The sequence below is a fragment of the Rhinoderma darwinii genome, chromosome 8 (genome assembly GCF_050947455.1).
Source record: "Rhinoderma darwinii isolate aRhiDar2 chromosome 8, aRhiDar2.hap1, whole genome shotgun sequence".
NCBI classification, from domain to species: Eukaryota; Metazoa; Chordata; class Amphibia; order Anura; family Rhinodermatidae; genus Rhinoderma; species Rhinoderma darwinii.
Genome location: NC_134694.1, coordinates 107535337 through 107679515, shown reverse-complemented (window position 1 = coordinate 107679515; position 144179 = coordinate 107535337). Strand labels below are relative to the sequence as shown.

General features: G+C 43.1%; 2 protein-coding genes and 1 long non-coding RNA gene across 3 annotated transcripts; 1 reads left to right on the top strand and 2 right to left on the bottom strand.

Annotated features, from left to right (window-relative positions):
* Nucleotides 1-23495: 23495 nt before the first annotated feature.
* SLC8A2 (solute carrier family 8 member A2) lies at nucleotides 23496-81999 on the bottom strand. The gene is made up of 7 exons (XM_075836241.1): nucleotides 80185-81999; nucleotides 44210-44313; nucleotides 39550-39567; nucleotides 38650-38774; nucleotides 31426-31525; nucleotides 27958-28233; nucleotides 23496-27724 (listed from the first exon to the last, which is right to left on the bottom strand). Exons 1-7 carry the CDS (start codon nucleotides 81930-81932, stop codon nucleotides 27348-27350), a joined length of 2748 nt encoding a protein of 915 aa, XP_075692356.1. The 5' UTR covers nucleotides 81933-81999; the 3' UTR covers nucleotides 23496-27347.
* LOC142659784 (uncharacterized) lies at nucleotides 46105-109492 on the top strand. Its single transcript, XR_012850373.1, has 3 exons — nucleotides 46105-46179; nucleotides 109199-109241; nucleotides 109406-109492. It is a non-coding gene; the product is annotated as an uncharacterized LOC142659784 (long non-coding RNA).
* A 16121-nt stretch (nucleotides 109493-125613) lies between these two features.
* On the bottom strand, nucleotides 125614-141047 carry KPTN (kaptin, actin binding protein). The gene is made up of 12 exons (XM_075836240.1): nucleotides 140792-141047; nucleotides 139965-140047; nucleotides 137776-137860; nucleotides 137139-137193; nucleotides 136665-136740; nucleotides 135981-136054; nucleotides 135597-135706; nucleotides 134457-134564; nucleotides 134297-134375; nucleotides 132799-132934; nucleotides 129598-129753; nucleotides 125614-126699 (listed from the first exon to the last, which is right to left on the bottom strand). The coding sequence occupies exons 1-12, from the start codon at nucleotides 141006-141008 to the stop codon at nucleotides 126559-126561; spliced, it is 1320 nt and encodes a 439-aa protein (XP_075692355.1). The 5' UTR covers nucleotides 141009-141047; the 3' UTR covers nucleotides 125614-126558.
* Between the last annotated feature and the right edge of the window lie 3132 nt (nucleotides 141048-144179).

Below are 144179 nucleotides of genomic sequence, written 5' to 3'. Positions count from 1 at the left end.
GTTATATTTTACATTACATTCCTGTTCCCCAGATCTCTTATATTTACAAGAGTGATGTCACCATTCCCCAGATACGTTATATATCATACATGAGTAGCATCACAATTCTCCATATCTAAGTTCAATTTTACTGAAGCAAAATAAACTTTCTCCAAATCTAAAGGTGGCTATACACTTAAGGTAGCTGTCGACTGAACGTCCATTCAGCCAACAGCTATTCCACCCAACTCCACCATAAGCATGCATTTTTTTTTCAGTGGGGAGAAATCCAACTTGCCCGATCCTTTGTTCCCCCGTCATTGGGGGAGAGTTGGGAGACTCCGAAACACATTAGATAGTTGGCCGTTCCCGCCGTAATCGGCGAGTTTGGCTGACTTCTAAGTTATGTGTATGGCCACCTTAAGTTATATCAAGAGTGACATCATCATTCTCCAGATCTGTTATATTTATATGAAATGAACATTACTTTTCTACAAATCTTAGTCATATTTACAAGACCTCGAGATATAAATGATATTGTACAAGAGTGACATCAGCATTCTCCAAATATTACTGATATTTACAAGCATGGCATTCTTCTTTTTCTAAATAAGATAATATTTTACAAGAGTGACATCACCATTCTATTGATCTGAGTTACATTTTACAGGAATGACATCACTACTCTCCACTGCTTCCACACTGCATAATTGTCAATTTATCATTATCTGGACCAGAAAACTGAGCAGGGAGAACCAATTAGTAAAATCTTTTAATTAAAAAAAAACAATTTATAGCAGCAGCCTTAATTTTTTTTTTTATCTCTCCATAAGGTTCTCTTCTCTACTCTTACAAATTAATTTTATATACTGTACTTTTCTAGAAACGTTTAATAAGTTTGAGCATTTAATGATTTGGCACCTACCAGGTCAAATTTATGCTGAATGAAAGAATTTGTACTATATTTTCCTGTTTTTTTTTTTTCCGTTTTTCAAGTTTTTTCAGGTAATCTTAGTATGTAAAGTGTAGGAGAAAAAAAATCTCTAATATTGGGCTTCCTTCCTGAAGGTTTTCTACCTACTGTATTTGTATATTTGTCAATGACCTGATAATTCAGAATATTTGGTAATCTGGCACCTATCAGGCCCTATTGACGGGGTGTTCCCACCATAACAACCATAAAACAGATTTGATCGCTGGGGTTCATTGAACACGAGAGCGGGTGTCCCAAGTTCTGTGTTTGAACGTAGTGGCGCTCACGCATGCACGCTGCCGATCCCAATGTGGGAGAACCTGGCAATTGTTTAATTTCCCTACAGTGCCACCACAGGTGAAATGAAGTATTACATGAGTCCATTGAAAGTAATGCATTGTTCCCGGGTCCTCCAGAGAAGGAGACACTTTTTGTAAACTGCTCTCCGCTTATTAATGGATGGGGGTCAGGTCCCTCTATTACCTCAGAATTTCCTCATAGTCTATTGGGCAACCCCTTTAATGGGATCCATCAGGCTTATTATTTTTTTACTGTGTAGAATAGTTTAGTAGACTGTGCTATTCTACCCTCCAAAACCTGACAGAAATGAGGCACCAACTGAAGGCACAAACATCCTTAAAAAAGGTGACTCAATCGCCCTTCTATGATGATATTCATGGGAGAAGCAAAAGCAGCAAAAAAACCTAAGACATATAAAAAAAACTACAAAGGAATAAATAACATATAGAACCAGTAATCAGGGCTGACAATTACACCATCAATACTGAAAGAGACGGGTGGTTAGCTCAACCCTTGTTAGAATATTATTATAGGGCACCAGCCATAATTAGGGAGATCTCAGACACCCGTATACACCGACACCTACATGTACAAGCTGTCACTAAGGGCAGAAGAAGAATAAATATTCATGCAATGCAAATGTCATTGTTCAGCTCTGGGAAGTTTGTAGCATAGCCCTCATCCTCCTTTACATAGAGCAGAACCCTGTGGATGCAGATATTGTAATATTGATCCCAGTTGTAGCAATTTCTCAACTTCTCAATGACATTTCCATCCATAAAACCATGTCCTGTCCTGGTCATGCTGTCATGATTATGGAATATTGTGCATCAATAATCATCAATGTTTGGTCCATAGTCACCACATATGTGCTACGCCATCTAGACTATTAGTATATGACATGACCCTGCCTCCCATATGGTGGGTTCCTCCAAGCCCACCAACACAAAGAATGAAGGGGAAAGACATGGAGGGCCCAGTGCCCCCTCCGGGACCAGTGACTGGCAGCAAATGATGGATCACTTTGCTGGGCCTCTGTGTCAAGAGGGGATGACCTCTCAGCACCCAGCTCTCCAGAGGCCAAATCTCTCCCAGTGACAGCCGGCATGCCAGCCACACAGAGCTGTCCTGATGAAGACCCGAGGACTTCAATTAAATGGCTCAGAATGAAAGATCCATCAAATGGGGAGGAGAGAAGACCAGCAACTAGATCACGCTGATGTGTACGACAGGTCAAGATTGATGATGGGTGGTGGGGGGCGGCTGATAAAAGTACAATATGTTTCCCTCAGAGATGCAAAAAAAAAACTAATCACAACACTGGCCTACAACTATACAGAACACGAAGCCATAAAACTATATTTATCCAAATTCCATGGACATAGGCGGCCGCTGGGCTGGACGACTTGTGCAGATGAGAAGTAGACTGGAAAACCAACAGTCTGGCGAGTCCATAGAGTATATCATTCCTTGTACTGCACATTTATAAAGCTGTGGGTTAAATACCTGTATGTATGAACCTATAGTTAAACTATACAAATATATTATGGACTTACTGTAACAAAGTGGCAATTCACTATTATATATGGGATAATTTTCTCCATAATGTAGATTATAAGAATATTAGGCGTTCCGTGACCATATAAAAGCATGAGTCTGCAGGCTGAGTACATTTATACAGGTTACGGGGTTGACCCCTAGTATTCTACATTACTCCGTATAATGCATACATCAGCTGCTGCAGAACCTCTTTTTGAGGCGTAAGGGGGGAGCGTCTTTTCTATCATTAATTGTTTTAAACAAAAAAAAAAAAAGCTATGCAGCAGCAGTATGTTTATATTCTGTAGCCGCTAAGGCAAAGTACAGAATAATACACATTGCAGCTGCTGAAGAATCTCTTTATAGAGAGCTGGAGTACTACATGTCAGTCAGTGATTGGTGGAGAAGGAATGTATAAGTAGTGCCTATGTAGCACCGCTTATCTCTGTATAGGGATCATTTTACAAATACTATTTAGAGATAAGACATTTTTGTTGATGTGTATTATAATGTTATTATATGAATTGGCCTTCAGGAAGTATCTATAAGGGAGGCAGGAGGTGCATTTGCCACCAAGCCCCATAGCAGAGAGGCCAATACCATTCTTCCTCTACCAACCACAAGCAAATAAACTATTTTTCCTTCAATCCTCCCTGGGTTTAACTGTCCGGACTAAAAGTTAATACATTTTACTACACTGATACATTGTAGCAAACAATGAATTTTGGAGAGTTTTGTGTCGCTGATGTATTCAGCTTAATAAATATTGTTTAGACTGGATACAATTAACATATTCTCGTACAAATTTTCAGTCTCTAGATGTAAGTAGCAAATTGTCCCATTCACCGACAACAAGCAGAAATCTTACAAATGGTGACAAATGGAAACACAGGGGGCAGATTTACACTGGTGTTTCATATGCCGATCTTACCTATTTGCTCCACTGGGGTAAGATGCAACAGATTTTTTCACAGGCGCACACCTCTTAATAAATCTGTTGCATCTTTGTGCTGACTGTGCACCATAATTGTGTCGCAAAGGCCACCGCCGTGCACCATCCATTCCCTCTATCAGACATAAAATAAAAAACGGATACTCACCTCACTGCTCATTTTCGCTTCTCACCTCTTGGTCTTTTCAGCATGCTGCGGCTCATACAAGAGCTAAGAGTTGCCGTACATTTCCTCTATGATTTACGCCAGTTTTCTAGTGTAAATTAGAATAAATTTGTTGGGCACCGCCTACTTTTTGTAAACCATGCCCCCTATTCAAAAAGTGGTAAGGGTGGCATAAAAGACCAAAAAAGTCTGAATTTTCAATACAAATTGCGACTTTTGGGCCTTTTTGGGACTCCCCAATGTATATCAAATAGTTGCTTTATACAATCTCTTTTTACCTGAAATCGGGAAAAAAGAAGCAAAACCTCTGAAAATACTGAAAAATGGAGGTAAAATTTGAGCAGAAACTATTAGATCTGGGTATTCGGCAGGGTAGTCTGGGGGCATAGAGCTGTTCCATACCTCATAGCGACATAACTATGACCTTGCCTAGAAATACAGCGAGCCCTGGAGGGAAGAGATTTCGGCTTGCTCCAATACGAATACAAACCTTTGGCCATATTTGTAGTCATTTGATGTAGGAGCGTTACTGTGTTTAATAATAACTGATTCCAAGTGAATATCAAAGGAGAGAGTCCCAGTGGGTGCCAAGGCATGGAAACTGTATGTATAGTGGTGGCCTATGGATTCAGCACCCCACAGGGCCCTTGATAGTCATTAGTCCACCACGAATGAAAAGGGCTGCTGCATTAATGCTACAGTTCAGCTGGTGCGCCACATACTAATTACAAGTGATGTCGAATCCAGCAGCTTATTGTAGTAGGGAGAAAAAAAGTCCTGACATCTGTGTAAAAGGGCAAAGTGTCACCGGGCCCCTGTGTTTGGGGCTCCTGCCATATAATGAACAGCTACGTTGTAGGTGACCAATGTAGAGATGCATAATGATGTCATCACACTAAACTAGATTATCACAGTAGACCAGATTATCTCACTATACTAATAAATTCTACATTTTTCTAGTATATATACGGATTCAGCAGAGCTGAGTTTGTAATTTGGCACAATGTACATTATGATGTGTTATCACCAGAGACATAACTTGTAGCTCCTGGGCCCCATGGCAAGATCTGTAACAGCGCCCTGCCACCTACCATGTACCTTTATAATACTAGTGTCTTCTTACATGGCAGAGGGGCCCGGGTGCGACTGCTATCTCGGCACCCCCTATAGCTTCACCCCTGGTTATCAATGCACACAAAGGAAAAAGCTGATTGACAAATTCGGCTCTGCTACATGTGGGGTTCCTATACAAAGTGATGTCATCATTTAGGTCACATATTTTATTTTAATATAATATGTGCCTAATATCTACAGGGAATCCTTGTAAAGTGTACCTCCGCCTTTGCATTCACTATACGGTACAAGGGTATGTTCACACGCAGTGGTTTCAGACGTAATTTGGGCGTTTTACACCTCGAATTACACCTGAAAAACGCCCATAATACGCCTACAAACATCTGCCCATTGCTTTCAATGGGAATTACGATGTTCTGTGCCCGCGAGCCTTTATTTTACGCGTCACTGTCAAAATACGGCGCGTAAAATAACGGCTCGTCAAAAGAAGTGCAGGACACTTCTTGGGACGTTTTTGGAGGCGTTTTTCATTGACTCCATTGAAAAACAGCTCCAAAAACGGCCGTGAAAAACGCGAGTTGTTAAAAAAACGTCTGAAAATCAGGAAATATTTTCGCCTGAAAACAGCTCCGTATTTTCAGACGTTTTTGGTCACTGCGTGTGAATATACCCTAAGGGAAATATATAAGTGCCAATTTCCCAATATAAGGTTATGATAGAAATTATAAACAGTAGATTTCCGATTTCTTGCGCTTGCCCTGTGAACTTGTCATACGACTACAGGCTGTTATTTACCTAAAGACATTATGGAAGATTTATCAAAACTAGTGTTGCCCATGGTAACCAATCGGATTTCATATCTCTTTTCTCAAAGGCCCTTTTGAAAATGAAAGAAGCAATCTAATTGGTTGCTATGAGCAACTGCTCCACTTTTCCTTTACACCACGGCAGCCATGACAATTCTGAAATCCCCAGCTGCTTCATGGGTTATTCCTGGAACTCTCCTCCATGTGACACGAGCGTTTCCAATAAAAACACTATACGAGGGAGTTGTTATTTTTGCAATTGCCGAATTTATGCTATAACATGGTCCATAGGTGGTGTTTATATGAAACAGATGTATGTTTTGGGTTTGTGTATATATATTTTTTTCTTTCACCAGAATTCTTCTAGCAGCTGCATCAAAAATACTTTTAAAAACGTCAGCGTTATTAATACGTATTATGCGTTTATTGAAGTCCTATAAAAACACCTGAGAAAAACACCATACCCAGAGCATGCTGCGTTTAGAAAAAAACGCCACTGACCACAAAACTGCCTCAAAAACGCCACAAACTAAACCGCAGTTGTGTGTAGTGCATTTTATATTGTACTATAAATTTTAATGTAACATCTGACCGCACTAAAAAAACGCATAGAAACACACCATTAAGGCTATGTTCACACGGAGTATTTTGGGGGAGGAATATCTGCCTCAAAATTCCGTTTGGAACTTTGAGGCAGATATTCCTCTCCCTGCACGCCGATTTTCGCGGCAATTATCGTGCCGTTTTTCGCCCGCGGCCATTGAGCGCCGCGGGCATAAAACAGCGAGAAATACGCTTTCTCCTGCCTCCCATTGAAGTCAATGGGAGGTCGGAGGCGGAAGCGCCCGAAGATAGGGCATGTCGCTTCTTTTTCCCGCGAGGCAGTTTAACTGCTCGCGGGAAAAAGACGCCGACGCCTCTCATTGAAATCAATGGGAGGCGTTCTCGGGCCGTTTCTGCCGAGTTTTGCGACGCGGTTTCCGCGTCAAAAAACTCGGCAAAATACCCCGTGTGAACATAGCCTAAAAATGCCACAAAAACGCACCAAAACACTGTGTGAATCCAGCCTTATGCACACATTATATTGGGTAATTGTGGGGGGTCAGTAATAAAACAATGGCGAGAACAACAGTGGAGTTGAAAATGCCGATCTTGCATTTGCTTTATCTTTATACTGTTAATATGGCACATGTCCAATACAATCTGCGCAATTTTCGCAGCCGGAAAATTTCTGTAAAAATGTTGCCCTATGGGTGAATTTAATAACACATTCATATATTAGAGATCATGGACGCCCGAGTACAACACGGTCTATGTAGAATAAGTGGACTGAAAGCGTAAGAGTGAAACTGGCCAGGTGAGAGGCCGCGTAGAAAGGGATGCGGAGGGAAGATGTAAGAGGGAGGGGGGTCTTTGTTCCACTTGGTTGATCAGAGAACCCCCTTTGAGGCCAGCTGCCGTCATTACAATGGTTTGCCGCAGAAGTCATGTGGGACTTGTTTGTGGGCCCTTACAACAAACAGCTGCTTGAAAGGAATAAGGCTCCAGTATGGAGCTCCTGCTGAGGTGTCCTCTCTCTGTGACCTCTACCTGACCTTCTGCAAAATGGCCGCTTTGCAAGGAAGCCTGTGCATGTCAATTAAACCCAAACACAGGAGGTTAAATTGTGAAGAATGCCAGTAATTTCTCATTACCTGACAGGAGTTTTCTTACTGGCAATTGAGATTGATGTTCAACCAAAAAAAAAAATATTAAAGAGTACCTCCACTTTCGAGGGGGTTTAGTTAAAACATTATGGAATTGTACTACAAGCAATTCCATACGAGAACGTAAACGTATCAGCTATATGTTATAGGACCGCCACTTGGAAATGAATTTCCCCCCCATTGCCAGAATCTATGTTTATAGTAATCTATGGCTATAGTAGAACAGGGCAGTGCCAAAGATAGCAAAGACCCTGAATATACCTGATGCCCCATCAGCAGTAACAGCAGCAGCCTGTATTCTGTACATGGCGTTCTCACCGGCTACATGAGGGGCTAGGGGGGCTTTTATAATAAGTCTCCTTCCCATGTAATTTTCTCTAAATGTTTAATGCAAGGGAACTTCAATGCTCCGCGTTTTTGGAGAATCTTTTTCTTACCAGCATGCTGCTATTATGTATATATACCAATGCAACAGCACCCCCTGTGGTCACTTTAACAAGCAGCGCAGTACACTGGATTTATATGCACTGGTAGTGCTGTGGCAATAAGTTGCACTGCAACCACAGCAAGAACAACACACACGTTTTTTGCTATGGTTTTGGCGCTTGTTTTCTATGCAAAACCACATCAATATACAGCGCGTAAATATACAATGCCCCAGCGGCCATAATACAAAAAAATTGTGCTTGTGAACGTACCCTTTGGAACTCATTGATAAAAACTGGAGTGGGCAAGTTCCAACTTTCATATGGAAGGGGCCCCCACCTACGATGTGCCATCTATCATACTGGTGTCTTCTTATGTAGTAGAGAGGTTTTTGGGTACGCTCAGGCACTAGGGTCCGGGTGCGACTTCTACCTCTGCACCCCCTAAAGCTACACCCTTGGCTAACTGGGGCAACACAACCAATTTTTTTTGTCCCCAGTTTTTGCATGAACTGTACATATAGTATATTCTATATTACTCATCAAGAGGATCAATACACATTATTTTCTTACTGTATTTTTTACTGTATTTTTTACTGTATTTTTTACTGTATTTTTATTATTATTTTACTGTATTCTTTTTTTCACAATGAGCATATATTGAAATATTTTTTCAGCAATACTCTAAATCTTGCATTAGAAAGCACGTTTTTTGGGGGAACTTGAGTACTGGCTGCAACAATAAGTCCTTAGGAGGAAATCAAAACAAATATTAAAGGCATTCTGAAATAATACAGCACCACCTAGTGGTCACATTACCATGGAACATTTTAAAATAGTTTTACACTAAATGTTCCTTCTTTCTGTTTCCATCCCCATTTCTCCTGTAGGATACGTGGGCCGGAAATGTTAAATCTTTTGGTTATGTGCATAGGATGACATCACAGATTCCCTTGCTGGATGAGGTAACATTGTTGCGCGTACAGACAAGTGACATATGTGAATAATCTTTCATGATGTCGCAATATTCTGTGCTGGTCTACTCTACATTTTTGGTTATACTTTACTGATGGACATGATTGATTTTTCCCCAAAAATTCTGTGTGAGATTAACAAAAAACAGATTCTTCTTTTTTTCTTTTCTTCCAGAAACAGTGCCGCTATTGTCCATAGGCTGTGTCTGGTATTGCAGCTTAGCTCCATTCACTTGAATTAGGCAACATTGTTGGACCAGACACAACCCATAAATAAGTGTGATACCTTTTTTCTAATCTCATACAACCCTTTTAAAAAAATATTGAGTGGAAAATTCCATCTGCTCCCCCACTGCTCTTACTGGTCCCAAAACTCATATTTGTAGTCCCTGCGCTCACATTTTTAACACATAGTGAACTCTTTTACTTGATCTGCTCTGAGTTGGCGCCTCACTTCACAGTGCTTGGGGCAAGTGGAAGTTGTTTGAGTGCCTACTCTTACAGATATGAAGAGAGGACGATGCCGTGTCAGACCAGTGAGAAAGGGGTGGAGCATGACACAATTAGCTTTGACCTTCTCCTTGGAGGTGAATTAAGTTAGGCCAGCACTACCAAGAGTAATAAGGGCATCAGGGGTGTAACATGTCAAAATCTTTTGGAACATACACATATTAGTTTGAGCATAATACGTAGCATAGGTGGGTAACAAGTGGCTCCTTTGGCCAGCAGGATGGCTCAGTAAGTAGCACTGTTGTAGGGGTCCTGGATTCAAATCCAACCAATATTTGTTGGGTTTCCTCCCAATATTCAAAAACATACTGATTACTTTTCTTGTTATGTTTTGGAGAGGGAAATTACCCCACTGGGTACTGGGACTGATGAGAATGGCAACAATCTCTGTACATTGCTGTGGAATATGTTGGCATTATATATGCAACAAAAATGGGGGTGCCTCCTGTGATAAATGAATGCATTAGGGTCTATTCACACAGTGTGGTCAAATCGCGGTTTATCCTTTATTTTTGTAAAATCACTACAAAATAGTAGCATTTTGTTGCGATTTCGCTGTAATCGCAGAAATAAACTACTATTTGACCGCCCCTACGAGGCCTGTCCAACAATATTTTTGAATCCTAACTGGCGCTGCTCACATTGATCACTGAGCATAGGAAGGAGTCCTGTTAGGGTTAGGGCATGACCACACGTGGCGGATTTCCTCCGCAACTGTCCGCATCAATGCCGCACAGAATCTGTGTTGCAGATTCTGCTGCGTATCTGCACAAAATGTGCAGTACATTGATGCGGACTAGCTGCTGCGGACTGCGGGAAAAGTGCTTCCCTTCTCCCTATCAGTGCAGGATAGAGAGAAGGGACAGCACTTTCCCTAGTGAAAGTAAACGATTTTCATACTTACCGGCCGTTGTCTTGGTGACGCGTCCCTCTTTCGGCATCCAGCCCGACCTCCCTGGATGACGCGCCAGTCCATGTGACCGCTGCAGCCTGTGCTTGGCCTGTGATTGGCTGCAGCCGTCACTTAGACTGAAACGTCATCCTGGGAGGCCGGACTGGAGACAGACGCAGGGAGTTCTCGGTAAGTATGAACTTATATATTTTTTTACAGATACATGTATATTGAGATCGGTAGTCACTGTCCCGGGTGCAGAAACAGTTACTGCCGATCGCTTAACTCTTTCAGCACCCTGGACAGTGACTATTTACAGACGTCTCCTAGCAACGCTCCCGTCATTACGGGAGCCCCATTGACTTCCTCAGTCTGGCTGTAGACCTAGAAATACATAGGTCCAGCCAGAATGAAGAAATGTCATGGTAGTAAAACCAATACGCTCCGCAGCACACATAAGATCTGCGGACTTCATTGCGGAATTTTGACTCTCCATTGAAGTCAATGGAGAAATTCCGCCATGAGTCCGCCACTGCTCCGCAACAGACAGAGCATGCTGCGGACACCAAATTCCGCTCCGCAGCCTATGCTCCGCAGCGGAATTTTACGCCTCGTCTAAACGAACACTGCTAAATGAAAGTGTAAGTCAATGGACAAACGGCTCCGCTGCGGATTAACGCTGCGGAGTGTCCGCAGCGGAATTTAAGTGAAATTCCGCCACGTGTGAACCCAGCCTAAGGCCACACGGAGCGGCCCTGAAACAGTCGCGACACGGCCAACAACCGCAACGGCACTATGTTCGGGACGGCTAATGCGGGTAAAACGTCCTTTTCTCTGCAAACTCGTGCGGCCATTAATTAATACACCCTTTATGGGCGCACGATTTTGCAGGTAAAGGGCCGTTTTAGCAGGGTATTTGACAGCCACGCCGAAGATGGTGCCACGTCGCGACCATGTCAGTGCCGCTCCGTATGGCCTTACCCTTATAGTTATTCTCCCATCATACTCCTCCCTCCAACGCTTCAGCACAGGTGTCCAAAATAAAAGCCAGATTCACCAACAAAGGAGAACATATGGATGACAGGCATCTTCCCTGCTGCAAAGCTCAGCCATATATTACTGGTATAATGCAGCATAAAACATCCAAAACAAATCCGTGCATGTAAAACGACCATTGCCCATATGTTTTCACTAAAAGAGCGATTGCACTCAGGATTTATTTGTGGCTGCAGTGATAGGTCAGGATCTGCAGCAGAAAAACAACACACAGCCTGCATATGGGGACCCAGAGGTAAAGGGTTCACCCCTAGTCTTAGCTTAATCATTGTAAAATGTTCTGCAACTTTCTTATATACTTTGTGTTACAGTTCATCTCCATTTCAAGATCTCTGATTGCTATTAGTGAATGGAAACACGTTTACGTCCAGAGGTTGAAAACTTGTACACACGCAATACATCTTACAGTTTGTTACAATTGCATCCAGTCGAGGCAATCCTCTGTGAGCTACACAATCTGGACTCTTGTCTGATACATTTTATGTGTTGCACGAATCCATAGTGTGGCGCTCATAGACTGCTTTGGGCCATTCTGTGTCTCCATGTGCCTCCGATTTTCTAAGGAGGTTTTTTTTGGCAACAAATGCGCCTGTGTGTCCGTATTACAGACCCGTATGGGTCGGTGCATTCGGCTTTGATTTCTACATGGCCCCTTACACTGATACATTGTAGCAAACTATTCATTGTAACAAACAGACGTGAAAAGTGTTAGGTCTGTACTATGTAAATAAAAATGTTCTCATTCAATAAAAGCAAACAGAGAGCTGGAAAATGGAAAATAAAACAGAAAGTATCTTCAAAACTTATATAACTTTTCATTAAATAGGGTTGTCCCGCCTGGACAACCGATTTCCATGTGTCCTATTAGGGCATTTTAGGGTATATGGATGTCATAGATCGCGGCTCCTTCCCTGGAATACTCAACGCAACCATACGGTACATGGTCGTCCAAGTAATATATTCATGTAATCACACAATACTCCCCCTGGAGTGGTCACGGCAGGGGGAATGAGCGGTCACACAGCTTTCCCCCAGTTGGTCGCAGGGGCAGCTTCATTCTAAGAAGGGGATGTCCAGATGGACCTTTAAGATTTATTTACATGAAACCGGAAAACCCTTTGAAGGTTGGATTCTGCTTCCCACATAGGGCAGTGGGAACATGGGGGCTCCTAGTTGAGCAGAAGACCTTCTAAGGCCAAAAGATACTTGTTCATTTCTCCCGTCCCATCAATTCTCTAGCAGTTTTACAGGATTTATAGTAATTGCTGTCTGCAATAATATCACAAATCAAGGGTGGACAAAGCAATGTATAATTCAGGAACAAGTCAATCATATTAAGAAACCAGGATAATGATCCAAGGAGCAAGAGAAGATGTTCATCACCCGACGTCAATAGAAGTGACTTCTAAAAGTTAGGTGTCAGCAGAATGTTCTGGATGTATATTTGAGATAAAGAAAAAATATATTCACACTGATCCAGAGCGATGTAGTCTTCATGCCCTCAATCCAATCACATTATATTATTTTCTACTGTGGGCTGTGAGTCGGCAGTATCTAAGGTCCAGATCTGGGTGAAGGTTTACCTGGACATCCAGTTGGCATACCCATGGGTGGACAAATCTAGTGGAATTCGGAAGCTGGTTAGAACATCTATGGAGCCAATTTTCTATAAAAAAAAAAAAAGAACCCAAAAAGTTAGGTGCCAGGCCAGCAGCATATTTCTAGTCGTATTTCTTGTCCACAAGATGGAGTGAGATGTGTAACTACTGTCTTCTTCATTTACCCGGACGTGAACGCTACACCAGCGCCAGTTCGAAAAATACAGCAATGACTGAACATGCCATAGGTCCTCCACGGAAGTTTCACTCTTTGCCCAAAATGGACAACCCCCTTTAAGGCTTTCCTTGTGGTACATCATTCTTTTTATAAATAATTACATTAAAGGGGTCATTCACTTTGGATAATGCCTTTTTGTTACAAGAATCCCCCCAGAAATAAAGCCGAGTTCCCACGTGGCGTAAACGAAGCGGAATTTCCGCAACGGAAAATTCTGTGCGGAAATTCTGCAGCATTTACTGCAGCAGCAAAGTGTATGCGATTTAGAGAATCTCATGCCCACGCTGCGGAAAAACCCTGCAGCGTAAACGTTAACCTGCAGTTGACCTGCCATGTCATTTTATGCTGCATTTTCGTTGATTTTCTGTTGCGGGTATTCCCCATTGAATTCAATTACAGAGACTACGCCGCAAAAATCACAACTCCGGAAAAAAAAAATCATACCTACCTAGAACTCGCTCCTTCTTCCTGCAGTCCGGCCTCCAGGAATGACGTTTAATCCCATGTGTCTGCTGCAGCCAATTACAGGCTGCAGCGTCACATGGCCTGCAACGTCATCATAGGAGGCCGGGCTATGCACAGAGAAGACAGAGAGGGTAAGTATGGAAGGATTTTTTCTCCAAGCACCGCATTCCGCAGCGGAAATTCCACAATGTGTTGCGGTTTTTCAGACGGAATGTACTGCGGATTCCAGGTCGGATACGCTGCACAGTTTTTATGCAGCGTATCCAACCCGTGGGAACCCGGCCTTATGATCACAGGGTTTCCTGCTGCTGGCATCTACAGTGATCAGCTATAATCCGTGGCAAAAACCAGCAGCAACTGTTCTATTTCCCTGCAGCGCCACCACAGGAGAAAAGAAGCATTGCACAGTTCTCATTAAAATCAAAGTAATGCACGGACATGATGGGTCCTCCAAAGTGAGAGACCCTCTTGGTAGCCGTTCTCTCTGCCTAATAAATGAGGGTCCTGAATGCGGGACTCTCCTCTTTTGACTCTGAATTGCTTTATAAGGTGATTAAAAAAGTTTTTCTAAAACAGAGAACCACTTTAAAGGGAAGGTGTCACAATTTTTTTTTTTTATATATAATATTGCTTTCAGTATGATATTAAAATACATTTTATTTATATGTGTTGTCACTTTCAACTTTTTAATGTATTAATACTTTTACTTCTCTATGGGGCTGCCATTTTTTTCATCTCTGTATGTGTCGATTAACGACACATACAGAGATGGAATACGGCACATACATCCCCATAGAGAATGCGAACGGGAGCCGTTCCATTCATTATAGCGTACGCCGTCTGTGTGGGAACGGCGCATGCGCCACTCCCACACAGACCAAAAGGAAGATCTTTGGTAGAGCGAAATCCGGCGCCATTTTCATGTGGACCGGAAGCCACGGCCGGACAGTAAGATGACGACTTCCGGTCGCGGCTTCCGGCCATATGTTCAAGGCAGCGAAGACGCAAGGAATAGGAGCGGAGGCGGCAGCGGCGGCAGGAGCAGGTAATTTATGTTTGTGTATGTGATGTGTGTATTATGTTCGTGTATGTTCGTGTTATACTGTCTGATTACCACTGTATCTAATCCTCCTACACTGTGCATTCGCTCAGAAAATGGCGGCACAGATTCAACCCCCTCCTTCTCCTGGGGGGGATTGTGTGAGGACACTAGAGCGAGTGTGTCTACCCCAAATTTGCGGCATAAAGCAATGAGGTTGCTTTACCACATTGCCAATGCTGCAATTTTGGGAATTGCTCCCTCTAGTGACCAGCACATGGAAATGTTATAAATTAGAATCTAATTTATAATATTTCCTGACTTATGAAAAAATGAAAAAAATTAAAACAATGTGTAATCACTTATATACTAACTGTTTAACTGAAAAACAAAAATAATAATTTCTAGCGACACATTCCCTTTAAAAAAAATCACTCCTAAACTGACACTTGCCTAGACTAGTTGTGGAACCACCCCACTCCTGACACCTGCTCCAGAGACGGACTCTACTCCATGACCCCTAAATGAGCTTGAGCTTGGTGGCGCATGACATGCCCCCCTGAGACCTGCCACAGTGCCTGCTGGGAGAGGCGCAAGGTCATGGGGCATAAAGTGGAGATGGTAACTGGATCTTGATTGCCAGACAGGGAAAACTGGGGCCAGGTAAGTAGTCTTTTATTTTAGGATCAAACATTTCTTCACTACTGATCGGCCTCATGCACACATTTGGGGGGATAGAATTCCTCCTGTAACACCGGCTCTGGGTGTCAGTTTGCTGCATGGAGTAAAACAGAGCAGAGTCTGCTTATTTAATCATGCTGTGATCTGCAATTTTATCATTCCAATGGATTTATTAAACATAAACAAGTCGTAAAGCAGGGGCCAGTTACGTCTCACACACAGTGACAGCTTGGAAAGGCCCCATGGCTCAGAGCTGAAGGGTTTATGTTTCCCTTAGTCCAGATGGGTTAAGGCGCAAGAGCGCCCTCTTGAGGGCAAGTGTAGAACATGGTCATTTTTTATTGAAGAGAAATATAAATACATTTTTTATAAAATTCATTGTAAACCCAGTAAGACCAGGATTTAGACAGGAACCTTGCCCATGTGCTTCCAGCCGCAAACCTGAGATAAGGTCTCAAGCTCTGTCGATACAGGACGGTGCTGTGTTCACACTTGCAGAATGTTATGGATCCTTTTCTTTTCTATGGGCCTCAATCCCAATTGTATTATCTATAAAGGGTTGGACATTGATTTACTTGTGGCACTAGAGGGACTACCTCAGTCATGCCTATGTAGGCCTTTTTATCTACATGATCAGACACTGCCACCTGCTGGTTAGATTGGTGCACTGCTGTGACTTAAAATTTTAAAGGCTATGGATGCAGTATAATGCCCAAACAAATTCCCCCATACAGCATAATGCCCCATATCTGCCCCATTCAGCATAATGCCCCCATAGATGCCCCCATTCAGTACAATGCCCCATAGCTTCCCCCTTACAGTATAATGCCCACACAGATGCCCCAATACAGTATAATGCCCCCATATCGGCCCCATACAGTATAATGCCCAATAGAGCATAATGCCCCCATAGCTGCCCCATAGAGCCTAATGTCCCCATAGCTGCCCCATACAGTATAATGCCACATAGCTGCCCGCATACAGTATAATGCCCCCACAGCTGTCCCATACAGTATAATGCCCCTATAAATTCCCCCATACAGTATAATGCCCCCATAGCTGCCACCATACACTATAATGCCCCCTTAGCTGCCACCATACAGTATTATGCCCCCACAGCTGCCCCATTCAGTATAATGCCCTTATAGCTTTTCCTATACAGTATAATGACCCTTTTGCTGCCACCATACAGTATAATGTACCCTTAGCTGCCCCTAGTGCCAGTGCCCACATATAAAGTGCCAATGCCCAAGTAGATAGTGCCACTTACTGCCCATGTAGAAAGCGCCACAGTCTCCTCCATAGATAGTGCCACAGTGCCCATGTAGATAGTGCCACAGCCCCCTTGAAGATTGCACTACCCCCCCATGTAGATAGCCATTGGGACTCCCTCAAGGAGCGGAATCCCCAGCCAGAGAATCAGCCACGATTACGCTCCAGGAGGAGCCCCTGACGTCACTGTCCATATGTGGACAGTAACATCAGGGGCTCCGTCTAGGAGCAGAATCCCCGGCCAGAGCGTCGGCAACGCTCTTGCATGGGATTCCACTCCTGGAGGAGCCACTGAGGTCAATGTCCATATATGGACAATGACATTATTGGCTCCCCCGGGCTCAGCGCTTAAAGTAGTGCTGTGCCGGCGGAGTCCTCTGTTAGGGTATGTTCACACGGCCTATTTACGGACGTAATTCGGGCGTTTTTGCCCCGAATTACGTCCGAAAATAGCGCCTCAATAGCGCTGACAAATATCTGCCCATTGAAAGCAATGGGCAGACATTTGTCTGTTCACACGAGGCGTAATTTACGCGCCGCTGTCAAATGACGGCGCGTAAATAGACGCCTGCGTCAAAGAAGTGACCTGTCACTTCTTTGGGCGTAATTGGTGCCGTTATTCATTGACTCCAATGAATAGCAGCGCCAATTACGTCCGTAATGGACGCGGCGTTCAAGCGCCTGCACATGCCGTTACGGCTGAAATTACGGGGATGTTTTCAGGCTGAAACATCCCCGTAATTTCAGCCGTAACGGACGCCCTCGTGTGAACATACCCTAATAGTGCTGGGAGTCCTCTGTACTAATGCTGAAGCAGGGAGCTGACGTTCCCTGCTTCAGCAGTGGGTTCAACTGTATCTGCGTCCTGAGGACGCAGATACAGTTGACACCGGAACCACATTTGTGGGCAAGATATAACTTGCAGGCGCATATAGCGATAGGTTGCGCCACTGGGCATTTACCTTTTGTCCACATAGTTTGCTTATTTTGTGAGTTGCATAGCTTGTATGTCTTTTTTAACCTGTTGGTTTGTGGATTCTTTTTAATCATTGTATATTTATATGCTATTTTCAATAAAGGTTTTTCTTTATTTTCTCATATTTCTAGTCTATTGGCATCTTTTCTTTTTAGGTTATATAACTTCCAACAAGTGCAGACAATTGATAAACAGGATCTCTCCCACTCAGAGCACCAGGTCATGATTAAAGAGGACCTGTCACCTCTCCTGACATGTCTCTTTCAGTAAATACTTGTATGCCCCATGAAATAATTCTGGAACTCGACAGCCGTATTTTCATGCCGTGCTCCCATACAAAGTATGGGAGCACGGCCTGTAAAAAACAAAAAGTAGGACATGCTCCATAATTCCGGCACGATTCTATGGCATGGACACCTATCCGTAGCAGTACGGAAAGGTGTCCGTGGCCAATAGAACCGGGCGTGTCCATAATTGCGGACCGTATTATGGTCCGCAATTACAGAGATTTTTTACGGTCGTGTGCATGGGGCCTCATTCTGTGTAGGGACACGCCCCTTTGATAAGGGGAATGGTGACACCCAGTTGTCAATTTATTCATAAATTTCTAGGAGGAATAACAGAGGAACGGCAGAATGCAGAGCTCTAAGAAAAGATGCTCCAGAATTATTTAGAAATATTTACTAAAATAGACATATCAGGAGAGATGACCTCCTCTTTACCTCTATGCTTTACCTCGATGTGAGACTTCTTTGGACTCAGGATCGGATGAGCTCATAGAAATCAGATATTAATGATATATCCTATTGATTTACAATCCATGTCTCTGGAGGGAAAAAGTTTAAATTAAAAAAAACATTTTTGACAAAAATAAATAAAGTAAATATAATATTTTATTAAATAAAAACACATAAACTAATAAATGAATAAATCATGACACCATTCCTTTAAATTTCTGATGCAGGACACAACTCCTCTGCAGTTCTCTGATCAGAGGTCGGGGGCAGGTCTTGAATAAGTCAGACTCCAGGACTCTCAGCAGATATAGTGCTTTCCCTCCATGTTATATTAATTACAGTTATATGAATATTCACAGGGTCATTATTATACCTTAGATTAAGTAGATGTGGCATAATCAATATTAATTGTACATCTGCTTAAATTATGGCGGACATTATGGCTATTAATATTGTGGGAACACTGTTGCTGTCACTATTATGGGTTCACTATGGTTGTGTTATGGGGCACTGTTGCTGTCACTGTTATGGGTTCACTATGGTTGTGTTATGGGGCACTGTTGCTGTCACTGTTATGGGTTCACTATGGTTGTGGTATATGGGGCACTGTTGCTGTCACTGTTATGGGTTCACTATGGTTGTGTTATGGGGCACTGTTGCTGTCACTGTTATGGGTTCACTAGGGTTGTGTTATGGGGCACTGTTGCTGTCACTGTTATGGGTTCACTATGGTTGTGGTATATGGGGCACTGTTGCTGTCACTGTTAGGGTTCACTATGGTTGTGTTATGGGGCACTGTTGCTGTCAGTTATGGGTTCACTATGGTTGTGGTATATGGGGCACTGTTGCTGTCACTGTTATGGGTTCACTATGGTTGTGGTATATGGGGCACTGTTGCTGTCACTGTTATGGGTTCACTATGGTTGTGTTATGGGGCACTGTTGCGGTCAGTTATGCGTTCACTATGGTTGTGGTATATGGGGCACTGTTGCTGTCAGTTATGGGTTCACTATGGTTGTGGTATATGGGGCACTGTTGCTGTCACTGTTAGGGTATGTTCACACGCACTGTTTTCAGACGTAATTCGGGCGTTTTTCGCCTCGAATTACACCTGAAAAAACGTCCCCATTACGCCTACAAACATCTGCCCATTGCTTTCAATGGGTTTTACGATGTTCTGTTCCCACGAGGTGTAATATTACGCGTCGCTGTCAAAAGACGGTGCGTAAAAAGACGCCCGCATCAAGGAAGTGCATTTCACTTCTTGGGACGTTTTTGGAGCCGTTTTTCATTGACTCCATTGAAAAACAGCTCCAATAACGTCCTTAAAATACGCAGCGAAAAACGGGAGTAGTTACAAAAACGTCTGAAAATCAGGAGCTGTTTTCAGGCGAAAACAGCTCCGTAATTTCAGACATATTTTGCAACTGCGTGTGAACATACCCTTATGGTTTCACTATGCTTGTGGCATGGGGCACTGTTGCTGTCACTGTTATGGGTTCACTATGGTTGTGTTATGGGGAACTGTTGCTGTCACTGTTATATGGGTTCTGTGGGTTCAATGTTATGATGTTCCAGTGGTTGTCACTATTATGGAGGTATTGTAGTTGTCACTCTCATAGGATGTCACTTTTGGATGTCACTGTTTTGGACCCTGTTCACATCACGCTATTTCCCCTTCATTTGACGTATATACCGGGAAAAGCTCCCAACTTATAACCCCGATAGAGGGCTGCGATATATTCCACTGTATGAAATGTATAGGTTCCCATTATAAAAAAACGTATATAGTGCGGTATACTTTTTATTACCATATACAATTGTATTGAATAGCGTAGTCTGATACACTAGTCCATACTTTTTTTTTGTGCTCTAACAGATGCCAAAAGAACACTCTTTTGGCCTTCCTCGGGCTAATAGAGCCCTATGGATACACTTTGCGTGTACGTTGGGAGCTTTTCCTGTTGTACACGCTAAGCATATATCACAAACATGGTGTGAACAGGACCTTAGATGTGGTTGGTTTTTTAGGAGGTCCTGCCAGAAAGGTGGATTTAATTGCATCTGTGTTATGAGGGCACCGTGGCCGGGTGTTTTATGAGGGCACTGTGGCCAGCTGTGTTATGAGGGCACTGTGTCCGGCTGTGTTATGAGGGAACTGTGGCTGGCTATGTTATAAGGGGACTGTGGCCGGCTGTGTTATAAGGGCAGTGTGGCCGGCTGTGTTATAAGGGCAGTGTGGCCGGCTGTGTTATGAGGGGACTTTGGCCGGCTGTGATATGAGGGCACTGTGGCTGGCTATGTTATAAGGGGACTGTGGCCGGCTGTGTTATAAGGGCACTGTGGCCGGGTGTTTTATAAGGGCACTGTGGCCAGCTGTGTTATGAGGGCACTGTGTCCGGCTGTGTTATGAGGGCACTGTGGCCGGCTATGTTATAAGGGGACTGTGGCCGGCTGTGTTATAAGGGCAGTGTGGCCGGCTGTGTTATGAGGGGACTGTGGCCGGCTGTGTTATGAGGGGACTGTGGCCGGCTGTGTTATGAGGGCACTGTGGCCAGCTGTGTTATGAGGGGACTGTGGCCGGCTGTGTTATGAGGGCACTGTGGCCGGCTATGTTATAAGGGGACTGTGGCCGGCTGTGTTATGAGGGCACTGGAACTGGCTGTGTTAAGAGGGTACTCTAGTTGGCTGTGTTATGAGGCCACTGTGGTTCTCACTGTTAGGCGACCTGCACATGTAGCGGATTTATTGGAGATTTTCCATCCGGGCTTGCGGGCAGAAAATCTGCAGCAGAAGACTGTTGTTCCTGCTGCTGAACATTTTCCGCAAGCAAATCAGAGCATGCTGCATATTCTCAAATCTTATTTTTTGCCTGGTGCAACGAGCGCCAATCAACGAGACAACTCGTTGATTGGTGCTCGATTGCTCCTTTGCCAAGGAGCTAATATGGGGACGAGCGCTTATTACTCTGATCTCTCGTCCCCATACATTTCTATCATGTCGGCAGCGCGTCTCCATGTTTACACAGGGAGATGTGCTGCCGACAACTATAATATTTTGAGCATTTAAAACTATACGATCAGCGGATGATCGAGTGTTTGCTAGTTCATCTGCTGATCGCTGACTTGTTTACACAGGGCAATTATCGGGAACGAGCGTACTGTGAACGCTGGTTTGCCCGATAATTGGCCGGGATAAAAGGGCCTAAACACTTGGTCATTTTGCTGCAGAAACGCCAATGTCTAGTAAGGACATTGTGTAGACCGAGAACCATTGTCTAGTGAGGGCCATTGTCTAGTGAGGGCCATTGTCTAGTGAGGACCATTGTCTAGTGAGGACCATTATCTAGTGAGGACCTTTGTCTAGTGAGGACTATTGTCTAAAAGGAACCAATGTCTAAAAAGAGAGGTAGAAAGTAATCAAGCATTATATCAAGCAGTCTAAGGCTGGCCATACAGTCGGCCAACGCTCATTCGGCCGACAGCTATTTCGCTAGACTCCCCCACTCACATGCACGCTCGGCCAAGCATGCATGTGTAATCAGGGAGAAAGTCGAGTCTGGCAGTGGCTTATCTAATAATGAAGAAAAGGATCTGCCATCAGAGGAGAGTCAAATCGCCGCCATACACTTTAGTCCCGCTGATATCAATGGGTTCGGCCAACATACAATTAATGTGTATGGCCAGCTTAAAAGCCAATAAGATCGTGGTGTGAAGACATGTCAATCAACAGTCCTGAAGAGGAGCCAAACTTTACAACTGAGCCATGTGAGCGACTTATCACACCTTCATCTACTCTAGTGCATCCATTTTTAATGGAGCATAGAAGCGCCTTTTTGCCCCCTTTAGTCCTCGTGTGGTTTTCAAAATATGATTTATTTATTTTTGGTCAAAATGAGTGGATACAAGTAATAAGGGAAGTCTTTCCTTTTACACATTTCTTGCCTTTAGGATCCATTAAACTGCCCTGTTGCACCTGGAGGGTTTTCTGGTCTTATGTAATAAAATCATTGTTTAATGAAAAGTTATACACTTTTCAATTTCTCACCATTTTCAGGATCTCTGCTTGCAGTCAATGAATGAGAGCATACTTGTTTTCATCCAAAGGCCAATAACCTGTTTTGATCATGTACAACTGACACTCGATAGACAGAGTTCTGCTTCAGTAAAAGGGTTGTCTCATGATAACAACCCCATTCCACATATGGATGTCATAGAGTGTGAACCTTCAAGTTGGCACCTCCCTTGCTGAGCCAAAACAGAGATCTGACAACAAAGAGGAACTCTCGCTCTGGTGGGCCCATCCCCTAGATTTCTTGTTGATGTATTGTCTTTTTGAAAGACCTGAATTTAATACTACATCCCCCCCTGCGGCAGCAGCAGCCAGACGCAGCTCCCCCCAATTAAAACAACTGATGACCAGGACTTAGAGAAGCCGGACCTGTGGCGATCAGCTCATCCTCAGGCTGGCTTCTTAATACAAAGGCGTTGTCTTGGTGAGAAAACCCCCTTTAACAAGCCCTTCACCTGTGTTCACTGTGTCAAAATGTCTCTGTCGGAGTTCTCCTTTAATACCATCGTGTGTTTTCTAAAAATAATTCTGGCATGTCTTTTAAATATTGTGTTGATATCACACAAGAACACACAAATTTTTTTCAAAATAAATAATTATATTGATAAAGTTATAGCTTTTTCTTGCATTAATATGACATGCTGAGGACCTTTCTGTGTCAGCACAGGCAGACTCAGGGAGATGAGGGGAGAAACAGCCAGAGACAGGGAGGCAAAGGAATATGAGAGATGAAGAAGAAGAAAAAGAAGAAGAAGAAGAAGAAGAAATAGGAGTATAAGAATAAGAAGAATAGAAGGAGGAGAAGAAGAAATAGAAGGAGGAGAAGAAGGAAAAGAAGAAGCAGGTGAAGAAGAAAAAAAGAAGAAGAAGGAGGAGAAGGAAAAAAAGAAGAAGGAGGAGGAGGAGCAGAAGAAGACGACGAAGAAAATGATAATGATGATGATTGATGAAGAAGAAGAAGAAATAGGAGAAGAAAAAGAAGAAGGTGAAGAAGAAAAAAAGAAGAAGAAGAAGGAGAAGGAAGAATAAGAAGAAGGAGGAGGAACAGAAGAAGAAGGAGGAGGAGAAGAAAATTAAGAATAAATAGATGGAGGAGAAGAAGAAAAAGAAGGAGGAGAAGAAGAAAAGAAGAAGAAGGAGGAGGAGCAGAAGAAAAAGAGGAAGGAGGAGAAGAAAAAATATAAAGAAGAAGAAAAAAAAAGAAGGAGGCGGAGAAGAAGAAGAAAAAAGAAGGATGAGGAGAAGAAGAAAAAGAAGGAGGAGGAGAAGGAGGAGGAGAAGAAAAAAGAAGAAAAGGAAGAAGGAGGAGGAGAAGAAAAAAGAAGAAAAATTATTAAAACAGAAAAAGAAGAAGAAAAAAAAGGAAGAGGAGGGGGAGAAAAATAAAGGAGAAGAAGAAAATGAATAATAATAAGAAGGAGGAGAAGCCAGCAGAGAGATAAGAGTGAGGCAAGAAAGAACGCTAAAAAAATGTACTGGCGAGAAGGAAGACAGAGGTTATCACAATAACAAATAGTAGACATAGGAGGGCAGAGAGAGGGAAGACTAGTGAAGCAATGGATGAAGTAGGAAACAGTGTAGGAGTCATCTAAAGAAGATCAAATAAACCTGAGCTATTATTTCACAGTTGAATACGTCAGAGCTTTGAGATAATATCTCAGGGCATGTTTAGTTGGCTATCCGTAATAAAAGATAGGGTCAGACTGGCCCACCAGAGAATCTTCTTCCACATTAATGGACCCCAAAGGTCCAGCAGAAGACAACCCCATTTGGAGTAATCCAATCACTTGCTATGGATTTCCTATGGGTCAATTCCGAAATAGCCTATTAGACCTTATTAATGATATGTCCTAACAACCAATTCATTTAATAGGGGACGTTCACAAGTTCTATATACATAGGAGTTCAGCCTTCAGAATCATCTACTCTGGTAGGCCCAAGAAACTCCAGTGTGACACTGATAATATGCCAGTATGAAAAAAGCGAAGGGAAGACAGAAGGAGGACATAGAGAGAATAAGGACAATTGAAGAAGCTGAAAGAAGATACAAAGAAGCTTGGACAAGTGTTACGAAATGGTGACCAGCCAGATAGAAGGCCAGGCAACCAGTTGATGGAGGAAGATTGAGAATGAAAAACTGATATGACACAAGGCAGCATAAAAGAGTACAGAAAGGGAATAAGCAAGAATGCATCAACCCAAGTAAAGTAGCCTTGAGCAAGATGTACAGGATAAGAGGAAATTGAGAGGAAGAGTATTAGGAAAATACAAGTAGCTCAGGAAGACAAAGAGGAAGCAGAGATATCAGCCTCTGGGTTGAGATGAAGTGGGATGGACAGAAACACAGACTAATACACTGAGGGATGTAGCCGGCATTACATATAAAACAGCCACGTGGGAACATCAACAGTACAAAGGGCAGTGTAATCTCCTCTCAAAGTCTGTAGTGCCTTCATCTGGCATAGGAGTTGGGACAACACATCCCAATATTTATTTCTTTTTTTGGTAAGCATATAAACAGGACATTTTTTATTAGCATTTAACCTGCCAACTGTTGAAGAATGGGTCTTGGTCCTTGGGTGTGCTTATTGTAATGCACATGTACAGCGAGAGTACTCAAGTGCCAACCAGTTGATAGATCACCTCATGTTGCGCCTCTGTACATAATCACCATGAGGTGAGGTGCTTGCAGGAAAATCTGGAGAACGAGATGATTTGCAGAAAAGTCAAAAAGTTTGAACACATGTTCACAATACAACCCTTTCTTGGCAACCTTGTCTCCTCATGATTCACAGCCATTAATAGACATTGTCAAGTCCAAGATCTCAGATCGATTGATGGCCTTTGAAAGAGATGTGCAGTAATGTAGCTCCCTCCAGAAATAGTCCAACACTCATCTTCTATATGATATTTTATAACTGGACCAGGAAGACATGTAGCTGGATTATGGCGACATGATCATGTGGGGACGAAATGGTAGACAAATCCATGTCTTCTAAGGAGGGCAGGTTGGGTTGGACAACATGACTTAGTGTTACTGGGAACCCCATGGATATCTGTTTACCCACAGTTCTGGGCAAGCCTAGATTCAGAGCTATCCCATGGTGATCACAGAGTATAATTGGATACCTTCCTTTATTTTTTACTTAGCGTTTTTCCAGGAAAATATTAAGTCCTCACAACATGAAAGGAGCTCAGGTGACCCAACTCAATGGCTAATCCTGTACTCACCATTCTTGGCGTTATTAGGAGGTACAGTGGCTGACCACTGTGCTGTTTTTCAATACACACATATGGTTTCCACTTGTTTGGGCAGTGACATGCAGGAGCTGCTACCCCCTAAAATCTAGACATAGGGCCAGGGGGCTGGCAAATGGCTTTATCCTGATTGGCTTGGGAATCCCAGGGCTTGAAGGGTACCATCCATCAGTACATCAACATGCCAGTCTGATGCTACTGATGGAAACTAAGGGCAGTGGAAGCTGACAATTCATAGGTTCTGTAATCTGTGACCACTATGACTGGCATTGGGTACCACGTGTAAACTGGGTGGAGAAGATGCAGTGACACAGGCAGAAGTTCAAGATGTGATATGGATCGAGTTGCTTTTCCAGAGTAATAGCAGAGGGAGCCATGAGAAATGGAGTTTCTCCCTCCTCCATATCTTCGGTTTCAGGAGGAGAACATTGAAAGGACTAAATGACTACACCTCAAGATGTGGTAAATTGTATGGGAAAGCCTGGGAACTGACAGTATTGTCCTTAGCTATCTCTTTCAGCTACAAGTGAGATCTGACAGTAGAAGACTACGTGGAGCATCAAATATATATATATATAGGATATGAGAGCGACTGGAAATTCTTCATCTTGGGGACAATATAGAATACTTGAATAAACTAAAAGGCCATTGTTAACTGTTCCTCTCAAAATAATAAAGTAACTGAAAAAGTAGACTGGAGTTCGGAATACGGAGTTCTCTCCAATCTCTGCACCAATCAGCTTTCATATTGAACACTGTAAACGTTACTGACTATGACCATCACCCTATGCTCACTAAAGCGGGCCAAAATGGTGGAGATCGATGAATTTGCAGTAGTAAATACTGAAACTCATTATATAGGTCATGGTATCATTGTATCACTCGATGAGAAAGGTTGTGTGTCTGACATCAAATAAAATAGCACCAGTGTTTTTTACCGGGCTACAGAGTCCCATCCATTGTCACTCCAGTAGTGAGATCGACATGGGAGTTGTGGCTTAAAACATACTTACCATAGTAATCGTAATAGGTATTCGAGGCAGCCATATTGGTGGCTATTGAAACATTCAACTCTCCATTCATTAGGAGCTCGTGACATAACTGATCTATGAGCCACAAAGTGCCTCATACCTCAATCGTATCACTGTCTGGTAGGGTCAACTTTCATGAAGGTTGGTTGGGTCCACCAACTGCTTGTACTATGTGTAGCGGAGAGGTTCCTCAGAGCCACAACTGATAACATGACACTGGAGAACATGGATATAAGAAGTCTTTTTGCTGTAACTTGGAATATAAGTAAAATCTCAGCATCCTCTTAAGCAGGTCCTTGTTTGGAAGCTGCTAGAGGCCGTTTAGGCAAAACTATGGTCCTCTTCTCAACTTCTGTAACTCATTCAATGAGTTAAAGCCAACTTGACATATTGGACCATCTAATGTCCTCTTTCCTTTTTGCAAAATTGTGCTACTTTACTTCAGTGGACATGAGATGATTTTGGGATAAGACCCAAAATGGAAAAAAAAATACAAAAATAAATAAATTATCCCTATTTTTATGCCCTCGACTTCACCCTAATGAAACGTCTCACAACTTATGTGAGAGGCAGCCCATGGAATGTTTGAGTTCTAGAAGAATGCCTCTTATTGTATCTTCAGTTCCCCCTTAGAAGCCCTTGATATGGCAGTAGGCTTCCAGGCTAGAGAACAAGATATAGAGAAACCACAAGCCTACGAAAAGCATGGCAGTGAGGGATTTGGAGAGGCGAGTCCCTCCAAGCTCCCCTCCTATATGGGGTCTACGACGATATAAGAGGACACTGATACTGATGAATGCAAATATGGTGAAGAGTGTGACCGAAAAAGCCAAAGAACCCGTCTTCACCACAAAGTCTTTTCCTTGGATAGCCCAGTAGATTGCAGCCACGGACCAGGCCACCCCAATACCCAAAAAGACATTCACTGCATTGCTGCCCGTCACATTGCCGATGCAGGCATCTGCATACTGGTCCTGTGTTGCGGCCACCTTACTTGCAAAGGTATCTGCAAAATAAAGCAAACATACACAATCAGAAGGATGGATTTTCTACTTGATACATATAGCTAGCCCAACCAGCCCTTGCTATTTTTGTTCTGTTTTAGTGTTCCTAATGAGACCTGACATTTTATTTTTTTTGAGGGGGGTGGGGGCTTTGGATATCATGATATTGGGTTGGGAAGCTCTGCATTAACCCCAAAAATACCACTGCTAATTCTCGGGTAAAAAGATTTCTTACCAGGGATAGATGTACCAAGTGCTACGAACACCACAGCTGTTACTGAGTCCTTCAGCCCTACGGTGCAGCCAAAATGTGAGGCTAGGTCGCCAATGACTGCAGTAAGAAGCCCCACAATAATGATGCAGACAAAAAAGCAGGCCCAGCCATTCCAGTATTCTGTAGGGGGCACAAAGGCGAACAGGACTTTCCAGAACACTGTAAGGAAGTGCATGACGTAGTCAAAACAGGAAGGGAGTTTTTCTTCTCTCCCATCATCCTCCTCTTCCTCATCACCTAGAGAATTTAGGGGAGACAGACAGGAACATTATAGGCCATATATACAGAGTTCTTTTATGTCATTACAAAGTATTCTTAAAGGGGTTACATGGAGACCAAAAATTATTATCAGTGTAGTCACTGCAGTATGTGATATACTCGCTAATATACATTCCGGTCCCCCGTCACACTGATTATGAGATTTTCATCGATTTTTATAGCGCTTCCAGGGGGACCGGAAGTCTGGTTGCACAGCCTTTTTTGATGATGATACGACTCTTCCTTATGTGACCGGTCCCGCTGTATTCTATGTACTCGCTGTACTACTGCCCGTGCTTGTACAGAGTACAGCGGAGTTGGTCACATGACAAAGAGTCATATTGTCATCACAGAAGACTGTGCAACTAGACTTCCGGTCCCCCGGCAGCGCTATAAAAAATCTATGAAAATCTCAGAATCAGCACGACGGGGGAACGGAATGTATATTAGTGAGTGTATCACATACTGCAGCGACTACACTGATAATCATTTTTGGTCCCCGCATAACCCCTTTAATCCAAACTCAAATAGTTAGATTATACTGATTAAAGGAATAATAATAATATTATGAGACTGCATTAAAGAGAACCTGTCACCACTCATGACATGTCTGTTTAAGTAAATAATTGTATTCTCCTTGAAACAATTCTGGAGCATCTTTTCTAAGAACTCTATGTTGTGCCGTCCCTCTGTTATTCCTCCTAAAAATGTATGAATAAATTGACAACTAGGTATTACTACTTGGGGGAGTGTCCATACACAGTCTGACTCTATCCAATTACTGCTCACAGTTTCAGACTGTGTAGGAAAAGGTCCCGTTGACAAGGGGAATGGTAACACTCAGTTGCCAATTTATATATACATTTCTAAGAGGAATAATAGAGGAATGGAAAAGAGTCTCCAGAATTGTTATTTCATGGGAAACACAATTATTTACGAAAATAGACATGTCAGGAAAGGCAACAGTTCCACTTTAATCTTCTGACTATGAAAACCTTGGGTGATTGTTGGGTTAGTGTGCTTGTCTAGTCTGGCCACCCTTATGAATATAGCCAAACTGAATATTTATCCTTTGGGCAGGTGTAGGTCATGTGCGGTCTAAAACTTTCCTCCTCGGACGAAGAAGTGAGTCTGCACAAAGGTGCCAAGTGCAGGGTTCCTTAAGGGTCTTGGTGGCATCTAGGTGGCTTTAGGAGTGCTGTATGTCCATAGTGATGTCTAGGGGCGTAGCTAAAGGTGGTGCAGAGGCAGTAGTCGAACCTGGGCACTGGGGCCTGAGGAGGCCCAAAGGCCCCTCTGCTACATAAGAAGACATTAGTGTTATAAAATGTTCTTGCCCAGGTGTCAACCTGGGAGACCCCTTTACAGGGTGATACTCGAGCTGCGAGTCACGACAAACATGAAAGTGGTCTTTTTGAGAGGTGTGGCTTATACAAAAGGCCATAGTGAAATATATTTGGACCCCTTATATTAATATCAGACCCCAGAATAGATATCTAAATTCATTTCAGACCCAACACCTGACCCTAAGTATATTCAGACCCTTTATATTAATGTCAAACCCCAGATGAGACCCTTTTATTGAAATCAGACCCCAGACCAGACTCCCTTAAAATCATTCAGACCCCCAGATCAGACCCTTAACTTTATTCAGACCCCAGGCCAGATCCCCAACTTTACTTCAGACCCTGATCCCCTATATTAATTTCAGATCCCCGACCAGACTATATACTTATCATTGTAAGTATTCCTAGAATGGGGCTGCTCCTGCGCCCTATTTTAAGCCTCCCTCCCCGAGAACTGGGAGAAAACTATATATCACCAGGTGACTAGGTAAAGGAAACTAAAAATAGGGTGACTTCTATGAGAATTGACATGTCTGCACTTGGAAGGTTGAGGGTCCTTGTTACAGATTTTGCATTCGGGCCCAAAAGCTTCAAGTTACATCTCTGTTCAGGTCTTTCAGTGGTGGGAAATAAATAACCGTCTGCGCACGGGTGAATCAGCGTAGCTGAAATTCTTAGTTATATCATAAGTGGCCTCACAGGAATAACTTAGAACATGTTCTAATGGGAACACTTGAAAAACAGAGAGCTGAGTGCCAACTCCTAAAACACAGCTGTGAATGTTTTACAGGGATATTTTCATTTACTGTCACTAGAGGGCGCTAGAGTCTTCTGGAAGGCTGTCCTAGGGAGCGCTATTCCAATCACAAGTTCCTCAATCGTTGTGTACTGTCTTGGGGAATATGGCCCACGCAATACTGTAATTACATACTGGCAATATGCCAGTATTAGAAAATGTGCCCCGTTATATTCAGCTACATAGCCCGGGCATAGAGATATTGGTTTCTGACAGAATAGGGGCTTGTGTAAAAATAGATCAACTGTACACTAACATATAACTAGTTATTAGGAATTGGCGAATATTAATAATATTCTAAATATTAATATTCAAATAAACATTTTGAAGTGTTCCTTTTTGTACAAATCACACATTAATTATAAGGGGGATTACATTAAAACAATTAATTCATAATCATGGTTTGGTATTAATCTGGTCAGATTAGGGGCTACTTATAAGAGATTTATACATTATGGGGGGCTTGTGAATAAAAATACTGTTGGGAGCACCCAACTGAGAAAAAAAACTACAACTCTCAGCATGCCCTGTTTCACATCACCTGGAAAGCCACAGGTAGAAGACCACTGCATTAGAATATAACTTTTTGGATGGATTTGCCCTTGATCAGAATGATCGCTGGGGGAGAGACTACCGCGACCACTACTGATGTCTAAATTTAAGGGGTCATGGCTCTCATCTGATTCCCACACCCCTTCAGCCAGCCACACTTTGGCTTTACTCAGAAGACACCAGGTCAGTCATGTTATAGCAGATGGATCACGACCCATCGTTAATTAATGACATATCTTACCAAAATCATAATCGTAAATGAAAAAATTAGGAAGCTCCTTTAATGCCAATAGATATTGATTTTCCAAATAAAGGTTCGCTAGACAGGCCGACACCGAACGATTATTGGGTCAAATGTTTAAAATAGTTCACAATGGACCAAAAATAGATGGAGCTTTTTATTTATTAGACTGAGCACCTGACGGATGACTGTCATGCAGTTTTACTAAGCAAATTTAATAGAATTCATACACTCACCTGCGCTGACGGTAATGGCTTCCATGAACTGCTCCCTCCAGGAATGGGTGCCAATCACCAGAGCCAGGTTTGTCTTCTTTATAAGTTTGTCCACTGTGCTCTGTTAGTGAGATAGGAAGATGAATAAAGCTGAATCTTCGTTAAATTCACCAGGCCAGGTGAAAAAGACGTTTTAGTGGCTACAACATCTGGAAATATTCCATTATTCTAATACAATAGAAAGTGCCCCTCATAATGAGAAAGAAAAAATATTCGTTGCCCATAGAAACCAATCGCGGTCCACTTTTCATTTTATAAACATTATTGGTCGTTATGTATGATTGAAGTGCTACCTACAACAGCAGCCCTCTGGGGACTTCACAGCACCCAAATGTTTATGGCGTTCTGCCGCCATCCTGGAGATTTGACCATGTTTGATCAGAGTAGACTGATTTATTGTCATAGCAATATCGATAAAGCTGTATCTTTTACACTTTATGTCATGACCCCCCCCAGGTCGTGCCTAAAACTTTGGAACAGTACTGTATATATATATATATGTGTGTGTGTGTGTGCGCGTATGTATGAATATGAATATATATGTATATGAATATAAATATATAAATGTATATATAAATATATATATATATATATATATATATATATATATATATATATATATATATATATTGCTAAAAAGCATTTGGACAACATGTAAAAATCAATACATCCAGGATCTGCTGCCATCTGAAGAAGCTCCGTTTACATAAAATATATGATATATTGATAAGAAGCTGTAGAAGGATATGTACAAGTGAATGCATCCCCAGATCTGCTCCCAAGCTCTAAACATCATTATTTTGGGAAAATCTCTCAAGGATTGTGTCCTTAGAAGTCCAAGTCATTACCCAAATCCATGTATTTAGTTTTGGAGGAACATTTGGTAAAGATCTCTAGGATATAAATGCAGGAACAAATAATAATCAGAAAAAAAACATAAAACAAATAATTTAAACTTAATGAGGTTTTACTCCAATGGGATGACATAGTCATTGTCCTGCACAAGACTACGTAGAGGCTTTGCTTACATCTTTATGTCCCTTTAGCCATGTCCTAATGAGTAAACATTCATTTATTTTCATAGCCCTTGGATATGGCATAGATTTGCATTGGGTGTAATTGTATCAAGGGAGTCGTTGTGGGTCATATCCATAGGCAACATAAATAATTAACCAGACTAAATAACATAAGGGTAGGGCTGACAAGAAATAAGAGGCATGACTTAATGGAGTTAGTAAAATCCACATAAGGGTTTATACAGTGATGTAAAACAATGTGGAAGTTTAGACTTTCTGACGAATGTAGTGTATATATGGCTGCCATCCTGCAGGAGCCTAATTGAGTACATATCTGGCCATAGAAGTGGTAAAGGCACAGCAGAGGGGCATATGGGGAAGGGGCATTGTAACGCCGGGTCGCCTTCCTGCCCACATTTCCATTCTGCCTGTGGCCGCACCACTCCTCCTGCTTGCAGCTGACAGTTCCTTTGGGCCAACGCACAAATTCAAAAACTTCCCTATCCAATCCCTGTTGCCCTAGGCCTATTTAAAGCAACTTTTCTGATAACCTGGGGCCTGAGCAACTTTGGTACAACACAGTTGTTCCTGTTCCTGTTTGCATCCTGATACCAGTCCGCACCGTGCTACGTGCTATCAGTTATATCCAGCTATCCACTATCAGCCTGTATCCAGCTATCCAGAACCAGCCTGTATTCAGCTATCCAGAACCAGCCTGTATCCAGCTATCCAGAACCAGCCTGTATCCAGCTTTCCAGAACCAGCCTGTATTCAGCTATCCGCTATCAGTCGGTATCCAGCTATCTACTATCCGTCTGTATACAGCTATCCGCTACCAGCCTGTATCCAGCTATCCGATTACCAGTCTGTATCCAGCTATCCGCTACCAGTCTATATCCAGCTATCCGATTACCAGTCTGTATCCAGCTATCCACTACCAGTCTGTATCCAGCTATCCGCTACCAGTCTGTATCTAGCTATCCACTACCAGTCTGTATCCAGCTATCCACTACCAGTTTGTATCCTGCTATTCGCTACCAGTCTGTATCCAGCTATCTACTACCAGTCTGTATCCAGCTATCCGCTACCAGTCTGTATCTAGCTATCCGCTACCAGTCTGTATCCAGCTATCCACTACCAGTTTGTATCCTGCTATTCGCTACCAGTCTGTATCTAGCTATCCGCTACCAGTCTGTATCCAGCTATCCACTACCAGTCTGTATCCAGCTATCCACTACCAGTCTGTATCCAGCTATCCACTACCAGTCTGTATCCAGCTATCCGCTACTAGTCTGTATCCAGCTATCTACTACCAGTCTGTATCCAGCTATCTACTACCAGTCTGTATCCAGCTATCCACTACCAGTTTGTATCCTGCTATTCGCTACCAGTCTGTATCCAGCTATCTACTACCAGTCTGTATCCAGCTATCCGCTACCAGTCTGTATCCAGCTATCTACTACCAGTCTGTATCCAGCTATCCACTACCAGTTTGTATCCTGCTATTCGCTACCAGTCTGTATCTAGCTATCCGCTACCAGTCTGTATCCAGCTATCCACTACCAGTCTGTATCCAGCTATCCACTACCAGTCTGTATCCAGCTATCCACTACCAGTCTGTATCCAGCTATCCGCTACTAGTCTGTATCCAGCTATCTACTACCAGTCTGTATCTAGCTATCCGCTACCAGTTTGTATCTAGCTATCCGCTACCAGTCTGTATCCAGCTATCCGCTACCAGTCTGTATCCAGCTATCCGCTACCAGTCTGTATCCAGCTATCTGCTACCAGTAGGTATCTAGCTATCCGCTACCAGTCTGTATCCTGCTATCCATTACCAGTCCGTATCCAGCTATCCGCTACTAGTCTGTATCTAGCTATCCGCTACCAGTCTGTATCCAGCTATCCACTACCAGTTTGTATCCAGCTATCCACTACCAGTCTGTATCTAGCTATCCGCTACCAGTCTGTATCCAGCTATCCGCTACCAGTCTGTATCCAGCTATCTACTATCAGTCTGTATCCAGCTATCCACTACCAGTTTGTATCCAGCTATCCGCTACCAGTCTGTATCCAGCTATCTACTACCAGTTTGTATCCAGCTATCCTCTACCAGTCTTTAATCCAGCTATCCGCTACCAGTCTGTATCCAGCTATCCGCTACCAGTCCGTATCCAGCTATCCGCTACCAGTCTGTATATAGCTATCCGCTACCAGTCTGTATCCAGCTATCCGCTACCAGTCTGTATCCAGCTATCCGCTACCAGCCTGTATCCAGCTATCCGCTACCAGCCTGTATCCAGCTATCCGCTACCAGTCTGTATCCAGCTATCCGTTACCAGTTTGTATCCAGCTATCCGCTACCAGTCTGTATATAGCTATCCGCTACCAGTCTGTATCCAGCTATCCGCTACCAGTCTGTATCCAGCTATCCGCTACCAGCCTGTATCCAGCTATCCGCTACCAGCCTGTATCCAGCTATCCGCTACCAGTCTGTATCCAGCTATCCGTTACCAGTTTGTATCCAGCTGCCCGCTAACCGTCTGTATCCAGCTATCCCCTACCAGTCTGTATCCAGCTATCTCCTACCAGTCTGTATCCAGCTATCCACTACCAGTCTGTATCCAGCTATCCATTACCAGTCTGTATCCTGTTACCCGCTATCAGTCTGCAACCTGCTATCTACTGCCAGTCTATATTCAATTACCCGAGACAAGCCTGAGGCTTACTACCTGTTACGAACTGTGACTTCTGATCCTCACCCATCTGCCACGGTATCATCTGCCATTGCCCGCACCCTTGGTGTACTACACTATTGTCTCTTGGTCTGCTGGGCCAGCTGCTACTCACACCGGAACCACCTCAAGAGGTAGCGACCTGGTAGTCTCCCCACAGCGAAATCCAGATCCCCGTAAGGGTGTTAAAGGTTAAATACCGGGGAGACTACTTAGATGATCCCTTTAGAAGTGGCCCTAAGTCAAACCGGTAGGGTAACACAGTGGGTTCACAATCCACTGGTCCTTACAGGCACACAGCAAGTGGCAGACAAGAGCAGCTAGAAAAAACATGGTATATCCCTATAGGTAAGGAAATATATCCTATAGATTGATCTAATGTCATATATTTAATTATATAAGTATTTATTCTTACTACCTATCTGTGTGCCGGTATAATTTGTGCACTGTATGGCGGCTTAATTTGGGCTCTATGTGGTAGTTTTATTTAGGCAATGAATGGCGGTATGATTTAGACAATGTATGGGCATATTATTTGAGCACTGTATGGCAGTATTTAAAAAATTGTATGACTGGAGGCCTGGGCATCGGATTCCTTAAACCCTTGCAAACACCCCTGTAAGAAAAATACAGTTTTCAAGCAGAATTAGGCTTTAAAAACGGTGGATCAGAAAAACGACAACCAAATTTACCCAAAAACTATTATAGGTGGTGTTGAGGTGAAATATTCTCTATATGGGGACATATAAACCTGTGAATTACCGTAAATATTCAGGACTATGCATGACCTCTTACCCACTGACCTCACATTACATTATTGCTGTATCCCGCAGGATTAGCTGCCAGTACAGGATTAGCTGCATGGAACGTCACATGTAAATAGAACTGTAGTACAATCTGGTGATATAAAACCAGAGCATAACACAAGACAAGGGATTTCTAGACCCTCCACCGCTCAGGGCCGGATGCCACCTCAGCAGCAATAGCGTACAGCTCATATAGAAGCCATTTCTGCTACCACAGCACCGCAGATACGCTTAAGCTTAAATAAGGATTATACAGCATTCTTCCCCTCTTTATGGGTTTACTACAGCAAAAAGCAGATAAATCCTTGTGCTAATCTGGTCCTTGTACTTTACGAGGAATCCTGAAAGTGATAATTATGAAGTTGGAGGAGAAGGAGCTTCAAGGCTGATGGATGAGAGGTGTCTATTTATTAATATGTCAGTTTATTATTATTATTTATTTTATTCATTTATATAGTGCCAACATATTCCACATCGGAGATTGTTATCACTGTCATCGGTCCCTGTCCCCATTGGGACTCACAATCTAAATTCCAAATTAACCAATCAGTATGTTTTTGGTTTAGGCCTCATGCCCACTTCAGTTTTTTTCTTCAGGGTGTTATCCATTTTTTTAACTGATAGCACCCCGACACATTCATTTCTATGGGGCCATCCACACTTCCGTTGTTTTTACGGTTCCGTTCGTCCGTTCCGTCAAAAGTAGTGCATGTCCTACTTTTGTTCGTTGTTCAGTGACCGTGTGGCCCATTGAAGTCTATGGCTCCGTCCAAAAAACGGACGGCACACGGAAGGCATCCGTGTGCCGTCCGTTTTTCATGGATCCGTTGCTAAGCAACGTCAGGGCGTGTTAAAGTTCCCTGCATTCAACGCACAAGATGGATTTTAACGGACCGTTTAAAACGGAACAACGGAACGGACGCAGAGTGACAACGGAAACCACACGGATGTCACAACAGACACATGGATCTGTTTTAAACGGACGTGAAAACGGTGAAGTATGTGTGCATGAGGCCTTACGCCTCATGCACACGACCGTGTGTGCCGTCCGACATGTTCTATCTTTCCTCGGATCGCAGACTCGGACCATTTTTCACGGACCCGATTAACCCGTCAAACTGAATGGGTCCGTGAAGATTATCGGGTGCCACTCGGATGCCGTCAAAAACGGCCCGAGTGGCACAACGGTCGTGTGCAAGAGACCTTAGGGTTTGAGATGGGATTTGAGCTAGGTCTACATCTGCGTAGGAGGTTCTGTTAGGAGCCTCCATTGCAGATTACATCAAATTTGATGGAAAAAATAACGCTATTCTTTTTGGTAAAATGACAGACACCATGACGAAACCCGACGGAACCCATTATAAATTAATGGGGTGCGTCAGGGGAACCATTGTTTTTCGTCATGTGACGGATCCGTCACAGCATTGAATTCTGTTTTTCTGCTCCTTTAACTGAACATAAAAACGGAATTCTTAGAGCAGATGTGAACCTCGCCTTAATGGAGCGGGATCCTAACCATGGTTATATCTCTTTTCAAGTTTTATGGCATTTAAATGTATAATTCTACTGTAGTTTAGGGGTGTCTATACATGTTGCGGCTGTGCGGTGGTAGCGTGCCGCACATCTGAGAACCGTTCGGCAAAACTGAAAAACAATTTTACTGCAAATTGTCATGGTTTGCAATGTGCTTTTTGCCTGCGTGGACCACTACCACCACACGGCTGCTACGTGTACGACACCCAACAATCTATTCACACATCATGGCAAAAATCACGATATGACCACACCGATTGAATAGACCCTTTGGCTGAGGCTAGACTTAGAATTTTTTTGGAGTGATAAATTGCTGTCAATAGGAATGTAGTGAAATCTTGCAAAAACATAGTGATCGGTTCATTGCCTTTCTATGAAACTGACCCGTATGTGTTTGAGAACAGGAATTTAGATTGTGGGCCCCATCAGGGACAGGGAAAGATGTAAGTGATGATCATATCTAGCAGCACTGCAGAATATGTTGGTGCTATATAAGCAACGGAAATACATAACTAAGTAAAAATTTGGCCATGAGAAATGGTTTTGAGAGTGTCGACCAACTATCTGGTCAAAAACTCAAAAATATCACATCAACATTGAACAATTGATTGGACTGGTTGGGTGTTTCCACCTGTGGGTCTTCTGCATTCTCTGTTATTGGGATTGTTAGCCAATTAACAATGACTGGTTATAAAAATAGACATTTTGAGAGAAATGTCCATAATGGCCAACATTTTTTGGAGGCTCTTCTATATGTATGGATTCATCACCCAACTTCAACAGACTACAATGGCGGATAACAGTCTTGCAAGTTGTTGGGGACTCAACAACTGGCTATTCAAATGACCCATCATCCATAAGGTGGACAACTACACTCTAATGTCTACAGATAGAGGTGAGGTCACTACAGATTCCATCGCTATCCATCAGAGGAAACGTCCTATGTTTCACCCCAAATGGGGTCTTTTTGGCTTGTGATTCATACCAATAATAATGAGGATCACACCAAAAATGGCTATTGTTGTGTCCTAGTATACTGGAGCTTTCACCAGGTGTCTTAGAGCATAACAGTGCGCAACAATATATAGACACTACCTTAAATTCATAAGACTCTTCAATAATGATCTCTAACTTGGAGTGCTCCCCAAGTATTGGCTTTCCCATCTCTGCAATCCTCCAAGCCTCCTCCTCCTCTGCAGTCAGCTTCTTGTCTTCCTCGTCTGATCACAGAAAGAACATATCTTAGAAATCATCACAAGCTCAGGATAGTATAAGACATTACATATTCTATACTATAGCCATTAAATAGGCAAACTAGCCTTACGGGGTACAAATTATATCCTTAAAGGGGTCGCATGGTTTATAAAAGCCTTAGCAGGGAATTCTGAGGGTGGGTCCCCCATTCAGCACTCTTGTGAAGAACAGCTGCAAAGAACCTGTTGATTTCAATGTGAACTGTGTAATGCTTAATTTCCCCTGTGGGGGCACTGCAGGGAAATTGAAAACTTGCTGCCAAGTTCCTCCACGAATTACAACTGATTACTAGGTGTTCCAGCACTGGGATACCCTGTGATTATCTTATCGTTGGGTGAAACCTTTCTAACAAAATGTAGATTTTTCAAAGCAGACTACCCCTTTAACACTATAAAGGTAAGGCAGGACAAGCATAGCCTTTTTTACTGTACTGTAATGCTAAGCCGATATTTACAATCACTTTACTAAACTCTTTCAACAATTTTTTTGTAGCCTAGTAATATGATTCCCTTATTTACAGCAGTAAAGCAATGCTACAACCATATCATTATATTGTATGGACTATCAGACATCCCCAAAGAGGAATTCCGATGGTCCAGGAAAATAAGGACAGGATTAAAATTCTACAAAATATATAATGCTTTTTCTATCAAATGCCAGTTAATTGAAATCATTTTTATTTTGTGGTATATCTCGTGCAATGAACATTAAAAAACAATGAAGACAAAGAAAAGGTCTTACCCTGATTGAGTAACAGAGCTGGAGAGGCAGAAGAAAGAAGAAAGTGAGAAGACAGAATTGAAGTATCAAATATCAAGAATAAGCAGATGCCCCACTGCCCTTCACGTGCACCCAAGACGTTCACATAGGGCCCCATAGCAAAACTCAAACTGGGCCTCATAGAAAAACTCACTGCCCACTGAAATTTCCACTGAATTTTTTACACCTTTATTTCACTTAACCTCACCCACTATGTTTTTAGGTTCTAAAATTCTATTAGTACCAATTAGAGACACACAATACGGAGGATAATACGGATCTGTCAACGGCAAAATGTTGATTGTTTCCAAGTAGCAACAAGATAAATTCATTAATAAACTTCACAATGTAGAAACAATCTGATCATTAAATGAAAACATAAAAATAGAGTAGTGAAGGCACAGAACATCTGACCACTAGGGGGCAATGTTGAGACATCGAACTTTCCCATGTTATAACATTGTGTTTTATTATTTTGCAAGGTCATTTGTACATTATACTGGTCAGGAATCAGTTTTACGTTACTTGTTATAATGCAAGTACCTAATAGGAATCTGAACATTTCTATATTTTTTTTTATATTTTTTAACTCCAAAATCCTATTTTTATTCCTGATAATATATTTTGTGCAAATGATTTCCAACACCTTTTCAAATTCGTGACTAATAAAGTTACAATCACAAATGTGGTGTATAACAAATTCTCAAAGTTTTCCTATTATGGAGAATAGCATTCACAAAATTTTGACTCCTGCATATAACATAACACAGGTGCTTTATGGGTACATTTATAGGAAATCTCCCAAAAAAAAAAGTCTGTAGACTCATTAATGAACTATTTTTTAGTCTACGCAAAACTTAAAAAAATAATTAATACACTGTTATGCCTATTATTATGTCTATTGCAGGGCCTGAGGGGGCGGTGCATGACACAGACACTCTTTCTGTAAAGCATCTGCCAGGCACAGCTTCTGTGTCAATGCCCATAGGTAATCAGTCTGCACCTGCTTCTATGTCTTTGAGACTGACTCCATCTTCCACCACTCAGGATGGCAGGCTTAGGAGTGGGAGAGCCTATCACAGCCTGGCCAGACGGAGCTAGCTCCCGCCCTCTGTCTATGTATACCTGCCTTTCCTGTTCCTCCTTGCTTGTGATTCTACTCTGTTGGTTTCCTGGCCCTGCTGCAGCTTCTTGAACTATTTGTCCCTGCTTCGTATTGACCCCGGCTTACTGACTACTCTCCTGCTCTGCGTTTGGTACCTCGTACACTCCTGGTTTGACTCGGCTTGTTCACTACTCTACTGCTCTGCGTTTGGTACCTCGTACACTCCTGGTTTGACTCGGCTCGTTTACTACTCTTGTTGCTCACAGTGTTGCCGTGGGCAACTGCCCCTTTTCCCCTTAGCTTCTGTGTACCCTTGTCTGTTTGTCAGTCGTGCACTTATTGAGTGTAGGGACCGTCGCCCAGTTGTACCCCGTCCCCTAGGGCGGGTCGTTGCAAGTAGGCAGGGACTGAGTGGCGGGTAGATTAGGGCTCACTTGTCTGTTTCCCTACCCCCGTCATTACACTTTCTTTGGTGTTTTTGAATCCCTGTGTCATGCTCCGCCCCCTGAGTCCCTGCACTAGGAAGAACACAATGAATCAGTTTTTGCCTGGAGTGTCCTTTTAATTATGACCTTATTAAACATAATTTTTTACATGTAAAACATGTAATATCTAAATCATAGAAAATACAAACAATCTTAGCTAGATTTTTTGGCCAGTTGGCTAAGAATCAGGTCATGTACGGCAGGAGATAATGAGCGCTTCCTTCTATCAGAAGTGGTTGACTGTAGGAAGCGCTCATTATCTCCCCCCTACGCGGCATCTTGGTACACTGTGCGATGACCCGATCTTTCCTTTTTCAGATAATTATATTTTTGGAATTGTCGCAGTCAAACCATCTTATCATATAATAATGAGCCTCCCTGTGCGCACAGAGAATTCTAGATCTTACTCTCCATGATGGATGAATAAGATTACACTACATAAAGCCATGGATGGGAGAATCCTTTCTGCTGATGTTCCTGTTTTATTATAGAGCCTGTCTGTGTAGTCTACCTCTCTTTAGTGGTTTCCAACCAATGGCTCTCCAGCTGTCGTGAAACTACAGCTCCCAGCATGTCCAGACACATGCTGGGAGTTGTAGTTTCAAAACATCTGGAGAGCCACAGGTTTGAGACCACTTCATGGTTCATTCTTTTTGTAACTTTTTGACTTTTTGCCAAAATGTTAACGGCTATGTAAATCGTTGAACCTTTTTGTTTTTTATAGCACAACAATGTATCATGGTATTTTAAGCAACTTATTCAATTGTTTTTTATTTAAAAAAAAAGTTTTTACTTTATGAGATACAGCATCTATGTATCCTGGATACATAGAAGCTGTATCTTGCGCTCAAACCCGAATCATCCAGATCAGCGGCACTGACGGCTTCGGTGACAGCGGGTCCTCCGTGTCTCTGACACGCAGGATTCAGCTGTTATCGATCACATCTAAGTTCATGTCATTGATAACAGGCAGATCCTGCACTCCAATGTCCATGGCGACAATGCCGAATATTACCATGATGTGAGCCATTTTGTTTTTTTGTTTTAAGGAGCCCAGAATGGTCAGTGGTGTTCATAGAAGAGAGGTAGCCCCATAGTAAAGCTTTAGGTAGGCCCCCCATTATGGTGGTGGGTTTTTCCACTCAGTCTAGAAGGACCCGATGTTTGTTTACCACTCCATGCCCTTTCCATTATCCTTGGGCCAGTTCCCCACTTTCTTTCTTGTTAACAATGAAGTTCCTCTGAAGGTGGGAGTCCTGCACAGGTTCTTGCCACCCAATAACAAAGTGGATGGAACCAGCTGGGCCCCCTCTCTAGGAATGTGGCATATCCCTGTGAGGGAAAAAGTTGCATTGGAGCTCAGTGCCTAAAGGGGTTTTCCCCACTATAATGTATTATGACTAGTGTTGCCTCCTTTTCCACCAAAAAATACCAGCCAGGTTTACGGTGTATTTACTGGGCTGATTTTGTGGAGGCGCCAATCCCACAGTTGACCTAGTCCTGATACTGATGATTTTCTTAGGGCTGGGCAGCCTGGCAAAGGGGTTGTATCCAATCTAAAAAGGCAGTAACCACAAAAGTAAGTACAAAATTACCAGCACCTGCTATTGATGGCAAATATTGATTTGCTCGAAATGGCAGCGTAGTGTTAATATGGGCTGAGCCAGTGGTTTACCGGCCTGGTGGCCACCCTAGGTTAGGTCATAAGACATTGGTAGGGTGAAGTGAAAGGACCCTCACAAATTTTTAGAGCCGGACAGTTTCAGGCATGTTTCCTTGGTGGTTTCTGCAACTTTCATTCATTTTAAGGCTGTGTTCACATCTGGTAAAAAATGCCGGACAAAATAGTGCAGCATGGTGCAATGTTTTGTCCAATTAAATGACGAACACTATGACGGAAACCCGACAGAATCCATTAAAGTCAATAAGTTTGGCGGGGCAGCAATGGTGTCTGTCATTTGAGCTTTTGCTAGACGTCTCCATGGCAGCTCCGTTCAAAACTGCCGGACAAGATAGAGTAGGATGCTGCGCTATTTTGTCTGGGAAAACAAAGGACACCATGACGGAAACCCAACGGAACCCATTTAAGTAAGTGAATTCCGTCAGGTGCTGTTGGTTTCCGTCATTTGAGCCTCCATCACAGATCCGATCAAAATAGCAGACAAAATAATGCAGGATGCTGCGCTATTTTATGCGTTTAAACCATGGACACCATGAAAAGTCAATGGATTCTGTCGGGCGCCATCGGTATCCGTCATTTGACGGATCCAGCGCGTACGTTATTTTTTGTGAACATAGCCTAAAACGACAGGGATCATGCTCTATCAGCTGCTTAGAGATATCTTTCACATTTAGGTGGCTTTCCCCTTTAATAAGATCTAGAAAATTGGAGCTTTATATTCAGTGATGTCTTCGGTAGCGAAAAGTGACTGCATATTTGCAGCGTTTCCACAGAGAGCAGCCATGTAAAGTGACTACAAGAATTTCAATGAATTCTATAAAACCTCCGGTTATTAGGATGCGTAACACAAGGCAGGATATCTACACAACCTGCAGAGCGTCTGCCCCTATGCAGAAAAACCATAAGTCGTTCCCTTATTACACTACATCCATCTAGACATTTATACCATACTGCCTGTTGCTTAGCAACTGTTTCTACTGACAGTGCTGCGTTACAGTGTATACTGTTCCACAAGGTAACGCTATTTGGCAACGATTTACTACAGCACGAATCTCCTAGGCAACCGATGAAACATGTTGCTAGGCAAAAGTGTAATCCTCTGCAGGTTGCTTAGTAACAAAGTAACCAAGGAAATCAATGCCTCGTTTCTACGGGAGATGATGTGATCCGTATAAAACATTAGCAATTGCTGCCATAGATTTCCTAATTAAGAGACTATTTTTAGGTGGCTGTGATTAACCTCTCTCATGCTGGAAGGAGAGCAACTCTACGATTGGATCGCCCTGGATGTCTTTCCGCTTCAAGTGTTAAGAATGATATAATAAGAGTGGGGTCCGAACAGGGAAATGATATAAGAAAATTCTGAGGTACCTGAAATCCCACGCTTCATCCATCTGGGTTCCTCCAGCACCACAAAAAAGTTCTCTTGTTTCTCATATTCTTCATCATCAACAATCTTGACTTGTAGGATTTTACTGAGGAGAGAGAATTGGAGAGGATTGTAAGACTATAAATCACTGCATTCCCACATGACGGATGTCTAAAACCGACCTTATTCAGTTATTATGTTAAGGTCGGTTTCAGACAGCATTAACACAGCCGCAAGGACGAACTCAGATCACCATAGAACCGTAATACGGACGCTATAATGCTGCTACATTACTGGTGTCGGAAACCAGCCTCAAGGGAATGTATCATATATATATATTTATATATGTATTATTTTTTTTACTGATTAAAACCAGATAGTGAAACATAATCTTTTTGATCGAAGATTTATTTTTTCTATTTTTTGTACATATTATGGGGGCAGCCATCTTGCTTGAGCTGCTGTTAACAGCATTTAGAGATATGCTTTATAGCAGCCACATGGACCATAGGAAACAATAGTCTGGAGCTTCTATGGGAGAGTGTTGTGGGCATGCTCTGTGACCTGTGCAGAGGTCATTCTGCAGGGAGGGGGAGGAAGCGAGCTGTGTCCATCATCTATTGTTAATGTAATCCTGCCTGTGATGATAATAAGATGAACAGGAAGGGTCAGTCTATTATGAATGGTGGATCCTGTGTTATCTATATAGAGGTGTTACCTTTCATTGTAATCCTGCCTGTGATGATAATGAGATGACTGCTGAGAAGTGATCTCTACAGAACAGGAAGTGTTAGTTAATTGTGAGGCTCAGTGGCCAGAGTGAGAACTGCAAGATTTTAGGATTATTTTTTAAAATAGATAATGACATAGAAATAAAATAAAAAAAACACCAGAAATTCTTAAAAAATATGTTTAACATAAAAACCTGATTTAAACAATAGGTCATTTTCCAATGACACATTCCTTTTAAAGTGGTTGGCTAATCTTGACAACCACTTTACATATAGACACCATAGGGTAGACGGTCATTTATTTGAGTGGCTGCAATATAATACTACATGTCTGGCTACAAGTGTTTTCCCCAGCTGCTCACTTGGGAATATAGATGATTTTTCCTGAAATCTAAAGTTGGGGAAAATTTCTATTGAGACGTTTGTTATGGTTTTTGGGAAAGCTGGGTAAGGATTAATATGGCCGTCATTACAGTTCCCACTAGTGTTGTCACCCAGCTTTCCCATAGTCCTGAAGTCAAATCTGTCTAGCAATGCTGCAATATGAATAATTATGATAAAGGAACTTATCAATGTAATAGGAACCAATCCCTCATGGATATTAATTATAATGATCTTCGGTGTTATCCATGATTGCTGAGAAGTCTATAGGCTACATCCTCACAAATATTATAGTAACCCCCAATATGGCTGCCTACATATGTTTATCCACAAATTCTCTTCATTTCCAACACTGAGAAATCTTTTAAAGGGTTGCAATGGTTGTCATTAACCTCTTCTAAACTCTATTCTATAAACATATGCAACGTTTTTCGGCCGAAACCACCCACAAGAAGATAAGCCGCTGTTATTATTCTTTTTACTGTCCTTATTTAGTAAATTAAGGTTATCTTAAAGGGATAGTCTCAAAAACAGACAATAGGACATGCCTATTTACTGAAATGGCAATAAGCTGCAATACCAGACAAAGCCTTTGGACAAGGGGGGCGCTGTTTCTGAGGATAAAAACAAAACTTTTTCTAATTCTTAACAGCTTTTTTCATTTTAAAAAATTTACAAAAAACGTTGTAATATACTTCTGATTACTTCTTCTGGACACGTCTACGTCTCGCTTACGTGTTTCCAAATTTTTTTGTTTTTTTTACAGGTAAAAGGATTTTTGAACAAAAAAAAAATGACATACATGAACAAAGTCCAAGATTTGTACTGTACTCTGGGCATGTAACGCTATAGAAGATACGGTATGTATACATGAAGATGTATATAGATGAGAACTTTATGGGGGTCGGCTTGGGTTATAAAAATCTAAGTCTACAAGGCAGAGAACGAGATAGCAGGATAGATGGGAGGGATGGAGTGCTGGAAACGTGTGATACTATCCAGGGAGCAGGCTGATAATGAGTAGCTTTTCCAGCACCCATAGGCAAAATACAGAAGAGTGAGGGGGTTGCGCCGAGATGTAGAGTTTGTCAATGAATAATTTAAGCCCCAGATTCATGGAGTGATGTCCCCTGAGGTCACTGAAATACTCTATCTAAAGCCTTCTGCTCTCTTCCTATAATAGACCCATTACTAGGCAGAACCCAGAAGAAGAGAAGTAGAAGGTCATGGTCCTTATTTCCTGACCTTATGGTTTTCTGCTCCAGATTCTGTGTCACATCCTATACACAGTGTTACTGATACACAGAGGGGTGGCATTGGGAGAAGGTGTTTATACGCTAGTGCAAAAATGTCAAGCACTCGGCACGAGGCGTAATTTATAATTCACAACGTGATTTTTCCCATCTATGTTACTACACTCGCTTTTTAATTCTCTGGTGGACATGGGTTAAATAAAGTTGCTGACACTCATTTTACGGAAGAAAATGTAGGCACATAGAACAGGAGGTTTTAGGCCCAAGACAAAGAGGTTGTCTGGTTTAAAAAACCCATTCTCAAATACCCTTTTAGGGTATTCTGGAGATCCTCATTCGGGACCTCCAAGAATCAGATGGAGCGGAGAGCAGCTATAAAGAGCACCTCTGGAGGACCTGGCAGTCCATGCATTTACACGGATAGCCCATTTATTTAAATAGGCACCATGTAATTCTTAATTTCCCCTGTGGTGGTGCTGCAGGGGAAAGTAACATTCGCTGCCCAACCAACCACAGATTACAGATGGTTATTTTAGCTCAGCTTTTAAAAGGGTTGTCCGGACACGGGACGTTTTTCATACTTATGACCTATCCACAGGATAGGTCATTAGTATATGATCGGTAGGGGTCCGACACCCTGACCCCACATCGATCAGCTGCTCCGGCTGCCTCCGGGCACCGGTTGTCCGTCCCGGAAGCAGATGGCTCTGGTCACAGTATAGCGGGCGAGCTGCAGTACTGTATTCAAGTGAATAGGAGCAGAGTTGCAGTTTTGCAGAACGGCCGCTATACAGTGTACGGAGTCATCTGCTTTCCGCACTGAACCCTGCATACAGTGCATAACATCTGGTGCCCGGAGGCAGCTGGAGCAGCTTATCAGCGCGGTTTCGGGTGTCAGACCCCCACCGATCATACTGATGACCTATCCTGTGGATAGGTCATAAGTATGGAAAAAAGGTCCCCTGCCCGGACAACCCCTTTAATACAGTGGTGCCCTCACATTTGCTAGCTAAGCTTGGGAACCTTGCGACTGGCGTCTGAGTTTCCTAACTGATAGACATCAAGTGGTGAGAGTGGGAGATTTGACATCTTCTCCTAGGAAGTCGAGTTGAGGGTGACCACAAGGTTTGATGGGGAAACTTTTGACTGTATTTTAACTTATGGCATCATAATATGGTTTGGTATGGCAACTATGAGGGAAAAGCGCCAGTTATGTAGGATGGCTAAGATGCTGGATCAGTTATAGGGTGTGAATCTATGAGCAAAGGTGTGTCAGTACAGTACATAGAAATTTGGGTGACACTTCTCATCCGTCCCACAGTCTTTTTGAATTATTACAGAAGCGGTTTAGCGTGGTTAGGACCTGAATAAGCTGGTTCAGAGGGAGTTTTTATCCTTCTGCAGTTTTAATGGATGTGTAATTTGCGCTAGCCTGTGCTTTTCTTGTATGCATTAACCCAGCAGGCTTTTTACCATTTCCAATATGTAAATTGAAATTTCTTATATGTGATTGTCATAGTTGTAAATTTCTGATCGCTAGGGGTTCAAGCATCAGGACAACCTGTAATTGACTTATTTTTGTGGGTCCTTTTTAACAAAAAGGAATTGTTGCTGAAGGAACACACAGTTATAATCTGTAGAAGAACCTGGCAGCAAGTGTTTAATTCCCCTGCAGCGCCCCCACAGGGAAATAAGAGCATTACACTGTGCTTATTTAAAAAAAATAATAGTAAAATAAATAATAATAATAATAATAATAGTAATCATAATATCAATGGGGGCTGTCTGTGTAATGTACGGACGTGCCTGGTCATCTAGGGACTCTTCACTTAGGGTAATAGATAGGAGCGGGACTTCATTTACTCAGAATTTCCTTATAAGGTTTTAAAAAAATGGGTTTTCTAAAGATGACAACCCCTTTAAGGTAATTCTTCTGTGTTTCACTGCCATGACCGCTTACATGTTTCTTTACTGGTCAGTGTTTGCATTACCGCATAGGGACCTGTTGATTTCTCTTCACATGACTGTGACCACTAACCACTGCCCACTGTAGTGGACTCCTTTAATCTTATGCATTTTATCAATCCCATAATTCTACCAGTTGTTCAGAAAATTTACTGGAATAAATGCCTACTTAAAGAGGCTCTGTCACCACATTATAAGTGCCCTATCTCCTACATAAGGAGATCGGCGCTATAATGTAGATGACAGTAATGCTTTTTATTTAATAAAACGATCTGTTTTCACCACTTTATTAGCGATTTTAGATTTATGCTAATGAGTTGCTTAATGCCCAAGTGGGCGTGTTTTTACTTTAGACCAAGTGGGCGTTGTACAGAGGAGTGTATGACGCTGACCAATCAGTGACCAATCAGTGACCAATCAGCGTCATGCACTCATATCCATTCATTTAGGCAGCGCATAGGGATCCTGCTAGTCACCTACATTATAGCGCTCATCTCCTTATGTAGGAGATAGGACACTTATATTGTGGTGACAGAGCCTCTTTAATAACACAATTAGAAATTAATCATTTTTACCCTTTACCATGAAAACGATCAATCAGGGACATTGAGTTGGTGATCATCTGCACGAGGGTCAATCACTAATGTATCCATGTTATGTAGCTTAGGCCTCATGGCAGGAAATTTCATCTGTAATCAATGTTTTCTAATTATACTTTTTATGCCTAAATCTAAATCACATGTTGATGAGTTGCTTTAGGCTACGTCCACATTAACTTTTCATCTAAATTTTTTTCCAGTTTCTAGATGGATAAATAGATATAGATAAATAAATAGAGATAGATAGATAGATAGATAGATAGATAGATAGATAGATAGATAGATAGATAGATAGATAGATAGATAGATAGATAGATAGATAGATAGATAGATAGATAGTGGCTAAATATGTTTTTTTTAAAAGGGGGGGGTATCTCAGAGGCATGTTGACTGGCCTAGCTGTGTGATGAAGGTTGTTGGTGTGTCCTCATGGAGTGGTGGCCGATGGTCAGGTCTACTGAGCACCACTAGAACATGGCGAGATGAGAAGATAGTGATGAATTCCAGAATAGGGATATTTCAGGAACAGGTAGAGGGACTTGGATGAATACAGGGACACTTGGGAGCCGTACAGAAGTGTGAACAAATCCAGGTGGAAATGTTCTTCTTATTCCAGACTGGCAGAGTGTGTGCTGTGTTGCCCCCGCTCTGCCCCGGACACCCCTCCATCCTCTCTGTACGGTCTCTTGTTCTACTAATTCTCTCGCAGAGAAATATCCTTGACTTTAGCTTCCTGTTGACGGAGCCTGGGCAGCGTTTCAGCCTTCTCTGCAGCATCTAAATTACATGAGGCAGCTTGAAAAAGAAAAGCAGATCTTTCATTTGTGTTTTTCAAAGGGTAAAATAGTGGAGAGGGTGTATGGGGAACAGATTTCATCTCGCACAGCCGCCCACGCAGCCCGAGCATACTGCCTTCACAGCGAGGAGGGGACATTATTTGGACGTTACGTGTGATGTGGTGGAGGTGAAGCTGATTTTTATGTGCGGATTCTGCTAATCTCAGCACCGAGATGCCAGAAAGAGATGAGTTTGTTGAAGGCGTCAGAGCGAGAGAGATGTTCTTACATAAGTCTCATTCCAACAATGACAGGCAGCATTGCTGTTGTTACTTAGCCTTGCGGGAGACGTGTCACCTTCATCCATGAACTAGACGTGGTGACATTTCTTTCAGGATTCTTGGCCGTGTACTATCACATGTTGACTTAAATTTTATGCCCCTGACATTTCATACATTGAGAAGCAAGATTCATTTCTGCCTTACTTCAGCGTCCTTCAACCTATATTGTTTTTTCCCCAGTTCATCGCCATTTTCAAGATCTCTGCTTGTTGTCAGTGAATATAAATATGATTTCATTTTTTTGGGGTGGGGGGCTAAAAACCTGTACAGACCTAATACGGCACTGTTCACATAGAGATTTTTGCAGGCAGAAAAAAACTGCCTCATAATTCCTTTAGGAATTTTGAGGCAGATTTTGAACTGCCTACATGTATTTTTCCACGTTTCCCGGCGCTTTTCGCCCGTGGCCATTAAAGCTAATGAAAGGACCGCGGGCAAAAAACGCTGTGAAACCCGCCCAGAAACGAGAGCCGCAGGTTTTTCGGCCTCCCAGTTATTTCAAAGAGAGGTCAGGGGCAGAAACCGCAGCATGCCGCTTTTTTTCTCACGAGCCAAAAGCCACCCGGGAAAAAGAACCGTATCTGCCACCCATTAAAATCAGTTAGAAATCAATTAAATCAATTAAAAGCGTCCTTTTTTTTTTACACTGATTCCGACGCAGTTTCTGTGTCAATATCAGCACCAAAAAACTCAGTGTGAATTGACCCTACTTGTCACAGCTGATAGTTTGCTATAGTTGTATGCAGTCTAGACAGTATTCTGTAAGCTAAACAGCCTGGAATTCAGACTGATACATTTTGCGTACACTGATACATTGTAGCAAACTATCAGAGCAGGGACATTTGTGCTCTTGATTTATTTAGTTCTCATAGGATTGTCTAGATAGGGTAGCGAACCCTCAGCTGTAAGCCACTTTTGGCTTTAGCTAAAAAAAAATTGCCAAAAACTGCATCAAAACTGTGTGTGATCCTAGCCTAAGGATAGAATCATATATGCCGTTTTTGGTGCAGTTTTTTTAATGCCGATTTTAGAGTCGAAGCCAGGAGTGGATGAAAAAGGCAGGAAAGGTATAAAGGTATCTTTCCTGTTAGATCCACTTCTAAAACTGCATTTTTTTTTTTAGTAAGGCCACGATCACACACACAGATTTGATGCAGTTTTTGGCCCAGATTTTTTAGCCAAACACAGGAATGGACACAAAAGTAAGGCGATGTATCAGTCTTTTCTTTATACCTTTCCTTCTTATTGGATCCACTTCTGGCGATGGCTGAAAAAACAGAGCCAAAAACTGCCACAAAAACGTAATCAAAACTAAGGGCATATTTACACGAGCGTGTGTGTTTTGCGCACGCAAAAGGCACTTGACAGCTCCGTGTGGCAGCAGCGTATGATGCGCGGCTGCGTGATTTTCGCGCAGCCGCCATCATTATGACACTCTGTTTGTATATTTGTAAACAGAAAAGAACGTGGTGCTTTTCTGTTTACATTCATACTTTGACTGCTGTTGCGCGAATCACGTGCGTCCCACGGAAGTGCTTCCGTGCGGTGCGCGTGATTTTCAAGCACCCATTGACTTCAATGGGTGCGTGATGCGCGAAAAACGCCAAAATATAGAACATGTCGTGAGTTTTACGCAGCGGACTCACGCTGCGCAAAACTCACGGACAGTCTGCACTGCCCCATAGACTAACATAGGTCCGTGCGAGGCGCGTGAAAACCACGCGGGCTGCACGGACGCAAATCACGTTCGTGTAAATCCGCCCTAAGTGTGTGATCCTGGCCTAAGTCTATTTCCATTCACTGACAACAAGTAGAAATCTTGAAAATGGTGAGGAATGGAAACACAACATATCCAGAACATTGAAGAATGTTTTATTACTTACATAAAAATGGAAAACCCTTTTGATATTTTCTTTTAATCACTGTAATAACTCTTTGGAAACCCACAGAGAACTCGTGACAACAGAGTAGGCTGTGCCCAATGACAAACTAAGCTCTACTACACCTGTAAGCAGCCTTTAGGTTTTGTCACAGTTTTGATGCAGTGTGTGCGTGTTTTTGGCGCGGCCCACTGAGACCCTGTTCCAGATTTTGTATGTTAGGACTTTGCATAGACTATTGCTAAGAACTGTGGTTAATAATGTGGATCTGACGGGGTGTGAAGATTATAATATGAACTGATTTTGCGCATGAAATGAAACATTAATGTTCCGCTAAATCCTGCCTAGTTTAGCTTCATTTATATCTTGAATTAATCATGAGTCTTCACAATGAACGGTTCATACCCTTGTGGGCATTGTGTGGGTAGAGCACAAATTAGTTCCAAGTGCTCAATAACTGGTGTGTTGGGTGCAACATTGAAGAAAACATAATCCTGGTAGTATTATAAAAATCTATGAACCTCATATACTTTACGTCAAATGTTGTTGATTTTTTAAGATGTCTGCTTGCTGTCGGTGAATGGAAACATTCCTGTTTACATCTAGATCCTGAAAACTTGTCCTGATAATGTGCTACAAGGGCCTCATGCACGTAACCCTATAATAGATCGGTTTTGTATAGATTTGTAATATGGCACCCATTGAAACTTATGTTCCTATACTGTATCTCTATGTGTTTTATTTGACGGACATATTCACCCCTAGAAGCATTTATTATAGAGGAGACCACGGTGCACATGAATTTCTGAATCTGTAATAAAAAAATAATCGGTCATCCACATGTCTCATGGCTTTAGTTTAAAGAACAGGGTTCTAGGCAACCCCCACCCCCACTATTACTTATGACGATAGGAGCGGGGGTTGACTAAACAATGGTGCACCCTTTTCCCATCATTTCAGGTGGTGAATGATGGAGACTTAGGTAAAGTTCACACACTTTTAGAAAAAAATGTCCATCTTCACCAGGCTTGACAGTGGCTCTTTAAATATAGGCATCTATGGGGTGCTATATGCCGCCTCCACACTTCTTATAAATAGGATGAATGGACAACCCGTCAGTCAGCATCTCTCCTCCAGTAAGCGATGCCAAGTGTTCTAACACAGCCGCTGATTGGAGGAGGTGACAGGGTTCCCATACCAAAGCACCACCCATGCGGAGCTGTAAACCCTCCTCCTCCCCAAAACCAGAGCTCTGTGCCCACTGCCCTAATTAATCATAGGCGTTTTATAGATGCCTGTATTTAAAGTGCCACTGTCTTATGGGGACACTTGAGAGTTATCTACATAGAACCAGGTGGTGTGATGGATTTCAGAACATGCTAAGAGTAGCATGTCCTTCGTTTGCTGCGTTTTTTATTAGACATCTATTATGACCACAGCCGATGTACGCGCTGAATATATCACCAGACAAATTTCCCAGACAATTTCCATTAAGTTATTACCGTCATATATTGTCATTAAACTCTGCTGACAATAAATTCTGTATATATTTAGGGACGGTCTATGTAATTCTAGACATACTGATAGAGAGACTGATGAAAGACAGTTATCAGCATCTAATGGTCGCTTCCTGCAGGACGAGGAGCATTGCGTGACCAGGCAGCTCTTATGACATTAACAACATCCGAGTTTTCCCAGACTATAGGGAGGGTCATCATCCGCTGTGTTTTCCTATATCAGGATCCCTACTAATAAGACTTGGAAAATCCCAAGACACTTGTGGCCGATTGGGGAAATGGAATTATTAAATATAATGGAATAAGAGGAGGGAGAAAACGAGAGAGGAGGGCAGGAGAAAGATGTAAGACAAGGAAAAAATATTATAGAGACAGACAATCAGATAATGATGGAGACAGACGCAGGAATATAGATACAGAATCTCAGCTAAATGGTTGTAGTATTGTAAAGGGTGAATCAGTAATAGAAACTGAAGCAACGAGTAGTGTGAACAGCGACTTGAAGAGAGTGACAGAGATGCAGAGAGCACGTAGTTAACTCCTTGGAGACACAGCCATTTTTCAAGTTTTCATTCTTTCCTGCCCGTTTTCCAAAAGCCACTAAAAAATTTTGTCGACACAGCTGTATAAGGGTTTATTTTTTTGGACTCCTGACGTATACAGTACCTCCGACAGAAGGCTCTAATGTATCCCACTGTATAGGCATACAGTGGGATGCCGTTGCCCGAAACCCCCGGGCAGAGATCTACCTGAAGCGATGTGCTGGGGAAACTCCTGATATTGTATCTCCTGACATCACTATCCATCTATAGATAGTGACGTCGGGAGATTCTTGACATATCGGGAGTTTCGTTTAACATATACCTGTGACGGATGCCATACAGTTTCATCAGTCACCCATAGGCTCCCATGTTAAAAAATTAAGTAAAAAAATCTGAGGGATCCCTCAGGATTGAAAAACGTAGTCTATTTCGCTATTCTATCCTTCAAAGAGACTTATACCAACGTATATCAGCCCGATAGAGACCATAAGGATGTAGCACTAATGGTGGCCCAAGAATTCTTAAACACATTTTTGAACCTGAAATTATTTGTTAGGCTTCGTTCACATCTGTGTTGTGACTTTTCGTTGTTCTGCTCCATCAGAGGAACAGAACAAAGGACTAACGGAACCAAGTGTTCCATTGCACAACGAACACCGGTGGCAGCCGACAGAACCCATTGACTTTAATAGGGTCCGTCGGCTTTCCGTCGGGGTGTCCGTGATTTTACCGGACACAATAGCCCAGCATGCTGTGCTATTGTCTCCGGTAATCCCTGGTAATCCCTGCCGGAACTGCGACGGAGGCCTCTAACGGAGCCTCCAATGCCGATGTGAACGAAGCCTTAAAAATTTCTCCCGAATTCACTCAGCATTAACTTCCCATAGTAACAGAATGGACACGTCCCACGAGACCCACTCTCCCCCCCCCCCCCATTCTATTATGTCCTATAGTCAAAAAGATATTACAGTGAATAATATGGATGAAAGGATTATGGAAGATGTTCCACTTCTCTGTTTTTTTTCCAGGGATGAAATTGCTGGAATGATGATCAATTTTCACTTGCAGCTGATGTGATATCTTTATTGACTAATATTGATCTTCTTAAAGGGAAAAATGCAATTTAATAAATTTAAGCAACTAGTGTTGACCTTTCGCCTTAGAATAGGAGCTTATTTACATGAACGTGGGGAAACTCGGACATGAAAAACAGCCGTTTTTCACATCCGAGTTTCACCCATGTGGGCCTTTTCACGGATCCCTCATAGCCTTCAGTCTATGTAGGGATCCGTGAAAACGGAAGAAAATAGGACACGTTCTATTTTTCAACGGACTATTCACATGGTCCATTGAAACAACAGCCTTGTAAACAGCCCCATTCAAATACATGCGTCCGTGTGACGGCCGTTGTTTTAACGGCCATCACACGGACGTAGTTAACCTTCATGTGAATAAGCCCTAAGAAATACTAACTGTGGGTTTTTTATTCACACATCAATTTATTTATTTTTCCACATCAATATTTTTTGCAAACTAATGGGACCGGCATGTAAATGACACATTACTAAACCCTGTATCCAGGGAGCTAAAATAATCCAAATTTATTTAAATTCCTCTTTAAGGCCAGGATCACATATGCCGTTTTGATGCAGTTTTGGGCTTTGTTTTTTGAGCCAAACACAGAAGTGGACACAAGAGAACCGAGATGCTTTTCTTTATACATTTCCCTCCTTTTGGATCCACTTCTGGCTTTGGCCAAAATCTGCCACAAAAACTGCATCAAAGCTGTGAGTGTGATCTTGGCCTAAGGAGTTTTAAAATTACTATTTAAATTTGGAAATATTTTTGTAGAGGTAGCATAGTTACATGGTTAGTCTTGACATATGACTTCCAAGTTCAACAAGAACATTTAAACGAGGATTCTATACATAAAATATGGGACTACCCCTTTAAGGGAAAAAAAGAAATAAATTAGAAAAAGTGTCCAAAATAAACAAAATGTAAAGAAGGAACAATTATTTATTACAGACTACGACTACACATCATATGCTCATATCGATCAACTTTGTACTAGATGAACAAGGATTTTCCCAATGTTTGATTGAAGGGGGTCTTACCCTCGAGGCCGCTGCCAATCAGGAGATCGAAGGGGCTGTGGCGCTCTTTATTGTTTACCTCTATGGGCGGCTGTGCCTGATACTACAGCTCAGTCCCATTCAAGCTATACCTGCAAAAATAATAAAGAGGCCGTGGCCATTTATTGTGCGGATCGGCAGGGGCCCCGATGGTCAGACCGGCATCAATGGCACATTGATATCCTATATTAACAAGGAATATTAATAATTTATATAAATATTAAGATTTGTGGTGGTTGAAAGCCTAGCGTCCCATACAATTTGTAGCACCCCCTTCAGCAGGCGCAACTGATCTGACCAGTGCGACTGCACAGGTCGCAGACCCCTAAGACCAGCTCTACATATGTGCCTGTCCCAAAGATACAAACTAGCATCCACAGCAACCAAGAGCAAACCATAGCAACCAATTGAAATTCAGCGGAAGGCAGAAATGCCAAGAACTAGGCAATGGAGGCAAAGGCTGATTTCTTGCCATGACAGTTTACTCCGACAGGAGCTAAAAAATACAATAAGACGAGGCACAACATTCTGCTATTTTGTTGAAAACCTTTTTATAATATTTGACTCCATGAGTTTTAATGAAGGGTTTTTATTGATCTTGTCCACCATTAAATTAATTGAATAGATTTTCTGTAAAGTTCTTCTAATAAAGCTTTAATGAATTAATAAATTATACAAGCAAATAGGCGTTTACAGTAAAGTGAGACACCACACAATTTATTATAAAATTCATATCCTCTCGTTGATTAGAAGGTTGATAAAAAATAAATAAAATCCATGCTCCCATATCCTGCGTCTTCTCACATGACTTCCTACAGGTGGCAAGTCATGGGCCATGTACCCGGCAGTACCAGGTACATGGACCCCGTACGGCGCCACTCAGGGTGGCTTATGAGACCTCCATGGACTGCATCTATGGGTAGAGTTCCTCCGTAATAACCAGTGTGATGCTGCATGGCACAATTTTTTTTTTCTTATGGATTTCATCCATGTGCCTTCATATACCATTGGGGGCACATAGGGGTACAGTACAGGCCCATAGAAGACTATGGATGGCATATTGAGGATTTGTGTAATACAGATACTGAATATGACTCTATACAGGTGGTTTAGGTCTGGGTGTGAGATTTATCTTGCGGGGGTGTGGAAGCCTGACTGCTTGGGGTAGTTTTTGACAATTTTTTCAAAATGCATATAGCAACACGTACAGTGCACATTGCCACGTGAGATCTGTTTCATTATATGTAGTATCCTGAACAACAACGACGATGACAACATCCCTAGCAACAACAACAAGACATTCTAGACATTTTGCTGCCAAATTAGGAATGGGAAAGTGCAAGGATGGACTGTGTATCTGCCAAAATACTGCCCCCTGCAGTGAGGAAAGTACTGCTACCTGAGTTCTCACCTTGCTCCATGGGCGTTGCACCCCTGTCTCTCCCCATTTGGGACATATAGAACAGTGCTGTCATCTTGTTCACGGCAATCCAACAGAGGACTTTTGAAGGATATTCAGATCTTTGCTGCTTTGTTTAGCTCTCCAGCTGAGAAACTACAACTCCCAACATAGCCTGAAATTGTATTCTCTAAACAGTTAAAGAGCTACAGGTTGGTGGCCACTGGTCTAGACCAATGGAAGTCTGTTCCGTCAGTCCAAAAATGAGTTGTGCCCACTTAAAAATTTTGGGATGGTGCTAATATGCAGCAAAGCAAAAAAATATATAACAGCTAAATTTTTTGTTGTCACTGGGTTCCGATAGCAGCTAAATATATTTCAACAACAATTATGAGGATCGTTGGTCATTGATCTAACATCTATAAAAATAAAAAAAAATAACAGAAAAAGGTATTTTCCTTAAGTCAATCCCGATGAACCAAGGTCAGACTAATGATAGACCTTGAGCACAAAGTTCCGGCCCCGGGGCCCCATTATCCCATTTAGTAGACTGACACAAAGCGTAACGGAGCTAGAGGGCAGCTAATTGGCCTGAATGAAGGGCAGGAATCCCAGAGCACAGACCGTTTCTGTAACATGAATCGCTCGGTATGCAAACTGTGAGGCTCGTAAACAGATCTTGGAAATAGCCTGCGGCACAGTCAGCAGCAAAGACAGAATGGAGATAGGGAGACGTGAGTTATGTGCATCCCACAATAGGGTGAGACAGACAGTAGAAGCCATAAGATGGGATACAGGCTGCCTTTGGCTACTTCAGAAATTAGGGAGGATTGAATTTCCATAATGGTGCTGTCACGTTGGGTTTGTGGACCCACTGGGCCGTACTGCCTTGGCGGTAGGGCAGCTGGCCAACAGGGCGCAGGTCACAGTCCACAGTTCGTATAAGGTACTTGTGGCAGCTCAGACAGTAGCAAAGCAGGCTCGGCTGGGACTAGGCAGCGGGTAGACGTCAGGCGTGGAGCAGCAGGACAGGCATAGATACAGCACAGCACGACTACAGCATAGCACGGCACCTGACCAGGATACAGGAACAGGGAACACTGGAACTGGAAAACACTAGGAGACCATTTTCTTAGACAAACTAGGATATGACAAACAATGCTCAGGCAAGGATCAGAAGGGCAGAGGCCTTCTTATAGTCCAGGAAATCATGTGAGTTGATGATGATGATGATTTTTTCATGTGTCGCGCACTGGCCCTTTAAGAGCGGGCACGAGCTTGCACGCGCACCCTACGGGACACAGCGGACCAGAGCGGAAGTGAGCGCTGGCGTCTCCTAGGAAGGAGATGGGGACCAGCGCTCACAGATCCATGGCTGCAGGTGTCGGGAGGTAAGTAAACCGGATGGCCCGCGGCCATGGACGCTACAGTATCCCCCCTCTTACACCCCTCTTCTTGGGACCAGAGCGAGAGAGGAATTTCTTCAGAAGGGTAGGAGCATTGAGGTTCTCCTCTGCCTCCCAGGACCTCTCATCAGGACCAAACCCCCTCCAATCCACCAAATAAAAAGTCTTTCATCTCACTTTCTTGGTGTCCAAGATCTCCTTAACCTCGAAAGTGTCTAAAGGACCGCTGGAGTCAGAACCACCTGTTTCAAGAGAGAGACATGGAAGGAGTTAGGGATCTTGAGGATAGGAGGCAGCCTAAGCTTGTAGGTGACAGGGTTGATCTGCTGCAGGATCTCGAAGGGTCTAAAGGAACCTGGGAGCAAATTTGTATGATGGCACCCGCAAACGAATATTCCTGGAGGACAGCCAGACCTTCGTGCCAGGAAGAAACTGAGAAGGTTCTCTTCTCCTTGTGTCCGCCTTCAGTTTCATGCAGTCGACTACCAGCAGGATGGAGGATCGAGTCTGCTGCCAGATCTGCAGAAAGTCCCTAAAAGCAGTGTCAGCAGCTGGTACCTCGGACGTATCAGGCACCGGGAGAGGAATTTGAGGGTGTTGGTCATAGACAATAAAGAACAGTGTCTTCTGTGTGGACTCGCTGGTGTGATTATTGTAGGAGAATTCAGCCCACGGGAGCAACTGCACCCAGTCATCATGCTGCTTGGAGATGAAGTGGCGTAAGTAGTTCTCCAAGATCTGATTGATCCTCTCGACCTGACCATTGGACTGAGGATGGTAGGCCAAGGAAAAGTCCAGCTTTACACCTAGGAGTCCGCAGAGGGCTCTCCAGAACTTCGAGGTGAACTGAACCCCCCGATCAGACACAATATGCTGCGGCAAGCCGTGCAGGCGCAAGATTTGTTGGATGAAAAGCTTGGCCAGTTGAGGAGCAGAAGGAAGACCGGTCAGAGGAACGAAGTGGGCCATCTTCGAAAATCAATCCACCACCACCCAGACAGCACTGCATCCAGCAGAGAGAGGCAGGTCAGTAAGAAAGTCCATAGCTATATGCTGCCAGGGAGTATCGGGCACAGGCAATGGCTGGAGAAGGCCAGCAGGTCTGGAGTGATCGACCATGTTAGCTGCACACACTGAGCAGGAAGAAACAAAGTCCATAATGTCCTTGGCCAGCATGGGCCACCAAAAATGACGGGCAATCAGATCCTGGGTCTTACGAGTACCCGCGTGACCTGCCAGTCTAGGGGAGTGTCCCCAGCGAAGGATTCTCTCTCTGTCAGCCAGGCGCACAAAAGTCCTCCCTGAAGGAATGTCCCCAACTTGCAGGGGATTGACAGAGACAATGCAAGAAGGATCAATAATGTTCTGTGGAATCTCTATGGTGTCTTCTGTCTCAAAAGACACGGATAAGGCATCGTTCCTCACATTTTTGTCGGCTGGGCGATAATGGAGCTCAAACTGGAACCTGGTAAAGAACAGTGACCACCTGGCCTGACGAGGGTTCAGCCGTTGGGCCGTCTGAAGATAGGTGAGGTTCTTGTGGTCCGTAAAAATCAGGTTGGGATGAGCTGCGCCCTCTAGTAGATGTTTCCACTCCTCCAGGACCAATTTGATGGCCAATAACTCCCGATCCCCAATCGAGTAGTTGCGTTCTGCGGAAGAGAAGAGCTTAGAGAAGTATCCACATACCATTGACTTGCCCTAAGAACCTCGCTGGAACAGGAGTGCACCAGCACCGACAGAGGATGCGTCCACCTCCAACGAGAACTGTAGGGAAATAGCTGGATGATGGAGAATAGAGGCGGACGTAAAGGCGGTCTTCAGGCTATTGAATGCGGACCCTGCCTCAGGAGTCCACACCTTGGCGTTCATGCCCTTCTTAGTGAGGTTGGAGATAGGAGATGTCAGTGAGAAGTTTGGAATAAACTGTCTATAAAAATTGGCGAATCCCAGAAAGCGCTGTATGGCCCTCAAGCCTCGAGGACGTGGCCATTCCAGGACAGACTTTACCTTTTCAGTATCCATCTTGAGACCTCTATTCGAGACAATGTAGCCCAGGAAGGGTAGAGCATCCTTTTCAAACACGCACTTCTCCAACTTGGCGTACAGACGATTCTTCCTTAAGCGCAGCAAAACTTGACGTACATGTCTCTGATGCGTCATAGGATCTGGAGAAAAAATCAAGATGTCATCAAGATAGACCATAACAAAAACATAGAGGAGGTCACGGAAAATGTAATTCACAAACTCCTGGAAGACCGCGGGAGAATTACACAGGCCAAAGAGCATTACTAGATATTCATAGTGTCCGTCACGGGTGTTAAATGCAGTCTTCCATTCGTCACCCGGTGAGTCCGGATTAGGTTGTAAGCCCCACGCATGTCTAGTTTGGAAAAAATCTTGGCACCATGTGTACGATCAAACAGTTCAGAGATCAGAGGCAACGGATACTTATTTTTCATAGTGATTTGGTTGAGGCCCCGGTAGTCAATACAAGGACGCAGGGAGAAATCTTTTGTTTTGACGAAGAAAAACCCGGCTCCTGCCGGGGAGGAAGACTTCCGTAAGAAGCCCCTCTCCAAGTTCTCTTTAATATAGGTGGACATGGACAGAGTCTCTGGCAAGGAGAGAGGATATATCGTACCACGGGGAAGGGATGCACCAGAAATCAGCTCGATAGGACAGTCATACGCCCAGTGTGGGGGCAGTGTCTCCGCCTCCCTTTTGCTGAAGACGTCCGAAAATGCAGCATAATGACCAGGCAATCCTGCCAAAGACCGAGGCAGAGGAGGCTGAGCCGAACGAATCTGCACCAGACATTGGCTGAACCTCTCCAGAGTTCCAGTCTAGGACTAGGGCATGTAGTCGGAGCCAAGGCAGGCCCAGCAGCACAGGGTTAACGGCCTTGGACAGGACATAGAACGATAGAAGTTCGGAGTGGAGAGCCCCTACTTGGAGCCTCAGCGGCTTGGTCACAGCTATAACTGGGTCTGGCAGAGGTAGTCCATTTACTGATGCAACCATCAACGGTCTCTCCAGAGGTGTAGTGGGTAATTGAAGAAAGTCCACCAGGTCTCTACAAATGAAATTAGCAGCGGATCCAGAGTCCAGATATGCAGAGACCTGATGCGTTTTCTCACCGGACACTATGGTCACGGGTATAGACAATTTAGACGGGGGTCCATTCTTTGCCCAAGGTTGTCTCTCCTACCAACCCTAGGCTTTGGGGCTTTTGAGGACACTGATGCACAAGATGGCCTCTGGGGCCGCAATAAAGACGGAGTCCCGAAGTGCGTCTGCGTTGTCTCTCTTGGGTAGATAGCTTACATTGGTCCATCCTCACAGACTCCTTAGGAGAATCAGCATCTGAGGACGGTAGGGGTTGCTGCAAGGTATGGACCGGACTAGGAAAACCTCCACCCGACGAACCTCTTGGAGCCGTTCTCAGAGCCTTCTATAAATCCGGGCAGCCAGAAGGATGAGGTCATCCAGGGTAGACGGTAGATCCCGAGTGGCAAGCTCGTCCTTAATCTTAGGAGACAGTCCATGCCAGAATGAAGCCACCAGGGCCTCATTGTTCCACAACAGTTCACCCGCCAGGCGTACTCGTCCACAGAGATGTCTCCTTGGCGTAGGTTCAACAAGGAAGCCGCTGCAGAGGAGACTCGTCCAGGCTCCTCAAACACCGTGCGAATTGTCCGGAGGAATCCCTGGAAGTCACGGGTCTCTGGTCCTTGTCTCTCCCAGATAGGGTTCGCCCATGCAAGGGCCTTGCCAGTAAGAAGAGAGATGATGAAAGCGACCCTTGTGCCATCATACGAAAATGCCCTTGACTACAGGCTGAAGTGGATCTGGCACTGGTTCAAAAATCCACGACAGGTACTTGCGTCTCCATCATAGCGGTCAGGAAGTGGCAAAGAAAAACAAGGATCAACACTGCCAGGAGGTCTAGTCTGAGAAACAGTACTGCCAGGAGGTGTAGTAGGAGGAACGGCAGCTCGTGCCTCCTGCTGATGTGCGGGAATATTCAAGGCCTGGAGGAGTTGGTCCTGTCGAGACTGGAGGTCTAGCATATCCGCCCGCATCTCTTGTGACGTCGTCATGGTCTTGGATCGACCAGCGGGGTCCATGACCTGAACGTACTGTCACGTTGGGTTCGTGGGCCCTCTGGGCCGTACCACCTTGGCGGTATGGCAGCTGGCCAACAGGGCGCAGGTCACAGTCCACAGTTCGTATAAGGTACCTGTGGCAGCTCGGACAGTAGCAAGGCAGGCTCGGCTGGGACTAGGCAGCGGGTAGATGTCAGGCGTGGAGCAGCAGGACAGGCGTAGATACAGCACAGCACGATTACAGCATAGCACAGCACCTGACCAGGATAGCACGGGATACAGGATACAGGAACAGGGAACACTGGAACTGGAAAACACTAGGAGACCATTTGCTTAGACAAACTAGGATATGACAAACAACGCTCAGGCAAGGTTCAGAAGGGCAGAGGCCTTCTTATAGTCCAGGAAATCATGTGAGTTGGTGATGATTGTTTTCCAGTTACCGGGACACAGCGGATCGGAGGGGAAGTGAGCGCTGGCGTCTCCTAGGAAGGAGATGGGGATCAGCGCTCACAGATCAATGGCTGCGGGTATAGGGAGGTAAGTAAACCGGATGGCCCGCGTCCATGGACGCTACAGGTGCTATGACCTGTGTGTTTCCAAAAAAAGCAAAACAAAATGACAATGAAAGAAAAAGCTATGGAGCATTGATTATGTGGCTATCCGCCATTGTTTTTTGGTTTTCTTTTTTTTCACGGCGTTCACAGTGTGGTAAAAATTACATGTTCAATTTATTCTGTGGGTCGTTACGATTTCAGCTAAACCAAATTTATGTTGTTTTTTTATTTTTTATGTTATTTTATTTTTACACATTAAAAGCACATTTTTTACACCACATTTTGAAAGCAATACCTTTTTTCTTTTACTATCAACGGAACTGTATGAGGGCTATATTTTTGCAGGACTAGATACACAATTTTGGGGTACATATAAATTGTTAGTTAACTTTTATTAACCTTTTTTGAGGGGGATTGAAAAAAAAACAACCTGCAATTCCACCATAGATTTAGTAGAGCACAATTAGGGCACAATGGTACGCCCATTTGCATGAGCGGGTAAAAAGGGTTTTACACGATTAGTAAAACATTGCCTGCAATATCACTCCTATCCTGTGGGCAGGTGAAACACTGATTTTTTTGGGAAAAAACAGCCATGTTTTTCTAATCCTGTACAATCCCTTTAGGGCATGAAGGTTGAGATACACAACTATTGGCCAATGCCAAGTGCATGAGTAAAGGCCCTTTTACATCGTTGATCGGCGCTCGTTTGCTCCTGTCACAAGGAGCTATGGATGGGGATGAGCGGTCGTTACTCCGATCGCTCGTCCCCATACGTTATTATCATGTCGGCAGCACGTTTCTGTTTACACAGGAAGATGTGCTGCCAACAACGATAATATTTTACTTTTTTAAAATGATACGATCAGCAGATGATAGAGCGTTTGCTCGTTCATCTGCTGATCGTTCCCCTGTTTACAAAGGGCAATTATCGGGAACGAGTGTTCTATGAACGCTTGTCTGCCCGATCATCGCCCAGTGTAAAACCCCCTTAACTTTAAGCGGTTGTCCTCCCCCTGCTTAATCTATTCTGAATCTATTCTGGGTGCACAGTTTCCACATACGTGGGCGTAAATATATCAGCATTTAAAGAACAGGATTGCCAGGACCCCACAACGTGCATAAAACGCCATTTTTATTTTACATAGAACTATTGATGAATTTCAGACCTAACATACTGATGGTTCATTGTTTTAATACAAAAAGGATTTATCCATCCCAGTTCATCCTCCCTTCCATAATCAGCAGGAGTGCAGGGGCTGTGAAATACTACGGAGCCCCTGCAGCAATGATGATCTTAAGGAACGGTGCTCTAAAGGTACAAACCTGCACCAGGATTGGGGTTGTCCTTGTCATGGGTTTAACAAACGAGAAGAAATACATGTGGTTGATCAAACGAGTGAATATAAGAGAGTCATCTAAGAGAGTCTTATGAAAAAAGAAGCATTAGACATGGAGTGAAAAGAACAATACATAATAACTTTAGATGCACTGAAAGTGGACAAGATTACAAGCAGGAAGATCAGAAAGATGAAATTCACAGCAGTCGATGCGGACAGAACGAAGCCAGAATAAAAAGGTTAACTTGATAATGAACGTGTCAACTGTATCTTCAAGAACATGAGACACAATAAAGCCATTGTACACCTATGTGTGTTAGAGTTTCTGCCGCCACAAAGTGGAATCACTATTAACACAAATAAAAGTAACGGTTTAAAGTTGACAGGTGTAAAGGAAACAGGAGCTGATGGAACATCATGAGAGAACCGATAATGCATCAGTCGGGTCTACCCCGCACCTGTTCTTTGTTGTTGGTCTCGTGATACCACCACACAGGCTCATTAGTGAAAATGCATATGCATGCAAAAGCTAATTAGATCTGTCATGGATGACCTACACCAACAAATGATTCTCTCAAGGTCTTTATATGTAAACACTGACGGTATGATAAAGATCATTAATAATTTATGTCTGTGGCTTCTTTAATGAGCAATTTCTTATTAAAAAAGATTAGGATGGTTGGTTGGTTGGTTGGTTGGTTGGTTGAATGGTTGGTTGGTTGGTTGGTCCCGTGACATAGCACATGTGAATCAGAACTGACCTACTAATCTTGTTTTGGCATTGAGCTCATCCGTTTGTTGAAAAAAACAAACTGTGAGTTAAAAAACAGTAAGTGTCCTTTTACACGGCCCGATACGGGCCGTGATAAGGAGCGACTATCTACCGGACAGCTCGTCGATCTGTGCTCGTTTGCTCATTTAACAAGGAGCAATGATTGGTTATGTATGGGGACGAACGATCATTACTACGATTGTTCGCCCGTATACATTTCCAACATGTCGGCAGCACATCTTCCTGTTTACACGGGGAGATGTGCTGCCGAAACGAGCGTATGCTTGTTCATCAGCTGATCGTTGCCCTGTTTACACAGCGCAATCATCGAAAACTGGCTTTCATATCAAAGCTTGTTTGTCCAATCATTGGCTCCTGTAAAAGGGTCTTAAGGAGTAAAAAAGGTTCATGACCTTCAAGAATATTATGGAACATTATTTGGAAAACCAGTCTCCATTGAGTGTTGTGTAGGGAGGGTGGAATGTAACTATAGGAAATACAAACAGCAGGTTAAATATTTTAACCACAAATGGCAACTGAATGAAAGGTAATTTGATGGTGTATGGTGGCATTTTGGAGTTAATGGAACATAATTTGAAGGGGCCTTGGTACAGATTTTGCATAAAGTCTAGTAAATACGACACAAGTAAATATAAGTTATGAGCTGGGCTCGTAACTCCCAGAAGACTGGCAGAGGCCAACTTTCCACCATCCAGTGGGTTATAAAGCTTCTTTATACTACCCGGACATATTACCCATCATATGATGTCTATACTGCTTGGTTTTACAAATTTTCTACACCTTCGAAATTCCAGACTATGCAGGTATTTCTAGATCAAAACAGAATTTACTAGACTATTTGTGACAGTTTTGTACCATTGATACTTCTGGACAATGAAGTTTGAGATCAATCGATTTATATTGTAATTTCAAAACAATGTACAATTTTCAGTGATGTAACAGAAGATACTTTTCTGGTAGAAAAAAAGCTGAAGATGAGATGAAGGTCATGACGTAAAGTGAATTTGAGTTGTCCCTGTTGATGAGAATCTGTAATATATTGGTTTGAAATATAAGAACATTAAAGTTTATTCCTTGTTGGAAAATACAACTATGACTAACGTTGAAGGGTAGGATAGCCACCAACATGATGGTGACCTCAACAGAAGACAGGTTATTCTGGAGAAACACTGATCATATGGTCATCAGGAGTCATTGAAATCTGGAATACCCCAGTCTACAACAAAAGGTGGACTTGGATAGAGGAGGCTGCCCTGGTTTGTCCCATCCCCTTTGCTACTGGGTGGAAAAACCTGTGCAGGACTCCCCTCCCCAGAGGAACTGCATTGTTAGCATACAAGAGGGTGAGGAACTGGCCCAAGAGTCATGGAAGGACTTCGAAGAGGAAATAAATACCAGGCCCTTCTGTGCTCGGTGGCAAAACCTGGCACAATAATTAGGGATACATTTTTATCTTTTGCTTTGGGGCCACCTCTCTTGTACGCCATTTCAAATACCAGATAACTTGAAATGCCGTGTTTTTTATGGTCTTGAGCCAAATGATCAATGAGTCGTAAAATGAGTAGATCCCAAGAGTGCATGTGGCAAGGGAGAGCCCTCTTTTTGGATCCATTACTTTTATGATGTTCGCTGAATAGAGAATGATTGATTCCTATAGCAGGACATTGGGTGTCACCACAGCGTGAGTATTCAGTTGAATGATTGCAAAATATAATTGATATCATTGGGCATTCCTTTTTTTTCTGTTTTCAGCAAAAAACATTCCATTTTACGTAACGTCCCAACCACCCTTTATCTTTGTTATTGGATTTCATTGTAATATGAGAAAATGCGTGGATGTGATTATGTCATTGTTTACCCGCAGTGACTGCTGTTTATGAGAGAGGTATCAAGGTGATCTATTCTACTAGAAATACAGAGGTTGCCTCATATGATAGAACGATTCCTTAGACTTAAGGGGCTCATTAATGCCTGCGGAGAAATGCAGTATATTACAATGGAAGAGCTTTTTCATGTTTGCGTTCTTATGTCATGAGGTCATAGAGGTAGTCAGCAACTAAGCTTCTTCAAGTACATATAAATAGGCCCTGTTCACACTGAGTTTTTTGCAGGCAGAAAATTCTGCCTCAAAATTCAGTTTGGAATTTTGAGGCAGATTTTGATCTGCCTGCACGCAGTTTGCCACGTTTTTTGCTCGCACCCATTGAGCACCGCGGGCAAAAATGCAGCGAAATACGCTTTCTCTGCCTCCCATTGATGTCAATAGGAGGTCAGAGACGTAAACACCCGAAGATAGGGCATGTCGCTTCTTTTTCCCACGAGCGTTTTTTTCCGCTCGCGGGAAAAAACGCCTCCGCCTCCCATTGAAATCAATTGGAGGCATTTTCGGACGTTTGTTGACGCGTTTTCCGACGCAGTTTCCGCGTCAAAAAAAAGTGTAAAAAAAACTCTGTGTGAATAGGGCATAAGAGTTTCTGACACCGGTATAATACATTGGTGGGGTCAGGAGTATTGCCCTGAACTAAAGAGCAGCGGCTTTCAATAAATGGGCAGGTTCTTATCAGGTGTGACTGCCTTCCATGTGGCCCACTCCAAAAATAGCCAAATACAGGGGCTCCTAGCAGTTTTTCCGGCAATCAGCACTAAGAGGATAGTGGCAGTAGGAGAAAGGGTACTTCAATTTAGACAGTTCCTTTAAGATCAAACACTGTGCCGCGCGACTATGTGACCTATTAAGCCTGATAAAGGGAGTATGCCCAAAATGTTGCTACATGTGCTACAAATTTCACAGTGGTGTCATATCCAACATGGATAATTAAAATAAACTAATGATTTAATTGCACCTGCAAACAGGAGTGCCAACCCATTATTTCATTGTATAAGAAACACACGAGAGTGCTGCCTGAACAACCTTGTCTGAAATTCCTTTAACATATTGTGATTCCTAATTAATAAACCTATTAAATATATTTATTTGATATTTTAATACAAAATATTTGGACAAATACTTTTTTAGCATTTAATCATCTTAAAGGGTCTGTCACATATGGACGTCATGGAGGGACTCCCACGCTCAGGACTCCCCTTTATAATCCAGAGTGGAGATCCGGCCTCGAAAGAGCGTTTTTTTCTTTGGTAGACCCAATTATTTCAATGGCTGACATATAAGGCGGGATTCACACGACCGGGTCCCGCCCGAGCCCGAGTATCGGCCGGTAAAATCGGCCATTTTGCCCGGCCGGTTTGCATAAAGTTTTGCATCCGTTCCGGGCCGGGCAGATCTGGACAGTGACATCAGCGGCAACTCCTGAAGGGGAATCCCCATGTTTTCGGGGATTCCGCTTCAGGAGTTTCCCCTGATGTCACTGCCCAGATATGGACAGAGACATCAAGCGCTCTGTCCAGGAGCGGAATCCCCGAAAACACGGGGATTCCGCTCCTTCAAGGAGCTAAAGTGGGGCTAGCATATAGCAAAGCAGGGAGATACCTCCCTGCTCTGCTATAGTGGCGTCGCTACAGTAGTAGCAGCCGCAGCAGCAGCAGCTGCTAGCGGCGCCATGGAAGGTGTCGCCGGGCCAGGGCGCTTTTAACAAGCAGGGGAAGGGAGCCAGCGCAGTGCTCCCTCCACCAGCTGTACACCCCGGCCCTGCCACACAGTGTACAGCGTACAGCCATTCGTCCGAATGGCATCAACTCCTCCACCTCACATACACTCTGCGCTGTGAGGAGGAGGAGATAGAGCGCAAGCGCCGGAAAACCCGGCCATCACTCAGGACACATTCCGGTGATGGCCGTGTATTACCCGGCCCCATAGACTTCCTATGGGAGCCGGGCGGCCGGGCACCCGGCCGAAAATAGAGCATGTCCTATTTTTTGACGGCCAGTTTTCCCGGCCGTCAAAAAATCGGTCGTGTGAATAGCCCCATTAGGGGTCTATTATTCCTAATGCAGCTGGGTGCCGGCCGATTTATGAACGGCCGGCACCCTGCCGGGAAACCCTGTCATGTGAATGAGGCCTAATGCTGCATTTTTCCTGCCAAGACCACTGCTAGTCAGCTAAGGGTTTATGAAGTCGGGCCAGTGATCAGCGGCTGATTTTCCAGTTGACCCAAGTTTAGAAATAGAGTTGCCGTCATGAGACAACCCCCTTTGAGGCGAAGCTCCACCTTGGACCTACTTAACATATTATATTATGAAATTTGCAAGTCTCATATAAAGTTTATTAGATTAAGACTGGCGTATCGGTCTTAATAAATTTTCCGCAAGATGTTGACTTGGCCTCCAAATTCCCCAGATCTCCATCCAATTGAGCATCTGTGGGATGTGCTGGAAAAGCAAGTACGATCCGCGGAGGCCTCACCTCGCAATTTACAGGATCTGCTGCTAACATCTTGGTGTCAGATACCACAGTACACCTTCTCTTGTGGAGTCCATGCCTCGACAGGTCAGAGCTGTTTTGGTGGCACAAGGGGGACCTACCAAAATTTTAGGCAGGTGCTTTTAATGTTCTAGCTGAATGGTGTATACTACAGATTTGCCAGTCTCTTTAATTCCTAGCTTCCTATACTTGCTATTTTTAGCTTTCTTCTTTGCATTACAGATTTTCCTTTTTTAGAGAATGCAATGATGGCAGTCTCCTGTAGTTTTTTTTTTTAGAGCCTCATTTCTCGAATAATCGAAATATAGATTCCAGTTCTGCTGGATTCATATGTACATTGTAGGGATCTTATACAGCTACCATTTACATTCTAGCTGCATCATATTATAGGATATATATCACATTTAGTAACAGCGTAGCACAAATAAATGAGTAATCAATAGTTCGCTAATGAGAAATACTTGTGACCCTCTCACACTAATAACAAGAGAATATTCCACAGAGGTCCTGAAGTCTCAGTGTTTTTATGAGGAGAGATGTCTGGGTATTAGGAGATTAATGATCTGTGTACCAAGAAGAGGTGAGGAGGCTGAGGGGTTTCTTTCTGAAAGAGGGGCATGTGTATGAGTGAGGAGCATGCTGGAGCTCTCTTTCAATAAACCACAGTGCCCTCAAAACAGAGCCAGCCACAGTACCCACAAAATTGAAGTAGCCACTATGCCCCGAGAACGGTATCAGCCAAAGTTCCTCCAAAAAATGCCAGCCATGGTGTCCTCAGAAGCAATGGTCCCCAATCACCGGGCCGCGAACCAATACCGGGCCATGGATCATTTCATACCGGGCTGCGGTATCCGGTATCCGCCCTGGTGGCCGCAGGGAATTCCAGTCAAAAAACCGCACCAAACTGTGGTGCAGCTTTTCACCCGGAATATCCGCTATGGAAAACTGCAGCATTTAGCCAGCCTGCTAGCGAGCAGGCCTGCTAGGATGACGTTTGATCCCAGGGGACCGCTGCTGCATCTTAGGAGGCCGATCCTCTGACGTCATCCAGGCCGGCCTTCTGGGATGATGTTTCATCCCATGTGACCGCCGCTACAGCCTCTGAATTAAAATGCAGCACCGCATGTCAATTTCTCAGCGGTCCCCCACCCACCGGTCCGTGGAAAAATTGTCTTGCATGAAAGTGTTCCTTGGTGCAAAAAAGGTTGGGGACCACTGTTCAGAAGAACAGAGCCAGCCACTGTGCCTTCTGGAAAAAAATATATCCATGCTACCCTCCAAAAAAATTTAGCCACTGTGTCTCCAAATAGAGCCAGCCTTAGTGCCAGAAAAGTGACAGTCATGTGACCGTCAGACTGAGAGATAAGCAAATGTGTGTGGAGCGTTCTGGAGTTCTTTTTCTAGATACCAAAATGTGGTAGCCATTGTCCTTGTTTACTATTTGCTCTCCTGGCCCCATTCTGTGACTCCAGCGTCATGCGTAGCTAGTTACAGGCCCATCCCTAGTCTACAACTTAATACCGAGTTTATGATGTTTCGCTCCAGTCATCACCTTTACATTATATCCCTCCCTCCTCCTCCTTTTTTTACTCTTTTATCTTTTTCATCCTCTCCTTTATCTTTCCTGTCTTACCTCTTTTTATCTGCCATATTAAAGATCAACAAATCGGGGTTCTCTCTGACTAGCAAATGCTTTACTGCTACAGAAATCTCCTATAGACCTCTAGGTACTTTCTTCACTACTATGTTTCATTGTCTTGTTTTATATTCTCTATGTGGGTACTCATCTCACTTTGTTCTATTGATGCATACTGTTTGTATTGGCTCGCTCCTAATAAAAAGCAATTTACTCTAAAAAGTGGTAGCCACTGTGCTGCTAGAACGGTGTCAGCCATGGTGCCAACAGAAAAGATCCAGCCACTGTGCCCCCAGAAAGGTGCTAACAATGGTGCCATCAGAACAGGGCCAGCCACTGTGCCCCCAGAAAAGTGCTAGCCATGGTGGAATCAGAACAGAGGCAGCCACTGTGCCTCCAATAAAGTGCTAGCCATAGCGTCGTCAGAACAGAGCCAGCTACTGTGTCTCCAATAAAGTGCTAACTATGGTGCCATCAGAGCAAAGCCAGCCACTGTACCCCCAGAAAAGTGCTAGCCATGGTGCCATCAGAGCAGTCAGCCACTGTGCCCCCAGAAAAGTACTAGCCATGGCGCCATCAGAACAGTCAGCCATTGTGCCCCCAGAAAAAAGCTAGCCAAGGGGCCATCAGAACAGAGCAGCCATCGTGTTCCCAGAAAAGTTCTAGCCATGGCGCCATCAGAACCGAACCAGCCACTGTATCCCCAGAAAAGTGCTAGCCATGGTGTCACTAGAACAGAGCCAACCACTGTATCCCCAGAAAAGTGGCAGCCAGATTAAAAAAAATGCAATAACAATAGTGTGTAACAACCAATTGGATTCTCATTTTGCAATGGAGGGTACGAAATGTAGACAACCATTAGATTGGATGCCATGGACAACACCATTTTACCTCTGCACTGCTTTTAATGCAGGAATCCAACTATCTCTACCCCATATAGAAGCGTGAAATGTGTTTATAAATTGGCAGTTCTATCTGAGCAGTAATAGAAGCGCACATTGCCCATTCACGCTGTGGATTAGGAGGAAGTGAGAAGCCTGAACCCTGATTGTTCACTGATCCCTCGTTAGCTTATAGGACCCATCCATCATTAATACTGTGAAAGCTCCTCTCAGTCACAGAGAATCACTCAGCCCACACTCCCTGTCGAGTGATTAAAACCTGGTAAAAAAAAAAAGAAGCTGTGCCTTGAATCGGCAGTAGTGGTGGGTGGATAGGCCTCTGTTATGCTGCAGTGATCTGCTGTCACTATCTTCCAGAATGCAGAGGCTAGCTCAGACAGTCATCCATTACACGGATCTATCACAAGGACCATGCTAAAAAAAATGACACTAAATCTAGGACGCTCGAACCTAGAAATACATTATATATTAGGAAATACATATAAAGATACCAATATTTATAGAAATGGATTATGTAGTAACAAAAGTGCCATATCTGATTTAGAAAACCCACAGGCGTAGGTAGGAGGGCTGACTGGAACTGGGTGCCATAGGTGGCGCCCACAAACCATTCTGGCTTGGTCGGGCTATTTATATAATGAGCTAGGATAGATAATGGATTCTGACTCAAATTAAGGCCTAGCTACAAAATTTAGAAAACCCATTTTCTAATATACTATTATCTGGTTATTAGAGTGGGGTCCCTAGTTCATGATCCCCATCTATAATCCATGGTAGAGAGCAGTAACCAAATTGTGTTTCTCACTCTGGAGGACCCAGCATGTCTGTGAACTATAATACTTTATTTCCCCTGTGGTGGTGCTGCAGGGAAATTGGACACGTGCTGCCAGGTTCCTCTGGAGATTACAGTTGATTGCCAGGGGTCTAAGGAGTGGGACGAGCTGTGATCAGTTTATTATCAATGAACCCTTTGAACAAAAAGAGATCTTGCAAAGTGGACAGTCCCTTTAATTCGGAACAGAACTCCAACTATACTTAAACATAGAATGAATAAAATCCCAGAAGGCAGAGATTTACTAGTCAAATGCAAGAAGAATATGATTTAGAATATGATTTAGCCATATTCGCAGCTTGAGAAAGTGCAATATTGCAAAACTGCGCTGTGCTCTGCTTGCATTTGAACCTTCATGGAAAAACCATGTACAGTTGGAGTAGAAATAAAATTGCCTCCAAAAAAAACCCTCATGCTAGGACAAAAACTCTTTCCTGAAGACAATAGATGGCGGACACTTTCGATAGAAGTGCTAGTTGTCAAGGAATCACTACAGAGTGAACTTTTATGGAATTTCTATACAAGCAATTCCCCAAAGGCAGCTGGAGACTGTCTGGACCAAGCGTACAAGTAAATCAGCTACATCAAGTCCGTCACCACTCTGGTTAGCAGAGTCTAAGGCTACTCTATGGTCTTCACCAGAGCCCGCCGCAAGGCAGGTTGGATTTGGCCCCATAGAACCCAGGTTACATAGTTAGTACAGTTGAAAAAAGACACATGTCCATTAAGTTCAACCAAGGAATGGGAAAAAGGGAAGAGATTAAACAAACAAGGTTGCTTTTACAGAATGAGGTATTGGACAGGAGGTGCAACTGCAGGCAATACAAGAACGGATATCCAGACAGCCAGAGGAGTGATCAACAAGCAGAGTTCACACCAGGAGAGACTAAAAGTCCAAATTGCAAAACAGAAGACTACCAGGAGTTGCAGAGGTCGCAACAAACTGTGAGCAGAATATCCAACTCAGTTAGCAGAGGGTAAATCCAAAGACAAAGCCGAAGTCCAGTTCAAAGAGTCCAAGTAGTCAAGGTGATTCAGGGTCTAACCAGGAACTTGATGAGACACATGCATACACAAGAAAATCACAAGCAACAATAAAAAAAAACCTGAACAGACTCAAATACTCCACCCTTGACACTGATAGGTTGCAGACAGAGAAATAAGATTGGCTCTGCATCTCCAACCAGGGCCACCCAGAAGCTTGGCTAGTAGTCATGACAACCCAAAAGTGACAGATGTTTCCTAACACTAGTGGGTAGACAACCAAAGTAATTAAGGTAATGGATGAATGCCTCCTAATAAACAATCACAATGGAAAAATCTGTTTTTGTGAAACTGTAACATTTCTAATGGAGCTTCATTCCACATTAGATTACAGTGTGATCAAAACTGGGGGGAGGGGGGGCGCCATTGATTTACCGTCTATGAAAAAAGTGTGCCAAACAGTGGTGAAAAGGAGTACTGCATGTAACAGAATTACAATAGAAGCTTATTTTTTCAGCTCCCAATGGTCCTGATAATTTTGATAATCCAGAATGAGACATAAATATTCCTATGCCAGGTGGGGATAAATATATACATATATGTTACATCTAATCGCTTGCAATTTCTGAGGAGTAAGCCCCAGGAACAACAGGATAAAAGTGCTTGACTAAATAATACACAGTCGAATCACACTATTATGACCTCAGCCCATGAAGGAAGTGATGTGTGGTGGGCTGGCTTGGTGGGTATATAAAATGTGCAATAGGCTGTCTGAACATATATCACTCGTTGTTGCCATGGGTAAAAGGGGCGATTTATCAGAGTTGCAAAAAGAGATGATTATTGGCTTCCGGGCCAAGGGTGGCAGTATTTATCACACAGCGCAATTTGTGAACTGTTCACGTGCTGCTGTGGTGAAAGTGTATCGTGAGTGGACAAATGGCACCATTGGGAATAACCGACATGGAAACTGCGGAGCGCCACGTGCCATTGATGTGAGGTGAACATCGGCTACGAAGGTGCGCGAGAGCCGAATGACACGCTACAGTGGAGCAGCTCACCGTGAAAATCAACCAAGGGGCTATCAGACGTGTGTCTAAAACAACAGTTCAGTGAACCCTACTGCGTATGGGGCTCTGAAGCAGACAGCTGGTCACTGCTCCTATGCTACCAAAGGTGCATCAGAAAAAAAGGCTTTTCACGGAAGTATCGGAATTGGACCACCGATGATTGGCATAGGGTTGTCTTCTCCGATGAGTGATGTTTTCTGCTTCATCGAACGGATGGACGTTGACGTGTCAGGCGAGAAACATCAGAGAACAAACACCCTGCAACCATTGCTGGAGAACACAAGCTGGTGGTGGCAGAGTCATGGTCTGGTGAATTTTCAAGGCATTCTCTGGGCCACTCATCCATGTGGAAGGCTCTGAACCGATTTGGGTATGAATCCATCGTTGCAGATCACGCCCCCCCCCCCTCCCCCCATACATGCTGTTTGTCTTTCCTGGGGAAGATGGAATCTTCCAGGCAGACAATGCGACGTCACATGGCTATAAATGTCCGACAGTGGTTGGTAGAGCACAACCAAGACTTCCAAATACTTCCCTGGCCCCCTAATTCGCCAGACTTGAACCCAATTGAGCATCTGTAGGACCTCGATCGACTTGTTCGCTCTATGGATCCTCCCCACGCACCCTCCAGCAGATGTGCGATGCACTGCAGTCAGCATGGTGCCAGATACCGGAGACCACCGACCAGCACCTTATTGAGTCACTCAGCACCTTATTGAGTCACTCCCAGCCCATCTAGCTGCTGTCCGTGCTGCACACGGCGGTTACTCTGGATATTGTGGTGGTGCTGGTGGTCATAATAATGTGACTCGACTGTGTATATTATACTAAAATTTATTGCATGGCAATCCTCACAAGAAATGATGCATCCTTTTAGTTAGAATGTGTACATGAATATTGCATGCAACGCTGTAAACTCTAAGACCATAAATATATATTATGTGACAACTATCCTACTGGGAACCTCTCACAGTGAGTAGATATAGTATGGGTAGGTTCCTAAGCATGAGCTGAAATGGCAAAAATGGCATGCCACCCTACACAATAAGTTTGAAAATAAATATGGTACTTAAATTATTTGACCTGATTGCTATACAATCAGATCTGTTACCATTTTAGTAAGAGACATTAAAATCTTAAAGCGAATGTCCACCCTTGAATACCATTTTGTTTGTTTTAATGTGAATAGGTCTATATCTGTGCTGATTAATTTCTTAATATATCTTTATAGCAGTCAGGGCTCCATTTTTCTTATACAGAGCTCCACATTCCTTGCACAGACATAGAATTAAATGATAAAACTCTGTCTATCTTTAGTCACCACTAGGGGGAGTTTAAGAGCTAACTGCATACTGTTTATACATTGAACTATATAATAAAACTCCCCTTAGTGGCAGCTGCAGGCAGACAGAATTGTATCAATTAGCTCTATGGCTTTGCAGGGGATTTGGAGCTCTGTATTAGAAAGATGGAGCTACCGTATATATATAAAAATATATTGAGAAGTTAATCAGAACAGAACTTTGGACTAAAAGTTTTTAAAACTAAAAGTATTTTAATAGCATAGAAAAATAAGCAAAATTGTCATAAATAGAAGATCCATAGGAGAAAGTGAACTTAATAATTCAACATGTGAAGAAACATAAGAACACGGCCTTCGTTCACTGAAGTTATACTAGACATTGAGACGACCCTGCATTCCCTGACAGTCAACGACATTAACTTAAATTGCTAATTGTACATTTACCAACCAGGAACTGGAATATCAGGGGTTTTGTTAAAGCTTTAACCTGTTCCAGCCTAAATTGTAAGTTATGACCCCCCAGCGATTGATGAGTGTGTTCTACAAGTCGGACAATCTGCGGTGGGAGAAGGGATTTGGTTTCACCTTCTTCAGAGTCGGCTGATGTTGCACCTCACTGGCCGAGTATTCCTGTTATAATGACCAAATATTGACTGTGATACTTTCTCACTGATCTACAAACAGGATTAGAGAGTAATTAACTCTTCCTGAAAGTAACACATAATCCTCCCCTGGGAGCCCCGTGTTGTATAGGAACTGTTCCAACTGTCTGCCTACCTGTCATAACAGTGTGCCCTGTGGGTCATTCAAGGGTAGACTAAAGCCCGAAATAAATTCTGCACTATTATTTTTACATTACATAGAAATTTTAAAGGAAACGCACATCTTATGAATATTTGGGGCATCCATCGTTTCTAACTAAATTGCCATTTCAGCAGTGAATAACTGGGTAGGGTCTATCACCAACCTCCCAAACTCTGCTTGGGGTCCCATAATGCAGATATCTAACCGTACTGAAAACCTGCAGGGCATGTGCCTCGGGTGCTGGGTGCCAAGGCGAGCATCAACAAGCTCTTTCTTGGCCAGGGTATTTAGAGATAGGGCCAATTAAAGAAGCAAATTATATTTTTGTCCCAGGTCAATTTCCAGATCTTGAGTGGAGTTAAGCTGGCCATACACTTTAGGCCCCATGCACACGACCGTGCCCGTAATTACAGCCAAGGCCAACCGCGTATGGCTGCGGTCAGTCATCCACATTTGCGGACAGTGCTCCCATTATAAAGTATAGGAGCACGGTCCGTAAAATAAAAAAATAGGACATGTGTTAATTTTTACGGAAGGTTTCTATGGCCCAGACACATTCCCGTAAATATATGAGAAAGTATCCTTCGGCCATAGAAGTGAATGGGTCCGTAATTACTGTCCGTAATTACAGATAAAATCTACGGCCGTGTGCATGGGGCCTTAGATAGCTGTCAGTCAAGCTTGCATGTGTGTGTTTCAATGGGGAGAGGGGGATAAGCTGCTGCAAGGCGCCTTACGGCAGTGGCTTATCTTCCGTGGCAACAAAGGATCGGGCATGTTGGATTGGAATATGCCGATCATTCTTTCCCCCGACATCTTTTGCTATCGGGTGAAAGTTGGGGCGGCCCCCATACACATTAGATAGTCGGCCAATCCTACCAAAATCAGAGGGTTCAGCTGACGTTTATCCAATGTGTAAGGCTAGCGTTGGGCTTTAAAATCTGAAGCTTGATAGCCTTATAAATTGGAGGACAACAATGTACACGATCCAACTGATCAATGTGACACCAAAGAGATTGATAATGAATGGGATCCGATCATTTTGTCATTTACCTTTCGGTCGTTCCCCTCATTTACACAATGTCTTTTTCCTTCAAACCGTACCCATAACCCCTATCTGTGAATGGGCCATAAAGCAGAGGAATGAGTTATCAGATGACCAATTAAATTATTTCTACTGATGGTTTGTACTTTCATGATAACATCTTAATTATCTTAATAATCAATCACACATTAAGTATATTTAAGTTACATTAACGTTCAGCCACATTAAAGATAATGAAGTACATGATATTAATGAGCTGTGCTTAGATTTTCCTGAGTAGTAATGCATTTTAAGGCCTACTATGCCTTTTCTATGAGATACTTATATTTTCACTTGACTTATGTAGAGTTATATTAATTGGAGTACATAGATTATCTCACAAATAGATATTTTATATATTAGAGCAGTGGTCAGGACTGTCATCAGAAGTATCTGGCCCCCATACAATGGTTAATGCCCTTTGGGCTCCCTTCCTTCCATGGTTTGCTTTTGGTGGACACTTGGGAGGATAATATAATCCTTTTCCATCATAATGATTTATAGCCCCATACCACATATTTTGGCGGTTTCTGTAGAATAGGGAAAGTTGCAAAAATTACATTTACCCATTTTTTGCCCATTAATGGGCCATATTAATGATAGGACTGTTGTGCAGGTCCCATGAAATGACTACTAGGTAGCGAGCAAGAGCTGACAGGTGATCTTGGGCACCTTTTTAAGGCCCCTTTACACAGGCCATATGAACTTATGAACGCTCGTTCCCGATCATTGCCCTGTTTAAACAGGGTAAAGATCAGCCTATGAATGAGCAAATGCTCGTTCATTGGCTGATCGTATAATTTATGCAGCACAAAATATTATCGTTGTCGGCAGCACATCTCCCTGTGTAAAGATGGGGATGTGCTGCCGACATGAGGGAAATGCATGGGGAGGAGCGATCGCAGTAACGATCACTCGTCTCAATACATTACTGATCATAGCTCCTTGTAAAAGGAGCAAACCAGCGCCAATCAACGAGCTGTCTCGTTGATTGGCGTTCATTTTTAGGGCTCATATTGGCCAGTGTAAAAGGACACTTAGACTACTGACAGCAGTACAACCTGTACTGTCCTGGTTGTAGACCTGGCAATGGGAGTTGTAGTATATAACTATATTATTGCTTTTCATCATAATAAACATGAACTCCATGTAACTCATTTACTATAACTAGTCCCAAATACAATTTATGGAATTAAAGATCCAAGAACTATAGTGCACATCCAGGTGGGCATAGCAATAGATATAATTTTGGCTACTTACACTGTTTCATCATTCTGGAACTCCAGTTCTCCATAGGCATCTTCAAAGTCAATTCCTCCTCCCCGTGCCGTTCCTTCTACAGTTCGGTATGGTATGACGACAGTTCCTCTTGCCCCAGAGTTCCGAATTACTTTTACCTCCAGAACCCCAACACTTTCACTAACATGAATCAGCTTCTCCTCAAAAGTAAATATTCCAGCATGGTCATCGTCCAGAATGGTCACTGTGGCGATGAGCGGAGAGACCAGACGGGCTTTAGGGCGCCCTTCCCCATCTGGTTCAAACATTCCTTCTGCATCACCCACTCTTAAGTTCATAAGTCGTACAAAGAAATGTTCATCTTCCTCAAAGATGTCATCATCAATGATACCAATCTTAATCTCTTTTTGGGTCTCTCCTGGTTTGAAGATCAATGTTCCTTCACTATATTCATAGTCAGAACCTGCATTGGCAGAGCCATCCTCTGTCTTATAGTCCACGTAGAATGTGCTCCCACCATCTCCTCCTTGGCAAACAGCATTGAGTGTCACAAAGCCACAATTTTCCAGACACTGGTAGTTGAAGGGTTGGAAAAAGATCTTGCTTGTATTCTCCTCTCCGGACTCAGAAGTCACCTCCTGTAGATTGGCTGGCTTTTTGCTGTGGTCAGCTGCATGTTTCTTCAACACATTGCCTGCGCCAATCATCATGCGAGTGGCCTGGATACGATAGAAGGCCCTGCTCTTCTGTTGGTGCAACAACGCATAATAATTTGCCATTTCTACCAGTTGATCCAGCTCACGTTCTGGGTACTTCTGCTTCAATTCTTTTAAGATGCGGATGACCTCTTTACGACTTTCATCAAGCTCCTTGGCTTCAGCAGCTGCTGCTGCAATGTCTTGCACATTGGGTTCTTTAGTTTCTCCCGGCATTACTGCTGATGCTCCCAACTTGCCATCCATTTCTATGCTTTTAGGGAACTCACCCTCCGTCTCAATGATGATACCTCTACGCTTATCTGCTCGGTACCTCTTGTAGACATATTTGTAAAAGAGAAGACGCTTGTCTGCTATCCATGCAAAGACCACACAGGCTGGAAAGAATAAGAGAGTGACCAACGCCTCCCAGACTTGGACACGACCTGGAGAGATAACGGCAAGGATGAGGTACAACCATATGTAAGCAAAAATACTCCAGGTAGCTGTGACAAAAAAAACTCTTGGGTGTTTGATCTTCCGTGACTCGCCATTGGGAATGACATAGACACAAATGGCAATAATCACAAACATATTAAATGCAGCAGAACCCACAATGGTTCCTGGCCCTAGTTCACCTGCCTGAAAGTTGTGACCACACACCTCAATAACAGAAAGGAGGATCTCTGGAGCAGAAGAACCTAGAGCCATCAGCGTGAGATTGGAAACTGTCTCATTCCATATGCGTACAGTTGCAACGCTGGTTTCTCCATTTGGTTTTGTCAGTGTGATCTCCTTCTCTTGTGATGTGATGACCTCAATTGAGGCCATGAAGCGGTCAGCAATGATAGACACTCCAAGGAATAGGTAAAGCATTGCTACAAAGTAAACCACAGCCCGAGCAGCTTTGTCTCCTGTTGATGGATTGTGGGGGCTCCAAACTGGGAGCATGATGCCTGGTTGACATAGTTTAATTTCTGATGCACTACAGTTTCCATCTTCTGATATTTCGGAGGAGGCTGATGCAAGTAGAGATACCACCAGAAGGATTCCTAATCTTAGGAAGTATGCCATAATTGATCTGTTTCTCGTGGTGGCCGTATGCAAGATGGTGTTGGATTTAGGGTAGCTCTGTACGAAGATGCCTATGAGAATAAATAAATATATATTAATTGATTGCTTAACTAATAAATTCATAAATTACATTTCGGTATATAATATGTACTCAGTGGTTACCAAACCATCAAGACAAAACTGTGGAGATCACCCCATAAACTCATCTCATTGACCACAGTAAAATTGTTCAAAATTGCCCTTTGAATGTTCATTTCAGTTGTTTCTTTAAACACTTGATGAAATACGTAACAATATGGGACCCATTTTCCAGTCATACCTTGCAAGTATCATCTTTATAAAAACCGCACTGTGAATTTTGGAAAAGGGTGAATTTTGGCAAACAGTGGCAATGTTAGTCTCAGATACTAGGGGTATGGGCCTAGGGTATTTTGCTAGTGTCCATGGTGTCCCAGAACTTTTCAAATCCATGTCCTCAAAACATATTGGGGAATTACATAAATTGGAGTTCACTTATATACACATTGTTAATATCGGCACCCTTAGCAAAATTACAAGTTTCAGAGACTTAATGAATTTCTCATTTCCATCAGCAGATCTATCAGCAGACATAGGCTCCTTTACAATAGCCAGTAGACTGGACGCTATTCCTTCTGCTGATGGATCTTAAAGGCATGTGAAGAAACTGAGTGGTAGGAAATGACTAGACATGCCAACTCTCTTAAGGAGTGGCAGTCTAGCTGGCATGTTTTCATGTTACCAACTGCTAGTGCAACCTCCAGCAACGTCTCCCCACCAGTTGGTAGTCGGACTTTGCGTCCTGTGCTGACCGACTGCCGGCCAAGCTTAACATCCACTCCTTGTCAAATGTTGCTGCCTCTCTTCTCTCCGTCCGATTCAAATGCTACTAAAAACTCCCTCCTACCCATAATCCAATAGTCTACTTCAGGGCTGCCATTGGAATATGTGGGCCTCATATAGTCAAATGGTCAGGGCCCCTTGAACTCAATCTTCTCCCATCTTCCACAATTGGGGAGGGATTTTTTTAACATGTGAAGAGGAACATAATTGGGATAATCAGAGGTTTATTGATAAGGGCACCCGCAGGCCTTGGTATCAAAGAGGGCACAGAGGTCCCTCTGCAACATAGGAGAATTGATTACACAGAACAGTGACTAGTTGGTGTCGACAGGAGAGTGTTAATTTATTTTAGACATATTTTCCTGGCCCCTCACAGGACCAACTGTAGTGCCCTGAAGGCGGCACTGATCTACCTACATATGAACTGGGAATCCACCGATGCCTCTTTCCTCACCAACTGTCTGCCCATCTCTTCCTCATCTGCTCACCTGCTGCTAGACTAGCTCCACTCCTTACCCATAGCAAATCAAACCCAACCCAACTTCTTTGCTCGCCAATTGTTCCTCCTCCACCTATCTGGTCCAGCTCTGACCAACCCTTCCTAATTGTCTAGCTCCATGCCTACTCCAGGAGGAGCTATTTTATAGATCTATAAAAAGTTGTTTAATATCAGACAAATAATCCAGAAACTGATAATCTGGCAGTCTCAAGACATATCAGAACAAAAAAAATTTGAGCTACGTTAGTGCAGAAGAAGAAGTTCAGAGCACCAGAAGATGGAAGACCCTGCCCGCACGGAAACATTCATTGTGCATGGTGCAGAAGACTTGGTGATTGCTTCCTCTGATAAATGTCGCTGTTGTAGCTGAAAAAAAACATAACAAATAATTGTTGTCTGACAAAAGGGTTATGTTGTTTGTGTAGTTTGCATGTAATTGCTAAGCTGGACCAATCGCTGTGCCACCTCACGCTGTGCCAAGCCTTTGTTTGCTGCTGTCTCAGGAGAGATGTCAAACAGGGACAGACTTAACGTCTGCACTATTTATACATCTCCCACCTCTGGGAATGCTCTGAAACGCGCTGCTCTCCCTGTGTAGCAGAGACGTACAGGAATCCTACGGCAGGTGCTATAGGTTTCATGCCGTTATACAAGAGGAGCCCCTGGGAGTCTCCTGGTCTAGAAGTGCACATGGATCCGATTTGCACACACATCTAAACAGCAGGAGATCCTAGACTGGCAGAAGGTAGGATAGAATAAGATTAATACTTTATATCGGCCCTTGCAGGCCTGGAGCTCAAAGAAGGAACATTAGGTCCTTTTTCAACAGGTGGGCTGGTCTCACATCTTAAATTTCACATGAAGTTCTACAATTTTCCTAAAATAGAGATATGAATTCACAGTTGTAATTATTTCCTTGCCAGTTCTTTAACTTCAGATTTTCTTTGATGCCTCCGATGACGTTGGAGGGGGGGGGGTGTTCTAAATTTTTACCTTCAAGAGAAGTACGACCCATCAACATCTACGACATTAAAGTGCTCAGGGGCTTGTGGTCAGATGTGAAATAGGGTCATTGTCACAGCTGAATGAACCTCATATTCATATTGGCAACCACCATATTCAGTAGTGACTTTCAGATGACTGGCACTAGAGGAGAGAAGAGTTTTGACCACCACCACCACCACTACCTTTAGTCATGGGCCACAGTTATGCAATTTGGGTGGTAAGGCAATTTAGTTCAAGAAGAAAAAACATGTTCAGGAAGGCTTCATCCCCATTCTAGATAAGAAACAAAGGACACTCCTTCCCTAAAAGCATTACCATACTCAATAAATGTGAGAGGTCCACCTATCCTGACACGAGTTAGGTTGATACAGAGGGAAAAGTGGGCTCTATATTATTTTTATTTGGGGCCTCCATTCATGACATCAAGACGTGAGGGCTTTATCTACCACTGAGGTGATATTGGGCAAGTCTAGGCTCCCCATCAGATATCCAAACAGCAATGGACTTCCGAATTCAACTTGGTCTATAGATGGTAGGGTACAACTGATGCCCACCGCTCATCCACATGATGGTGCCTGTCACAATTTTTTTCTCAGGTGGATTCCCATTGGATCTATGAGAAAAAAAAATCTTCAGACTTTACATGAAGGCACTGTATGGGCCCATAGAATTGTATGGGTGTCGCATTATGAATCTCTACTACCATCTGTGCATAAGGTCTTAGCCGGATTTCGGAAGTTGGTTATGCAGGGGTTTATTCACTTATTTTATGCTTTATGTACTATTCTGCCTTTTTTTCAGTCATCAGTAAGTATATAAATGGGAATGGGGAAGAGAGACAGCTGTGTCTCACTTTCCAATGATGAGGATAAAACTTCATTCACAGTGCGCGAGTCATAGCGTCTGCAGTGGTATAAGAATATACAGTAACTGTGTCAAAGATGATTAAAAAAAATCAATAAGTGTATTGGTAGAAAAAATTAAGGATTTATGATTTTGAAAAGCTCAGTAATAATCTTGCTATTTTTCACAGTCGGAGATGGTCACTACATATAGAAGTACTGGGCTGAAGCTGCAAGTCAAATTGTGCACCCCATTCATGAGTTGGGTTGGCGCTGTAAGACTGTAATGAGTTATACCTGAGGCAATAGATTCCAAAAATGTCCCTTAAAGGCTATGTACACTTTTTTTTATAATAAACAGATCAGTCAGTGTCTTAAGTGTAACTTCTTAATTAGTTTTTATTAAAAATTTGTTCTACTTTTTTAGATACAGCTGCTCTATACAGAACAGCAGTATCATTCGCGATTCACTGAATCCGTCAGTCCCGCGGATCTGACGGGTTCAGTGTCAGCAGGTCCTGCGTTTCTCTGACACACAGGATACACCTGAAGTCTATCAGATCTAAGTTTGAACTTCGATGTGATAGTTTACAGGTGGATCCTGCGCGTCAGACACAGGCAGGACCAGCTCTCACTGAACCCGTCAGGTCCACGGACCTGACGGAATAGGAATTAGCGCTGGATACAGCTGTTCTACATAGAGAATATAGAGCAGCTGTATCTAAAAAAGTAAAACAAATTTTTAATAAAAACTAATTAAGAAGTTACATTAAAGACACTGACTAATCTGTATCTATATCCATTTGTTTTCCTACCAGCTTCTATATACTTAAATAGGCAATTAAAGGCATTGACATGTTTTTACCAGATTGGTTCCCAATCACTTACTTTTGAAAATCAAACACATACATCTAAATGGCAGAGATCTGAACAGACAATTCTTAAGAGACCAGTGGTTAAGAGCATTCTCTATCTCTCATAATTCATCTTCCTGTACTAATCATCAAGAATTATATTATAAAATATTCTATAGATGGCATCTCACTCCATATAGACTTGCCAGAATATATAGTGATGCATCCCTCTAATGTTGGAGAAGTTGTAACCCTTTAGGATCCATACTTCACATATTTTGGGAATGTCCTTTATTATTAACATTCTGGCAATTAATTAGAGCACTACTGAATGATATTACAACTCAAAATATCAACCTCATGCCGGAACTTGGGTTACTACGGCTTGAGATTGATGTTATTCCCAAACAATTCCAAATTGTAATATGTCATATTTTAATATTTGCCACATCAGCTGTAGCGTTCAGATGGAAAACATGTAACATCCCGACCATCACAGACATCATTAAAAAAGTCAATACAAACTATTAGAGGATGGGGGTTCCTATTCATGACCATCAGTTAGCTGGAGCCGAGAGACACTGCAAATAGCCTCACAGGGTCTTACTCTGGAAGACCCAATATGTCTATGCATTACACAGATGGTTCCTTGATCTTAATAGACACCGTGTAATGCTTGATTTCCCCTGTGGTGGCGCTGCAGGAGAATTAAACACTTGCCGCCGTGTTACAGCTGATCGCTAAAAGAGGGGGTTTATGTGATCAGTGTATCAGCTAGGGATACTTCTAATAAAAAGGGATTGTACAAAGCAGCCAACCCCTTTCAAAACAATAGGACACAGAATAAAAACGGATACATTTTAAGTATCCGTTGCCCCGCCATCCACTAACCTTAAAGAGGTTGTCCAGGATTAGGTCTGCTTTTTTTTTTCCCCCAGAAACAGCACCACACTTGTCTATGGCCTATCTATGGTATTGCAGCTTAGTCCCATTTATTTGAATAATGTTTAGCTGCAATACCAGACACAATCAATAGATAAGAGTGGCGCTGTTTCTGAAAAAGAACACAGACATTTTTGTTCTTAATTCTGGGCAACCTCTTAAATAAAATAAAAAATGGATTCAATAGTAAAATATTTTTTTGTTACCAGACTGAATAACGCAAAGAAAAAAAAAGGGGGCATTTCTTTTTGTTCTGCTAAAATTTGGAACCTGATGGAACAGGTGCAGAGTGACACCAAATACAAAAATGTGCATTCTGCCATCTGCTTAAATCCCAGTGAAATGAATAGGATTCGTTGACAATCCTTCCATCTGTTAAATAAATGTGAACAAGTTAACTCTCTGGTCATAGTGGTCAGAATAATAAGATGCCATGACTCATGAAGGAATCATATAGTATCTGGGATTTTACATAGGACTGCAGCTAAACCTATTTCACCAACTAATACAGTGGAATGCAACCCATGGCTATCAAGTTGTAGTAAAACTACAACTCCCAGCATGCCTTGGCAGCCTGCAGCTCTAAATATTCAGACAGGACCTCATATAGTAAAAGTACAACTCCTAGATCTTCTACATGGAAAGGGGGAGGGGGAGCAGTAAAGATTATACATTTGAGAAGTGGTAAAGTGACTACTTCTAAAATGCTCCAGAAGCCAAAGGGAGCGTTATTGGTAATTAAAGTATACTAGAGAATTGTTACTTAAGAGACTCACTATCCACTTAGCGAACATAGATGAAAAAAATGGAGCTACACTTTAAGGACGGTTAAACCACTCAGGAGACATAGGGATATTTAAAACCATGTAAGGTATATTTAAGGACAGCATACCTGAGACTCCGCAAATAATAAAACCTATAGTGAGATCATACAAGGTGCTCTGACAAATATATCAGAACATTATTGAGTCCTTTAAATTATTAAAATAAAAATGTAGATAACAAAGTCTCCAGCTCTCATTTATTGTCACAGTCGTGGCACATGCGTAAAGGAACCCTATCAGCACTTCAGGCGTCTTTAAAGGGTATGTCTACCTTTGAGAAAATGTTTACAGTTTAGACTGTAGATTTAGTCGACACAAAAAGTTGAGCAACTTTGTATATTCATTGAATTACTTATCTTGTACTGATCATAAGTTATAACCTGCTTTATAGTCCAGAGCTGCATTCACAATTTTCCTGGTTGTGACTGGAAACAGTCAACAACCTTGATGTCAGACACGCCCCTAGAGGCTTATCTTAGCTTCTAGAGTCCACTGGGACAGTTCCGTTTTTTTAACATTATATGACTGTACGGTGACAAGTGTAAAGCTGAAACTCCCCAAAATGCAAGTCACCACAGAAAGTTTCATGCAGACAATGACTCAGCAAGGAATGCTGGATGATTTCAGCTCTGAGGCCTGCAAATGTGAATGCAGCTCTGAGCTATAATACAGGCTGTAACTCTGGATAAATACAGGCTTATATAATGTATTTACAAAGTGACTCAACCTTTTGTCTAAATTAGATTTATGTGTAAACTGTAATATAGCGTGGACATACACCTTAAAGGGAAAATCCAGTCAAAATAACCTTCTGATATGTCATAGATACATGTGGGAAGATCACATCGGTTAATCCTTAGATCTCGTACAACCACTGATTTCCATAATGAAAGGCGTCTATACAGCAATTGAACCCTTTGGCACTGCCCAGGGATTTCTTGTACTGGAAATCTGACATAACATTCTTAGCAAAGACCCATCCAAATCAATGGCAGTAATGTAAGACTTCGCCAACGTAATCTTCTTACATGTATATATGACATATTAGAAGATCATTTTGGCTGGATATCCCCTTTAAATTTGTGACATCACCCAATTATCAGATGCCAATTCGAGGGCTGGAAAATAGCTTGACACATTTTCCATGAATTTCCTCTGAATGGCTGAGAACAGTCAAGTGACAAACTTCCTTGCAGCTCTGACTCCTGTGTCTTAGGAGTTGAGGTAAGGGGGGACACTTCTTCTGTCCCTGATTAGCACTTTGGGGCCCGTATATTGGTTGCAATTGCACCCATTAGTTTAGCATTATTAAGGCATTGTCTTACTGTCCATTCTAAACGCAGCTTTTCCTAGTCACAGGTTACCTCAAAAGGGTTGTCTCATCATGACAACCTGTTTTTGAAATGAAGTCGGTTTGATGATCAGATGATCGCAGTGGGTCTAGTTTCTGAAACCCCCATCCATCTGGGGAAGTTGCGGCCACTACTGAGGGAATGTGGTATTACATGGCAGCCGTTCAATATAATACATGGATGGGCTGAATCTGCCAAAGAGTGATCCACTACTCTGGCTTATAGTGGGGGTCCTGAGTAGTGAACCCCCCTCTATGACATCTAAATGCCCTAATAGGGCACATGGAATGGGGTTGTCTTAGTGAGAGAAACAACCCCTTTAATAGTAAGCATTTATTGTTATAGTTTTTCTTTGGCCAATACTTCATATGCTTCAGTTCTGATGATCTATTTGTATTGATCTTCACAAATGCAGAGCATCATTCATAATTAATATTAATAATATGCTATCTAAAATCTTCAGAGACAGCGCTGTGTCTTTGTGGACAATGTTTGTTTTTTGTAGTTGCATATGGACAGTCAGTAGAAAGCTTGAATTGGCCCAGGGGGTACATATTAAAGGGGTTTTCCCATGAGGGACATTTATGACATATCCACAGGATATGTCATATAGATGCGGGTCCCACCACTGAGACCTGCACCTATCTCTAGAACGGGGCCCCCTAAAACCCCTTGTAGCTTTTTTTGCTCACGCTGACTCCCGGCCACTTCCTGATTACATGGTCGGGAGTTACGGAAACAGCGTAACCTGCTGAGCTACGCTGTTTCCGTAACTCCCACAGTAGTGATTGGCAGTTATGGAACCAATGTAGCATGCGAGCTACACTGTTTCCGTAACTACTATTCAGTTCTATGGGAGTTACGGAAACAGCGTAACTGCGGCCCACCTACTTTGCTTGCCCCCAATTCTTCAGTCTTCTAGAATATATATATTGTTAGTTATGCAATTCTTGTCCTACGGACGACTGGGAAAAGGCTCTGCCTTATGTTTCCAGTGTGATACACATGTTCCTCGCTCATTACAGCCGAACATCTTGCAAGAGTCTGTAGGTAGTGACCTAGAAATATCTCTGTAATATACAAACGATCCGAGGCTGACAACGGATACATTACTCTGTACATTTCCCTAAGACAAAAGACTATATTTAACGTGAGAATCTCAGAACAGAGGAAAATTGGAGCAGTATTTTACATTAAAAGTCTTTGGAGACAAGACTTTAAGGAACTCAATGTGTGCGATGCAAAGAAACGGGAGGCAGCCGCAGAACATAAAAGACATGGTCGGATACATCAAAGCAATCGTCCAGAGACTCCATAGATCTTATTGCCGAGGAAAATGAAGATAGAGTAGGAGGAATCATCGGCTAAGCTTGGGAGGGAAAGCCCTGGAGAGACGTGAGAAAAATTGAGTTGGGTGCGTAGAAACGAAACTAGGAGAGGTATCCGCGAGGGCAAAATGTAAAGATTGGGCTTATAAATGGTAGACTGTCAGATATCAAAGATCTGATGCACTTAGCTCAAAGTTTGATGTGAATTAAAAAGGACTGATGGCAAGTCTACAGAGACGGGTAATAGTTGTAAAAAAAATATGGAGGAATGCATATTGTATCTAAGCATGAATGTTGGACTTTATGTCATTTGAAACAAAATAATTGCTCTTAAAGGGGTTGTCCACTTTGGACAATCCCTTTTTCCCAGACGATAAGATGATCAAATGTTTCCTGCTGTAGGAACCGCCACTAATCAGGTGTAAACTGTGAAACAATTCAGCGGAAAGTATTCAATTTCTCTACAGTGCCACCACAGGGCAAATGAAGCATTACACAGTGCCCATTGAAATCAATGGGCTGTCCATTTAATTCAGAGACGTGCCGGCTCCTCCAGAGTGAGAGACAATCTATGTAGCCACTTTCCACTCCAGATAGATGACGGGACTTTCCTTTACAAACTTAGAATTCTCTAGTAAGGTATTTTAAATATGTTCTCTAAACCTGACAACCCCTTTACATTAATTTGTCTACATGGCCAAAGGATATGTGAAAAGTGATCCGTCACAGAAAATTATGGTTCAGGTCAGGGGTGGTCTTCTCAAAGAGGTGGTCCTTTGGAGAGGTTTCATTGTATGCACATATGTCTCCTCCATGGATATGCTTTACGAGGATTACAATCTTTTTACAGCTATTAGGAATGTGTTGGTACCATGTAGGTGTCCCATAGGGAATGTATTACTAATCAGTATGCTCAACGTACACACCAAGCATAGTATGAACAGAGTCTTAAGCCCCTGACAGCCATGCCAGCCTATTACAAACTTATTATGCCATACAGCCTCTCTCACAGCGATTTACATCAGTCATGACAAGAAGCTGACACTTGTCGGCTTTGTGTCAGGAGCTGAACGTGAGCGCTGCTGCAAAGATGTCAACAAAGCAAAGTCATTGTAAAGACAAAGTAGCTGAGAGTCCGCATGCCCAGAGAAGGGTCTCAAAACATCCCCATACCCGTGCCATTATGTGGTCAAAGTAATATATAGAGACATAAAATAATATAGAGACACAAAATAGTATAAAGACTCTGTTCACATGTGATTTTGGAGCCTCCATTGCGGATTCCGGCACATTTGCAGTACTGTTTTTCCCATTAAAATGAGCGGCACTTTGGCAGAATCCGACGGACACCATTGTGAATCAATGTGGTCCACCGGGCAATGGAGATTCTAAACAGAAGCCAAGATGCAAGTGTGAACAGAGTCTAACCGATCTGTCAAAAAGAACTTGTTGATAGTTTCCAAATGGCAAACTGTGATTTATTAAAATTTAAGTAAAACTAGAATGTTCTAACAATGTTATGATAATAACGGAAATTTTCAAAATTTTAATTTTGCTTTGCAATGCAAACCAATAAGATCACAGATTTGAAAACTAAAACAAAGGTACCCGGTGAGATTTAGAATATAAAATGCGCCAAGAAACTGCGTACATGCCAGGCGGCAAATTTAGGTGTTTTAGACCCTTTATGCAGTTTTGAAAAGTATCTAGAAAAAGGGACGTGGCTAAGAAGAGTCGTAAAATGCACCAGATTTATTAATAGTATGCGTCATTTTCTTGGCGCAAAATATTGATGTAAAGTACACCATCCATGAGGTGGCGAAGGAAGAGAATAGTGTTTAACATGTCTAGCAAGATGCGCCAAATTTATCATACAGCTGATTGTCTGGTCTAGTTCTATCCTGTCTAACTTTAAGACGATATTAATAATTCTCCCCCATTGTGTAATTCTTGCGGTCTTAGTTCCGCCATTGTTATTGACGTTCCACTTATATCTATACTGTGGTTTTAGAATTTTGGGCTCGGGTTGCATTAGACTATATATTTTTTGGGGTTGCATTAGACTATATATTTTCTTGGGTTGCATTAGACTATATATTTTTTTGGGTTGCTTTAGACTATATTTTTTTCGGGTTGCATTAGACTATATTTTTTTCGGGTTGCATTAGACTATATTTTTTTGGGGTTGCATTAGACTATATGTTTTTCGGGTTGCATTAGAATATATGTTTTTCGGGTTGCATTAGAATATATATTTTTTTGGGTTGCATTAGACTATATTTTTTGCGGGTTGCATTAGACTATATTTTTTTCAGGTTGCATTAGACTATATTTTTTGCGGGTTGCATTAGACTATATTTTTTGTGGGTTGCATTAGACTATATTTTTTGTGGGTTGCATTAGACTATATTTTTTTCAGGTTGCATTAGACTATATTTTTTTCAGGTTGCATTAGACTATATTTTTTGTGGGTTGCATTAGACTATATGTTTTTCAGGTTGCATTAGACTATATTTTTTTCAGGTTGCATTAGACTATATTTTTTGCGGGTTGCATTAGACTATATTTTTGGTGGGTTGCATTAGACTATATTTTTTGTGGGTTGCATTAGACTATATTTTTTGTGGGTTGCATTAGAATATATTTTTTGTGGGTTGCATTAGAATATATTTTTTGTGGGTTGCATTAGACTATATTTTTTGTGGGTTGCATTAGACTATATTTTTTGTGGGTTGCATTAGAATATATTTTTTGTGGGTTGCATTAGACTATATTTTTTGCGGGTTGCATTAGACTATATTTTTTTCAGGTTGCATTAGACTATATTTTTTGCGGGTTGCATTAGACTATATTTTTTGTGGGTTGCATTAGACTATATTTTTTGTGGGTTGCATTAGAATGTATTTTTTGTGGGTTGCATTAGAATATATTTTTTGTGGGTTGCATTAGAATATATTTTTTGTGGGTTGCATTAGAATATATTTTTTGTGGGTTGCATTAGAATATATTTTTTGTGGGTTGCATTAGAATATATTTTTTGTGGGTTGCATTAGAATATATTTTTTGCGGGTTGCATTAGAATATATTTTTTGTGGGTTGCATTAGAATATATTTTTTGCGGGTTGCATTAGAATATATTTTTTGCGGGTTACATTAGAATATATTTTTTGCGGGTTACATTAGACTATATTTTTTGTGGGTTGCATTAGAATATATTTTTTGTGGGTTGCATTAGAATATATTTTTTGTGGGTTGCATTAGAATATATTTTTTGTGGGTTGCATTAGAATATATTTTTTGTGGGTTGCATTAGAATATATTTTTTGCGGGTTGCATTAGAATATATTTTTTGTGGGTTGCATTAGAATATATTTTTTGCGGGTTGCATTAGAATATATTTTTTGTGGGTTGCATTAGAATATATTTTTTGCGGGTTACATTAGAATATATTTTTTGCGGGTTACATTAGACTATATTTTTTGTGGGTTGCATTAGAATATATTTTTTGTGGGTTGCATTAGAATATATTTTTTGTGGGTTGCATTAGAATATATTTTTTGCGGGTTGCATTAGACTATATTTTTTGTGGGTTGCATTAGAATATATTTTTTGCGGGTTACATTAGACTATATTTTTTGTGGGTTGCATTAGAATATATTTTTTGTGGGTTGCATTAGAATATATTTTTTGTGGGTTGCATTAGAATATATTTTTTGCGGGTTGCATTAGACTATATTTTTTGTGGGTTGCATTAGAATATATTTTTTGCGGGTTGCATTAGAATATATTTTTTGTGGGTTACATTAGACTATATTTTTTGTGGGTTGCATTAGAATATATTTTTTGTGGGTTGCATTAGACTATATTTTTGAGACAGGGACTTTCTCATGAGGCCTTTATGGATTTGTAGTTGGGTATAATATAGATATAATTTAATATAATAATATGGCTTCCTCTTCTGTATTCTACTTTTCCCTTTAGCTCACGATGCTGAGAGAATTCCCTCTTTCTTGTGAGCCGCTTTATGGAATCTGCAAGCTGCCTGCGTTGGAGATGTTTATTTTTGGAGGAACAGTTGTCTTGGTGACACTGAATCGTATAAGGAGATGAAAAGTCCCAGGCAATGTAGACTGGAATCTTCTGCAGATGATTAGAAATCTTGTCTTTTCTCATTCACTTCTCAAGGTCACATAATTGTGGTAACACGGCCTCGTCTCTATTCATAGTCCTATTCATGGGTCAGGGCAACATAGTCATAGGTTACCATTAGTAAAGGACTAAAAGGAGAAAAAGATAAAAACACCATCTCATGATGTTTCATAAAGAGGGGGTCACGGGGTAAGCGGTTGCAGCTGGGGATCCGTTCGGGGGCCATTTGGGCTCCGTTGTTAGCAGAAATGGAGGTGAGGAAAAAAAACGGATTAATTTCCGAACATATGTATTTTGTATACTTCGTTTCCTGCACTTCATTATATATTGGACTGACTATCGATTTCAAAGAAATCAATCACCACTTATGAAGTGACAGCGTTGGTAAAGGACGACCCAGATTGAACATTATCATGTATTTGTCTGATAAATCTCGGTGAGGCACGTTAAACATACTAGCGCCCAGGGTGCCAGTGGGGACATCAGTAGGGAAGTGTGCACAAATTAATGGTCAAAAATATAACCCCAAAAATACTATGCCTTGAAATTTCTTGATAATGCTCAAGGTGCTGGGGTCTAATGAGATTATTATAAGGTGCTCAGCAGTGGCGGCACATCGCCTCTGGCAAGTACCCACTATAACCAGTCAGAACTGAAGAGAGCAGGCACTGGGGGGCAGCAATGAAAATAGATGAGGGGCCGAGCTGGAAGAAGAGCCGCAGGAGCTAGTGGATCATACTGCAGAACAGATAAATGGTGGTCAGATGGCCCTGCTGGCATCGTGTGGAGGAAATTGGGGTGGAATGGGAACGTGTATTACAATTAACAGTTCTAGGAGGTGGAATAAACGAATAAACATACATTATATGTACAAAACATGCAAGTTCAGCAGAGCTAAACATGCTACTTAGTGAATTGGGGCCGATAGCTACCAGCTGATTGTCTATCATGCTGGGTACCAATGAGGGGGCATATTCATAATTTACTGCCCTGGATAAAAAAAAGAAAGCTTGGAACACTACCATGCTGACTGGCATGGTAGTGTTCTTATTTTATCTGGCCCCTTTCACCTTTCTATGCCTTGTTGAAGCATGTTTAGGTGATGGGGAAGGATGCCCACTCTTAAGACCCCACTGTATCCAGCAAGAAATGATTACAGGCATAAGTAGCTCATGGACGTCCAATGACTTCAGAGGGCACCTCTGTCATGGAAAGTGGGCACCATCAAAAGGAGCGCCCAGCAGGAAGACACCTCACAATCAGGATGTAGTACCCTCAATCTTCCACTACTCTGCCATTTGCTAGATGTGCACCTTAAAGAACATTATACTGGGTATAAAGGTAGCTTGGGCTAATCCGTCTTCATTCGCATGCATTACCTTAAGCAGTCATTTTCATTCCCACTATTTCCTCCAGTTCTTATATTAATAAATAAAAGCTGCCCATAAGTTATGGTAATAAAATCTCACTTTACCAGAATAAGTTATGGAAACATATTCTCTCCAACTCACAAAGTTATGTACGGCTCCTGGGCATGCAAAATCGCAGAACAGCTCTGTTGTGATCTTACTTATGTTTGCTTCCATTACCATCACATTACTTGGTTCTAAGGGCCAAGATGGTTGCAAAAAATGTATGTGTATGGTATCAGTATATTTGTACACTCTCTTTCGCAGTAAAGAAAAATTAAGCAAATATGAAAATTACCAAATTCTTGTACCTAGGGGGCAGTATAATAGTAGCTAGAGCTGGTAACGATTTTCTAGTTAGTTTTTCAAGTCAATGGGTCTAAAATAACAAAATAGTTTACTGGGCCTCCCTCAGCAGGGGGCAGCACTGAGCACATTAGAAAGAATCCCAGGATAAAGGTAATATGTACTTTCTATTCGGGCACGATGGGAGTAACATTCAGATGTTCAACAAAAGTGACCTTTTTAACAGTGCCTGAGGGCTCATAGCCAGAAGAAACCCCACCGCTCCTTATTCCAATGCAGGAATGAAAGTAAAATTAAAGATCCGCCTTCGCAAGCATTTTTTTTTTTGTTGCTCCAATGTATCTGAAATTAAATATGAAGCAACTTTGCAAATAGTCTTAATTAAGCAATTGTTATGTATCTACAGTTAATATGAAGACCTATGTGTCTCCATGGTAACAGACTACAAACAAGCCCTGTGTAGTCTGATCCTGCAAAAATGGAGATAAGAATTCGCCTAATTTAAGCTTACCCATCACGAGGGCAGACTGCCATATTAGTGGTCCGACAGATCTTAACAACCATCCTTTAACATCTTTACAATTCTGAATATCATTAGCGAGCATTGCACCTGACCGGGGATATAGTAAGGGAGATGATCCCCTAGCTAAATTGGCATGTCAGATGGCCCTTCTGATGGAGGCCAGAAGATATACATCTAATGATCCAACAGGGAGGAGAGTAACCAAGGACAGTACAAAACAATGTATAAAAGAAAGTGAACAACCAGTTTTTAAAGGGATGAGGTGACAACCATGAAACTGAGAGCCCCAACCAATCTGATAAAGTCATGTCATAATAGTATTTTAGCAGAAAGCCCATTTAAAAGACAATTAGAGATTTAGAGAAACTAGTGCCCACAGTTCCCAGTAGAAAGATACCCATAGCAACCGATTAGGTCACGGTTTCAATAATAACAGCAAAAACCATATTGGTCACTGTGAGTAATATTAACGTAGCTGGTGGTGCAGAGACTACAGTGCCACCCGGGCCCTAATGTCTCAGGAGCACAAACATCCTTCTGCCACATAAGAAGACATCAGTACTACAAATGGCACATGATGGTCTGGCTGGTCCTATTGTAAAGGCATTCTAATGGTGGGGTTTTCGGAGACATCATCTATTACCTGGGGCGAAGCATCTACAAAGAGCGTCCCTCATGCAGGAGGATACAGGATGTCTGCACATTACACAGACATTACATTGATATAAATAGGAACTATGTAATACTTCATTCCCCCTGTGGTGGCGCTGCAGGGGAATTGAACACTTGGTGGTCGGTTCCCTAGCAAATTACAGCTGATCGGTGGAGGTTCCAGCAATTATACACCCTGTGATAAGTTTATCATTAGGTGACCATGCTAACAAAAAGCAATTGTCCAAAATGGACAACCCCTTTAAGTAATCTGTGAGGTACCTATGCAGAATGAACTAGTGGGTGCAATTGTACTTATTAAATAGCCCCTCTACCCAACCACAAAGGGTCTACTATTGGACCAGAAATGGATCCTGACTTATGAGCACATTTTCAACACTAAATCATTTAAAATTAGGATCTTCCCATGTCTACAATGTTTGGGTGGTATTCATATAGACTGGATTCGTACCGTGATGGCTATTTATTGGGTGCAATTGTCAAGCTTTTATAGGACGTCATATCGCTGAGCTGATCTAAAGCAACCATCAATGTTACACATTCCCTTTCATAGCTGTCAGCCTATTTATTTATTGGCGCTTATTTTAAAGGGCATTAAAGGTCATATGGGTCCTGTTCCATCCAGTATAGCCATAATACATGGTAACTGATTTAGGGGTCCTCGGGCAATATTCAAATAGTCAGTCTGGCCCTGTGTGCAAATTACGGCAAAGTACTCCTGAGAGGAACACAGTGAAGGCTTGAGAGGCGGACGCTATTTGCATGGCAGATGGAGCTGTCCAGGATTTCAGCATTACACACTTTTAGATAGTGGTCTGCAGCCTGTGGCTGTCTAGATGTTGTAAAAACTACAGCTCCCAGCATGCCAAGAAAGGACTATTAAAAGAACACTCTGGGCAAAATTGACACACTGTGTTCTGCCTAAGGGGGGCGGAGCATGACACAGAGATTCAAAGAACATCAATGAGTGAATCTGTGTGTCATGCCCTGCCTTTAAGGCCCTGCAATAGGCATAACACAGTATATCAATTTTGTCGAGAGTGTTTCTATAAGAAATGGTATGTGATTTACTATTATGTAGATATGACAAGGCTATTTGGCACAGTTTATTCGGGTATCGAGATGTCTAATCTGTGGTTTCACATAGGACTGAAGGTAAATATTCTGTATTATCTCAAGTGCACATACAATGCAAGCTAAAGAGGTAATGAAATACCATATACACCGATCATCCAAAACAATAAATCCACCTGCTTAATATTGTATAGGTGCCCCTCGTGCCGCCAGAACATTTATGACCTGTCAAGGCATGGACTCCACAAGACTTCTGTAGGTGACCTGTGGTATCTGGCACCAAGACGTTAGCAGCAGATCCTTTAAGTCCTGTAAGTTGTGAGGTGGGATCTCCATGGTTCGGACTTGCTTTCCAGCACATCGCACAGGTGCTCGATCGGATTGAGATCTGGGGAATTTGGAGGCCAGTCACTATCTCAAACTCTTTCTCATGTTCCTAACATCATTCCTGAACAATTTCTGCCGTGTGACAGGGGGCATTATCCTGCTGAAAGAGGCCACTGCCATTAGGGAATACCGCTGTCATGAAGGGGTCTACTTGGTCTGCAGCAATGTTTAGGCAGGTGGTACGTGTCAAAGTTACATGCACATGAATGCCAGGACCCAAGGTTTCCCAGCAGAACATTGCCCAGAACATCACACTGCCTCCGCCGGCTTGTCTTCTTCTCATACTGGTGTCATCTCTTCCCCAGGTAAACGATGCACAGGAACCCGACTGTCCACATGATGTAGTTGGAAACCTGATTAATCGGTCCAGGCCGCCTTCTTCCATTGCGCCATGGTCCAGTTCTGATACTCACATGCCCATTGTAGACACTTTCGGTGGTGGACAGGACTCAGCATGGACACTCTGACCGGCTACGCAGCCCCATACGCCACAATCTGCATTGCTCCGTGTAGTCGGACACCTTTCTATTATAGCCAGCAGTAATATTTTCAGCAATTTGTGCTACAGTAACTCTTCTGTGGGATTGGACCAGACGGGCTAGCCTTCGCTTCCCACATGCATTAATGAGCTTTGGGCGCCCATGACCCTCTCACTGATTCACCAGTTGTCCTTCCTTGGACCACTTTTGGTAGATACTAACAACTGTGTATTAGGAACAACCCACAAAATCCTGCCGATTTGGAGATTCTCTGAGCCAGTCTTTTAGCCATCATAATTTGGCCCTTGAAGTCGCTCAGATCCTTACACTTGACCATTTTTCCTAATTCCAACATGTCAATGTTATTCACTTCACCTGTCAATGGTTTTAATGTTATGGCTGATCGGTATATGTATAGCTGTTTTGCCCAGTTTGTGCCCTCCATTAAATTGAATGGAAAGGGAATTTGCATTACTAACTCCCAGTAAGCAACCTTAATGATGATGTGCTCTTTTCTAATCAATGAAGATAGTAAGTAGAGGAAAAGCAGAGAGAACTGGGTGACCGGGTGATTAAAAATAGCTCTCCATGGTCTTTTACAATGGCTGACGTTGGCTGCAATTTCCTGTTTCTAGTTACAGTAGAAAGAACAGCTCTGGAGCATAAACTGCTGCTCTAAGAGGTGACACACAGTGAAGACTAAGAGCGAGAATAAATTATAAGCACATACATAAGTTTTACTTTTAGATGTTCAGCTCTGCTTCATGTAAAGGCATCAAGGAGGCTTTATGTACATCCACCTGACCAACACCAACATGCTAATTCAAGGACATTACACACATATGGATTTCTGTATATACATTTCCATAAACACATGACTATATACAGAAGATATTTCTTCATTGTCAAAAATAGTATAAAATGCATAATAAAGAGTCACACCTGGCCTGACAGTAACTGATAGGCATGCATGCGTTCAGATATATAGAAGGAATCAGACAATCGAACATACACCGAACCAGTGACGTATGCCAGAAATCACAGTCGGTTAAATGTATATGCATAAATTCCCACATACGGTGAACCATACATGCTATGAATTACACAGATGGTCACACACACATGGATCAATGGATAGGAACGCTTGACCCCAATGAATGCTTCATTGTCATTCTCCTTAGCAACAAGGATTCCGTAGCTATATTTAGTAATATACCCATCCAAGTATCATAAGAGACACATTTCTCCTGATAATAAGACCCACCAAACTGCATCAGCATGTTAAGCCTCATGTCAGAGAGAACAAGGCAAGCATAAATCAAGAGGAGAGACAGTGGAAGGAACCAGAAGAGAATCATAAGGGGAGAAGGAGGAAAGAATTACACTTCTCTCATTTGACACCTTTTTGGGCAAAAAAAAAGACGATTTTGTGCACTGTGTGGCGGTGGCCTCAACATAAAGTCTTCGGATGTATATACAGTACATTAAATACAATACAAGGCCGTGCTAATGACCGATAATGTGGCAATATAACCTCCCTCTTCCTGCCTCTTACACCACCAAGTACTGTCCAGCTGTGCTACGCTGCCGCCTTGACATCAATTTCGTAGAGCATGAAGATCCCCCCCCCCCCCCTCTGTGGTTGCTGACAGTACATTACTATAAAATGCATACTGCAAATTACACAATTACAGATATCCGCTACTTGAAATAGTTTAATATGAGGCACCGACCACTGGGAAATGCATGTTTTTCATGGGTCAGCTCTACGCTGGGTAGGTTTGCTCCTGGACCGTTCACCTATTTCATTCCATCAGGTGATGGCGCTAATTCCAACCTGAAGGCACCGTGATTCCCAACATTAGGTGGTGTTCTCTAAGGTATTCATTATTCTAGCCAGGGTACCAGGGTGATGACTAGGACTATGTTCATAGACAGAGGGATGTGCAAAGGCTTTAAATAACTGCTACAATAAAAACCATAATTCATTGGCACGTGCTCCATGTTCAGGTCTAGAGCTGCCACTTGTGGACCCGTTACTGGAAATGAATTAAAAAAAGCCAATACAGGATTCCAGGTAAGTATTCCCACTAATGGAGGTTGTCATTTCACCTCGGTGCTGGAAATACTTGACACAGGGCAGTATCCATCTGCCTGGTGGGATATCATGGTTTTCTTGGATGGAGGAAGACGGTAAAGGGGGGGGGGGGGGGATTTATAGGAGAAGGTAATGGGAGTGCAGTAGACATAGTGATGGTGAGATTCACATAACACATGGGTAGCACCCTGTGTATCCGAGGGACCGTGCAAGGAGCGGAGCGTGTGTGACCAGAAGAGATAATGTGATGTTTATGTGAGAGGGAGATGGAGAGGTGCAATTACACATATTAAGATTAGCTAGGAGGATAAAGGAAAATACAAAGTGGACAGAGGGACAGATGTGAGGAGAGCGAGCAGGGGACAAGGGGGGGAATACAGAGACGGCAGCTATTGTGGTAACAGGGATACCAGGCACTGCCACACACAGGGACGGGTATGCAGGCAGAGAGGACGGGCACAGAAAACCCCTAGATAGATGGTAGATAGATAGATAGATAGATAGATAGATAGATAGATAGATAGATAGATAGATAGATAGATAGATAGATAGATAGATATGAGATAGATAGATAGATAGATAGATAGATAGATAGATAGATAGATAGATAGATAGATAGATAGATAGATAGATAGATAGATAGACAGACATCCTCCTCACCTGCTCCCTGGTCTCTCTTCCCTCATCACAGGCTCAGATGCATGTCTGTCTTTCCTGCGCTCAGTCAGGGGGTCCCTTGCAGCTTGGAGAAGGGGGGTTGCAGGAGTATCAGTGTCTGCGGAAAAGCCTCAGCGCCCACCCCCCTGCTCTCTTCTCTCCTCCACAGCTGTTGCGCCTCCAGCTTCTCTCCACCTCCACTCCCTCTCCCTTGCCTGTCTGGATCCGCATATTGCGTTCCCCCTCCCTGTGTCTCCACCCTCTACTCCCCTCCACACATCACCCACCTCCTCTCTCAGCTCTCCTTCTTGCTTTGCTAGCTGCTATCCTCCACTCATTTCAGCACCTGGACAGCGCCACAGAACACTCACTACACCCACATGTGGCTGCCACACCTGGTGGGTTCCTGCAGCAGGGCAATGGCTTATAGAGAGTAGAATGAGGGGGGCGATGGTGCGGGGGATATGGAGTAATCGGAGGAGTTATGGGGTGCGTGTCTGAGATAAGGAAATTAGATTGTGAGCCCCACTGGGGACAGGGATTGATGCGGATGGAGAATCTCTGTACAGCGCTGCGGAATATGTTGGTGCTATGTAAGCAATGGAACGAAATAAATACAGGGATTACAAATGTATCATTAAAGTATCCACCCTCCATTGCAGAATAACACAGGAGGACAGAGGATACAATTATGATTATTTTTTTTTTTACCAGGATCAACATAAATAATGTAATTGCAAGGTAAGAGCAACAAAGAAGAAGATTGCGAAAATACTCACGCCGGTCAGTGTTTAGTAGAGACACCTCGGGCTGCACATGTATCCTGCAGTCTGTGTGAATAGGTCTCTAGAAGCTTCGCACATTTTGGATTTTTCTTTTATTTGACCATTTAAGCTTCGTCCAGTGACATGGCGACCGTGAGTGAAAGGCGATTTTTAACCCTGATGCAATGTCTCATTTAGTGTGAGGTTTGGACTTAGCCGTTCCAGGACAGTGATTTAGAAAACCCATTTTCACATACTCTATAAAGAGGGGGGTCACTTACTTTACCAATAAGCCAAGGGGACAGCAGCTACAAAGAGTCTCTGTCTCTTGGAGGACCCAGCATGCCCATACATTACACAGACAGTCCTTTGATTTCAAGGGGCATCATGTAATGCTTCTTTTTACCTGAGGTGGCGCTGCAGGGAATTTGAACACTGCTGCTAGGTTCCCCCACAATAGGACACTTTGCTATCAGTTATAAAAAGGGGATTGTCAAAACCGGTTAACCCCTTCCAAGGTACCACCTTAGACTCAAGATCTGATCAGTGGGGGTCTGACTGTTGGGACCCCCCACTGATCCATAGAACATTGTATGTGCGCATCCTGTCTCTAGTGGATAAGGCGTGCTGAGAGGACCTGTCACCTCTCCTGATTTGTATGTTGTAGTGAACACTTGAACTCTCCATGACATAGTAAAGCTGGAGTATTTTTTCTTAGAATGTTGTGCCGTTCCTCTGTTATTCCTCCTGGCGATGTATGAATAAATTGACAAATGGGCGTTGAAATTTTCCTGTTCATTAGGGTGTGTAACTACACACTCTGTCAGTGTCAGACTATGTAGGGACCTGTCCCATGAAAGGAAAATGTTGGAATCTTCTTTCTGTACATTCTAGGCTTGGAACTCAAAATGACAGTAACATGTGGTACATATGAAACACATCAACATTGTGACCTGGGACTATCATTAAAGGGACATCAAACCAAAAGCTTATTTTATCTGCTGTTTAGTTTTATACAATCTATTATTCCCTGTTATCAGCCATTTCAAGAATTTGTTCTTTAATAGAACTTCTGAAAAGAAGTACAATAAACTGACCAGCCCACCATGATTTATCACTATATCTCACATATCTCCAGTCTGAAGAGGAAAAGGTGTTAATGATATTAGCAATTATTTTAATAAATGAAGTTTATATGCTCTGTGTTTTAGGTTTGGTGCTCCGAAAAACTCTATTCACCAAGTTATATCTGTATGGCTGGGTGACAATCAATATGAATGCCATTAAAGTTCTAATGGAGGCTGTCACCCAGCTTTCCCTGAGTCCTAAATGGTAAATGTATTTTATTATGCGGCAGTGCAGTAGAGGGGAATATTTCACTATTTAAATAGGCCATTCACAAGCCTATAAAAGCGGCATGATAACCATTATGGATGCCATTTACCGTTTCAGGACTGACCATATATATGATGCGGGTTTAAGCGTGCTGCCCGAGGGACCCTGGGGAAACGACAGAAGCGCTTTTCATCGCTTCTGCCTTCTCTGTACTGAACGAGCGCTGTGTATAGAATAGAGGCCGCTGCCTGTATTGGCAATGATGATCATGTGACTGGTCACATGATCCTCGGGATGCCGGAATTCTTTTTTTTGATCTTTGGGGGACAGGCCATAATAATAAAAAAAATCTAGGTAAAAAAGTACAAAAATAAATGTAATAACAATTACACATAAAATACCTCCGCAAAAAACGTCCCTCCTGCCAATCATTGTCGTAATATATCAAAATTTGTGGTAGACAATGACGGTCACAAATAAAAAGTCTGTTTTAGGGTAACACAATATTATTACCAATTAAATTAGCTAAAATGAAAAAAAGCATTTTTTTTTTTTACTATTTTTTCCAAACTATGAGCCTAAAAATGCCAAAAAAGCAAAAATGATGTGTAGAAAAATCATAAGAAAAGAAACCTGCATTGATCACATAAAAAAACAAAACACAAAAATCACGTCGCTAGTCCAACAAATAAAAATGTCCTAGTCGTTCATCTAACGCGTGCTAAAAATAACTAAACCTGAACCGCTTCTAATAGATTCTGTCACCCAGCTTTCCTTGACTCCTGAATAGTAAATCTACCATATTCTGCAGAGGATATCACTGCATAACTAGGCATAGTTGCCATTTAGGGGTCTAGAAAAGAATTTGTTGTCACCGACATTTTCCATAAAAACATATGGAATTCTGTATGTACATGTTATGATGAAGGCCTTTTACCCCATATCGACCCAAAGAGAACCGTGATTGTGAATCTACTAATAACGGTATAAAAACGTAATATACCTTTCCATGATAACTGAGATGGTGCGTTATTCCTCATACATAGAAATGATAACACAATATCCCCCTTGGATGCTATGATATAAGATCCTGTATGTTGTTAAAGCTATAGCCCTCTTCTAGGGAATGTGCACACGTAAATGCGTCTTTGTACGCCGGCTGTCACTATTTCATCCAGTCCTTGACCCTGGATGTGGGCCCAGTCTTTACCTTCCTCCCTGGAGAATCCTTGAAATCTTCTCCTTGGACGACCCTGTGACCTTCACCATACATTATGTAGGATAACAAACGGGGAGAGAGTGTTTATGGAACCTGACCCCAGGTAATGATATGATATCGTCTCCAGTTTCATGGACACAAAAGTATCCAGGTATCATAGCAACAGAGACCTGTCAATCACCGGCGTGGACAGGTACATATGGACAATATAGAGCTCAGTTACCTGGCTGTACATCACAGCTGCGACTTCTGGCTTCAGTTACATCTCGCCGCCATACGGAATGCCTTCATTATTTTCCTCTCCTTGCAAATGTCCAGGGCTATGATAAATTTGAAATCCGCTTTATAAGTACAAGATTATACTCCCAAAACATTACACGTTTTCTGAAAATTGCGTAATAAATACAACACTTAATGTCGGTCACGCTGCAGGCGGCTCCGAGGGACGATCATGAACATTTTCAATGCTTCACTGGTTGTTACAAGTTAGCGCAGGTAAAGTCAATGACAAATTTAGACTCGTGCTACATTGACCCTTTAAACATTAAAATATAACACTAAAAATAAACTGTGACAGGTAGGGGGCGTACAGAGCAAAATCAAAATGGGGCAAGGACCCTTTATCTGCTGCACTAAAAATCCTCAGCACCTTTATATACCATAGGATGTCATAGTAACTACCTACAGCCCCCACTAGAGGGAGCTCACTGCATACAGATTTATACTGCTCCCATTGAGTTCAATACTAGTTCTATAAAGACATATGAAGTTAGCTCCCCCTAGTGGTGATTGGAGGCAGCCAGAATTATATAATTTATCAATTCAAAAAAACAGAGCCCCACTATACAAATATTTGATTAAATTAATTAGCGCAAAATTTTGGACCTAGTGGGTGTAATGATTGACCAATAGATCAGGTGGGCTCATGCATATAGTTAAAGAGGGTTTCCAATTTATATAAATGAAACTTATTATAGAATTTAAAAACAAAATTGTGATTTCCTTATATACTTTTTAATCTCGATTCCTTTGGAAGCATTCATTGTTTACATCCACAGACTGAAAACCTTTCCTAATAATTTGGTGCTCACACAGGCACATGACAAGAGAGCTCTGATACACTGTAACAAGCCCAGCACCTATTTTAGTTGGATATGATCAGGATGGGTTTTCAGCCTTTAGATTTTAACAAGAATGTTCCAATTCACTGACAGCAAGCAGAAATCTTAAAAATGGTAAGCAAATGAAACATAAAGTATATTAGTAAGTTTAAGAACCTCTATTATAAAACAAATACATTTTATTTGCATAAGACTGGACAACTCCTTTAAGTAAAACTGCACATCCCTTCCCTGATTGGTCGAGAAGGATCACCTGACTGTACATTTAGCGATAGAGTTGGTCTGATCAATCCCTTTTAGACAGTATATTATATATTATGGGGTAGATTTATCAATGTGTTGCACTGAAATTAATTACACGGCCCCAGAACCGGTCCCTGCGACATTATTGATCAATCGCCTCATAGTTGTTTTTTTTTACACTGAATGTGCGAATTACGTTACTTGCTGCTGTATAATGGGGCGAGCAGACATGAGCGAAGAATCCTGACAGCTGCGGAGGATGTACAGAGCAGGCAATCACATTGTGTCACTTTCAATCAGGTTTGGAAGATGAAAAGTGACATCTAGCCAGCCTTTCTTCACCACGCCTACACATTATTTGTTATACACATCACGCAGTGTGGACATCAAAGGTGTGGAGACCACTGGGTCCAGGATAGAGATGATAGATCTCAGCAAAAAATACAAAAATAACAAGCCCCTCTATTTACTTGCGGCGCGATTACGTACCATCCATAATGATGTCACTACAGAGGATCCTGATTGTCCCCGTGCTCATATGGTGATTAAATACAGAAGCCTTAGGGGACCCAGATAGCGGTTGTAGGGAACATCCCATAATCAGAAAGATAAGTATATGGGGAAAGTTTATAATCTTTGTATCTTATCTTAGACCATCGGGAATCCATTTTGTAAATCCCGAAAAGCACTTAAAGGAACACTCCAGTGAAAACTGATACACTATGTTAAGTCTAGTGCAGGGCCTGAGGGGGCGGGGCATGACACGGAGTCAATGAACACCAAAGAGAGAATGCTCCGCCCCCTCAGACCCTGCACTAAGCATAACACAGTGTATTGGTCCGCTGCCTGGTGGTTGGGGATCACTGATCTAAGGAATGGTCTCCAACTTGTATCTCTTCAGCTGTTTGAAAACTACCACTCCCAGAATGCGGCTGTCAGGGCATGCTGGGAGCTGTAGTTTCTCATAATTTAAAAAGCAACAGTTTGAAGGCCACTGATGTAATGGATGGTCTTTAAACCCTTAGCAATATCTGACGTACAGTTACATCGGATGTGCGCTACCCCAAGATGGCCCGGGCTCATCAGATGACCCCTCAGATGCCACTGTCAATACCGACCATGGCATCTGAGAACGAGGGATGGAGGGGGAAAAAAAATCACAATGCAGGCATTGCTATTATTTGGTAACTTCACTTCCCAAAAAAAAAATGGAACACAAAGTGATCAAAAATTCGGATGTACCCCAAAATCGTACCAAAATAAAAGGCCTCACACTCAGATTATGGTGAAACAAAAAAAAAATTTATCGACACTTATTGAAGTTGTAAATCACAAAATAAAACTATTTAAATTTGGTATCGCTGTGATCATATTGACCTGCAGAATAAAGTGAACATGTCGTTTTTGCTGAATGGTGAACGCCATAATAACTAAACCCAAAGAACAATGGAGGAATTGCTGTAATTTTCCCATTCCAGCCCCCATAGATTTTTTTTTCAGTTTCCCAGTACATTATATGGTACAATAAATGGTGACATTAAAAACTACAACTACAACAAAAAAAACACGCCCTCATACGGCTATATCAATAGAAAATATTGATGGAAAGACCAAAATAAAAAAAACGAAAATTGTCTGTCTCCAAGGGGGTTAAACCTTGGAGACAAGATCATGGTTGTAGAATAAGGGCACATTCAGACGTGGCGGAATTGCTGCGGACAGTCCGCAGTGGAAATCCTTAGCAGACAGTCTGTCCATTGGTTTGCACACCTTTTTAGTTATTTTCGTGCAGTCGTTGCGGAAAACTCCGCTGCGGACCATAGGCTGCGTTGTGAAATTTTCCCTCCGCAGCATGCACTGTCTGTTGCCAAGAAGAAGCGGAATTTCACTGCGTATTTCAGCCTTTGCAATGCAAAAACTGAAATCAGTGGCAAGTCCGCTGTGTTTTCTGCAACGTCTGAATTACCTGTCAGATATGCAAATGTTGGTGCAGATTCGTTGCGTAATTGCCCCAAATCTGCACCAACATTTGCAGCGGAAAAATTCTGCCACGTCTGCCACATCTGCTCTTACACGGGCAGGGCATTAAAGAGGAAGGTGCAGCACACAGGAGAGCTTTGTGGACCTGGTTTCTGCATCAATTGAAGAAGAGGCAGTTCTTTTAGTGGGAGACCAATGAATAATATTCTACAATAGTCAAGGTGAGAAATGAGAACATGAATTAATATTTTAGCAGCGTCTATAATGATGTGTTAAATATAACCCCAAGTCTGCCCGCCATATTCAGGGCCCATGTGAAAAATTGTTTTCTTTTTTCTGTTAGGACCTAATCCAATGAAGGGGAATTAAAATTCGGATGTAACCAGGTAAATGAGTCCTATTAGTGGTGACAAGATTAAATGCAATATGGCAGTACTAGTGGGTCTGATTACATTGGCATTGTGGGGTGTGCCCGGGACACCCTTGCATTTGTGTTTTTTATGTAGTTGCCGCACCTTTAAGGGGAATGTTATGTTGATTCTCATTGCAGGGCTATGGTTTTGGCCTAAGACGAGACCCTACGACGAGCTGCAGCCTTAAATCGTTTTGCCGGTGGTGTCGATTCCGCCATTATGATGTGTATTGTTTCTTTTATGTTGTTTTTATTGTCCTTCTAAGTAACTCAAATGCCTTGGAAGACATTGCAATAAAACATGTATCTATAAAATATGTTATTTTCACTGAGGTCCGGTTGGTGGCGGTTATCCTAATTCAGGTATTGTTGCAACATGGCGGCGGGGTGATGTTATCCTGGTCGCCATGTTGCTGGGGTCGTTATGCAGGGTCTCCATGACTGGGGAACCCTGTAGTAACGTAGGACGTATTGGCGTTATAGTTACGCCAGAACATTAAGTGGGTGGGGTTTTTTGTGTATATAGGAAAGTGTTTCCCCACCCATAGGGGACAGTGGCGTTGGCCTGTGTGATAACACTTGTCCGGGCTAAGACAACTCATGTATTAGACCAGAGTATCGCTGTAGAGAACAAGCATGGGCACAGCTCCAGCATATCACTGTGGAGCAAAAGAGGAGAAATTGGAAGGGGACAATGGAGGCGAGAGGCCTAAGATTGAGGGATCGTTCATTGCCATGGCTGCCGACGCGCCGCAAGGAAGGCCGGAGATTGAGGCGGGTGGAGGGAGAAGCCCCCCTGTAGTTTGCATACAGCGAGAGAACTGTGATACAAATAGTAGGAGCAACCAAAGAGCTAGTGACGACCAGGACAGCCACTATTAACTGACTGAGACCAACTAACTAGAGACTCTGCTTAAAAACGCCAAAAATGGAACCTCCTTGTAAGTACGTGGAGATTTATTAAGACAGCTGTCAGAGTATCATACGCCAGTATTGAAAAGAGATCGCTGGAGTAAGATGCGACACATTTATTAATAAATGTGTTGCATCTTTTGGCTGGCCGTACTCACCTCAGGCTCTCACATCAGGCGGCAGCGCTTACAAGGTCCTAACGGCGAGAAGCGTCCAACGTCAGAAGGTTGTGTGCTATGTCGCGTATGCACCATGGCCTGATGTGGGAGGCTGAGGAGATCGGAGGGGGGGGGGGAGCAAAGTGTCGAGTAATTGTATATTTTGGTTTTATTTTCCGATCATAGAGGAGATGGTACAGGGCCTCTCTACCCTGTTACGCCCCTGGCCACAGAGTGAAATCTACGCTAGCTCTTAGCTGTAGATTTACGCCAGCCTAAATTCTATAAATTTGTCAGACCTGCCCCTTTTAATAAGCTCCACCCACTTAAAAGTATCTCTAGGACCTGCCCCTTTTATTAAGCTCCACCCACTTTTAAAAGTGTCGATAGCAGTGTAAATGGCCCAAAGAAAAAAAAATGTTTACACAAATTGTAACTTTTGATTTAGCTCTGGCGTTGAAAAGTTGATAAATTCCCCTCTATGTTGCAAGTTACTTTTCAGTTGACTGCAGTTTCTTCTGCGCCATTCCTCTGTGGGGCGACACCCCTGGTCTAATACCTCTGACTCGGACATTAAAGCATGATGGGTATTACAGGTCTGTTTTGTAACAGATCCTAATGAATCCCATTGAGTTATAATGGATCTGTCTGGTTTCCATTTTTTTTTAACAAGCAGAATAGTGCAGCAAAAACCTGACAGAATGTAACCACAGTGCCAGTGTGAACAGAGCCCTAATAGAGCCGAAATGTGCACTGCTCACCTAATTCCAAAATTTTCTTCCATGATTACTTGCTGCTACTATTAATTGGACATAGGGATGTAATGCCAGAGTACCAGGCCCCTCCATGTGTTACTCAGATGGCACATTGATTTCAATTACCCCATAGTGATGCTTCCCTTTTCGATAAAAACTGTTTGCCGGGGGAACATTCCATTTAGGTCGTGGTTATCCATTTAGGACAATCCCTTCAAACAAGTTTAAAAAACTGTATTTCTATTCTTTCGCCGTTTTAGCCTGTCAATGTTTGCTCAACAGTTCATGCGACCTCCACAGGACAAAAAGTGAATTACATCATTCTGCAACTAATGCGTATTTCCAGTTTATTTTCAGATCAAAAACAAAAAACTGTGGTTTGGAAAATGCTAATGTTTGCGCATCCCATCTGTCAGTATTGTTTAATGTCCTTCAGCAAAACTAACAGCTTTCAAAAGTGTCCTGCAACCAAGAAACATCCTTGTTCTGCTCTTTTCTTACAAAATGTTATGGGCTGTATGGTTTTAGGATCTCTCCGACATTTTTTTTTTCCTTCGTGTTTATTAACAGTGAAAATAGCTACCTACCCTAACAGGGTTGTCACCCACTGACCCTAAATGGACCGTATGTCGGCCGCATTTCCCGGACCGAACACAGTTCAGGGAGCCGGACTCCTAGCATCATAGTCATCCATGACAAGGTGAGTCCCTGCCTCCCAGCGGACTACTGTCCTATACCGAAAACATGATTACAGTACAGGACAGTATTCCTGCGGGGAGGCAGTGACTCACCTTTTCATGGATGACTATGATGCTAGGAGTCCGGCTCCCCGAACTGTGTTCTGTCCTGGAAATGCGGCCGACATATGGTCCGTATATCACGGACCGAACACGGCCATGTGAAGCAATCCTAAATCTGTGGTTTTTAATGTGCAGTCACACATCCTGTCTCTTACTTATGGTGCAGAGGGCACATCACTTGTAAGGCCTCATTCACACATGCCTATTTAGGTCAGTATTTTGCATCAGTATTTGTAAGCCAAATCCAGGAGTGGAAGTCAAGAGCTGTATTCATAATTCTGCAGGCTTCAGAGCTGAGATCTCCGATAATTTTTTGCTGGTTTGCGGCCTGCACAGAGATTGAGACATACATATGCTCTAATGGGTCAACCCTTATTTGTATAACTGGGAAGATGGACATTCCATTTAAGAATCAGCTTGGTGTTTTCCTTTGTGTCATGGGCATTTTTTTTAGGGGTTCTGATATAAAGTTACTTCCTGGGTTATCCGACCCAGTACCCCAATTACAGGCTCCTCCATGGCATCACCCATCCAATCCAAAACCGCACACATCTAAACAATGTACAAAACAGAAATAATATTTCAAGGAACGTCAGCGCTGCTGCTGCCCGGAGATCATGGTGAATGATTAGAAGAGGACGTGTCACGGGGTTGTTTAGAAGTTATGGTACGTGTAATCCTCCAGCCTGCAGGGAACTCATCAATTATTACATAATCCCGGAGGGGCGGCCTGGACCTAATATTATCACTGACGTTTTCAAAGAGATGTTTTAATAGTCTGAAACAGGACTCAACAGGATTATGGGATTTAATTCTCGAGTTGTGCAGGATTATAGGGTTTCATCTAAATTGTGCTGGGCTCCTTTAACCGAGTGCGAGTAATTTACTTATACTACGTATATATGTATGTGAATCCAAGACACCGTGTTTTCTTGTTTTGTTACTTTTACATAATGTATATACAGGTTGAACAGGACTGGACCATGGCATATGGAGATCTACACTGCTGCACTGGAGACGTAGCAGAAAATCTTAATCGGCGGTGTCTTTTGTAAATCTCCTGATCCCTTTTGGAGCTAATCTGAGATTTCTGAAATCAACGCTTGCTGCAATAATGAGACAGAGATTTCCAGTGAAAGACATATCAGACCAGCTCCAAGGGGTGTCAGACCTGTGCAGAGGGCACGTCACTTGTTATCAGGGCCGGACTGAGACAAAAAAGCAGCCCTGGCACACAACACACTCTGTCTAAAACCGACCCTGGCCCTCAGCCCTCAGTCATAGCACACAGCGCACGTCGGGCCAAAGTGATTTCTGTGGAATGTCAGATTACCGCACTTTTTTATGAGGTGAATGCGTTCCGGTGGAGCAGCGAGCTCACAGCTTATGTGCTCAACATTCAGCTTTCCCCCTTCCCCATAGAGCAACAACTACGGGTGATGGAACTTGATACTTGATTGTGTGATGAGAATATTGCTGAAATCTGCAATAATGTTCTGTAAAAGAGAACTGGTTCAGCCGCATAAGTAACTTTCTTGTGCAGCAACCTCCTCACTACACCGCCTCCACCCAGCGACGTATCCTCTCAGACAAGGCCACACTTCAGGATATGAACCAGGGTCCACACCGAAGACACTGCTTAAAGAGGCTCTGTCACCAGATTTTGCAGCCCCTATCTGCTATTGCAGCAGATCGGCGCTGCAATGTAGATTACAGTAACGTTTTTATTTTTAAAAAACGAGCATTTTTGGCCAAGTTATGACCATTTTTGTATTTATGTAAATGAGGCTTGCAAAAGTACAACTGGGCGTGTTTAAAGTAAAAGTCCAACTGGGCGTGTATTATGTGCGTACATCGGGGCGTTTTTACTTCTTTTACTAGCTGGGCGTTCTGACGAGAAGTATCATCCACTTCTCTTCAGAACCCCAGCTTCTGGCAGTGCAGACACACAGCGTGTTCTCGAGAGATCACGCTGTGACGTCACTCACAGGTCCTGCATCGTGTCGGACGAGCGAGGACACATCGGCACCAGAGGCTACAGATGATTATGCAGCAGCATCAGCGTTTGCAGGTAAGTAGCTACATCGACTTACCTGCAAACGCCGATGCTGCTGCAGAATCAACTGAAGCCTCTGGTGCCGATGTGGCCGACACGATGCAGGACCTGGGGCAGGAAGTGAGTGACGTCACAGCGTGATCTCTCGAGAACACGCTGTCTGCACTGCCAGAAGCTGGGCGTTGTGTAGAGAAGTGGATGATACTTCTCGTCAGAACGCCCAGCTAGTAAAAGTAGTAAACACGCCCCGATGTACGCACCTAATACACGCCCACTTGGACTTTTACTGTAAACACGCCCAGTTGTACTTTTGCAAGCCTCATTTGCATAAATACAAAAATGGTCATAACTTGGTAAAGATCTCTGCTAATGAATTACAGGTGTGAGGACCATGTGAGTTCTAGCTCCAGGATCTCCAGCCTTAAAAGCAGTTAACTCCCAAGCCACCGTCATGTCCCAATGACATCCAATGCTTTTCTTGTTGAAGGTCCGATTACCCGTTTTTAAAAAAAGTGAAAAATGCATTATTTTATAAAACTGCCGTGTAGCTAGCTTATGGCATGCATGATCTGAGTTGAGCACAGGAATCACTTCTGTAGAATGGGGGTTCTAGACCCCAAGTTGTCCTCCTGGTGACCTTGGGCTGCTTCCCCTTTCCCAAGGTGCCACCTATGGAGGGATGGATTATGATACCTGTTTGAGTGATGAGTTTATTGCTGAAATCTACTATATAAATACAGCTGTCTCAAAAGAGACAGCTGCATAATTAACTTTCTTAAGGAGCAACAATCTCACTGCACTGCCTCTACTATAAACACCACCCAGCAGAGTACCATTTGGGACAATCCACACATCAGGATTTGAACCAGGGGCTGCACAGAAAACACTCACTGTTTAGACACCACTTAATCACCTCTCCACACCACCAGCTCACATTGGCATCATGGATTTCTTATTGTCCCCATAAGACCAAATGTAATCATTACTTCCAGCAGAAATAAGAACATGTCATTATTGGAAGAGTTTGTAGCTGGTTCTCAGCAGCTGAGGTAGTGCACTGGTAATGTTCTCTGCTGATAAACTAGGAGTGTCAGAGACGTGTAGGTTCTATCCCCAGGATCCTTGTGTCTCAGTTTTGAAAGTCTTTCACCAGTGCAGGTTCACAAGGTGAGGCATCCTTTTAAAGGAGAAATGCATTGCCCTGTTGAGCATCAGCTGCTTGCCAAAATTGTTGGAAAAACATCACCAAGCACGAGCAACAAACTCATATAAGTGAGGAGATCACCAACTACCACACAAGCAGCATGCAGGATGCTTTGAACCTACAGACATGGGCTAACTCCATAGCAAACCAGGCCTAGGCACTTAAGCCCCAAGCCACCACGCTGTCATACAGACACCTCCCTCCCCCCCCGCCCCGCCCCGCCCCGCCCCAATGTGATAAAAAGTTTTTCTTGTTGAAGGTCCGATTACCCGTTTTTAAAAGATGTGAAAAATGGATCCTCTTAAGGCTGCCGTGCAGTTAGCTCACAGCTTGCGTGGTCCGAGTTAAGCGCAGGAATCACTTCTATACAATGTGGGTTCTAACCCCCATGTTGTCCATCTGGTGACCTTGGGCTGTTCCCCCTTTCCCAAAGTGCCACCTATGGAGGAATGGATTATGATACCTGTTTGAGTGATGAGTATATTGTTGAAATACACAATAATCTACTATATAAATACAGCTGTCTCAATAGAGACAGCTGCATAAGTAACTTTCTTTACATAATTACCTTTCTTATGCAGCAACAATCACACTGCGCTGCCTCCACACCACTATAAACACAACCCAGCAGAGCCACATTTTAGACAAGGACACACATCAAGATTTGAACGAGGGGCCACACAGAAGACACTTACCATTTAGGGTGCAGCTAAAGCACCAGACCATCAGCTAAGGTTGATCTCAGGACCCTTTTTCCTATTGTTCCCATAAGACCAAATATCATTATTTCCAGCAGGAATAAGAACATTTCATGCTTGGAAGAGTTTGTGGCCAGCTCTCAAAAGCAGAAGTAGTACACTGGTAATGTTCTCTGCTGATGAGTTAGAGTAGTCAGGAACATGTGGGCTCTATCCCCAGGATCTCCTCCTTGTGTCTCAGTTTTGAAAGTCTTTCACCAGTGCAGGTTCACAAGGCGAGGTATCCTTTAAAGGAGAAAAGCATTGCCCTGTTAAGCGTCAGCCGCTTGCCAAAATTGTTGGAAAAATGTTGTCACCTTCAACCAACAAACTCGTATAAGTGCGGAGACTGCCAACTACCACACAAGCAGGATGCTTGGAACCTAGGGACACAGGCTAACTCCATAGCAAACCAGGCCTAGGCACTTAAAGGGAATGTGTCGCTAGAAATGATTTAATTTTTTTCCAGTTAAACAATTAGTATTTGAGTGATTACACATGGTTTTAAGTTTTTCACAAGTCAGGAAATATTATAAATTGGATTCTAATTTATAACATTTCCATGTGCTGGTCACTAGAGGAAACAGTTCCCAAAATTGCAGCATGGTCACTGTGGTAAAGCAACCTCATTGATTTATGCTGAAAATTTGGGGTGGACACACTCTCCTCTAGTGTCCTCACACAATCCCCCCTCCCTTCTTCTGGCTAGTGCCAGGAGAAGGAGGGGTCTGAATATTCAAACCTCCTACACTGTGTGCCGCCATTTTCTGAGCGACTGCACAGTGTAGGAGGATTAGATACAGGGCTCAGCAGACAGTATCACACGAACATACACGAACATAAATTACCTGCTCCTACCGCCGCCGCCTCCGCTGGTCTATGCTCCTTGCACCTTCGCTTCGTTGAACATATGGCCGGAAGCCGCGGCCGGAAGTCGTCATCTTACTGTCCGGCAGCGGCTTCCGGTCCGCATGAAAATGGTGCCGGATTTCACTCAACGAACGAGCTTAGTTTTTATCTGTGTGGGAGCGGCAGCGTACGCTTCTGAGAATGGAACGGCTCCCGTTCGCATTCTCTATTGGGTTGTATGTGCCGTATTCCATCTCTGTATGTGTCGTTAATCGACACATACAGAAATGAAAAAAAATGGCAGTCCCCATAGAGAAGTAAAAGTAAGAACACAGTAAAAAGTTTAAAGTCACAACACTACTAAATAAAAGTTTTGTTTATATTTTATTAATAAAAAAAAAAAAAAAATCATGACACCTTCCCTTTAAGCACCAAGCCACCACACTGTCATGCTGCTGCCCTCCCCAATGTGATCAAAAGTTTTTCTTGTTGAAGGTCCGATTACCTTTTTTTAAAAGAGGTGAAAAAAGGTGTCCCTGTAAAGCTGCTGTGCATCCTTTTCCCCCTGACGAAGCCTGGTGGCGAAACGTGTTGGGTGTAAGTGGGCTCCTGGCACATCGCTACTCTTTACCCCATTGTATATCTGCATGGTCTTCTCTTTTATTCATTTTTTGGCTACCTTGCCAGTTCTGTCTATCGATTCTGATGGTCTATTTCACAGTTGTTTATTTTTGTTATGTGACTTACCATGGCTGTTTATTTACAATGTACTTCTGTATGGTATGGATGTTATGGCCAGTAGCCCACTCAGTACTTTCTTGTATTTTTATCATGTCTCAATAAAAACTATTTTATTTTGAAAATGTTTGGGTCATTTAACACTGATTTTCTGCATATGTGTTTATGCTATGTACGGAGTCAACTGCTTCCGGCTCCGTACATCGCATTATGTGCCATAACATCCAGTGCCCGCAGGCCACTGGAGCGGTTTAACGGTGCGGGGTGCCGGACCCGCACCGATGATATACTGATGACCTATCTGGTGGGTAGGTCATCAGTTGTCAGAAGGTGGAAAACCCCTTAAACGGATTACGTCTAAACCAACTTTCTGTACCACTTGTTAGAGCCGGGTCACCATAGATAACACATCTGAGAGAGTTTTGAGACCGACACAGATTCTGGTTTTCACAAAATTTTCTGCTTCAGGGTTTTTAGATCTTTTAGTCAGATGTTTCTATGGTTACTTAAGTACAATTATAAACATTTCATACGTTTTTAAATTTTTATTGACAAATACATCAAGTTTATGAAAGACTCAATATTTACAGCGTTGACCCTTCTTTTTCAAGACTTCGGCAATTCGCTCTGCCATGCTGGAGTTTTGAGCCCACTCCCTTGGATGAAAAGCAACCCCACACATGAATGGTTTTTAGGATGCTTTACTGTTGGCATGACACAGAACTCATAGTAGCGCCCACCCTTTCTTCTCTGGACAATCATTCTTCCAAATGTCCCAAAGAGTCTGAAGGGGGCTTCATCAGAGAAAATAACTTTACCCCAGTCCTCTGCAGTCCAATCCCGGTATTTCCTGCAGAGGACGGTCCTCAATGGTTTTTTTTAGAGAAGTGGCTTCTTTGCTGCCCTCCTTAACGCCAGGCCGGCCTCCACAAGCCTTCACCTCAATGTGCGTGCAGATGCAATGACACCTGCCTGCTGCCATTCCTGAGCACGCTCTGCACTGGTGTAAAACCGGTCCCGTAGCATAATCCTCTTTAGGAGACGGTCCTGGCACTTGCTGGACTTTCTTGGGCGCCCTGAAGCTTTCTTCACAGCAATCCAACCTCTCTTCTTGAAGTTATAGATGATCCGATAAATGGTTAAAGGGATTTTCCCAGTAGGAACATTTATGACATCTCCACATTATATGTCATAAATGTCAGATAGATGTGGGTCCCACACCAGCAGATGACACGGCTGTGGAAACTTCACACTGGACCGCAAGACACTTGGATTGACGCCTCTCCACTCTCCCTCCAGACTCTGGGACCTGGATTTCCAGATCAAATGCAAAATTTACTTTCATCTGATAACAGGACTTTGGACACTGAGCAGCATTGCTGGTCCACTGTGTTATATCAAGTCCAGAGTCAGCGCAGCGTCTAGCAGGACATTTCCCGGCACTCCATGCTTCCCTCTGCTGACAGCTTTATGGAGATGCGGATTCAATTTTCCAGCAGGACTTGGCACCTGCCCACACTGCCAAAAGTGCCAATACCTGGTGTAATAACCTCAGTATCACTGCGCTTGATTGGCCAGCAAACTCACCTGACCTAAACCCCCATAGAGAATCTATAGGGTATTGTCAAGAGGAAGATGCGAGACACCAGACCCAACAATGCAGAGGAGCTGAAGGCCGATATCAAAGCAACCTGGACTTCCATAACACCTCACCAGTGCCACAGGCTGATCTCCTCCATGACACGCCGCATTGATAACACCTCAGCAGTGCCACAGGCTGATCACCTCCATGCCACGCCGCATTGATAACACCTCAGCAGTGCCCCAGGCTGATCACCTCCATGCCATGCCGCATTGATAACACCTCAGCAGTGCCCCAGGCTGATCACCTCCATGCCACGCCGCATTGATAACACCTCAGCAGTGCCACAGGCTGATCGTTTGGGGGGCCAGCAGGCGGCCCACTGTTCACCGGCCCATGTGGCATTTGCCAGAACTGCCAGATGGCCAGTCCGGCCCTGCTTGTCACTACAGAGTGGGAGCGCCACTGGCACTGATGGTTAGGGCACCCAGAACCAGAACTTGGTGCCAAAATCTATAAAATAGACATCTGCATAGGATACAGCTGTAATCCAAAATTCATAGATTGGGCATTGTTATTTAGGCACCTTATGACATTGCTATTCGGGCACTGTATGGTCTGGTTACTTGTACACTGTATGACTGTATTATTTGGAGACTACATCGTACACCATAAGGGCAGCAAAGTCAATAGGGTACTGCACAGGGCACCATCCAACCTGAGGCCACAGTGACTGGGAGATGCTGCAGCGGGAGGAAAGGCTGGTCGGTTTCAATGCCACCTTGCGACACCGCAGCCTTACCTGAATAGGAGCTTTACAAACGGCCGATCCTGCCTCCCTGTTAACTTTGGGCAGGAGACCCAACGTGCTTCATAAGTAGAGTTGCGCTTTAAGGGGGAGAATTGGACTGGACTTCAGGATCCAGGTTCTGACATAATAATAGGAGCCAACAACAACAGGGCCAATGAGGTCAAAAACCGGGTAAGAGCCTATGTAAGGTGGACAATGGAGAAGATCACTTTCCATTGTAATTATAACACCAGAGTTTATAATGCCATTAAGGGGGACCCGCACTAGTTCTGCATAGTTGGAGGGTTTGACATATATATATATATATATATATCATCACTTACACCAGAAATCAGCGTAAATTATGTCGATAACCTACGCCTGCTTGTGCACGGACCCCTAAATTTATATAAAGGTTTATTTAAAACTGTGCAGCCACCACTAGAGGGAGCACACTGCATGTGGAGTTATACAGCTCTGATTAAAACCATCGGCAGCAGTGTATAAATCTGTATGCAGTGAGCTCCTCCTAGTGGTGGCTGCAGGTAAACAGTTTTATTATTTCACTCAGCTCACAGGTGCAGTCTGCCTCATGGTAGCCACAGAATTTGGCTAATGATAGTATATTAGTGAACTGCTCGTAATGAAATTTCCTAATATTTCAGCCAATTTACTACCAAATCAAGGGCACAGAGATATTAAAAAGTCTGAGATTATGTCTGGCCGGCTCACTGGATAACTGGATTCATAGGCATTGATAGATATTTCTGCCATTACTGTTGGCTGTGCCGGCTCAGTGCTTTGTTAATGAGCCGGCACAAGTCTGTTCTCCTGAGAGGAACATTACACAACAGGATATTTTCCGTACAGAAAAAGATTTTCCTTAAATTTCCCCGAGAGACTTCTACATGTCCAGGCTTCACTCTAACCTCTTGTGCAGAAGAAATTTAATGTCTGCTCTCCACCTTAAATGACCTGCTTCACATATGCAGAATTAACTATATCAGGGTATATTCACATGCGACAGATTTGTTCCAGAAAATCCATCCCATACATCTAGGATGGGACCCCATGTATCGGTGGATTGCACGTCAGCTGCCCATCCTGTCCGGTGAGGCCCCCGGATTCAGTTGGATATTGAATGGAGACGGGGCTCTCTTCATTTAAGTCATGGAAGTTATTCGATCTTCCTAGATGGGACCCCCACTGTGCTTACCACCATCATATGACGGATCCATTTATAAAACAGATTCCAACTAATTCTGACAGATCCCATTGACTTATAATGTCAATAATGACTCATAATGGGGTTTATCAGGTTTCTGGTGTTTTTGAAGGCAAGAATTTGGAGCTATAGCATATTCTGTGGATAAATGTTTATGGTGGAACCCTTTTAAAAAAGGGTCAGGCAGAAAAAATACTTATCTGTAATTCCTTCTTTTCAGCACTGGCATTGGCAGCTGTACCAACATAAAATCACAGAAGTCTCCTGAAATGAGGTAGCTGTGGCGCTCTTCTGCGGGTTGTGCCCCTTTGGTTCCCATTGCCCGAGCTTGGCTTTTCTCAAAGAAAACCCAGGTCAACTCATTATAGCCTTATGGAGAAATGGACCGACAGAGCGTGACGCTCAGAAGAGCCCCAGATCCCCTTCTTTTTAATGATCTTTTGACCCATTGACCCATTTTTCACGATAGATCATAAATGTAAGTGGTGAGGAAACTCCCTTTACATCAGAGCGCTTCTTTCAACATTTCAGTTTGAATCTACATGAAAAGTTGAAATAACTTTGCAGATACTTTGCTTTATTTAATTTTTTTTTTCATTTTTAAAGTAATGTCTTTTTTATTATTTATATACACAACTGCTTTAGAAATTCTAATGGTTGCCCTTGGAAACAGACAACAGTTTATCTCCGTGTCAGACATGTGACCTAACAGCATACCTCCCAACATAGGCATCCCCATTCGCGGGACACTTTTAAGCTCTGATCCGATTCACTTGAGAGCTCCCACAAAACATCCAGGGAATGCACTTTTATATAAATGTACATAATCAAACCCACTATGCGACCCGTTCGCGGGACAATCCCGCGAGAAACGGGACGGTTGGGAGGTATGCCTAATAGTCTGTCCAGCCGTCGTGTGAGTTCCCACAATGCACTGCTCTCTGGTAACAGGAAACCAGCAAAATACTAAATCTTTAAAATGTAACTCAAAATGAGTGTGAGACAAGTGAGGCACAATATAGTGAAATTCCTATAATCCGCCATTTGATAATCCAGAATATCTGATAATCCAGCACCTAACAAGTCCCATTGACAGCGGAGTCAACAAATTTTACTATATCTACAAAGTTAGCCTTTTATAACGGTTTTACCGCGCTCTGTTGTCAATTCTTCAGACGTGGAACGTACCTTTAATTTTGTTGGTTAATTATTAACATATGCAGCGTCAAACGATGCCACACTTCAGGATCCTAAAAGCGAATGCTCCATTTCTATTTTGAGAATTTGTTGGAAACAAGCGTAAGATGTCGTGTTTTACAAGCCGGTTTTTAAACCAATAAGGGCTCATGCTCATAATATGGCGCCACAAGAATGCTATGAGCCCGTACTATACCTCCGGTTTTGTACAGAAGCACGGTGAGGTCTGTCGCAGATCCTCACAGAAATTGCATAAGGAGGTATTCACCACAGTGGCATATGGAGTACCTAAGGGTCCATAATATGGGCCCCTGGGGGCTCCATATATGGCCCTACAGGTTCCCTAATTTTCAAGCACACCCGTTATTGTGACCATCTCTGGATATTGTGCTGAATTATAGTCATTTCAATGTTCTCAAAGGAATTGTTTATAGCCAGACATCGCATTTTTGGTATTGTAGCTTCCCCTACGGCCGGTATACTGCCACGTAGGGAGAATTTTCATGAATTGATGTTCTCAGGCGTCGTGAGATACATTAAAAAAAAATCATCTATGCACCAGCTGCTTGGCGGACGGCACAGAAAAGCATCACATGCAAATTAGAGAGACGGCTCATCATGTTCATTCACAACCTCATTCATACCTATAATACGTTATACAGATATAGCAGGTGCCAGCTGCCGCTCCAGCGCTGGTCTCAGACTGTACAGATTGGCGCTTGTAGAGATGCGTTCAGGTAACTGCTGATCGGCTTCTCAGATGTAAGTTAGGTGTGTGGAGAGCAGTGCCCGACCATGGAGGACATACCGTCATGGTGTTAAATCTGTGTAAGGAGCACGATGAGAAGGCTAATGCTATGTACAGATCTACGTGCTTCTACGGCGATCACCGTGCGGTTAAAAATGACATGTTACCCTTATTCTACGAGTCATTACGAATACGACAATAACAAATGTATATGTTTTTTGCTGTTTTACAAAATAAAAACTATTTGTTAAATATTTGCGTCGCCATATTCTAAAACTCATAACTTTTTTATTTTCCGTTGCTAGAGCGGTGGGACTTGATTTGGTCATTTTTATTGGTACCATATTGGGGTACATACAACTTATTACATTTTTTGGGGAAACAGCAATTCTGCCATTGTGAATTTTTTTCACCTACGGCCTTCATCATGTGGATTAAATAACATATTTTAACATTTCAGACTTTTACGGATGCGGCGATACAAATTCTGTAAAAAATGTTTATTGTTTGCAATTTTTATGTGAAAATGGGAAAAGGTTGTTTTCATAGATTTTTACTTTTTTTATACATATTTTTAAAAATGTTACTTTAATTTTTTTTTTACTTTTATATTTAGTCCCCCGTAGGACAGTTTACCATGTGATCACTGGATCGCTCATGCAATACTTATGTGTTGCCTTTTTCTGTGCTCTCCTATTAAGCCTTGCCACAGGCAGGGATTAATGATCAAACACAGTAGGCAGATCTGAAGGCCTTTACTAGTCCTCCAGCTGCCATGGCAACCGCTCTGTATCCCGTGCTTTGTCACTGGGGGGCAGGTGTGATTGGGGGGACATAGGGAGAAACTGAGGGGTTAACTGGTCTTGGTTGGAGTTATCTTACATCGTGGCTGTTGCAGGCGGGTGTCAGCTTTATAAAACAGCCAGAACCTGTTGATATATGACACTCAGGATAATGCCACACTCTGACACCGTCACAATGCGGCCAACAACCGCGCCGACACCATGTTCGGTGCGGCTGTCAAACAGCCTGTTAGTGGCCACACGTTAATGCGGGTAATACGTCCCTTTATCTGCAAAATTATGCGAACATGAATTAATACACCCTTTATGGCTGCACGATTTTGCAGGTTACAACAAGTTACCTCCTATCCGTAGGGTAAGGGGTAACTTGCTGATCAGTAGGTGTCTGACAGCTCGGACCCCCACCGTTTACGAGAACGGGGAGCCCGAAGTTGCCCGAACCCCAAGTTTGAACCGAGCGGCAGGTCGCACATGCGCACTGCCGCTCCATTCATTCTCTATGGCAGAGCCGGAAAAAGCTGAACACTGCACTCGGGTATCTCTGGCGCTCACAGAGAATGAATGGAGCGGCAGTGCGCATGTGCGGTTCAAACTTGGGGTGCGGGCAACTTCGGGCTCCCCGTTCTCGTAAACGGTGGGGGTCCGAGTTGTCAGACACCTACCGATCAGCAAGATACCCCTTAGGGCATGTGCACACGCAGTTTTTTCGATCGTTTTTCGGGCCGTAAATGTCCCAAAAAACGGCCGAAAAATCGGAAGCAGAACGCCTCCAAACATCTGCCCATTGATTTCAATGGGAAATAGGGCGTTCTGTTCCGACGGGGCGTTTTTTTTACTCCTCATTTTCCAAAAACGGCACGTAAAAAGATGCCCGCGAAAAAGAAGTGCATGTCACTTCTTGGGACGTTTTTGGAGCGTTTTACATTGACTCTATAGAAAAACAGCTCCAAAAACGGCCGTCAAAAACGCAGCGAAAAACGCGAGTTTGATTAAAAAACGCCTGAAAATCAGGAGTTGTTTTCCCTGTTTTTTTGTAAGCGTGTGAACAGAGCCTTACTCTACGGATAGGGGGTAACTTGTTGTAACCGGAATACCCCTTTACAAGGTATTTGACAGCCGCGGCTAACATAGAGCCAGCGCGGTTGTTGGTCGCGTCACGGCCGCTTCGTGTGACCTTACCCTGAGGCTCTGTTCATATCGGTGTCGGAGGCTCCGTCCGGGGCCTCCCTCACAGTTCAAGGCAAAAAACGCTGGAGGAAATGGCGCAGCATGCTTCGCTATTTCTTCCGGTAAAACTATAGACACCCTCACGGAAACCCGTCAGAACCCATTATAGTCAACGTTTTCCGTCGGGCGCCTTTCGTGTCCATGATGCAGTGGCTCCAACACTTGTTTTTCGTTGTTCTGTTCCTATGACGGAACAGAGGAACAGAAAAACGTAGCGCATTATATAAACAAAGCCTTAGGTGTTTCTTTTAAACCTAAAAGCAACTGTATAATAAAGTTAAAATTAGTAGAAAAAAAAGAAATAAAAATTGTTTATATTTTACACCATTCTCCATTTCTCTAAGGGTCTATGAGTGCAACGTGTGAACAGACCCAAAATGCATCGAGCAATTCAAACAATGGATGATTTTGTCTTTCTTCTCGTTGCCATGGCTATCTCCATAGACATCTACAAATGTGTCGATGGAAAAACATGTTTTCTCGCCAAGTCAATTCGAATATACAAATACACGGTGTTACATGTGTGAGGATTAGTTAGAACAAGGACAGAAAAACACATAAAACATTAAAAGGGTTAACCAGGACTTTAATATTGTTGGCCTATCCTCACAACAGCTGCAAAAAAACAAAGTTCCTATTAACCCTACAGCTTAATAGTTATTGCACCCGACTGTATATATGGTCATTGTTTGTCAGCCTTTATGGCCTCCCCCTGGATCTGAACCATGACACTCCACCAGGATAACGCTGGCCATACATAATCCCGCCATCTTCCCTATTAACATGTACATTTCGATAGGCCCAGTTCGCATGTTTATTTTGATAGGGAGAAGGGGATAAGCTGCTGCCAGACACCTCTGGCAACGCTTATCTCCTGGGGTGAACTAAGGATTGGGCCCTCAACAATCCCCATACACATAAGATTGTCAGCGGAATTTGATCTAATATGTGTGACAATTACCCCTCCATACAATGTTCTACTTACCACAGGCCCATACGTATTATAGCATCAAGACTAAGGCTATGTTCACACGGTTAACACAATACGGCTGAAAATACGGCGCTGTTTTCAAGGGAAAATAGCTCCTGATTTTCAGCCGTTTTTTTACGGCCGTTTTTGGAGCTGCTTTTCTATTGAGACAATGAAAAATGGCTCCAAAAACGGCTCAAGAAGTGACATGCACTTCTTTTTACGGGGCGAATTTTTACGTGCCGTGTTTTGAAAATGAGGCGTAAAAAAACGCCCCGTCAGAACAGAACACCGTATTTCCCATTGAAATCAATGGGCAGATGTTTGTAGGCGTTCCGATTCCCATTTTTACGGCTGAAAATAGCCCGTGTGAACATACCCTAAACGTTAAATATATATTCCTCCTATTAAATCCTGAGCTACGTGGCTCGTATATTACAGCGGTGGTATAGGGTACAGAAGGTAGTTTTATCCATAATACACATTAATGTATACGGTCCTGATAAGTAAATAGTTCCACCTCTCAGGGAAGAAGCGGGTCTAAGGATCCGACGAGTGGTCAGCAAGTGATGGCTCAACCTCGACTTCTTTCTGGATGTGCGACGTGTCCGATATCTTGGTTTTCTCTAACTGTTGTCGGAGCCTCTGGATTAGACACTGGGACGTCTTCGCCAAGCTGTGCTGTGTAGAGAGAGGGAGGAAACGCAAATTCACCACGGTGTAATGTTCAAAATCTGCCGCGTCACAACCCCCCTCCATGTCTGCCTGTAGGTCAGAGTACTTGCCAATACATTCATGAAGCAGAAGGCTCAGGATGAGTAAAAAGGCCTGCGACCTGATTGGTTCTATCTCTGGCGGCCGTAATACGGCTACTAAAACGCTTCCATATAACGACTAAGCAGCCTAACTGTGATGAATGAGCAGATTCTGACAAAATAACTTTTGTGGCCGGAGACCAAGAGGAAACCGCTCGACTTGTGCTAGCAGAATGTGGAAAAATATTGCTGGGAAACTAATTAAAAGCTTATAGATAATGATTAATCAAGTCGATCGCGGGGACTTAGCGGGTGTTAAGTGAGGGCCGCAGCCTGATCTCTGCATGAACTGAAAAAAAGATGATTTGTGCAAGAAATAATGAAGGCGCCGTGGCGTGCACCGCGCATACTGTATCATGAGATATGCCGCTTAATAAGGCACACAACAGGTTGTCTGGATGGTGAAATATGTACGGCTATCAAAAGACAGAGGGAGAACATGGATTCCTTACAGCACACTGGAACGCCTTCCTGGCACCACAATTGTGCAATTTCTTCCCGTTTCTTCTAGTCATAAGTAATATGTCCGTCTTGGGCAACCAGCAAAAAAAATACTTTAAATGAGCAGAACCATATAAATTTTTACGTTTTAAGATGTCCTAATAACATTAAATTAGTGGATACACCCATTAAAATATCCCCAAACATGCCCATCTAAGGGCTGGCAAGCAGCGTAGGTTAATGGGCATGTATGGCGGCTCCCCTTCCTGCCAGTCCCAAGAGGGGTCAAGTCACTATTTTTCACTTCTTGCATCAAATACATAAATATAGCAAGCCCGGGGAGACAGGTTTGCTGTATTTATGCCCTCCTATTAGCATATGGGGTGGGATAGGCCTTTTACTGGGTGCAATTGAAATGACTGTTTAAATGGGAGGTCTGCTTTTTACAATCCCATTTAAACACTTTGTATGAAGGGTCCCTCAAAAATAAGCTGATCACATGGTATCCCGCTGCTGGAACCCCCAGCGATCAACTAGAACCTGCAGAGGAACATGGCAAAAAGTGTTACATTTCCCTGCAGTGCCACCACAGGGCAAATGAAGCATTACACGGTGATTATAGAAATAAATGGACTGCCTGTGTAATATATGGATGTGCTTGGTCCTATAGGAGGAGGGAGGCTCTTTGTAGCTACTCTCTGGTTAATCAGATTGCCCTGAATCAGATCTTTAATGGTTTGACAATGTCTTATAGATACAATGTAAAATGTAGAACCAATAACGCCCCCTGGACACGAGTCGGAACCTAACCGGACACTGCAGGGAATTCTGCCCGAAAAACCACACCAAATTGTGTTTGATTTGGGGCGGACTTTGGGCCGGAATTGCTGCTGCGGACGCCAGATGAGGGGGGAAAATAAGACAACACTTACCTCCCCCTGGCCTCCCATAGCGACGCATCACTCCTACGAGGGCTGGTGTCAGTGCTGCCGACCTCCTGGGATGACGTTTTCTCCCGTTGCAGCTGCAGCAGTCACATAGGCTAAAACGTCATCCCAGGAGGCCGGCAACACAGACACCAGATGGTAGAGGGATGAGGTTTCGTTATGGGACGCCAGGAGCGTGGAACGTCGTACTTGTGTTTTTTTTGCTGAGAATTTGCCGCTTATCTGGAGCAAAAATTGGAAGACTTGCCATATGTTGCAGAATTTCTCTTCCTCGATGTACTCAATGGGGAAGTCAACAACAAAAATTCCACCATTGCACAGCATAAATTCATTTCAAAAATCCAAACCACAGTTTAATTTCTGCACGTAAAATGTTCAGCAGCGTGTGGATGACGTTTTTAAAAACTCATCTGCCGCAGATTTTCTGTCCGCAAATTCGGATAGAAAATCTGCAGCAATTACGCTACGTGTGCATGACGCCTAAGACGCGGTGCAGAAAAAAGTATTAGGGTTAAGTCATCCAGACTGCGCAGGAACACAGACGGATTTACCCGTGTGTCGTGCGAGGTCATTCATTAGCCGTGGTAAATAAATGAGTTTTAGAGCCGGTGCTTCCCGTCTTACAATTAATTTGTGCCCCCCCCCCCTCCACTCCTAATTACATCTATAAAGCTACAATTAACCCTTTTATTTTCACAGGCATTATTTTTCAAGAGCTCGTGGAGAATTTACCAAAAACAAGCAAGCAAAGGTAAGCAATAGAAAACAAACGCCTGACATCAATGTTGTGCAACTTGTGGCAGTGCAGCTATTGTGGGAACACAACACCCAGCCTGCGGCTTTCAGGACATACTGGGAATTGTAGTGTCACAAAACTATAGGTTGTATATCGCTCTTTTAGTCAGTGTTTATAGGTGAACAGCAATGGTTCCCACAAAGGCCACACATGTTTTTGTGGCATATGTCTTTCTTCTTTGCCAGACATAAAACATCTACGTAATTTGAAAAAATCTGCAAAGACATTACTTTATTGATCTTGTACTGATCCCGTGTTAGAGCCTGTATTATATATAATTCAGAGCTGCATTCACAATAGTATTGGCTGCGGAGCTGAAATCTCCCAGCATTCCATGTTGAGTTCACTGCACAAAGCTTGCTCTTGAGATTTGCATTGTGGTGAGGTATTGTACAGTAATTATATGTAAAAAAATATATATATATAGCACCAGAATTCAGTGCTGCACAAAGCAATAGGGATGTTGGGGGTTGTCTGTCCACAGGTTCCAGTTACAACGAACAGAATTGTCAGTGCAGTTGTAAACTATAATATAAGCTGTGATTTAGGATCGGTATGAGAGGGGCTCCGGACGTCTCACCTGCAGGATATGGAGTCCTTTGAGACACATGACGGCCAGCTCACACAGTCCATCCCATGTCAGGTCCACGTGAGCTATGCACAGCAGGGGGCTGGGGAAACTTCTTTGCCATATAAGCCGGAAATGCCCCTCTATGTACTTGTAACACAGCAGCTCCTGGGGGTAAAGACAAAGTAACGAAGAATGAGAATAAACCGTACACATGGCATAAATGCCAGGCTCGTGTATATATTAGGGCTACCATAGACTGGTGGATGTCTGGCTAGCACTGAGGATCAGTAAAACATCTGCCTACACGAACTATGAAAAAAGGGAAGGAAAAAAGTAAATCTCAGATATTTTCCAATATGTTAAAAAATCTGCGTGCGATCACGCGATACAAAGCTTGACGCAGCAGATCATGCTGGAAAGTCTAGAAATGAATGGCCACCTTGTACAATGTGAATGCTGGATGTGGCATAATGTATCTGCTCTCAGCCTCTCTGTCCGGCCCACGGCAATGCATGATGTGTATATGATGCAGAACTTCCTGTATCTCATCTTATTGCTGTGCATGGGGAGGCAAGAGAACGGGCCTTGATATAGTGGCATCTGTATCATAAACTTCTGTCATGTAGAAATAATGCTCTGCAATAAATGTGCCACCACCAAGGGGCGTTTACTGAATATGCCACAAATGTTCGATAGATGCCGGTCCCACCTCTATCTCTAGAACGGAGCCCCCTTACCCCTGTCTTACCTTAATCCGCTGTAGCTGGGCTCCGGTCAGAGTTACGAGGTGGCCGTGAGTACAGAAGCCGCCGAGTTTGCGTAGCTGCACTGTTCTTGTAATTCCCACAGAAAAAGGGAACGCTGTTTCCGCTGCTCCCGAGTTCCAGAAAGCTTTGCTATGATGTTTCCATAACTCCCATTCTCTTCTATCAAGTTATAACAGTGTGGCGCACCAAGCTCAGCTGTTTCCATACTCCCGACCAAATTGTAACTCAGTTGCCGAAGCCCAGCGAGGTAGGATGGGGGTCAGAGGGCCCCGTTCTAGAGATAGGTGCGGCACCTAGAGGTGAGCCTGCACCTATCGGATATATATGGCATATCCTGAGGATTTATTGTTGAGTTAAATGGAAGCTGGATAAATCCACCATCAGTAAGATCCTTTGTTCCTTCGCTAGACAGCTGAAATGTTATCATTCAACTCTATGATTATGTGTAGAAGGCAAGCTATGGATTTAGAGCACCTTTATGGCAAACTTTTGTATTGAGACGACATATAGGTTAGATCTTAACTTCTCTAGAGCAAAAAAGCTGCAATACCAGACACAACCCATATACAGGTATGGTGCCGTTTCTGGAAGAAAGCAGCCATGTTTTTTTTGTTTTTTTTTTAATCCAGTACAACCCCTTTAAATCATAGTGATTTGAATGATCCAGTAAAGCAGTCTTAAAGGAAACTTCTACTTTCGCAGACATTTCCCGGGCATAATAAACTTGCAAGTCAATGATCATCCAGGCCGAAATACAAACCTTAAGGGATAGGAAAAAAAAGTAAAACTACTACAGATGAAGAGAAGATATTAAAATGCGACAGTCACACTTAGTAACAACTTGGCCTGTTTTTACGGGGGAAATCACACATCAGGGAGCCACAGGCCGCTCAGCGCTCTCACAAGCTGCACTTATTTAATTAGATTCATTGTTTACACCTTCTTCGCCAGCTTCACCCACCCATACAACCGACATGTGTCAGTGGGCGGTAATCTAATTAATCTAAAGCTGCTACACTGCAATTCACCCGCCTTCACAGTGCTATTCCCGGGCAGAAGAACATTAGCGATGGTTCATCCGGTGCACAGAGGGCAGTGACCTGTGTATTCAAAAATAGTCGTAAGATTATCTGTAAAGTATCACTCAGTAACTCCACCCAGAAAGTATTCTACATGTATCCAATCAGCATCCACGCATACAAACGCCGAAATACATTATTGGACATTTCGGACCATGATGCTTTGCAGCAAAACATTGCATTTAAATATCTCCTATCCTAGGGAGGAGAACTCGACCATATCCCAAACTTTGTGTTAAGCTGTCCATACACACGAAGGAAACATCGGCCCAACCTACCAATATGGACGGGATCAGATGACGATCTCGTGTGTATGGGAGCAAGCCGACCGTCCAGCTGTCGGGAGGTAAGAGGGATCGGGCATGTTGGAATTTAACATGGCCGATACCTTTTTTCCGCTGGAGATAAGCCACTCCCAGAGATGTCTGTCAGCGGTTTATTGCCCTCTCCCTATTAGGCCTCATGCACACGACCGTGTTTGGTCTGTGAAATACGGTCCGCATGTCGGCCGCATTTCCCGGACCGAACACACTGCAGGGAGCCGGGCTCCTAGCATCATAGTTATCTATGGCGCTAGGTGTCACTGCCTGTCCGCGGAACTACTGTCCCGCACTGAAAACATGATTAAAGTACAGGACCGTTTTCCCGCAGCGAGGCAGTGACACCTAGCGTCACAGATAAGTATGATGCTAGGAGCCCGGCTCCCTGCAGTGTGTTCGGTCCAGGAAATGCGGCCGACGTACAGACGGTTTATCACGGACCGAACGCGGTCGTGTGCATGGGGCCTTAGGCTACATTCACACGAGCGTGACAGACTTCCCCGTGTACAAACCGGGCGTTAAATCTGTCCGTGTGGGTTGCGTTTTGCATCAGTGTGCTTTGTGTGTGGTCTGTGTTTTTCACGCACTCGCTCTTTTTTTTTTTTAAATGTAATTGACGCGTAAAACACAGACAGCACATGGATGTGCATCTGTGTGCTGTCCGTGGTTTTCACGCACCCATTGACTTCAATAGGCGACTAGGTGCGTGAAAACGCACTAATATAGGACATGCAGCGCATGTGTGAATAGCCCCGTTGAAACCAATGGGCCATGTGCGGCGAGTTATTTCAACGCACAGCACACGGACGAGAATCACGTTCGTTTGAATGAGACCTTAAAATAAACACTCACCCTCCGCCAAGCCAAACATGCATGTTTATGCTGGAGTTGGCGGGAAGGGGCTGACAGCCTTCTCATATGCATGTCCGGCTTTATAGTCAAACGCTGTTGTGTAGGGATTTATTTGTTATGCTTAATCAAGGGAGTAATGGAGTGGGTCTGAACACAGCCCTACACTGCAAATCCAACAGTCCCACAAACTACCTGTCCGTATGTTCCAAGTAATATCTCCGGTTCTCCATCAAAATCCACGTCTGCTGTCAGGGCACAAAGAACGCTATCAAACTGGTCGCTGTCTGGCAGGAGGAGCTGCTCCCGGAGGCCGTTTTGTAAGATATTCCTAAGATAATAATAAAAAAAAAAAAGAGCAAATTCATGACCACTCTTGGTCGGCAGGTAAAATAACAGATTACCGCGTCCATTTTGCAACCTTAATGTTCCCCTATAGGGAGGAAGAATCATGAGACCCTTGTTCTAGCATGGTCTCATTTAGGCCTCATACACACTTCCATCACCGTTTTCACAGCCGTTTTTCACGGATCCGTGTGTCCGTGATTGGATCAGTGTGCTTCCTGTGTACACTTCCGTGTTTCAGTTTCCGAGAGGAAACTGTTCCCATTCACGCTATGTACACGAGATTGTGAGCGCCGCACATGGTATTCCCTGTCCAGCGGTACTCACTGTCCAGGGTGCTGAAAGGGTTACTGCCGATCAGTGCAGCCCTTTAACTCTTTCAGCACCCTGGACAGAGACTTCCGCTGGTCTGGGAATACCATGTGCGGCACTTACAATATAGATTAATGGTTCATTAAAAAAACCTGCAACAAAAAAAAAAAAAAGTTACTACTTACCCAGAAATTCCTGCTTGTGTGCTTCTTCCTCAAGTCCGGCCTCCTGAGATGACATTTCAGACCAATCACAGGCTGCAGGAATCACATGGACTGCCGCGTCTTCCAGGGAGGTCGGACTGGATGTCAGAAGAGGGACGCGTCACCAAGACAACGGCCGGGGTACGTATGAACTTATTTTTCTTTCTATCGCTGCGTTTCAGCACTAATCAGCAGCCTCTTCTCTCTATCAGTGCTGACAGAGAGAAGGGGCTGCCGATTAGTGCAGTGCAGTATCTGTCTCTATGTGTACCTCTGCCCGTCTGGACGTTGCTAGGCAACTGCTCCGTCACACACGGATGCCTTCCGTGTGCCTTCAGTTTTTTTGGTGGACCCATTGACTTGTATGGGCCACACGGTCACGGAATCTCGGACAAAAGTAGGACATGATCTACTTTTGTCGGAACGGAACAACGGGACCGTCAAAAAAACTGAAGTATGCATGGCCCAATGAAATTAATGGGTCAGGGTGCTAGCCGTCAAAAAAACGGCTAGCACCCTAAAAGGAAAAAACGGAAGTGGGCATGAGGTCTCATGGAAAGAGATGCGGGATGGTAACTATTAATTTCCATTGCTGTGCCCATAGTGCACGGTTTCCTGTTTCTCGTTGCTCTGCCTGTGTACATTTCATAGCAGTTCTGTAGTTCTGATGCTCATGAACCAGAAAGCTCAGGATGAACAGTGCTATAGACTCTTCCCAGACATTACAGTGTTTCAAACAGTGCTGTGCTACATGGAATTGTGGGACGACAGAAGATAAAATTAAAAAAAAGCAATTTAAATCATCCGTATAATCATATAATGGAACTACTAACCTATACACTGCAGACAGCTCTATGGTACTGGTCACCAGGACATTGTACTGCTCCGGAAAGGTACGGCCGTCCTCAGCACCTGGAATAAAAATAGACTTTCAATTACCAAATACACATGGGAAAGTCAACCGTGGCTTCTAACACTTGCCAGTAGCCTCACCATTCCAACTGCAAGCCCCTTCTGCTCCTACACGGGCACTCGGCATACTAAATACGAGCACCTTAGAAAGGGGACCATCCTGTTGTAGAGACCAGCTCTGGAGAATGTCTGTCCGTAAAAAAAGATAAAAGTTGTAAGTCACATAAAACAAGGCATGTGCCAGGAGGTCACATGCAGCAACCACATGCAAGTACCAACATGGATATATTGCCAGTGATGCCCCAGTGCTGCACAATGCCCCTCTGGTACAACGGCATTATAGGGGTTGGCAGAAGGGCACAGTTGGGGACAAGGGCATCATTTTTAATAAGTGCATATTAGTAAGTCATAGCATTTAGGTAAAGCTGCTCGTTTATAGAGAACAATTAAAAAGCTCTAATCCCCTTTATTTTATAGCGCTTCAATGTAGGAATTATGACTTCAATACAACAGTGCCCCCTAGTGGTAAGTGAAATAATAATAAAATAAAAAAAAAGGACTTAGAAATTAAAAAAGGGATGAAACTAAATAATCAGTTCATAAATAATGCTGTTTCTTCCCCTATTACGTTTGCTTTTTACAGTTTTTATTAGTATTTTGACAGCCCTCCCTTCCTTGTAATCTACTTTTGCTCTGGACTCTATGCTAGGACCACGTCATCATTGCTGCATTTTACACAGAGTGAATACCTCATTTCTAATACCGTCTTCAATAGAGGAAAAGGGAATAGGCTCCTGATGGCGGACACATCTCTGCACTGTTGGATAAGGCACATATCTACTGGATAGACCCCTCAGAATAAATACCTTTAAATTGCTAATATCGTTTCGGCAAAAAAAAAAAAAAAGGTAATAAAAACAGAGTACCACAATTTTCTAATATACTTTCTGAATTAATTCCTCATGGTTTTCAAGATCTCTGCTTGCTGTTATTCAATAGGAACCTTCATAAGTCTGGGCACCGTATGCACTGAAACTCAAGGAACGTCCCATAATTATTACTGAGCCCTTTTAAAAGGACCACGATTATAATAAATAGATTATAAATGTAAATTGGGCTGTTCCGGGAATAGCAGGACATACAGGAGCTCAATTTTAGGCACATGGAATCCGTATACAGTTGTCTCTATCAGTTACAGTCATTGACCGCAGTCTTTAATACCTCGCTTCCCTTGGTCTACATGTGAGACACAGAAGTATCCGCTCTGACATCCGTACGCAGTAATCCGCCTCCGGGTGTCTGGGATGTTGTGAACGCTCAGCCACGTGACACTGCAAATATACAAAGAGGACCATTAGTTTCACACATTAAGGCCCCGTGCACACGGCAGTGCCCGTAATCACGGCCTGCATTTTCGGGCCGTGCTCCCATACAAAGTATGGGAGTACAGTCAGTAAAACACGAAAAAACGGACACGCGCCATAATTCCCGGCACAGTTTTACAGCACGGACACACAATAAGAAAAGCATAAGAAATTTGCAGCAAAAATGCACATTTTTTTATTGCGATTTTCGTTGCGTTGTGTAGAATAAGCAGCATCTTACTTGCTTGGGAGATCTCTCAGCTCTGGGAAAAGATTCTCCACTGGTTGTTCTTCAAATTGGTGCAGCCCTTCATTCTGTCAAAAATCAAAGACCGGCTGTAAATCATTAGCATTTCCAGACATTACATCTTCCTATTCTCACCATACACATAAGACAGCTGTCAGCCAAAGCAATCTCCCCTGACTGCTCCATTAACAAGCGGGTTTAGATCGGCCGATCATACATGTGCACTGCAGAGGGATAAACGGCTGTCAGACAACTCTGGCAACGCTTATCTCCAGGTGGAACAAAAGACAAAAAAAAAAAGCAGTGCCACTGTTGTCCATGGGCCACGTCTGGTACTGCAGCTCGGTCCTTTTCAAGTAAATGTGGCTGAGCTGCAATACCAGACACAGCCCATGGACATAAGTGGCGCTGTTTCTAGGAAAAAATAAAAATATATTTTTTAAAAACCTCATACAACTCCTTTAATTCTGCTTCCCCATTGGCTGATGCCCAGCTGCAGTTGCTACCTCTACAATCCAACATCTAGGCTGCCATAATTCATAGGGGATTGTTCCTTTAAAGTAAAGTTTATGCAGGGTAGTCATTCATTTAGGTATGAGTATTTTTTTTACTCTTCTGCAGCCTACAATTATCTGTTTTTATCCAGGAAAATGATGACTTCTGGTGTCATGTTCTGACCTCTTTGTATAGGTGAATGTACTGATCGTTGCCTCCCAGCAGGAACACGGTCTCCTGTTGGTCTCCATCCTGCACCCTGCGGAGGACGTACGATTATTAGATGGTAGTGGAGATTCCGACATCTACAATACACAAGACATAGGCCCCATGCACACGCCCGTAAAATCGCCCGTAATTACGGACCCATTCATTTCTATGGCCCACGGACACCTTAACGTATGTTTACATTCTGAGAGAGATAACTTTTCATTCCCTGACACTGAACCAGCAGGGAACACTGGGAGATTTTAGCTCAGCAGTCAATGGAATTGATCGTGTAGCAAATATTTAGCAGCATTTACACAAATCTACTGACATTATATGGCGATTATATATGGTATACAATGTAATATGGAGTTCAAAGGTGATCCTATACACATCAGACAAAATCCCAAGATCCTCATGTCCCTCCCATTGTAAGACCCAGATACTCACTCTGCATGACACAGCTGGAACGGGGTAAATTTCAGCTCCAGATTTAGGCAGCTCTCTGTGACAACAAGTGGAAATATAGGTCAGCAGCTTCTTTTTTTTCATTTTTATTAATTTATAAGAATTGTGTTATTAACTCATTAAACTCTACCGCCGCAGCCAAATTCTAGAAGGGGGAATTGTAAAAAATACGGAAAACGCTATTACACATAAAAGCTGAGTTATATACAGTATAATTTCATTAAAGGGGTACCCCAAAATCCACAGTATAGGTGATCATTTTCTGATCGCTGGAGGTCCCACCACTGGAACTCCCACCGATTTTGATAACGGGGGTCCCGAACCACAAGATCCTCCTACCTGAACCCCCCGCAGTGAGTAGGAGCTTGAATAAAGAGTCGGTCGATCATGCGCTCGCTGCTCCATACAATGTCTATGAAAATGACGGAGACCTTGACGGATGACTTTGGGAATACCCCTTTAATGCAGCACTTTTGCACATACAGTGCGGTCTTCAATGAACTTTATTTAAAGGGCTTGTCCAAGATCATAGTTTTTTTTAAAATTTGACGTGACTGGCCATGTATCTAGAAATAAAATAACTTTATAATATAAATCAATAAATAAGAGTTGGGCATACGGGCAATGGAGTCCAGATTGTACTCAGATCCTGGCTCGTAGTCGCAGTAAATATTTAGGAATGGACTTGCTTTATCTCCGGAGTCCTAAACGAGAAAAATGTAAATTAAAGTTAGCCATGAAAAGTCTCTTATTAGAGGACGATCATTATAAAGTCTGAGCTTCCACCTACAGAGGGAGAAACAACACGATCAGATAAAATCCAACCTGTGCGATCCATGTTTTTCCCCCATAACACACATTATGGTAAAATAGACCTTAGAAGCGCTGCCAGATCCTGCCAAAATCACCAGGATCTCTAGACTAAGAGGTCATGTGTGTTGTTTGTCTCAGTATACGAGGGGCAGTCTTTAGCTTTTCTTACTGGTGGTTTATTAATTTACACATGAGAGTCAATCTGAACTAAGCAGAGCTGCAGTGTAAAGCATTTGGTTACAGCAGCAGCCTTTGATGTTTCAGATGTTTTTCGATTATTTTAGCTGCCAGCTATAATTAGATAATGCAGATGAGCTGCAATCAATAATCCTACCTGTTCCCTAGTGAATTAGACTTAAAAGTAAAGGCCGTATACACATTACATTATTGATGGCCGAACCCAGCCAACCATCTAATGTGCATGGGGCCCTCCCAACTCTCCCCCCTACAGATGATGTCGGAGAAAAGAAGGATCGGGCATGTTGAATCTAACTCCCGATACTTTTGTGCTCATGGGAGATAAGCCAACACTAGAGAAGTCTGGCGGCGGCTTATGGTGGTTTTACACAGCCCGACACTGGTTGTAAAAATAAGCGCCAGTGAACGATACAGCATGTAGATCGGCGCTCATTAGCTCTATTCACAAGGAGCAGCGATCGGTAATGTATACAATTGTTTGACAATACAATTGCTTGTCCCCATACAACTGCATCATGTCGGCTGCACATCTCCCTGTTTACACAGGGAGATGTGCAGCCGACAAGCGACCATTTTTGGCCACATAAAAGATCCGATCAGACGATGAACAACCATTTGCTCGTTCATCAGCTGATGATTGCCCTGATTACACAGGGCGATGATCGTGATTGAGCGCTCGTTCAGCCGATTATTGGCCCGTGTAAAAGGCCTTTACTCCCCCCCCCCCCCCTGAAAACACTTGCACGCTCGGCCGACAGCTATTGATAGTGTATGGCCACCTTAAAGGGATCCTGTCACCAACATTTCACCTATTGAACTTTACTTATCCCTCACTGGCCGCTGCTGTCAAAAGTTCATTGCTGTTATCCCGTCTCCTAAACTCCTCCGCCGACTGTAAATAACGGTCTACAAACATTTCGCGCTTATTATCGTAATAATCCGTTGTCCCTTTGTACGCACACACCAGAAGAGGACATCAATGCGCAAGCCCAGGATTTTGTGTGCTGGGGGAAGGCGAGGAGCTGTCAATCAAAAGTAAGGAGGAGGGGTAAACTCGGAAAGACTTGAGGAATGAAGATATTACTCTTTTAAAACAAAGATATGACTCTCATTAGCATACGGTGTGGGAACACTAAAGAACTGAATACTAAAGCTACAGAGCCGACTAAGAAGACAATAATAGGTTATATAGAAACGATTTTTCACCCTCTACCACCAGGTATTGCTGGCTTAATAGGTGAAATGCTGGTGACAGGTTCCCTTTAAGACCTCAACTATAAAAATCTCCTTTAGGGACAGTTATAGACAAGCAGAAGTCTCCCCAATACCGCCCGTCATTTGCCATTAATACCAAGGGTTGAACGTTTTTGTACACTATCTAGCTTTACTAGTGGACAAAGGTGTGAACCTACCCCTCCCCGCTCATATCAGACGGAAAAATCATGCATCTATACCCAGCTTAAAGGTACACTACGCACAAAACTGATATGCTGTATTATGCCTAGTGCAGTGCCCAAGGGGGAGGTGCATGACAAAAAACAGAAAGAATCCTAGAGTCATGCTCCGCCCCCCTCAGGTACTGCACTAGGCATAACATAGCGCAAATCCTACCCAGAGCGTTCCTTTCAGACAGACAAACGGAACAAGTAACAAACAATGGAAGAAGTTATGGGACCTCTTGTTGCTTGAGGATGAATAGAGGACATCCAACGTGACACCGAAACAAGAAATCTATGAGACATGAAAGACGAGACATAGAGACTGGTCACGTATAAGACTGTAGATCTGGGCACGCACCTTAATAAACGTTATTCCAACTACCAGACCTCGCTTAGGAGGCGACTTGCTGAAGGAATCAATGGAGACAATCTCAGCATCAACTGGAAAACAGAAAAACAAAGTGCGAAGTACAGAGATTAGACTGTTCACTTTTGCAGCCAATTATTTCTTGCTCCAATGCATCTAAAATGAAAATATTAATCATACATATTCTATCGTTTTATGTATACAGCTCCTATGCAGACCTATGTGCCTCTATGGTTACAGACTTCATGCAGTCATCCATTACTACATACCATCTGCTTCCTACTCTATGGTCTGCAGGTTATCAAGAAGAGGGAGTGGAGTAACACATGACTCAGCATCAGACTACATTAGCTTTGGTTGTAGTCTGTTACCATGGAGCCGTTTACACTAAACCGTGGGATATTTTTAATCAAGACTTAAATGTTTCACTTTGAAAAAAAATGAAATAAAACGGTGCAAGACAGAGTCACAAGAGACAGCGCTTGCGATCAGTGATTTATTGTGTTTTTACTGTTTTGGGCAGGAATACTCCTTTAAGGTACAGGGTGCTCATAGATCAGATGTTGGGGAGACGGTCATTGTTACCCATAGCAAACAAGAGTTTCGATTTTTTTTTGTTTAATAAAAGCTGTATTTTGGTTGGTTGCCCTTGGTAACAAGGGCAGTTTTGATATATGAACCCCATGTGCTTCCGTCCATTACACTAGTGACAGTTATGGTCACCTGACCAAGCAGGACACGCCTCTGCGGCCGCACCAAGGCACACCCTCCATTAGGCGAAGTATGTAGAAGCCCCGCCCACACCTCCGTCTTCACACCTGGTATGTAGGTGAATTGCAGTTCCCGGGCCCCAGCGCGGAGCTTGTCCCGCAGCTCTTGATACTTGAAGCTGGTCACTTTACCCTTCAGGGTGGCGGCCAGCAGTTCGTGTCCGGCGCCCCCGGTGCACGGCAGAACCGACAGACCGTACACATTGCTTTGGGAAGGGAACCGGTTGAAAGTATCTTCTGTGAGAGGGCAGCAGTCGCCGGACATGACCGGAAATGACGTCTAGTAAACACGGCTGCCAGTTACAAAGATGGCGGATTCTCGCATCCGGTTTGAGTTTTGACAGTGCATTAACGTGGAGGGATGATTTGCCAGTCTCGGTGACGTCATCATTTGTCACGCGAGCTAATTGTATTGTATAATGTGACTATTGCACTATTTTATTATGCAGCTTAATGGCTGGAATGTGGCCGCGTTTTATCATCCGTATTATTGGCCGTAAATAAACGGTATGTTCACACGGTCCGAAAAATCGGAAGCAGAACGCCCCCAAACATCTGCCCATTGATTGCAATGGAAAAAACGGCGTTCTGTTCCGATGGGCCGTTTTTTTTACGCGGCCGTTTTAAAAAACGGCCGCGAAAAAGAAGAGCAATTCACTTCTTGGAACGTTTTTGGAGCTGTTTTTCATAGACTCTATTGAAAACGGCTCCAAAAACGCCGCGAAAATCGCGAGTGACTTAAAAACCGTCTGAAAATCAGGAGCTGTTTTCCCTTGAAAACCGCTCCGTATTTTCAGATGTTTTTGACTCCGCGTGTGAACATACTCTAAGGTTGCATCATCGTAATCTGGCGATTTTACCCCTATTCGCTGTTGACACCGTGGAGCCTTCGCCATAGTTCAGCACAATTCATTCCCATGTATGTAGTGCAATTCCAAAAGAGTAGCGTAGCATAAGTGACAGTGTAGCCTGGGCCTAAGGTTTGGACTATACACAGCCTTTTTGTAGCATGACCGTTGCAGTCTATAGGAACACATTGCATCACATGTACACGCGACATTTCCAAGACTTTTCTGCTACCATTGCAAAAACTACAATATCTAAGAGTGGAGGTTGCACGGCCAAATATTGTGTTATTGCAGTGACACAGTAATGAAAGTGAATGTGGCCGCGTTGCGAGAAATCGAACTGATGGATTTCTTGCAACTGCTGTATCGCAGTTACTGCAACCCGCAAGTTTCCGTGTCCTGCGCGTTGAGGCACAGGTAGTGACGGTCTAGCCCAGGCCTTAAAGCGGTATTAACATCTTATATGGCTATTGCATATTATGAGTATGTACCAGAACATTATCTTATCAGTGGGGGTCGCGGCACAGACCCTCAGCGATCAGTAGGTGAGGACATATCCTAGCAATATGCCATCATGGGAATACCCATTTAAAGCAGACCTGTCAGGCCGATCATGTCCTGAGGGCAGCACATAATATACGAAGAGCCACTTAGGACATGTAGTTTATTGCAAACCGTGCAGAAGATTGTAGTTTCCGATGTATTCCTAGATAGGGACTCGCTGCTCACCTCTAGTAGGCCCAAACACAGATTCACAACTTCCCCCGCACACACGCTACTACGGAGAAATCAGTCAATCACCATCTGTGGGCAGTGGAGGCTTTACATTCCCATTTATAGAAAGACATATGTGGATGGAACTCAGAACACGCCAATATAAGATGGGATTATTTTTTTATTCCCCCAGATATAAAAGTAAAATAAAAAAATAATGCAGGTCTGTGTACGCGAGCCATATATTTAGTGCTGAACGGGATCGGGGAATGAGCAGCGAAAAGCGCAGGAAACCTATGACAAGCCCCAAAAAATGTATATTATCAGACAAATGTCACGATGACATCTGCTCAATCTTCCGGTCCTGGGTTTTTTGTTTTTACTTCTTTGGAAAAAAAAAAAGCATGTCCTTTTTTGCTAAAAAATCAGTGTGCATGGTCTGTGTATGTTCATTTAAATAAGGCTGAGCTGCAATACCAGACACAGCCCATGGACAAGAGAGGCGCCGTTTCTGAGCAGCAAAAAGAAAAACTTTTTTATTTGATATACATTATTAGCATTAAAATGGCTTTTCTCACCGTAGGATACGCCATCACTTCCTAATCAGTGGGAGTTCGATTGCCATGATCCCCAACAATCCTTAGAAAGAAGTGGCCAACAGAACTGGCTAAGCAATGAGGCTCCTTCCCAGATTACTGTCGCAGCTACCGGCTGGGCAGAGAACTGCACCACAGCGCTATTCAATTGACTACAGCTGTGGTGGTCGGGAGCACCGATGTGCAGGAGAAATGCTGGCAGTGCATCCTGGTGCCATCTCTTCCCCAGCTAAGTGACGCACACGCACCCGGCCGTCCACATGATGGTAAAAAAAAAAAAAAACCTGATTCACCAGACCAGACACCTTCTTTTATTGCTCCATGGTCCAGTTCTGACGCTCCCGCACCCATTGTGGCAATGGACAGGGGTCAGCATTGGCACTCTCACCTGTCGGCGGCTACTACTGCCCCAAGCTGCGATGCTCTGTGTGTTCTGACCCCTTTCGGTCATAACCAGTCGTAACAATTTCAGAAGCTTGTGCATCAGTAATTTTTCTGTGGGATCAGAACAGACGGGCTCGCCTTCGCTCCATCGGCGCATCATTGAGCCTTGGCTGCCCATGACCTTGTCACCAGTTGTTCCTGATTGGAGCGCTTTTGGTAGGTATTAACCCCTGCACACCGGTAACACCCCACAAGACCTACTGTTTTGGAGACGCTCTGACCCAGTCGTCTAGGTCAATTTACTTGAACATATTTTTCATTTTTCTTTTCTCCTCCTGCCGTTAAAATTTTTTTTTTATTACGGAAACCCAACGGACCCTGTTATAGGTCAATGGGATCCGTTTGTATTTGTCAGCATTCGTTTGAAGACTTAGAGCACAATAGTGGGAACAGTGTAGTCTGCAGTTAGGGCTACTGTAGAGGTCCACCATTTTACAGTTGACCTAGAATATACATAAAAAGTTAAGTAACTTTGTAAATATTTAATTATGTATTGATTTACGCCGGTTTATGGGTGTATTTTTTGCAAAAATGCACCTAGTGGAAACAACGACCAAATTTGTCATCAGATACATCCGAGCTGATACAATGCACTGGGGGGAGTTTCTCCTACATCTGATTACTAATGTACAGTGCCTGATGTAAAGACTACACCACCTGGAATTCAAAGCACCAGAGATAGTTGTACAAGCAGGAACTCTAAGGCCTCATGCACACGACCGTGTTTTTGCGTCCGCAAATCCACGGGTTAATTGCGGACCCATTCATTTCTATGTGGCCATACCCACTATCCGTGTTTTCACGGCTCTCCGCATGTCCGCAAATCCGTGCCGC

Excerpts from the sequence above, each read along its gene's own strand:
- SLC8A2 (XM_075836241.1), bottom strand. The coding sequence starts at position 81,932 with ATGGCATACTTCCTAAGATTAGGAATCCTTCTGGTGGTATCTCTACTT. Across the intron at positions 28,234-31,425 it reads AGCCATTACCGTCAGCGCAG|GTGATGAGGAAGAGGAGGAT; the intron begins GTGAGTGTATGA and ends TAAATTCTCTAG. Across the intron at positions 27,725-27,957 it reads ACTTGGTACATCTATCCCTG|ATACCTTTGCAAGTAAGGTG; the intron begins GTAAGAAATCTT and ends TTTATTTTGCAG.
- KPTN (XM_075836240.1), bottom strand. The coding sequence starts at position 141,008 with ATGTCCGGCGACTGCTGCCCTCTCACAGAAGATACTTTCAACCGGTTC. Across the intron at positions 136,055-136,664 it reads ACATTCACCTATACAAAGAG|AATGAAGGGCTGCACCAATT; the intron begins GTCAGAACATGA and ends GATTTTTGACAG. Across the intron at positions 135,707-135,980 it reads CTGAGAGATCTCCCAAGCAA|TGTCACGTGGCTGAGCGTTC; the intron begins GTAAGATGCTGC and ends GTATATTTGCAG.